The sequence below is a fragment of the Jaculus jaculus genome, chromosome 9, assembly GCF_020740685.1.
Source record: "Jaculus jaculus isolate mJacJac1 chromosome 9, mJacJac1.mat.Y.cur, whole genome shotgun sequence".
Lineage (NCBI taxonomy): Eukaryota > Metazoa > Chordata > Mammalia > Rodentia > Dipodidae > Jaculus > Jaculus jaculus.
In genome coordinates this window covers 73,599,561-73,743,739 of record NC_059110.1, presented here as the reverse complement: position 1 = coordinate 73,743,739, position 144,179 = coordinate 73,599,561, and the positions used below count along the sequence as shown (strand labels likewise).

Genomic DNA, 144,179 nt, shown 5'->3' with positions numbered 1-144,179 from the left:
CCAGATACAAAAGTTGGCACAAGCATCTGGTGTTTGTTTGCAGTGGCAAGATGCTCTGGCATACCCATATATACACACATACATGCACATATACGTGTGTACACATAAATAAATAAAATTTAAAGAAAAAGAAAGTAGTAGAGCCAGAATTTCAGATGCAGGCCATTGTCCACAGCCTGAGCTCTCAACACACACTGTGCTATAAACCTCTGATACATATTTCCTTGGACTTGAGATTCCAGAAATGTCTGAATCACCACCTGAAAGGCATGTCCAATGGCCATTTTATAAGCTCAGTCACAGGAGGATGGCTCATCACATCTCTGACCAATGCAGAAGTGGAGGGGAAGGTGGCACAGCGATGCCCCAGGGTCCTTCATCCCAGACAAGACAGCGTGCTGATAGTATGGGAACCACAGAGAAGGCAGCTCTAACAAGACCATAGCATAGCTTTCTTTGCGGTGAACCTTGGAGATTATTGTGTCCTTAAGAGAAAGGAAGCAACAGATGGAACGAGGGTGCCTGTGATTACCAGTGAGCCATCCACCTCATTTCCCCTCAGTTTTAAGAGAACAGTTTTGATTAACACAGAAAAGTCCACACATATTTATTGCAGCTTCTTATAACATTATTAACCTAGCATATCTGGTTGCCTAGGAAAGACTCATAGTAGGAAATGTCCATAGCTTGTCCTGAAATCATTCTTCTCTGACTTGTCCAAACTGCATCCTATTCTCAATTTCAGGATCTCGAATCATTCTAAAGTTCCATGAGAGCTCATCTCTGCAAAGACGAGAAGGGTGGTGGACCACTTGGATGTGGGAGTTCATGGAATGTGACTCCAAGTGAGGAAATGACTATTTCACCTCAAGAAAGATTCCATGAAGGCTACAGTGATGCAATGAGCAGGACTTGTGCCACTTCCACCACTTCTGGGACAGCAGACAAGTATCTTATACCCTCTGAGGACTGGAGTTTGATAGCTTCTGCTTTTTGAAACCCCACTTCTACTGCCCAAATAGCAGGGGGAGAGGACAACCAGCACATTGACTTCACTGCTCTGAGAAGGTTCTGGTGGTATAAGCTGCACAGCCAAGCCACATCCTAAAGGGAGTAGATGTTGGCTTTCTGGTGCAGGGAGAGGAGGGAGGGATGAGAAGGGGTGACTGCCTGAGCCAGGGTGGCATGAAAAGAAGGAGAGGTCTGCCTTACACTCACACTCACACTCATGGCTTTCTAGAGCCTTAGCTCATGAAGTCTGGGCCCCAGAGGATGTCAGGGTTTGAATTATAATTTCATCTCCCAAAGTCATATGTTAAAGTTCTGGCACCTGTGAATATGACTTCATTTCAAACTGAAGTCATATTTTATGTTGCAGATATACATAGTTATGCTATAACAAGGTCATGCTCAAGTAAGTAAGGTATGTGCATGTGACTAGTATTGTTATAAATAGGGCAAACCTAGACATTGGCTTCCCACATAGAGACAGCATGGCAAGCTAAGAGACTCAAAAACTATAAGAAGGATCTGGAAGGAGCCCTTCCCCAGTCCTTCCAGAGAGCATGGCCCAGCCCACACCTGGATCTTGGACTTTTAACCTTCAGAACAATGAGAAAATTCTTTTGTTGCTAAGGTCACCTAGTTGGTAGCACTTTAATATGGCATCCCTACAAACAGTCTTGTACCAACACTGATGAGTGTTTGGAAGAAAGCATAAGTAAATACTATACCATACTACCTGTGAGATTGGATGAATGGATTTTACTCCACAATATGAGATGGAAGAAATGGCTAACAGTGGGGACCCAGGTTGACATGAGGATAATCATCTTGGTTGTGACAGGCATCTCTGGCATGCGTGCCAAACCTTATAGGATAAAGAAAGTGTTGCACTAGTTGGCTGAGCACTTTGCTCAAGGCACTGAAGCCCAGGTTGTCCCTCAGCTGACACCAGACGTGCTGATCGTGTGGACAACGGCTGGCATAGCGCCTTGCTTTGTCTGGCTTATCATAGGATTCCTTCCTTCTGCCTTGCCAGCCCTGGAATCCTTCTGTCTTGCTGTGCAATACTATCTGTAACTTCCTAATATAGTCCATTCTGTGAATTCCTGGATTTGTTCATCTTTTCCTCCAGTCTCAGAATCTTCTGCCTATGGTGGCCAACTCACTTCTACCAAGTTTTCCAAAAACACTTGCTTATTTCAATTTTAAAAAATCAGATGTATTCCCCACTCCATGGGGTTGGCAGGGATGTTATAACAGTTCCTCCTCTGCCCCTTATCCCTGGATAGGTGGGCGTCCCTGGGCTCGTACACCAGCCAGTATCTTTGGAGAAGGCTTCTGTTGTTGAACAGTCTAGGAGACTAGAGCCTGTATCAGCCAGGCTCAGCATTGAGGCTGTCAGCACACTCCCATGAGGTCTTGCTTCCCTTGTGGTACAGCAATGTTAGCTAATTTCTTGAAACTCGTAAACCCTGTAACTACAAATTCCTATTTCTTTTTCAAGCTTGAGCAATAACATCTGACACCTCTGTTCTTAAATTTTCCATTCTTTTCTCCCCAAGGTTTTCATTTCTCTTTTGGCCTCTTTAGAGATCCCTCCACTAGCTAAGCCTTTCTCAAAGCAAACTAGCAAGCTAAGCTCTTCCCTTGGCATCACAGAGCCTCCCAAGGCCAGAGAACATGCCAGAGACAGCAGTCCAGTTTACATGTGATGCACCCTAGCCTGATAGTAGATGGGGCTCCTGTTCCCAGTGGCTTATTCCCTCCATCTCCAAGGGAATGAGATGTCCCTCCCCTTTGCTATGTGCTCTCCTGTACAGATTGGTATTCCCTGGCCCCACTGAGGCTGGCTTAGTGGTTTGCTTTGGCCATTGGGGAATGAGCAGAGTTAAGAATTACTGCTTTTCCACCAGCTCCCCTCACCCCTTCTCCCACGCTGTGAGATGAGTATGTTCCAGACAGAGCCTGCTGCTGCAGCAGGGTTTCAAACAAGGAGGGCTGGCTGGTGGGAGGCGGGACAGACTCACAGGAAACCTGCGACTCTAGTGCAGAGCTGCGGTTGGAAAGTGAAATGTAGCAAGGGTAAGAGGTCAGTCTGCTACTGTAAACCACACAGATAACTGAGTCTAGGGTCATTCATAACAACAGCATAATCATCCAGAAAAGACTTCCTAGGAAAATAAATGGAATACTCTTTGGTATCATAGTGGTCACTTTCCTCCTGTGATGTGCACCCTTGCTGCATGTGAAGTCGTTGGCTGGACCACGGATATCCTACATTCCTTGTCAGTTGGACCTTTTAGGGTTCGAAATGAATATGCCTGGATTCCTTCTCTAGTTTAGGCCAATATAATTCACCCATGAAGGCATCTGCTAACCCCTCGCCCTCTCCTCCCCACAAAACTATCATGCTAACCTAAGTATCTATGCCAAAAGAAGGATAACCGTATCAGAGCAGAACGAGCTATAGCTCAGGATACAGGCCCTCAGGATATCGCCATCGCAGTGTTTTACTACTGGCAAATTTGCTTAATCTCTCTGAGGTTTTATCTTCCCATTTGTGATGAGATGTTGTAAGGGGAAAGGAATATAACTCAGGTGCAGTTGTCAGCTTGTATGACTGTCACAAAATACCTAAGATAATAAACAGTGTTAATCCACATTAAGCTGGATGTTGCTTGGGGGCTGTGATGGGGCAGCCCAGCATGATGAGAACATGTGGGAGAGGAAGCTGCTCCCCTCGTGACAGCCAGAAAGCAACAGCGGAGAGAGAAGAGGGCTAGGGCCCTACTGGCCCTTCGGCCGCAGGCCTGCCAAGCACACCGACTCTGAAAGCGCACACCTCTCCACGAGCCCCACAGCAGTGTCCAAGCCTTTAACATTTGGGATACATCCTAAACAGTAAAAAGTTTAATAAATTCAATACAGGCCTTGACACCTATCATGTATTTGGTAAATGCTCATTGTCCTTTTAATATTTTTAAGGGTTTCTTTACACAAGAAAATTTGTAACTCAATAGAAATTATTATAGCATAAAATAAAGAAATTCTAAGGCTTCCTTTATGGCATCAGTAGCAGATAGAAAAGTGTGCCAGGAGTTCCTGAGCCCTGTGATTCAACCAAGGAGAGTTTCATTCCTTGTCCCAGATGGAGGAATAGTTAGTATTTTATAGAGGCATTTAGGGCCAGCAGTTAGACTTCTATCTGGAAAACTATTCCTTATGCCTTTTCATGATCCCATAGAGTCAGGCTTGCATTTCGAACGAGGGGAGATTACCTTGGCTACCAGGGCTGCCTGGCCACACCGACCTGCTCCTTCCCTTGGCTCCTAATAAACTGAGCATCAATTTTGTCAGCAAAGACACTATAGGTTCTAGGACTTCCACTGTTGCTCCCCAGGTCAGAGACAAACATGACCAAAATCTGGCATTGAAACTTTCAGAGCCCGAGGAGGCACCACATGACATTTCCAGACTAGATAGCTAACGCAGAAGGAGATGGCCCCAGCCTGTGGGTCAGGAATGTGAAGGGGCCATGAAGGATTATCCTTGTGGCTAGATTGGTTTCAGTTTCATCATGGGGGGAGGTGAGGTGGTTAATCTCAACTGTCAACTTGATCTGGTCTAGAAACACTCAGGAGACAAATTCCTGGGTTGGTTTGTGAAGCTCTTAGGTTAGGTTAGTTGAGGTGGGAAGACCCCCCCTTCCCCCCACTGTGGGCAGCACCGTCTCACAGAACAGGATCCTAGACGGAACTGAAAGGAGCGAGGCAGCTACACACCGGCATTCCTACTTTCTGACTGTGGACTGAATGTGAAGGGTTCCTTCTCCTCCTGACTCCATGCCTTTCCCTCCAAGATGGGGTGAATCCCCTTGAACCGTAAGGCAGAACAAAACCTTCCTTAAGTTGCTTCCAGTCAGGCATTTTTCACAGCAAAGAGAAAGTAATTAGTATAGGAGAAAAGGATTCTCTGAGGATAGGCTCTTTACTTAGCTATTTAGTGAGTTCAGTTTTTTTGTGTGACAAGATTTCACTCTGGAACCTAGGCTGGCCTGGGGCCCACTATGCTGATGGCATTGAACTCATGCCAATCTTCCTGCCTTGGCCTCCTGAGTGCTGGGGTTACAGGATCACCATGACCTTCTAAGATCATCATGACCTGCAATTTAAAGTGGCTTCCAGGGCTGGAGATATGGCTTAGTGGTTAAGCACTTGCCTGTGAAGCCTAAGGACCCCGGTTGGAGGCTCGATTCCCCAGGACCCACATTAGCCAGATGCACAAGGGGGCGCATGCGTCTGGAGTTCGTTTGCAGTGGCTGGTAGCCTTGGCGCGCCCATTCTCTCCCTCCCCCTCCCTCCCCCCCTCCCCTTTCTCTCTCTGTCTGTTGCTCTCAAATAAATAAAGAAAAAAATTTAAAAAAAAATAAAGTGGCTTCCAGTGACTACCAAGGAGCGTGGGGGGATATAGTCCAGACAGAAGAATAATAGCAAATGCCCTGAAATGGGCCCATTATTGGCGTGTTTAAAGTACAGATAGCAGGCAAGAGAATCTGTGCTGTAGAGGATAGGAGGTAGTGTAAAATAAGGGGATGGAGAACTGAAGGGTTAGATCATGCACAAGACAGTCCATATGCCATGGAGATTGGTAAACCACTGTTTGTCACTCAGCAGGCAAGTCATGGTCTCTGATGTATACTATGAGAAGATTAACGGCTGCTGTGGATTGAAATAGATGAGGGTAGTGGGAGCAAGAGTTCACTTGGGAGAATGTTGTGGATCCACACGAAAGATGACGGTGCTTAAACAGGATTTTAGCAGTGGAGTTGATAAGAAGTGGTCAGGCTCAAAATATTTTTGGAAGAGGATCAAGATATGGCTTGAGGGGAAGCTGGGAAGATGACTCAGCAGTTAAAGGTGCTTTCTCTCAAAGCCTTCTTGCCTGAGTTCAATTCCTCAGCCTCCCACATAAGCTGGGTGCAAAAAGCGGCCCAAGCAGTGGCAAGAGGCCCCAGCACACACACATTCAAGTGTGCACACATACATGCAGACAAACACATACTAAATTTTGTAATGGATTGGTAGGTTGCACGTGGGCTGTCAAAGAAAGGGTATGTATGAATGACTTTCAGGTTGTAAGCATATTTGTAAGCAGATGGTAAACACAAATGCCACATGCTGAAATGGTTACAAAAAGGAAGGAACACATCCTGGCAGGGGCACATACAAGCTTTGAGATTACATTTGAGATATGCATGCGTCTAAACCATGAGAGGTCACACTTTTCTCTACCCGAAGTCATATAGATATATTCTCCCTTGATTTTTTTTTTCCCTCTACCTTCTTAAAAGTATAAAACCACTCTTAGCTCTTACAGTATACAAATAAACAGGCCACCTCTGATTGATACACCACAGTTTGCCACACACTAGTGTGGAGTTTAATGGAGAAGGCAGGGAAAGGGACATGAATTTGAGTACGTCTGTAGATAGTGTTTAAAGCCTGAGATTATATGAAGTTATACATGGAGAGAGAGAGAGAGACTGGATGGATAAGGATTGGGCTCAGCAGAAGAGGGGCAGAAAAGGACCCTAAAGTTGGAGGGACTCTCTGGGTGGTGATGGGTTATTTGAATCACACTCTATTGTGCTATGGTGATGAACAGTGTCCATGTCTTAGTACATTATAGGAAAAATAGTACATTCCTTGCTCAAGTTACATACTGGCTGCAGTTTTGTTATATCTTTATTCTATGACTTATTTCTTCCAGACCCTGAATAAAGAAGTATCTATCAGGACAGGCTCCAGTGGAGGAAAAGTAGCCATGGCAGAGCATCCCCAAACCTCCAGATATTGTCCCAAGGGGAGGCATCTATGCCCTCCACTCACTTTCCATGTCCAGCTTGGCTGGGAAGTCTCATCCTCCAATAGGGACAGGCAGTGAGCAGTAATACTACCTCCACAAACAAGAGGCTGTTCAGGAAACCTAGACCACAGAGTCACTCAAGGAGTAAGACGTGGTCAGCTGGGTGGAAGGCTCTTGAGAGGGTGAGTGAGAGGAGGGCAAAGAAGTGACCACTGCATTTGGAAGTAGGGAGGGCCTTTGGCCTCCAGAGCTGGCAGTAGCAATGGGTGCCGCCCGTGCTCAAAGCACACAGACTCAGCACTGTTGTCAGCACGCTCCCTCATAGATCACTTCCCTACTTCTGTATTCTGAAAATGGAGCTCCAGACCGACGATGTCCTGGGGGTTCTTATGGGCCCAATAATCCACCACATTTAGCTACAGTAGTATAAGACAAGCTGACTTTGATCCTGGTAAAGGGGTCCTTGGATGAACAAGATTATACCTTCTGACCAAATTAATTTAAGTGACTTTTTTTTTATTATTATTTTTGAGGTAGAGTCTCACTAGCTCAGGCTGATCTGGAATTCACTATGTAATCTCAGAGTGGCCTCAGACTCACAGTGATCCTCCTATCTCTGCCTCTCAAGTGCTGGTATTAAAGGTGTGCACCACGGGTAGAGAGATGGCTTAGTGGTTAAGCACTTGCCTGTGAAGCCTAAGGACCCCGGTTCCAGGCTCGATTCCCCAGGACCCTCGTTAGCCAGGTGTACAAGGGGACATACATGTCTGGAGTTCGTTTGCGGTGGCTGGAGGCCCTGGTGTGCCCATCCTCTCTCTCTCTGTCGCTCTCAAATAAATAAAGTAACAAAAAAAAAAAAATTAAAGGTGTGCACCAAAGGAAAGTGCTGGACAGTAAGCTTGCATTCTGAGGAAACGTCTCTAAACTTCTTCCAGTGGTCCCATGCTCCTGACCCAGCCTTCACACTTTCATTGGCTCTAAGTTTGCTTGCTTGAGAAGCATCTGTACATGAGTTTCTAAGCCTGGGGTGGGCTGAGGGCTCCCTGATGAAGTAATAGCAATGGTGCAACTACAATGCTAACCCCACGTGTTTTCTCCCCTCACCCTGCCTGGGGTTCAGGACAGAGACAGGAGCCATGTTGATATTGACAAAGTACCTGAAAAACCTGAAATTATTTCCCTTGATCTATATCTTCATTGACATTTTAAAATAATTTGGTTCATTTTGTTTTAATTTTAGAATGCATGGATTAAGATTAAAGGTGTTTGAATTCAACCACTATTTCAAGTGAATGAAACTGGGTGTTGTGGGGCAGACCTGTAATCTCAGCACTTAGGAGGTTGTCAGGAGGATCATAAGTTCAAAGTCAACTTAGGATACATAGCAAGAATTTTTTATTTGTTTGTTTGAAGTAGGATCTCACTCTAGCCCAGGCTGACCTGGAATTAACAATACAGTTTCAGGCTGACCTTGAGCTCACAGTGATCCTCCTACCTTTGCCTCCCAAGTGCTGGGATTAAAGGCATGTACCACCACACCTGGCCAAATTCTCTAATTTTAAGGAAGTTTGTTTTTCTGTTGTTTAATAATAAAAACTTTCCCCCCATAACTTCCACAGTGTTATATACTGAGAATAATATAGGAGTGGCATATTATGAAACACTTTGTCCTAGATTAAAACCTTGGCATTTCCTAAACTATAGGAATGGCTTCATTATTCATAACAAGTACCTTTCTATCATACCTGAGTTCAAGCTGAATGAGGTAACTTGGGGTAAAATTACTATATATTTTCAGAATAGGAGCTGATCAAACACCTCTACTATTAATATTTAAGGGTTGAAAACTTCAGCTTGGGCTGGAGGGATGACTTAGCAGTTAAGGCGTTTGCCTGCAAAACCAAATGACCTTGGTTAGATTCCCCAGGACTCATGATGCACAAGGTGGCACATGTGTCTGGAGTTTGTTTGCAGTGGCTAGAGGCCCCTGGCATGCTCATTCCCCCCCCCCTCTTTCTCTCTGTCAAATAAATAGATAAAAATATTTTTTTATAAAAACTTCAGCTCTACCCCTCAAGCTCTGGGGAGAGGAAAAGTAGTGGAGATTGGCTTCAGTCGTTAATAGCCAATGATTTAACCAGTCAGGCAAACACAGTAAGATCATCATAGAAGCTCCTAAGTGGCTTTACAGAGGACTTCTGAGTGGTCTAGTGCATCCATGTGCTGTACTCTATGAGGCAGAGGATTCTGTGCTCAGGACTCTTTGAGACCCTATCCTATGTACATCTTTACTGGGATACTCAACTGCAATAATGCAGCTCCTTTTTGAATTCTGGGCAAATTATTGAAATGGGAATGTTGCAAATCCTCACATTTGTATCCAAGTCAGACAGAAATGCACATCACCTAGGAACCCTGTATCTGTGACTGATATCTTAGATGAGAGCACCCTGTGGGACTAAAGTTTAACAACTTACAAGATCTGATATTAACTTTGGGTAGTTGGTAGCATAATTGACTTGGATGGTTGGGTAGCAAATAGGTATCCAGAGAACTAAAGGGTAATGTAAGTTTAATCCATCTTTTACATGATAATTATCTGAATATTAAATTTTCTCATTCAAGTTGTTCAACTTGGGTTTTTTAATCTCACTTGTGAGATGGTTGCCCCAGGAGTTTATCATTCTACCCTATCTTCTCCACAATTCATTGGAAGCTCCAAGTTGTCAAAGTCCATCTTCAAGGGGGCTGGAGACATGGCTCAGTGGTTAAAGGCCCTTGCTTGCAAAGGCTGATGGCCAGGTTCACCCATATCAAGCCGGATTCATGAAGTAAGGCATGCACCTGGAGTTTGCTTGCAGCAGCAAGAAGCCTTGGCATGCCCATGCTTTCTCTCTCCCTCTGCCTTACCTTCTCTCCCTTCTCTCTTGCCTACATAAATAAATAAAAATATTTTCCAAAAATTTCATCTTTAGGGGTTGGAGACATGGCTTAGTGGTTAAGGCATTTGCCTGCAAAGCCAAAGGATCCAGGTTTAATTCCTCAGTGCCCATGTAAGCCAGGTGCAAAAGGTGGTGCATGCATCTGTTGTTCATTTGCAGTGGCTAGAGACCCCTCTGTCTCTCTCAAATAAATAAATATATATTTTTAAAAGTTCATCTTTAAATGTTATATTGGAGATTCAGCGTATTTCTCTACGAGGATGTTATAGATGACAAGAAAGTTGATAGTTACCAGTTATTATTAATTTCATGTCCCTTCAAATTCATATGCTCTAGGCAGCTGGCAGGGCTCGGGAGGGAAAGTTTGGCGACAGCTGCTTCTCTTTTCCTGCTTCAATTAGCTCAGTCCTGGCTTGACTGCTCACCCTGCTCAACACACATGTTTTATAGATAAATGCAGTCATCACCTTGCAATCTAATTAGGGACTCTTAATTATAATTCAAGGTGCTCAGTCCTTTCTGCTGTGACCTGATCAGAAAGTATTCCATGTAACCAAGAATTCTGATAAATGACATTCCCTTCCTATCTTTACACACACAGAAATACTGAGTAGTTTACAGTTTGAAGCCCTGCACAAACATGTGGCCAGCGCACCCCTCAATCCAGGTCTTGACCTGACCATTTACTTCCTGTGCTCTGGACTACTATATGGATTCTGTCAATTTTTTAAAATCCTGTAACAGAATGGCTTTTGTTAGATCATAGTAAACTTTAAAACAGATTTCATTTTCCACATAAACTGTCAAACTACTCTCCATACTGTATATTTACATGATTGACTTATGAAAGCCTAAATATGGATTTTTGCATTTAGCTTAGTTGATTTCGTTTGCAATATTCAATGAACCATTTTAATTTGTCAAAAACATTTTGAAATTTTATTTAAATATGTCAGGATAGGATATTTTAGGCAAAAAAGTCATTGTCTGATTGACAAAGACTTGGAGATGGAAATTTGATCAGAATGTTAGGAAAGAAAGCTTCTGTCTGCAGCTCTCAGGCTGGGCTACCCTAAGAGAGGTCACCATCTACACATGGCTGCCAAGCAATTGAAATGTGATGAATTTAAATTGAAATGAACTATATGCATAAAATACATGAATTTTCAAGGGCTATCTACCAACACAGAAAACTGTAAGATATATAATTAGTAATGTAAAAAATGTTGATGACATACTGAATATGTCACATAACATGATAGTATTTTGAGTATATGGGGTCACATAAAATAGATTGTCAACATTAATTTTGCCCATTGCTCTGCATTTTTAAAAATGTGGCTACTAGAAGAATTTATACTGCATCCGTGGCTGGTGTTTGTGACTGCCACAATTCTTTCTGTTGGACAGATTACTTTAGAAGGTGAAGCAATGCCTAGCTCCCCCCTATTGCAATTGCATGTTAGTAGGCAGAAGGTTTGATAAGAGGCCCAGGTTATTGGCACATGGGTGGAAGTGGGGAGGGAAACATTAGGCATCCAGAGAGCAGAGTGATATTAAGTGTGTAGGAGGCCTGCAAGGGGCAGAAGATGAAAAAAATACTTAGCAAGGCCAGGGGAAGGTACTCAAACCGAACAGGCATTTTCCTATAAGTCCCATGTAATGTGCCACTGCTGCTGGCTGGTTGGATGACAGCTTATCTATGTGACTTTCACAGAAGCTCTCCCCATACCTGCCCCGTCAGGAAAGCCTGCCCAAGTCTAGCTTGCCACCTCCTTGGCTGAGCCTACCCGTCTTTTCCCTAGCAGAGGGAAGAAAGAGGAAGTGAGATGTGTGCCCCTTCCTGCCCTCTCCGATATTCTGCACAAAGACCCAACTTTTTTCTTGCCATTGGGAAAATATTTGCCAGATGTTACAGTCTTCTGCTGAGAGTCTGCCAGTTTTGTGATTTCTAGTCTTCAAATATCACTTACCATGCAACAACAGAAGAATTTTTCAAGGTTCTTTTTTTAAAACCTTGGCAGTATTCTTGTTGTTTAGTCAACTGTCTATATCCTTAGGTTCAACCAACTGTAGATTTCTGAAAATTTTTCCATAAAACTGAAAACATCAAACACTGGGTGTGTTGCTTGCTGAGCACTGCACTGAATTCACACAGACCAAGTGAATTGTGGGCAACCCTGGCCACAGCCTCCCGCTGTTGCTGGGCACAGTCCTCCATCGCCCTCCAGCACTCACTCAACTCAGTGTCTCACCATCTGCAATGCGGCTCTATCACATTTGCTTCTGTACTGAGCACATACACACCTTTCTTTGTCATTACTCCCTAAATAATACAATATAATAACTATATCCATGGCATAGTATTTGAATTGTATTAACTGTTGCAAGTAATGTAGACATGACTTAAAGTATATGGGAAGAAGTGCACAACTTATGTGGAAATATTCCATCTTAGAGATTTGAGCATCTGGAGTTGGGTACAGAGAACTACTTGAGGATGAAGAGGAAGACTTATATAGTTACCCAGGGGGAAGCTGGAGTCTGCCCTAGGCAGGATAGACATTCACCATTCGTTTATTTCTTGTGGTTAACTGCTAAGCTTCCATAGCTTTGTTGAATTTCTAAAATACAAAGGCAGCCAGGTCAACATTTGCACAAATGGTTTGTGTGTTTTCACTAATTGAATTCCCATGCAAGCAAGAAGTATATGTTCCATTTAAGATGGGAGCCATGAGTTGGACAGGGATTTCAGTTGTCTTCCTGAAGGCTAAAGAGGGTACCCCCCAGACATATTTTGTTTGACTCTCACAATATTTTGAAAACCAAGTCAAATCTTATAAAATTAGAACATCTCACATAAAACTCTAGCTTAAGCTTTCCTTGAAATGTCCCAACATTGACCTGTATTTCCCAGGATAATAATGGACAATCATGGTGTGCCCATGACTCCAGGCCTGTGACATTACCGCTGAATCTCTAGGCAGGTGCTTAGGAACCATCGAATCCACACCAGAGCCATCTGTCTGTTCCTGAGTCATAATGTTCACCTCCCCTAGGACTTCCTGATTGAAAATTCAGAATGAAGTATAACAAGCAGCAGGGTGTGTGTGTGTGTGTGTGTGTGTGTGTGTGTGTGTGTGAGAGAGAGAGAGAGAGAGAGAGAGAGAGAGAGAATAGTCACAGAAGAGATGGGAAGCCAGAGAGTGATTCAGAGGTCAGACGAGGCTTTTATAACAACTAATGCTAGTGAGAACTTGGCAGGGTCCAACAAGAGGCACCACACTCTCTTCTGAGGGTCACCCCTATGAAGATCTAAAGCACCACCACATACCACCACTTATTGAAAGTTTCATTACCTCTTAATATTGTTGTCCAGGGAGACAAGTCTGCAGTACATAAGTCCTTGAGGGACACAGTTAAGTCACACCCAAACCACAGCTGTACCCTAGATTCTTGGGTTTTATTTTAAGGTGACAAAATGGAGGACTTCTGGTTAAGATGGTGGCTTGGGTACCACACCAAAGTAGCCTGGGGGGAAAAAAGTAAAAAAAAAAAAAAAAAAAAAAAACAAAAACCAGCAAAATATACACTTTTACTAAAAAGTGAGGTGTATAAGAAATTGAAATGGCAGCAGAGAAGTAGGAGAGATCCACAGCATCCAAAGCCCACACAGTCCAGCAGAAGCGCCTCCGGCAGGTCCGCACACAGGACCATGGTGGCGGCACGCTAGCCAGCCCCCAGACTCTTCTTGAGCCACGGGAAAAGCCAGGTGAGGGGATTTTCCACTCACACCATAGCGCTCCGCAAACTCAAGAACTGTAAAGAGAGAATGGCAGTGAACAACGGAGAAGCAGAACACAAGGTAGACGAACATGTAGAGCTGTGAGAGAACTAGAGCAGCATTTGACAGCCTCCCCTCTCCCTCCATCATTGCCCGCCACGCCTACTTGAACCAACAGCAGGACCCAAGCATAACTGAGACCAAAACCATCCCTAAAGGTAACTGGGATTATACCAGGTCAGTAACCACCTAATAAACCTGGTATATAGGCCTGAACCAGAAGTGCTAATTGCATCTTCCATATCTATAATTATATGGTAAATCTGATGGATGGTCAGATTTTCCATTCTTATATAAGCTATATTTTGGGCTTGTTATTTGTTGCTTCTTGATTTATAGTGGCTTTGTTTCCTCTTCTATTATACATTAGGGAAGGGTCTCACCTAGTCACAAGTTGACATGGAACCCTCAACAGACCAGAATCTTAACCTCCTTGTTGTCAGGATTAAGGGAGTGGGTGAGGCACCACACAGCCTAAGGGACAGACAGAGGATCTGGTTGTCAAAATACCTACTCTTGGATAAATGCTCTGTGCTGTTTTTCATTGAAAGTGTATGTTGTTTAGTTAAATTTTATAAACTATCTGTATTTGGTTCCACTCAGCCTACTTGAATACTCTCAAAATAGGCAAATCCAATATCTACAGTTACTCCTGTAGATACTCTGAGAGTCTTGAGAGCCACACTCAGTGCCTTAAGCTCCTACCCTAAAGATACATAATACCAGATTGATTGATACATCTACCCAGCTAACTAGAAAATCCAATCATTAAATAACCCAGGATGCAAAAATATATACATTATAACACAAGAAACACCAAAAATCAAGACAATATAAATCCACCAAAAAGTATTAATGCATCAGAAATGACCTCCAGTGAGAATGAGTTAGAGGAAATGCCTGAGAAAGATTTCAAAAGAATGATTATAAATATGTTCAGAGAACTCAAAGAAGAAATCAAAGGAAGCAAAGAAGACACAGAACCCCAATTCAATGAGATAAAGAGGTCAATACTAGACATAAATAAAGGAAATATAAATAATTAAGGTGACAAAATGGTTGTTTGTTTTTGTTTTTTGGTTTTTGTTTTTTCAAGGTAGGGTCTCACTCTGGCCCAGGCTGACCTGGAATTCACTATGTAGTCTCAGGCTGGCCTCAAACTCATGGCGATCCTCCTACCTCTTCCTCCTGAGTGCTGGGATTAAAGGCATGTGCCACCATGCCCGGCCTTAAAAATGATTTTTATAAGTACAGAAAGGGGGCTATGCACTGTAGCTCATCATGTTATCGCAGCACTAGAGGTGTGGAGGCAGAAGGATCTAGCCTGTAAGTAGTAAGAACCTGTCTCATAACAAAAAAAAAAGTATGAAAGGAACAGTGGCCCAAACTCAACTGCAGTTTCATTTTTAAAAGCATATTGGATACAGAGATATTGCTTAAGAAAGACTTAAATTTCCCTTGCATTCCTGAGGTAGAATCTAGATAGTTTTTATAAACTCCAGTCAACTTTGGTTGCTGTTTTTGGCTTATGTTCCTTGTAAAGCAAAAAAGACTTTTGAAAGCCCCTCAGTCTGTGCTGTTTTCTCTCCTTAGAAGCTTCTAATTCAGGAGGCCAGTTTAAGCCACACTGGGCAGGTTCCTTAAGGAGGGTCAAGTCTCCCATGTTCTGTAATGACCAGTTTTTATTGAGGACCAAACTGGCCCCTTTTAAATTACTGTATGCCTAGCCAAGATCTAGTTTCCCACTGACAGTGATCACAGTGTGAGCTGGCCATGAAGTCATAGGTTTGTTTGCCTGTCGGTTTGGAAAGGGGTTGGGGCTGAAAGAAAGACCTGTTAGAAATGGAGAGATTGACTGATTGACTTGAATCTTATTAGAAAAGTAGTTGGTGATTTTTCTCCTGAATCCCACATCTGATAAATGTAATCTAAAATGACTCAAGCAAAAACAAACAAACAATGGCCTAGTCTGATTCATGATTGGAATCCTCACCTTTCCACACTTGAAGTTTCTCTTCCCAACTTTGCTTGCCACAAGTCCAGTCTAGGGTCCAGTCGACAGGAATGACTCTGAATGCACACTTCTCCCTTTTGGACACCCTAGTCCTATCATAGCTTTTGCATTGCTCTGTAACTTCATGGTGCTATTTATCTTTGAATTTGCATATGACAAAGGTTTCTCTTGACCAACCTCTGGGTAGGCTCCTCTGAGTCTTCCTTGTCTTGTGTAGGCCTTGTGATGGTTTATATTGATTGTCAGTTTGGCAGGATCTATCACCCAGGAGACATACTGTAGGCATGCCTGTAGAGATTATTGTGATTGGGTTAGTTGAGGTGGACGACCCATCTTAACTGTAGGTGACACCATTCCATGGGCTGGGGTCTGGACTGAGCAAAAAGGAGAGAGTGTGACTGGAGAGATGGCTTAGCAGTAAAGGCACTTGCCTGCAAAGCCTAATGGCCAGGGTTCAATTCACCAGTACACACATAAAGCCAAATGCATAAATCAGTGCATGCATTTGGAGTTTGTTTCAGCAGCGGCTAAAGGCCCTGGAGCATCCATTCTCTCTGTTGTCTTTTTTCTCTCTATCTCTGTCTGCTTGCAAATAAGTAAAAATATTTTTAAAAGGAGAAAGTGGGCTGGAGAGATGGCTTAGAAGTCAGGCACTTGCTTGTGAAGCTTAAAGACCCTGGTTCGAGGCTCAATTCCCCAGGACCTATGTAAACCAGATGCACAAGGTAGCACATGCATCTAGAGTTCGTTTGCAGTGACGAGAGGCCCTGGTGCCCCCATTCTTTCTCTATCTGCCTCTGTATCTCTTTCTGTTTGTCACTCTCAAATAAATAAACTTAAAAAAATTTTAAAGGAGAAAATGAACTGAGTACTAACATTCATGTCTCTCTGCTTCCAGACTGTGGACACATGTGACCAGTGCAGCTTAATGTTCCTGCTGCTAAATGTGTGAGCTGAAATGAAGCCTTTCCTCCTTGTGGTGTTTCTGGTCAAGTATTTGATCACAGCAATGAGTAAAGCAACTGATAGAGGCTTCAGCCATGACCTATACAGACCTGAACTGACATAGACATAGTTTCTAATAATTCAAAACCTCATCCCTGGGATCACCCTAGACCTCTTCACAGAACTTGCCTGAAAAATCTCAGGCCTGCCAACCAAATTTACTGTTGGTTCCACCCAATAATGAAGATGTGGGCCCACTTCTCAGTCTCTATAGGAGAATGGAGCTCAATTAGTAAACACTCATGATGGGCTTGACATGGGCCAACTCCTGCTCTAGGTTTTACATGGATCCAAACCAAGTGCTACAGTTTGGGTCTCAGGTGCTCTGCCCAGTCCTGTGTATGAAGGGCTTATTCTCAAAGTTGGTACTGTTGGAAGGTGGTACCTTGTGGAAACAATCTGGCCCTTAGGGGTGTGCCCTCAAAGGGGATTGTTGCACCTCAGTCTCTTTTGCTTTCAGGCCATGAGGGGAAAGCCTCTCTCAACACAGGTCTGTGTGCTTTCACCATGATGGTCTCCCTGCACAGATACATGTGAATTCAGCTCATGCTCAACTGTTTTCCCAATAGCAGTGGTTGGTCACTGTGGTGGTTTGATTCAGGTGTCTCCCATAAACTTGGGTGTTCTGAATGCTAGGTTCCCAGCTGATGGAGATTTGGGAATTAATGCCTCCTGGAGGGAGTGTATGTTGGGGGCGGGCTAATGGGCTTTATAGCCAGTTTCCCCATGCCAGTGTTTGGCACACCCTCCTGATGCTGTGGTCTACCTAATGTAGGCCAGGGGGCGATGCCCACCCTCTGCTCATGCCATTGTTTTCCCCTGCCATCGTTGAGCTTCCCCTTGAGCCTGTAAGCCAAAATAAATCTCTTTTTCCCAGAAGCTGCCCTTGGTTGGGTGATTTCTACCAGCAATGCGGACCGGACTGCAACAGTCAGTAACTAAAATCTGCCCTTACTATTTCATTAATGCCCAGCTCGGTTGCTCTGTAATCTTCATGACTAAGCTCTGTGCTCACTGAGAGCAGTGACCTGGTCTTGAATCATTTGGTATTGTGCAGTGCTATGTATGTAGAGGTTCTGGGAAACCAACTGCTCATGGAATGAGACCGTGATTGACTTGGAACATAAACTTTATTGAAATGACAATTATCTTCATTCTCAATGAAGCTGAAGTCAAAGGGTTTAAAGGATTCATTCACACAAACTCAGGAATATAATATCAATTCTCTCTAGACAGGAATTTAAGTCCATACTCTGGGGGGTGTGATATTTATTCTTTTTTTTAACAATTCTTTTTAAAAAATATATTTTATTTATTTATTTATTTGAGAGAGAGAGAGAGAAAGATGGGGAGAGAGAGAGAGAGAAAGAAAGAATTGGCATACCAGAGTCTCCAGACACTACAAAGGAACTCCAGACACATGCACGTCCCCATGGTTTACATGGGTCCTAGAGAATTGAGCCAGGAACCTTTGGCATTGCAAGAAAACACCTTAACCACTAAGCCATCTCTCTAGCCCATGCCATTTATTCTTCATGACAATAGACAGCCTTATTTTGCTTCTTTACATCCTATATTCCGTTATCTGTGTACCCTTTTAGACATATCCACACATGCATGCCACACATAAACAAATTCTACACATGTACAAATGAACACGCACACATCTACATGGGGACTTTGAATTTTCCTTTCTGATTTGTTTTCATATTCTTCATGTTGCCTTCTCTGGAAATATTAAGTTTAATAAAAGTTAAACTTAGCATTTAAGTTCAAATCCACAAAAGATCTGTTCAGAAGAGAATGGATTATTAAGGTGAAAGAAAATTACTTCTTAGTATTTTAGCCAATATCTAGAATTCAAGAGCATGTAGATTTCACACATGTAGACTGCTTTGCCTTTAAAATTAATATAAATTTTACGAGCATTTGTAGTTCCAAGAAGGGAAAGACCTCTTGGGAAGGGAGCACAGCCTAGACTGTCTGAGCCACTCTGAACAATGGAGCGATTGAGAGCTGAGATGTGCAGATGAGTGGTGGCATCTTTACAAGGCGTCTCCTGGAATACCTCTGCGCTGAGCTCCAGTGGGTCCTCAGGTTTCCTTCCTCTGGCACCATCTCCCATCACGATGGGCTACAGTTCAAGATCTTTCTATTACACATGTCCAGGCAACTACTGAGTTGATTCTCCATGTTTTTTTTTCTTTTAAGTAAACTTCTTTTAAAGTAAAATTCTCACCTTTGCTCAACCACCATTTAGAATAAATCTACTATGACTTCAAAATGCCTGTTATATACTAAATTCATACCCCTCCCAATTAATATGTTGACATCCTAACCTCCAGTACCTCAGAATGTGATTATTTTTGGAGTTTGAACCTCCATTTAAAGCAGTAATTGATGTAAAATGAGCTCATATATGGGCTATGGTCCAAACATGGTTCATGTCCTTATGAGAAAAGGTGGTTAAGTCACACATACACACAGAGGGAAGATGCTTGAGCATCCAGGGAGAAGACAGACATCTGCAGGCTGAGGGGAGAGGCCTTGGGAGACAGTCTTAAAAAATTCCCTGACTGTGTTTGGACTTCCAACCTTCAGAACTGTGAGACAGTAAGTTTCTGGTCAAGCCCCTCAGTATGGAGAGCTTCCTTCTGGCACCAGCCCGTGCACACTGATTGCTGTAGTTGCCTCTCATTGCTGGGATAAAGTACCCAGCCAAAAACAGCTGATGGGAAGAAAGTTATTTTTACTTTGATTTAAAAATGAAAAAGTATTTGTCTTGAAGGGAAGCTCCATGATGGCAGGCCACAGCATGGCCTGCACAGAGGCTGGCCATCACTTCTGCCACAGCATGTGGACAGCAGCAGCAGGACAGTGAGCCAAACTAACACTAACAAGCTATGGGTTAATAAACTTCAAGGTCCATCCCCAACAGCACACCTGCTACAGCCAGGCTCCACCTCCCAAATTGCCTTCAGCTGGACATCAAGCATTCAAAACAGATTAGTTTTGGGGGAACACCTGATTCAAATCAGCACACTGACATGTCTCTGAGAAGAATACTCATTTTGCAGGTAAAAACCATTCTGTGGATGAATATATTCTGCCATGAAGCTAAACAGATCATAAGAATAATGCCACATGTTCTCTCTCATATATGGATCCAAATCTCTAGACCCATGAGTACAACTTGGTATGTCTGCAGAGACCAGGGACTTAGAAATGGCTTATGGGAGCTGGGTGTGGTGGCACACACTTTTAATCCCAGCACTTGGGAGGCAGAGGTAGGAGGATTGCCATAAATTCGTGGCCACCCTGAGAATAATTCCAGCTCTTCCTGGGTTAGAGTGAAACCCTACCTTGCAAAACAAACAAACAAACAAAAAGAAATGGTATAGGGGGAAGATGGGAGAGGTTTTCAAAGGAGAAGACAGTGGAACACAAGTGTTATGAAAGTGTGGAGTGGGCACTGGGGCTGGAAAGGGTTGGGCAGGGTTGATGGTAGCAAGTTAGGTGAGAAGAAGGTCTGTAGGAAGAGTTAGCAAAAATTAATAAGATATGAGAAAACCTACTACCTAGTAAACAATACAAATTTTATGTAATTAGAAAAAATAACAATAAAATGGACATAACTTACACAGATGTATATTAGTAGTCATGGGTTATTAACCAATAATATCAGTGCCAAGTATGGGAAACCTTCCAGAGGGTTGTTGGTTAGGGAAGCAGGTGATTTCTATGGCTCCTGGCTGCTCACCAGAACTACAAGGTAAGACTATTGCTGAAGACGCCATACGCACCAGCTGCAGGACAGAGAGGACTCAAGTCAGAGCTGCAGTGGAAGCTTCATTCCTGCTGGCTGTTGTCATACTGCTGGAAGTTGCTATGTCGTCTGCTGGGGAGAAAAGTGATCAAAACACCACACAGGGCCGGGCGTGGTGGTGCATGCCTTTAATCCCAGCACTTGGGAGGCAGAGGTAGGAGGATTGCCGTGAGTTCGAGGCCACCCTGAGAATACGTAGTGAACTCCAGGTCAGCCTGGGCTAGAGGGAGACCCTACCTCAAAAAAAAACAAAAACAAAAACAAAAACAAACACCACACAGTAGTTAATCCTGCATTCTACAGCACTGTCCACCAGGTAAGACATGCCCTATGGTGCAATAGTTATGAAAGTAACCTACAAATGGATTTGAGGCTCACTTTACGCTGCTAAACTTCCTCCTAAAATTTATCTTTATGCCCACGGATTAGCTCTGCTCTCAACTCCAGTCAGAAAATATATATATATATATATATATATATATATATATAATATATATATATATATATATATATGTTTTATTTATTTATTTATTTGAGAAAGAGGTAAAGTGAGGAAGAGAGAATGGGCATGTCAGGGCCTCCAGCCACTGCAAATGAACTCCAGATGCATGTGCCCTTGTGCATCTGGCTTACATGGGTCCTGGAGAATCAAACTGGGGTCCTTAGGCTTCACAGGCAAACACCTTAACCACTAAGCCATCTCTCCAGCCCAGCTTTTTCTTATTTATTATTATTAATATTAATCATTTATTTGGCAGTGGAGGGTAGTCAGAGCAGCATTGGTCAAGTTCTAGAAATGAGTGATTGATGAACGTTTGTCCCTAAACAATACACATACATCACCCCCTCCAGGGCTCAGGGAACATTGCTGGAGATGGGATGGCAAGAATGTAAGAGCTGGAGGATGAGGAGGGGCACTGTGGAATTCTGGCATCTGGACGTGACAAGACCATGGCACTTGCGAAGTCACACTGGATGTGGTCACCTGCACAACTCCTCACATGGTGAGGCCTGTCCACATTCCATTGTAGGTAGCTGAGGGGCTTTGGAGGCCACTCCCTCCCTGATGCACCAATGACACAAGTTGCTGTGGACGGGGTCATTTTCTTCCATGGCCTAGCCAGTAGCAAGTGATGAGGAGCACAGTGACACTGAGGGAATAAGAGAGGGTAATGTGGGGTGCATATGACCAAGATGCCATATGTATGGTGACAGGGTCAATAAACAAAATAAGTAAGACACAAAATTGTTGGAAACAGCCACTTTGAGCTGGATGGGGAACATAACCTGTAATCCCAGCACTTGTGAAGATAGGTGGTAGGACTGGGCGTTTGAGGCCAGCCTGGGCTTTGTAACAATGCCCTGGGCCAGGAAAAGAGAAAAAGAAAGAGAGAGAGATAAGAAGAGGAGAGGAGGGAAGGAAAGGAAGAAGAAAAGAGAAAAAGAAATAAAAAGTTAAGAAAGTAAGTGCCGGGGTGTAGATGTTAGTAGGGCGCTCTTACTTCGCATACATAAAGCCTAGATTCAACCCTCAGCACTGCATAAGACCTGGCATGGTGGCACATTCCTGTCATTCCAGCACTTAGGAGTCCAAGGCAATCCTTTCCTACACAGCTAGTGGGCTGCATGGGATCTTGTCTAAAAAAGAAAAAAGACAAGACAAGAAAGAGATAGAGGTAATAAAACAAGGGTTGGAGAGATAGTTGACGCTCCTGCCTGTGACGCCTGAGGACTCATGTTTTACTCCCCAGATTCCACATAAGCCAGAGGCACAAAAGACCAGGCAAGCGCCAGGGCACAAACATCTAGAGTTCAATTTAAGTGGCTGAGGATCTGGCCCACCGATTCTCTCTCTCCCTCTCTCTTTAAAAAAGAAAGAAAGAAAAAAAAAGAAACAAATAAAACAGTCCTCCTTGTTCCTAGGGAACAGCAGTTCTTCATCCAGCTGCATTTATAGCAGTCATCGAGGGAGCGTTAAGCGAGGAGAGTGGGGGGCGGGCGTCTGAGCTGCAGAAGCAGGTGCTCCTGAGTGATCAGCCTGAGTCGGCTACCAACTCCCACCCAAGTGCTCCAGAGTGCATCTAGAGTTGAAGAAAAAAGTCTGGAAATTTGTTGATGAGGAAAACCCTGGAAAGTTTAAAAGTTTACAGTCATTCTGTTCTATCTCTGCAAAGATCAGATATCCTACATCGAGGTATGTTACTCCACCAGCATGAGATACAATTTCTTATTCCAAATATATCTTCATCCTTTCAGCCAGCCAGTTGCTGGGGAGGTGATACTGCAATGTGGATTGAGAACAGAAGCTATTTGGCAATTTCCTCACCATACTTACAAGTGTCAGGGCAACATTTGTGTGGAGAAGTCTCTTCGGGTGGGGGTGCCTTGCAGCTCCCTCCCCCCCAATTAGCAACTTTACAACCCAGCCCTGTGGAGAACTGGCCTCATTTGGTAGAACTGGGGTGAAAGCCAGTTCCCTGGAACTTGGCAGCCAGCAAAAGCCTATGGGTGCCAATTAGCTGGAGTTGCCCTCAACCCCTGGCTACTTAGTGGTGGCTTTTGTATGTTTATTGGTTTTTCATTAAAGATTGAACTGACTCTGAATTTCTAATGTCCTTTCATTTGGTAAATCAATCTCAGCTTGGCAATGTCACATAGCACAGAATGTAAAAAAAAAAAAAAAAAAAAATTACTTGGTTGGAAGCGACTTTCAAAACTCAGATCCCTGGTTCCAAAAAAAGGAGGAAACATGTAGAAGATGGTGGAGAAATGAGACACAAGCCTTCCACCAGCCTGTGACATGGCTGAAGGGCCAAGGGGTGAGCTAGAGGGAAAGGATGGTGAGAGTTGACTCTTTAAGAGCTACTGAAAAGAAAGAAAATGGTGGTCCTATGCTTTTTCAACAAAGATTTTGTGTTTGAGAAAAGGAAAGTAGAGAAGGGCATGGCTTGGCGGAGGAGATGTTACACTAACGCCCCACGGACTCCGGAAACAACTGTCTGAGGCAGGTTGGCCTCATGGCTATTCTGATTGGCTTGGCAAGATAATCTGACTAACCAATCAGGTGGAGCCTTTTCTTGCACCTCCACCGACTCCTGAAACTGAACCTAACCACTGGCCAGGCTCCCATCACAGACTTACCTTTATCTGGTGAGGTATCCGACTGATGCTAATTTCTGGCCCGAACTAGTGAGGGCAGTCTTTGCTAACTGGCTTCCTTGGTAGTTTGCCCTTAGTGGAACTGTGCTTCCAGCTGTTAGAGCCAAGTTGTTTCCATTGCGGAGAAATGGACTCTCTGGGGCTAATAACCCAAGGAAAGGGGCCATCTGTGGACATGGCCAAGGGAGCAAAATCGGTTAAGACCCTCTGTGTTATCCCCTAGGGTCTGGAGACTGTTTAATGTGGCTCGTGTTCTTGGAACTTAGTCCTGCTCCCGGTGGGTCAACAGCAGTCCTCTGAAGCCTCTGGCCAAAGTCGTTTCTGCCCATTCACAAGCATGGGGAATATCTCTGCAAACGTCTTCAAAGCCCTTTTTGGCAAGAAAGAGACAGGGAGGGAAGGGAAAGGGAAAGGGAAAGGGAAAGGGAAAGGGAAAGGGAAAGGGAAAGGGAAAGGGAAAGGGAAAGGGAAAGGGAAAGGGAAAGGGAAAGGGAAAGGGAAGAACAATGAAAAGAAGGCAATAAAGACGGAAGGAAGAAGAAAGGGAAGGAGGGAGGGAGGAAAGGAGAGGGAGGGAAGGAGAGACAGAGGACAGCCTCATGGTGGGTCTGCATGCTGCAGGAAGACGGAAATTTTGTGCAAACTGAAGCTGGACACAATTGTGATAACCAATTCATTCCCACTAAGGTTTCATAATCAAAAACATCAGCGTCATGGCATGGGATGTCAGCAGCCAGGACAAGATCTGGCCAATGTGGTACCACTATCTCCAGAACACCCAAGCTCAATCTTTGTAGTGGACACCCATGACAGACAGCACGTGAACAAGGCCGGTGAGGTGCTCACAGGATGCTGGCTGAGGATGAGCTGTGGGCTGCCACATCTGGTGGTTGATTATTTAACCCAAATTCAATGTATTTTACTTATCCATTCATTCTTTTCTCTCTCTCTCTCTCTCTCTCTCTCTCTCTCTCTCTGTGTGTGTGTGTGTGTGTGTGTGTGTGTGTGTGTGTGTGCACGTGCACATGTTTAGGCCTCTTACCATGGCAAACCAATGCCAGTTGCTTGAGCTACTTTTTGCATCTGGCTTACATGGGTGTCTTGGGACTTGAACCTCAGGCAGCAGACTTTGCAAGCAAGTGCCTTTAGCTGTTGAGCCATCTTCCTAGACTCAAACAGTGCATTATTTTTTTTTTAGCAGAGTTAAAAGTACAAGAGCTTGTACTTGAACATACAGAAGGGAGAATGTACTTAGTGTAGGTTTTGCAGGGATGGCCCATCCCTGGAATCAGTTGTTCCTGTGGGAACTGTAGAGTGTACCAACAAGCCACCATCACTGCATGGTCTCATCAGAGCTCTCAGCACCCACCTGTCTTTGGGTCACCTGCATTCCATAGTGTTTTTCTCACAGGGTCACCTAGGGGCTGGCTGGGGGTCCACTGAGGGTGGTGCTGCGCTCTGCCTTATTCATGGTTGGTGTGGCCAGGTCAGACAGCAGCTCACATGCTCACTTGGCTCTTTGGCCCACTTGGAGGCCAGAGCCTCACGGGGAGCATGTACCAGCGGGGAGGGCTGGTCCACTGCAGACCCACCCCACATGTGAAGTGGCTTTCTCGCTCAGCCTGCAAGGGTCCAATCTTCTGTGGAAAAAGGCAACCGCTATTGTTTTCATTTTCATTTTGATAAACATCGAAGAAGCTGGAGCTGTTAAATTTCTCTTGGGGAAACCTCAGAATGGTTTTATTTGGTATCCCAGAATCTCTAATTGTTTACAATACACAATTAGTAATCAACTGTTTTGTGTACTTGTTTTCAGTTTTCATTTTGACAAGCACTGTAATTGCAGCTATTAGAATAAAGTCTTTTAACTATTAAAAAAACAGTATCTCTTAATGATATCCATGGAGTATACATATTACACCACACATATTAACCATATGTATGACCAACATTATTTATATGTGTGTATTAACTCACTATTATTAAGATATACAAATACTTGGATCTCAAAGGATTTCATAGCTCAAAGGATGAACCTGGATCTTTATTTGTTTGGCCCAGACCCCAAAGTTCCTCAGCTTAATGCTACTCATTGGTCCTTAGGACAAGAATAAAGGATGTCAGAAGCTGGAGGACAGAGCCTGGAAGTTAAGTGTTTATCCTATAATCACAGTAAAGGTCTGTTTTGTACTTATTTTTCTTTGTGTTCCAAAATGAGGATGAAACACATGATATATGAACTGCAGTCCCAGCCATGGGCAGCTGAGCATGCCAACTGAACTGCCACGATTTGGGTATTTGCTGCGTTTGTTTTCCTTGGAGTTTTTGTCACGTAGCTGCTCGCTGTCTTCTCCTTTCTCTAGGTGTGGACATGGTTGCTCATCTTAAAGCAGCAGCTATTTCCTGAAGAACCCACTGCGCCACCAGTCCCTCTGTGATTTCCTTTTCTGCCTATGGAGGGTTGGGTAAGGGGGTGAGAAACTTAGAAGCCCCTTTCATGGCTGTGAATTCCCCCCTCCCTGTTATCTCATTCAGATTCATGGATTAAATAGCCCATAGTCAGTGCCATGGCAGTCATAGTGAACCCAGAAGTCAATGTCCCTCTCAATATCTAACTGTTGGAAGAACTCAAAGACAACCCAAAGGGAGTAGATGTTGACCCAGTTAGATAAAGATGTGGCATCTACAAGGACAGGGACCAATCATCATTGGGCCTTCTAGGACAACTAATGAAAATCAAATCTATAGCCTTAAACTAGAACCCGGACTTAATAGTCAGCAGAAAATTCTGCAAGATTTGTAATAAAAAAGAAACAATAAAACAGTATTGTGAATGGAGTTAGTAGCTCCAGTGGAGTGGTACTGCCAAGATCATTGTCAGTGTTAAGAAAAAGGCAGATTTCATATAGCATTAAAAGTATCCTGTGAGGACTTTGGTGCTAAGTGATATCTAGAGACAAAGGGAAAGTCAGACACCTGAAGGATAAGAGTATCCTAGTAGTTAATCCAACAGGAAAACTGTAGGTGCTACCTTACCATGACTTGAAGGATGATATAAATTGTGCTCATTATTTTGTCCATTTAAAATATATGCTGTGCTATACCAAAAATAAAATTAAATAAACACTTATAAGAATAAATTAGATGTGGGCTGGAGAGATGGCTTAGCAGTTAAGCAACTTGCCTGTGAAGCCTAAGGAACCAGGTTTAATTTCCCAGTACCTACATAAGCCAGATGCATAAGGTGGCACATGAGCCTGGAGTTTGCTTGCAGTGGGTAGAGGATCTGGCATCTCTCTCTCTCTCTCTCTCTCTCTCTCTTCTTACCTGCCTCCTTCTCACTCAAATAGATAAATAAATGTTAATAAATTAGATGTGTCAGAATCGATTCAAGCAGAGACAACTTTTGTTTGTTTGTTTATTTTTATTTATTTGAGAGTGACAGAGAGAAGGAGGCAGAGAGAGTGAGAAAGAGAATGGGCGCTCCAGGGCTTCCAGCCACTGCAAATGAACTCCAGACTCATGCACCCCCTTGTGCACCTGGCTGACATGGGTCTTGGGGAATGGAGTCTCCAACCAGGGTCCTTAGGCTTCACAGGCAAGCACTTAATAGCTAAGCCATCTTTCCAGCCCCAAAGACAATTTTATGAATTGGGAAACAAAAAGAAATTTATAGGGCTTCACACCTAATAGGAGCAGTGAACTTTCTTAGGGACATTATCTGATTGGCCAGTGCTAACTGCATTGCCTTATTTGGATATGACTCAATGGGAGATCTTTACTTGTAAAAATCATTGGTTGGTTGTGATCGGCTGAAGCCTTTTTTTTTCCAGTCAGTTCTGAGAAATATTTCCAAGTGAAGTTCTGGGTTGGTTACACAGGAGTTCTGGTTGAGACACAACCTTGGATGAATGTCCTCTTTTGTTTTCTTTTACAATACCCCTCTTTTGATCATTACCATAACTTCCATTTAATATCACCCATGATATTGGGCTTATTTGGTCTCAGCATGAAGTTCTTTTTTAAAAGTCGTATGTATTTGCTTTTTGCATGTGTGCAGTGTGTGTGCTATGGAGTGTGTGGGGTGGACTCATGTGTGTGTGCAGATGTGTGTGCCCCATGCCCGTGCAGAGATCTGAAGAGAACATCAGGAATCTTTCCTTGATTGCTCATCCACTTGTTTCCTTGAGACAGGGTCACTCACTGGTTCTGGAGCTTGCCATTTCTGAGAGCCTCACCTGTTTTTGGTCTCCACTTCCCACAGGACTGGGATGACGGATGTGTGTGGCTATGCCCAGCTAGTTATGTGAGGGCTGCAGAATAGAGCTCAGGCTGTCTCGGGCCCCCTCAGGCACTCACGCTTGCACAGGAAGTACTCTTACTTGCTAAGCCATCTCTCTAGTGGCTCAGATTCTCATAGCATATTGTCGGGTTGACTGAGTGAAATTGTTTTGTTGCTCTTCAAGATTTTTTGTTTGTTTTTCATTTTTAAAGATATTTTATTCATTTACTTGAGAGAGAGAGAGAGAAGGAAGAGGTAGATCAAGAGAATGAGCACACCAGGATCTCCAGCCACTCAAACTCCAGATGCATGTGTCACCATGTGCATCTGGCTTATGTAGGTACTGGGGGACTGAATCTTGGTTCTTAGACTTTGAAAGCAAGCACTTTAACCACTAACCAGCCCATGTTTTCTGGTTTTTCAAGGTAGGACCTCAAGCTAACCCAGGCTGACCTGGAATTCACTATGTAGTCTCCAGCTGGTCCTGAACTCACAGTGATCCTCCTTCCTCAGCCTCCTGAGTGCTGGGTTTCAAGGTGTGAGCCAACACACCTGACTTCATATTTTTATCATTCCAAGTGGAATGAGACTGTTCCATACACAGTGATCACTGCGTGCAGCCATTTGAAACTCTTGAAGAAGCAAAGCTCACCAAAAAGACTGTTATGATGACTCTCAGTGGGATAAAGTTAGAAACTGGATATGCTCCTCAACCCTATCACCAAGGCCCCTTGAGCCAAAAATATTAAATTGTAATAAATCAGAGAATGAGCCAGAAGGGAAACTATGATTTTCACCACGTAGACCTCTTGTGAGTTCGCATAACTGAGTTTCTAGTTTCTACACTAGACCTATGTATTCACCAGCAGCTATCACATACATATCCCTGGTTGAGCCAGCAGGCAGCCCAGACAATCCTGCCATCTAAAACTTCAGTAAAGGAGTCTAGAGCAGCTTGCTGGACAATGATAGCCTTTGTAGTAGAATCGAATACAGTGACTAAAGTTTGGGAGATTTCTACCCAGCACTTTACATGTGTACCAAGTCAGGGAAGGTGCATTTAGGAAGGATTTGTACCTTCTGACAAAATCTTTTTTATTTTTCATTGTAAACTAAGAGATAGGGACAGATGATTGGTTTCCAGTTGGCTGTAGAATGAGAGTGATGCACGTAGAATCCCTCTTCTGTATTGGTCTCTTTATTTTCTGCTGTTAAGATATGAGATTACCCATGTGTCTGCTTGTTCATTAAATACACCCCAGATGAAAATTTCTCTTTAAGGTGCGCTCAGGTTCCTCATAGGATGCCTTGCTAAATATCACCAGTGCATAAGCACTAACAGTATAATCCAAGGATTCATTACTGACTCTGCATGACTGGAGGCTATTGGCAATTGGAGATCAAGTTTTTGAATATGTCTATAAGCTGTCAAATAATCTTTTTCTTTGTTTTAAATTCAGTTTATTAAATAACTTAACTGTAAAACACTCACTATAGGCTTTATTTACAGCTGGTGCTATGTAGGGTATTGCCTATGTATATCTAAAAACTAACTTAGAGAAAGGACCAAATGTGTAATCTGACTATAGTCACTCTTGAAAGATTAGTGAAATTTGTCACAGGGTGAATAGATTGCATAGTTTAATAGTGTATCCTAAACATTCAGGAAGATTCCTGCAGAAGCAGCTAGTTTTATCCATGGTATTACCTTACTCCAAATAGAAAGAAGACATGAAGGAAAAGAGGCAGGACAAAGATTTCATGATGGCAGAAAATCTTGATCTCTGGTCCTGGAGAATCTATCTATGCTACACCCCTTTGGTGTCTGGACGGTTTAACCTTGAGCTCTCCCAAGAGGTTCTGTTGGGTTGAAAGATGTGGACCCAAGCTGAAGTATTGAGGTTGTACGGTATGTGGGTGGTTAATAAAAATCTTGGTGTGAGTCCTTTCAACAGGGTTCAAAGGTACTCTGTCTGGCATTATCTTCAAAAGCCTCAAACTCTAGGTTCCAGACAGTAGAAGATCTGCTTGTTGACAATGGGTTGATAATGGAGCACTTCTGAAAACATCTGCGGGAAATACGCATAGGCACATGCACTAAAATACTGCAGCATTGGGTTACAGCAGAATTTATAAATACAGCTTCCATATGAAGTTGATTAGTAGGAGCATAGGTCTACCTGAAACTCTTTCATAATCCCCATGGGTTAATTTGTGCTGTTGAGCAGGGGTGAAACTGATTGACATCAAGGCCAATAGTAACCTTTGCCCAAGGCAACTAAATTGACTTTTTAGATTTGTCAAGTTTGCAGTTCCTGGCGGCCCTGGGGCCGCTGCTCATCAGTTTCCTAGGGGCATCCAGGCAACTGTGGAGCAGGGTCTTGAGTGGCCATGAATGTGACGGGAGACTGTGTCAGAGGACAGCTCTTTAATTTGTTGGGGAAATGGGCTTATAATCATCATGTAGTGGCAGGGGGGTACAGGGTATGGGTGACAGGGGGATTGGTTCTGTGAAGGCTGCTGGCTGATACCTCACTAACATATAGGGTTAGGGTGGGGGTATGAGTCACAGGGCCACAGGGAAATGGAAACCTTAGTCTTATCAGGACGTCCAGGTGCCCCAGGTGGAGGGAGGGAGGGAGGGAGCGGCCTCACTCCTGCCAGTTTCACGGGGAGATTATGGGACCCAGGCCTGCGGTAACCTCCAGGGGCCTGGGGGCCTCAGTTGTGCCTGACACAAATTCAGATTTTTAGTGTCCTTCATCCTTCCTACTTCTACAGAAGATTGAGAATTCTAGGGAAATGGTGAGTGTGCTGTGTTTGTAATGCCTTATATAAGACTAGCACAGTGAATGTGTGCCTCTACCATTGCTGACTTCTCTAAGAATGGCCCATAAGGGAAATGAGTTTCTTTTGCAAATTCTTTACTTTGAGTGATTGGACTTTCCAGTATTCCTTAAGATAGTTGGTATCTAGGGTTGGAGACTACAGGTTTGATGACCCAACCAAAAGCAGAGTGACTGGTGGAAATGGAAAGAATTCTGGAGGCTGAGAGACTGAGAAACAAGGGTGTCCAGTGAAAACTCCCCACAAACGGAAGGCCTTCAAGGATATGAGGACTTACAAAGCATTAGTCACACAATGGAATCTAAATATTTTGTTTAAAAGATGGGTACAGACTGGTGAGTTATAAGAAATATGATTCTTCTTTTTTCCTTTTTATCAATAGTTTCCATACTTATAGAAAATAAACCATGATAATTCCCTCCCCTTCCTCACTTTCTCCTTCACAAATCCATATTCCATCATATCCCACCCCTCTCTCCATTAGTCACTCTTTTATTCTGATATCATCATCTTTTCCTCCTATTATGAGGGTCTTGTGAAAATAGTGCTAGGCACTGCGAGGTCATGGATATCAAGGCCAATTTCTGTTTCATCGATTGCATTGTAAGCAGTCCTACCCTTCCTTCTTATCTTACATTCTTTCTGTCACCTCTTCTACAATGGACCCTCACCCTTGGAAGGTGTGATAGAGATGGTTCAGTGCTGAACATTCCACCATCATGTCTTCTCAGCACTATGATGCCTTTTGGGTCATCCCTGTGGTCACTGCCATCTGAAAAGAGAAGCTTCTCTAACCAAAAGTGAGAGTAGCATTAATACACAGGTATAAGCATTAAGTAAAGTGCTTACATGGCAGTTTGGTGAGCATAATATATGCATTTAACCAGATATCATCAGGCATTACACTCCTAGTGCTCATGACCTCCCCCACCACAGGCTATAAGTCAGGTTTTCAGTCCCAGACATGTAGTACCTCCAATAGAGTGGGGTCTTCACAATTGCCTCAAAATAAATAAATAAATAAATAAAGTACCTTAGAATAAATCTAACCAAGGAACTGAAGGATCTCTATAATAAAAACTTCAAAACATTCAAGCGAGAAATTGCAGAAGACACTAGGAAATGGAAAGACATCCCATGTTCTTGGACTGGAAGAATCAATACTGTGAAAATGTCAATCTTACCAAAAGCAATCTACACATTTAATGCAATCCTCATTAAAATTTCAATGGCATACTTTATGGAAATAGAGAAAATAATCACAAAATTCATTTGGAAGCACAAAAAAAATCTTTGAATAGCTAAAGCAATTGCGAGCAACAAAAATAAGTCTGGCAGTATCACCATACCTGATTTTAAGTCATATTATAAAGCCATAGTAATAAAAACAGCATGGTACTGGCACAAAGACAGACATGTAGATAAATGGAACAGAATAGAGGACCCAGATGTTAATCCAAGCAGCTACAGCCATCTGATTCTTGACAAAAAATACCAAAAAAAATTCCTTGGAGATACAAGAAATATGATTCTTAATCTAAGCCTAGCGTAAAGGCTATGAGGAAAATTGTCTTAGTGTAGACTCAGTTCTAATAGTTTCAAATAAACATACATAAAAAATATGGCAGATATTTACAAGAATGGTAGCAGGAGTCTCTCTCTATGTAAAACCTAGTCTCCCCCAGATTTGGAATCACAATTAGAAAACAATAGACTTTGAAATACACTTTACAAAAACACTCAGATCTCGAGGTAGTAGCAAAGCTTTCCTTACCCTTTTCTTTTTAGGGGGACCCAATTTCATATTACAAAGACTGTGTCCTATTTGGAAACCATAAGTCTTGCACCTCACAATATTCTCTGTGTTGTCTTTTGGGCATCTTGGAATTAATTTCTGGCAGGTCTGCTACATTGGTGGATAAAGCTGCTCCCAGAACTCATATGTTTTTAATTGTAAATTGCAGTGCCGGGAATGAGATATCTCCAAATGATTTGTTGGTCAGAAAGGTCACAGAGGCTCCTAAAACAATGCAGTTTATAGCTATTGCTCTTGGTTGCCCACCAAAAATAGATGGTAAGTACTATTGCTGAAAACACCACATGTTTCAGTTGCAGAACACAGGGAAATGAAACTGGAACTGAGTTGGAAGCCTCCTCCGTGTCATCTAGCTTTCTTAGGATCAGGAGGTGCTAAGCAAGCTGCTGAGAGAAAAAAGCCATCAACAGTTCTATCTAGCTGTGAACTCTGTAATTCTACAATTGACATGCCAGCAAAAATATGCCCATGGGTGTACTACTGGCATGAATGTTACAGAAATAACCAACTACTTTCTAAATGGATTTGAAGACTATAGCCTATGGCTAGGGACATAGGCCACAGAGGGGAACCTACTACTATGGTTATGCTAAGTAGTATGTCAAATGTCCTTCAACATATGTGAATTTGTTCCCATAGTATTGTTTGAAGTGTCAATCACAGATGTTTCTTAATACAATAGGCAGTGGTTACTGCAGAGATGCACAGCTGGTAAAAGTGCCAAGACTAAGTGACTGCTTCATGGTCAGCCTCAAATAGGACATCTAAACCACCCCCCTCCAAGACTCAGAAAACCTCATAAAAGAGGGATGGGAAGACTGTAAGAGCAAGAGGATAGGGAAGACAGAGGTTTCCAGCACAAGATGGAGTCTGTCAATACTTTATCATGATGGAGGAAAATGCCTGAGACCCCTGACCTCAGACCACCTGCTGACAGCTAATGGTTGCTGGAAAAGGGGGAGTCAGGTTCATCAGCAGTATAGCCCATTTCACAGAAAATAACCTTCTACCCATGATCATGCAAGCAACCCTAGTTCAACTCAATGGGTTAAAAATGGCATAAAACTAAGATGAGGATTACATTAGTTAGGGTTCTCTAGAGGAGCAGACCCAATAGAAGGAATTGTATTAAAAAAGGAATTTATTGAGTTAGCTTACAGCAGTCCACCAATAGCAGTCTGCAGGTCCAAGAGTCAAGGAACCCAATAGCTGCTCAGTCCACATGGTTGGATGCCTCGGCAGTCCCCAAACTTCACTGAAAGCCTAAAGTCTTCCTAGACAGCTGCTGGTCTTCAGTTCGTGTTGGAAGGCTGAGGAAACTTGGTTCCGATACTGAGGAAGGGCAGCTGAACAGGAGAGATGTATGTGTAAGTGAAGGCACTCACCAGCAAGCAGTGCCAGCAGCCAGGCTGGAGTAAGGGGCTTTCCTCCCAGAGTTTCCTTGCATAAAGCCTTCCTTTGGGAGGGCTGCCCACTCTGGAGGAAGAACCTCCTCCTTTAGTCAATGCTTCCAAGATGCAACCTCCAAGACCCACCCAAAAGAAATGTCTGTGCATTCCTTTAGAAGATTCATAGCATGCTCCAGGCTATCGGGCAACAATGAGAAGCTCCTTCACATCTTCATGCATTTGGGAGCCAAGATCATAGCCTGTAGGAAATGTCACCAAAACATGAGAAGTGTTGAATTTCTTTGTGGTCAGTCACCACCTGACCTCAGAGCTGTTTGTGATTTTGGTCTGTATTTAGTTTTTCATTACTGAGGACTGCTGTACGCCCTATTTTCTTTTCTTTTTGTGTGTGTATATATGTGTGTATAAGCATACAATCTGCTTTGTATGTTCATATTGCATACAAATGTGTTGCACATTTGTATGTATGTAGACGTGTGTGTGTGTGTGTGTGTGTGTGTGTGTGTGTGTAGGCCAGAAGTCAGTGTTGTGTGTCTTTCACAATTGTTCTGCCTTATTTTTTGAGACAGTCTCTCATTTGAGCCTGTAGCTCACTTATTTGGTTATACTAGCTAGCTAGCAAATCCCAGGAATCCTGCTTCTCCAGCCCTGAGGTTACAGGTACCCACTGATATGCCCAGCTTTTACATTGGTACTGGAGATATGAACTCATGCCCTTATCTTACATGACAAATGCTTTACCAATGGAGCCATCTCCTCAGCTCCTGCTTTCTTAATTCTTAGCTCTAGGAGCCCAATCTCTGTAGTGTTGCTAGAAACCTAGACTTTTCTCAACTATGTGCTAGCATCTTTGCTGGTAAATAAAAGAACTGGAGAAAGACAAAGCAATAAGTATGTCTTACTCATCACAAGCACATAGACCAATTCTTTGGCCTTTGATTATCTCCCACAGCCAAATCCTACAGTACTGTAGAGCAGATGCTTTGACCTCTCAAGTCAGATGCAAAACACAGCCCTACCATTTAAACTGGATTCCATAGACCCTCATGACTAGGTGGGACTTGACCTAGAACTACCTCCTAGGATTAGGTCTCAAGACTCCTGCTCCTAGCTAGTACTGCAACATCAGACCTGGCCCACTGAAGTCCATCAGGATGCATGTGGTAGCAACTCGATAGTCTCAGAGCCTCCCCAAATCTTCCTTCATTCTGAGATGCTCATGAACAAAAGGAAAGGTGTTGAGCAAACCAAGGAATTTCATTTAACAGTAAATACTTATAGCAGGTCCCCTCTTGTCACTGGGACAAAACACTGATCAGAAGGGTTTCTTTTGGCTTACAGTGTCAAGGGGGAAGTTTTATCATGTCAGGAAAATCATGACAGGTAGCTGGACATCACATCTTGTCACATATCAGCGGCAGGGAGGGAGCAGCAAGAGTGAGCTAGCTCTGAATAACCAGGGGACTAGATTAGTAAACCTGAGGACCTGTCCCTAGTGACACACTTCCAGTAGCAAGGCCCCACCTCCCCAAGGCTCCACCAGATAGGGGTTGAGCATGAAGCTTAATCACAAACATGAGGCTAAGGAGGCCATTTCAAAGCACCACAATACTACAAAGCATATGTTGGCTACATAGTTGCCCAGATACCTTGAGTTATCCCTAAGACTACAGAACTATCCTAAAAGAAATACAGAAAAAGAGGCCAAATCCAGTGACTTCTGGCCAAGATAGCGACCACCTAGCTGTGCTGAAAATCCCAGAGAAAGAAAGGCAAGACATTAAGGGTTCACTGGGTCTTTTAGGGGAGAGCAATCTCCAGTAGATTGCCAGTGGGAGGGCACAGTGGGGGGGAATACAGGGAATCACTGATCTCCTTGCAGGCAGGTAGCCAACCCCTCCCCCCCAAGTAGTAGCTGTATCCATGGTGGCTGCCCATGGGGAAGCTTAGACTGCTCTGCCCACTTACTGCTCTGGATGCTGCACATTCAGTGAGTCCAGGCCCACAGCAACTGCCACGCAAGCTCAGACTGTGTCTGTCACTTGCACCAGCTCAGGTGCCATCTCCTACATGTCTGCCATGCCAGCCATCTGCCATTGTCCCATGGTGGGGGAGCACAGACTGCTTCGAGGGTCCAGTGTTCCTATGCTAGAGTGTGGGTTGCTTCAGTGCTTGGTGCCTCAGTGTCCCTCCTAGCTGGAATGCAGGCAGCTTTGGCGCATTACCACTTGAGAGATCAGCTAACTTTGGCACCCTGGCCAGGTAGTAGATCAGGTGGCTTTGGCAAGTGACAGCCAAAGCCCAGGTTGCTTGGCAACTGACCCAGGCTGCCTCACATTCCCATTGTGCTTGAGCCCAGGCTAATCTACCTACCTACATGCCCAAACACTGTCATGGGCAGATCAGAGAGCAAAAGAAATAACATGAAAAATCAAATGCAAGAAAATCCAGTGAGCTTGGCAGAGGGATGGAAATTATACATAGAAAAGTAGTAGAACATGCAAACTTAATTGAACAAGTCCAAAACTCTCTAGAAGCTCTCAAGAATAGAGTCAGCCATGTGGAGGATAGAAACTCTAATCTGGAAGACATGATGGAAGAAACAGTTCAGGAGTTCAAAAATTTCAGTAAGTTCAACAGTTCCTATGAACAGAGCATGAGGGAATTGTGGGATACACTTAAACGTCCTATTATCAGGATCACTGGAACACCAGAAGGAGAAGAAATTCAGACCAAAGGCATGGAGAACTTATTTAACAAAATAATTGAAGAAAACTTCCCCAGTCTCTTAAAAGAAAGGCCCATCAAAATACAAGAAGCCAGCAGAACTCCAAACAGACTGGACCAAAGGAGAAACTCTCTGAGACATATTGTCATTAAGACTCTAAACATTGACACCAAAGAGAAAATCCTGAAAACAGCTAGGGAAAAACAGCACACTAGTTTTAAAGCTAACCCCATCAGAATTATTCCAGACTTCTCAATGGAAACCCTGAAATCTAGAAGGGCCTGGAATGAAACACTGCAAAGTCTAAGATCCTATGAGCTTCCAACCCAAATTACTCTACCCAGCAAAAGTATCCCTCATAATAGATGGTGAAAGAAAAACTTTCCATGACAAAACTCAGCTTTACAATTATATGAACACAAAACCAAACCTACATAGAGTATTTCAGGAAATTCTCCACAGAGAAGAAAGAAATAGCCAAACTCAAATGTCTACAAGAAGGAGATCGCAATAACCAAACTCACAGTGGGCACAAAAAACTTCAAAGTCCATGACAACACCAACCTACATATACCATCACAATATGGCAGGGATTAAATCAAATCTCACAGCCATTAACCTAAATATTAATGGCCTTAATTCACCCATCAAGAGACACAAGCTAACGGGATGGATCAAAAACTTAGACCTCTCAATCTGTTGCCTTCAAGAAGCCCACCTCACCACTAAAGACAGACACCTCCTCAGGGTGAAAGGGTGGAAAACAATATTCCAAGCAAATGGGAATAAGAAACAAGCAGTCGTAGCTATATTATTATCGGATAAAATAGACTTCAGACCAAAATAATCAAAAAAGACAAAGAAGGCCACTTCCTACTTATCAAGGGAATGATCCATCAAGAGGATATTACAATCATAAATATATATGCACCAAACACAGGGGCACCACAGTTCATAAAAGAAAACCTACTTGACAATAAACAGAAATAACCACCAACACCATCATACCTGGGGACTTCAATACACCATTATCAGTAACAAGCAGATCATCCAAACAGAAACTCAACAGGGAAGTAAGAGAGTTCAACAAAACCATAGATCACTTGGACCTAACAGACATCTACAGAACTTTCCATCCAAAATCCACAGACTACAGATTCTTCTCAGTAGCCCATGGAACATTCTCTAAAATAGACCATATACTGGGTCACAAAGACTGCCTCCACATATTTAGGAAGATTAACATAATTCCCTGCATGACATCAGATCACAATGCTATATTGCTAGAAATCAACAACAAAAGGCCCACCAAGAATCCCAATGGCACCTGAAAACTGAACAGCACACTTTCAAACAATAAATGGGTAGTAGATGAAATAAAAAATGAAATTGCAAAATTTCTGGAATTGAATAATAATGAGAACACTTCACACCAAAACTTATGGGACACAATGAAGGCGGTCCTCAGGGGAAAATTCATAGCACTCAATGCCTTCATAAAAAAGACAGAGAGATCCCAAATCAATAACCTAACCATCCACCTAAAGGCACTGGAAAAGCAAGAAAAATCCAACCCAAAGAGCTCCAGAAGGGAAGAAATAATTAAAATCAGAGCAGAAATTAATGAATTGGAAACAATTAAGACAACTAACAAAACAAAGAACTGGTTCTCTGAAAAAATAAAGAAGATTGACAAACCCCTGGCCAATTTGATCAAGCAAAAAAAAAAAAAAAAAAGCTTCAAATTAACAAAATTCAAAATGAAAAAGGAGAGATCACAACAGATATAACTGAAATTGGGAGAACCATCAGGACTTATTTAAAAACCTCTACTCCACAAAACTGGATAATGTGGAGGAGATGGATAAATTTCTGGATGCATATCATCTATCAAAGCTAAACTCAGAGCAGATTAATCACCTCAATGAACCCATCACACTCATGGAGACTGAAAAAGTAATAAAAAACCTTCCCACAAAGACGAGCCCAGGACCAGATGACTTCTCAGCTGAATTCTATGAAATCTTCATGGAAGAACTCAAACCAATCTTCCTCAAACTGCGCTATACAATTAGAAAACAGGGAAAGCTACCAACTCCTTTTATGAAGCTAGTATCACCCTAATTCCAAAACCAGGCAGAGATGCCACAAGAAAATATCAAGAGATGCCACAAGAAACTATTGGCCTATTTCTCTGATGAACAAAGATCCTAAACAAAATCCTCACAAACTGAATCCAACAACACATCAAAAGCATTATACACCTTGACCAAGTGGGATTCATCCCAGGAACACAAGGGTGGTTCAACATATGGAAATCTGTCAATGTAATACACCACATAAACAAGGTTAAACATAAAAACCACATGATCATTTCGATAGATGCAGAAAAGGCCTTTGACAAGATACAACATCACTTCATGATCAAATCATTGGAGAGAATTGGCATGGTTGGATCATATCTTAACATAATAAAAGCAATATACAAAGCTCTGAAGGCTCAAATAATACTTAATGGAGAAAGACTGGAGGAATTCCTGTTAAGATCAGAAACAAGACAGGGTTGTCCACCCTCACCTCTGCTTTTCAATATAGTACTGGAAGTCCTAGCTAAAGCAATAAGACAGGAGAAGGAAATAAAAGGGATACTATTTGGAAAGGAATAAGTTAAGTTAGCTCTATTTTTTGATGACATGATTGTACATGTAAGAGACCTGAGAGACTCCATCCCAAAACTCCTGAAGGTGATTAACTCCTATAGCAATGTAGCAGGATACAAAATCAATGAACAAAAATCAGTAGCTTTTCTATATGCAAATGACAAAGATACAGAGAAAGAAATAAGTGACATAGTCCCATTTTCAATAGCAACAACAACAACAAAAAATAAAACACCTTGGAATAACGTTAACCAAGGAAGTAAAAGATCTATACAACAAAAACAAAAACACTCAAAAAAGAAATTGAGGAGGACTTGATAAAATGGAAAGACCTCCCGTGCTCCTGGATAGGCAGAATTAACATTGTGAAGATGGCAATCCTACCAAAGGTAATATACAGATTTAATGCAATTCCAGTTAAAATCCATACAGTGTTCTTCACAGAGGTAGAAAAAATGATCTCAAATTTCATATGGAAAGGGAGAAGGTCTCGCATATCCAAACATATCCTCAGCAAAAGAAATACCTCTGGAAGTATCACCATGCCTGATCTAAAGCTATACAACAAAGCCATAGTAATAAAAACAGCATGGTACTGGAATAAAAACAGGAGTACAGACCAATGGAATAGACTTGAGGACCCGGACTTTGGGTCAAGCAACTATAGATACTTGATATTCGAAAAAGGCCCTAACAATATAGGCTGGAAAAAAGACAGCATCTTTAACAAATGGTGCTGGGCAAACTGGATAACCATATGCAGGAATTGAAACTTGATCCACACATTTCACAATGCACTACACTCAAGTCCAAATGGATCAAAGACCTCAATATAAGACCAGAAACTCGAATACTACCGGAAGAAAATTTAGGAAGTACTTTCCATGATATAGGAATGGAAAAAGACTTTCTGAACAAAGCAACAGTAGCTCATGATCTTAAACAGTCACTCAACCAATGAGATCACATGAAGCTGAAGAGTTTCTTTACAGACAAGCATACAATAAGCAAAGACAATAGATTACCCATAGAATGGGAGAAAATATTTCTGGGTTATCCAACTGACAGAGGCCTAATCTCTAGAATCTACAAAGAACTCAAAAATCTAAACAGTAAAAAGTCAAACACCCCACTCACAAAATGGGGCAAAGAGCTGAACAGGCAGTTCATAGAGGAAGAAATACAAATGGCAAACACACACTTAAGAAAATGTTCATCATCCCTAATCATCAGGGAAATGCAAATTAAAACAACTATGAGATTCCACCTTACCCCTATAAGGATAGCAAACATCAAAAAATAAAATGAAAATAAATGCTGGTGAGGATGTGGAGAAGTGGGAACACATATCCACTGTTGGTGGGAATGTAAGATTGTACCACCTCTTTGGAAAGAAATATGGAGACTCCTAAAAAATCTGAGATACCAACAGACCCAGTTATTCCCTTACTGGGCATCTACCCTAAAACCTTCAAACCACAGACCAGAGAGATTTGTTCAACCATGTTTGTAGCGGCTCAATTTTTAATAGCTAAGAGCTGGAATCAACCCAGATATCCATCACTAGAAGAATGGATAACTAAGATGTGGTATATCTACACAATGGAATTCTATACAGCAGTAAGAAAAAATGACACAATGAAATTTGAGGAAAAATGGTTAAACCTGGGACAGATCATTCTCAGTGAACTTACCCAATCACAGAAAAAAAAAAAATTGCTACATAGATTCACTCATTTATAGAACCTAACCTGAATCTTCCCAAGATACCTTACATACCCAGCAAGCATCTCCTGGACTAGACAATAGGATGGGTGGGGAGGAAGGGGTGGGAAACACAAATCTAGACCCAAACCCGACAGAAATAATACCATAAGATTCTATGTCCTAAAAGGCAGACCAAATGGCTGAACATTCACCAGGCCCTTAGAGGGAACACCTGAACCACAAGACACTGGAGAATGTATGATGGAGACTAACCTTAATCTTCTACATATTCCCTCCCTCCCCCTCCTCCTCCCTTTCCCTCTCCCTTTCTCTTGACCTCTCCCTCTCAGTCTCTCTCTCTCTCTCTTCTCTCTAACTCTTGTATATTAGTTATCTTTTTCCTCCTTTTCATAGTGGGCACTGACCTGTAACTCCCAGTACCAGCATGTGGCTATCATCCACAATGAGCTTTTTACCAGAGAGACTTAAAAGGTTTCCTAAAAGAAAGACAGATTTCTGTCTGAGCACTTGATGACCCACAAAAGGTTAGTGGTAAGACCCTACTGCTGAAGACACCTTATGTGGTTGACACGTAAAATGGAATGGCAATGGCTGGAAGTTGGAAGAAAGTCAGTCCCCAGACAGTCAGCGCGTCTAGTGCCAGAAGGTGCTACATGGGCAACTGGGGGAAAATGACCAATATCTGTCCAAGCAACTCATGCTCTAAACTACTTAGTAGCAAATAACCTGTTGTGATGCCCACACAAGTGCAATAGTGGCACACAGCCACGGTGGGGAACCAACTGCTCTTGATTTGGCTAACTGATCCTCTCAGTGGTACAGGACCCATAGCTGGAGCTGGGAAACTAGTCAGAACCATATCCAAACATAAGTCCACTCTTCATTATCAAGCAACCATCAATCATGGGCTACAAGAGGGCCTACACCTATTAAATTCTCTATAAAAAAAAGTAAGGGTTATCTCATTTGTCCTGGTGCTAACTTACTCTCCATTGGAGAATCTGCTTCTCTCTTTCAGATTGATGTGGATCCTAAGGAGAGAGCCACCCCATCATACCTCAAAATGGCCCCAGATGAAACTAATAAAAACTGGCAAAACATGCAAGGGTGCTGTTTTCCTGGTGAACCAGATACCAGCACAAGGGGGAAGGAGACCAACACAGAGAAAAATCAATGCCTACCAAATCAGAGAGCCAGAGACCCAGAGGCCCCCAACACCTCATCACTGAAGCAGACCAAAAATGAACCCAACATGGCTCAGGGAAATTTGGTGGAAGAGGGGCCGGAAAGAATGTCAGAGCCACATGTTGGGTCATGATATGCAGAGACATTTATCTTACTCTTAACTGAGGGCTAACTCCACAATGCATGACCATATACCTCAACAAGGAGGGGCCAAGAGGAGGGGGTAGGTCACGGGTGAGCCTAATAGTGGTACCAAACTGATTGTATTTGCTGAATGCAAAACTAATTAATAAAAATAATTTTTTTAAAAAGAGGCCAAATCCCAGTGTGTGCACAGTGTATGTGACCTGTGAGATGACTTCTGGAGTACTCTATACTGGTCTCAGCATGTCATTTTCAAGAAGACTTAGACATACTAAGTTTGACCTAAAATTCTGCTCCCCATCCTCACACATATTTTAAGTTTGGCCTCAAGGTTTTTCTGAACAGAGTAAACTGCAACCTAACTTAATGTATAGACATACTAATCACATAACATGTAGCTGATTCTCAGCCAATCACAAGCAGCCAGTTGCTCTGTGCTCAAATCAGACAGGCAGGGCTACAATCAACTAGGCTGTATGTCTAGCTCACTCGCTTTCAATTCTTCCTTTCCTTGGGCTATAAATATAGCTTGTTCAATGGTGGGGCCAAGCACTCAGAACCATTTTTAGTCAACACTGTTGTCCAAGTCTAGAATAGCAAATAAAGCCCATTAAGATCTGTAAAACAAGATTTGTTTTAATTTTTTTCTTTTAATTATGTAGTATTTTCACATTCTGTTTCTTTCAGGCTAGTGAATGGGTCCAGTATTATTCATGTGAGAGAAAGCAAACCTGAAGGAGTTAGGGACTCAGTCTGAAAGAAAGACAGAGAACTGCCTTTTAATGCTAAAAGAACTGTGTCTGGGGAAACAGACTTGCTCTGAATGGTTGCAAAAGCCAACAAGAAAGCAAAAGGAAGCAGGATTTTCAAATTGCTATGAGTTTTATAATCGTCTTTATTTCCTCCAGCTTTCTCTACCAGCTCTTGGAGTAGTGGGATGCTGGGTAGAGGGGAAGAAGCCAGCGAGGAAGTCTGTAGGAGGGCAGGCAGGAAGAAGATGCTGGAAGCCCAGGCTTGCAGTGCAGGCAGAGAGGGAAGAAACAGCAGATTCAGTGTGTGCTTTGGAGTGAAGTCTGTAACAGAGCAGGCAGAAAGAAGATGCTGGAAGCCCAGACTTGAAGTACCGGCAGAGAGGGAAGAAACAGCAGATTCAGTCTATGCTTTGGAGTGGTAGCTAGCATGGATAGATGGTGGTTTGGATGTGCGATGCGAGGAAATGAGAGAAATCTGTAATTTGCTATGTTAAACATAGCTAGTTTTTCTATGCTCTAGACCTGGTAATATTTTTTTCCAAGTGAAGTTATGGTCTTCCACCTGGGGGTCAAATTATGTGGGAAAATGCATATCTTTAAACTCTTGGCCTGGGAAGATACTCACACTATAAAGGACACATGGATCATGTGTCTCTCATTTTACTTAGCCCCATGGGGCACGTGCCCATTAAAAGAAATGGTCAAGATCTTGTATCCACAGAACAAAGTTTTTATTTATTCTCAGCTTCCTCTTCTCTCTCTTACTGAATTCAGATCAGTTAAAAGTGCCAGTGCAGTGACTCCACGATAATAAGATCGTTAGCCTGCGCTTCACTAGAACTTGTACTTTGTTAACTGCCTGAGGAGATGTATTGCTAACCATCTTATATGTGCAATGGAAACAGTGACCCCCCATGCTAGTGGGCTTGTTAAGAGGCTTACTGTAAGAATCCAACAAAACTTGGGTTCCTGGCCACTTATTCTCTCACTTCCTCACATCCCACATCCAAACCACCACCACTTAAGAACCTTTGAGTTTTGTGGGTTAGATGACTATTCAGCACCCACTGTGAGCCAGATACTGTTCCAGGTGCTATGGTGGTAAGAGTTACTTAGCTACTGTTCCCACCACATCCAGTTTCCATTCCCTAGGGGAAGAAATAGGGATATGATAGACAAGGAAGTAATATGAACTTAAATTCTTTATGAAGAAAATAAAATAAGACCATGGGCTACAGAATGACTGGAGAGATTCTAGAAGACCTCTATACCATGGTGACATTTGTACCAAGATCCATGATGCTAGTGTAGAGAGATGCCCTTTGTTCCAGCACTGTGACCATTAACTCCATTGTCCCATTCACATGAAATGACTAAAGCAGAACTGTGAAAATGAATATTTTAGTGAACTTATTTTTTACTCCAAATGATGTTAATTCCCAAGCTCTTTCTGTCAACTATTGTTGTTTGAAAATGTTCAGAATGACTCATGTATTTAATTCATGCCCCTGATGGGGTAGAAAGAAAAAAGAGCTAAAGGCATCCTTTAAGGTGTAAGTTCAGTAAGAAGATTCCAATGCAGTGTTCCAGATATTGATAGCTGATAAAAGAAAGTTTGGGGGCTAAATTGGACACTATCAGTTACAACATAGAAGTTTGTTTTAAAGAAAATCACTGTTACCTGGTATTTATCTAACAAGCAAGCTGTGGAGGAATTTAAATATCTGGTGTTCTACTAGCCCTGTATTTCTGAGTTCTTTATCTCTCTCATTTGATCTTCATGTTAATCATTTTCTAACATGATGATAAAAATATCTTGTGTATACAAAAAGGAGGAATATTTATTTTTTAAACTTCTTTTTCACTGACAACACCCATAATTACAGCCAATAAACCATGATAATGCCCTCCCTTCCCCACTTTCCCCTTCACAATTCCACTCTCCATCATAACCCCCCAATTAGCTTCTCTTTTATTCTTGTCATTATCTTTTCCTCCTATTATGATGGTCTTCTGTATATATTATCAGGCACTGTAAGGTCATGGATAACCAGGCCATTTTATGTCTGGAAGAGTGCATTGTAAGGATCCTACCTTTCCTTTGGCACTTACATTCTTTTTTTAAAATTTTTATTTATTTATTTATTTGAGAGCGATAGATAGAGAGAAAGAGGCAGAGAGAGAGAGAGAGAGAGAGAGAGAGATTGGGTGCACCAGGGCCTCCAGCCACTGCAAACAAATTCCAGATGCATGCGCCCCCTTGTGCATCTGGCTAACATGGGTCCTGGGGGATCGAGCCTCGAACCGGGGTCCTTAGGCTTCACAGGCAAGTGCTTAACCACTAAGCCATCTCTCCAGCCCCGGCACTTACATTCTTTCTGCCATCTCTTCTGCAGTGGACCCTGGACTTTGGAAGGTGTGATAGAGATGTTTCAGTGCTGAACACTCCTCCATCACTTCTTCTCAGCACTATGGCACATTTTGAGTCATCCCAGAGGTCAACACCATCTGAAAAGAGAAGCTTCTATAACCAAAAGTGAGAGTAGCATTAATATATGGATATAATCATTTAAAAATGTGTAATGTAGGCATTACAGTCCTAGGGCTCATGACCTAGTCCATCATAGACTTTTGACTAGGTTTTTAGAACCAGGCATGTATTTCCTCCCATGAAGTGGGCCTCCAGTTCAATTAGAGAGTGGCTGGTTTCCTCCACAACAGACATGCCACTACTGAACCATTGGCTCATTTGGCCTGGCTGGCCAAATTTAAGGCTTGCAGTGTGCACAGTTGTTTATCTCCATTGCTGACTTCCTTCTCTCTCTCTCTCATAAGGCTACATGCAGTGTAGCTTTTTCAGCTTTCTGTCAGCTAGTCTATAGAAAGGAGGTTTAAAGCTTGGCTCCAGCTTGATTTTTCAGTGACTTTGTAGCACAAGCATGTGGAGTCTTTAGCAATATGGTCTTACCATCTATTCCTAGTGGGAAACCAAGAGCCTTGGCAATGGCCTGTAATGTTTTGGGCGCATCAGGGACCTCCCTGGCCAACAACTCACTGGAATGTATCCCATCTCTAGCACTGAAATTTTTCTAGTAACAGTCTATGGCTTCTGGATGTGCCATTATCCAAAAGAAGTAGGTTACCATATGGCTTATTCACAGCATCCTGCATTTTGATTAACCATACCCCCACCCTTCTTTTACTCAATCTCTTCCTCTGACCTCACTTAGGCCTTTTCACCCCCAGTAATCTGTTCATCTACTTACACATATACAGTACCATCCCCTGAAGTCCTCCCCTCTCTCCCCGCCCTCATAGCTCCTTTCTAGCTTACTGGCTCTTCTACTGATTTTTTGAAAAATAAATTTTTTTTTGAGAGAACGAGATAGAAGCTGACCGAGAGAGAGAGAGAGAGAGAGAGAACGGGAGTGAGTGTGAGTGTGAATGGGCATGCAAGGGCCTTCAGCCAGTGCAAATGAACTGCAGATGCATAGGCCACCATGTGCATCTGGCTTATGTGGGTTCCGGGCAATCAAACCTGGATCCTTAGGCTTTGCAGGCAAGTGTCTTAGTGCTAAGCCATTTCTCCATCCCTGCTACTGATTTTTATTCCAACTAGCATACAAGCCTAAACATTTGTAGCTAGGATCCATATATGAGAAAGAACATATGGCATTTGGTTTTCTGGGCCTGGGTTACCTCACTTAGTATAATCCTTTCTAGACCCACCCATTTCCCTGAAAATTTGATAATTTCATTTTTCTTTACCACTGAATAGAACTCCATTGTATAAATATACCACACCTTCATTATCCAGTTCATCAGTTGAAGGACATGTAGGCTTCCATTTCCAAGCTATTGTGAATAGAGTGACAATAAACATAGATGTGTAAGTGTCTCTAAGGTACTGAGACAAGTCTTTGGATATATGCCTAGGAGCACTATAGCTGGATCACATGGTAAATCTATTTTTAGCTGTCTCAGGAACCTCCACACTGATTTCCACAATGGCTATACCAGTTTACTTCCCACCAATGGTATAGAAGTGTTCCTCTTTTTCCACATCCTTGCCAGCATTTATTGTCATTTGTTTTTTGATGATAGCCATTCTGACAGGAGTGAGATGGAATCTCAAAGTAGTTTTAGTTTACATTTCCCTGAAGGCTAGGGATCTAGAACTTTTGTTTAAAGCTGTTTAAAAGCCATCTTTATTTTCTGCTTTCAATATATTTTCTTTGGTTTGTATGTTTAGTAGTTTAATTACAATATACTGGTGAGAAGTTCTTTCCTTATTTTGTGTTTGGTGTTCTAAAGGCTTCCTGTACCTGTATTGACATCTCTTTCCCTAATTGGAAGAAATTTTCTTCGATGATTTTGTTGAAAATACCTACTACGCCTTTGGAGTGAAATTCTTCTCCTTTTACTATCCCCTGAATTCTTATGTTTGATCTCTTCACAGTGTCCCAAATGTCTTGAAATTCCCATTTGTTCCTTCCTATTAGTTTGTCTTTCTCTTTGTTGGACTGTATTAGATCTGCCACTGTGCCTTTTAGCTTAGATATTCTGTCCTCTCCTTGAGTGAGACTTTCCACAGAGTTTTCTATTTGACTTACTCTGTTTTGCATTCTAGTATTTCTGATTGGTATTTTTTATTATTTCTATTTCCTTACTCATGCATTTGTGCTTCCTATTTCATTAAGTTTCCTGTGTTCTCTTGGGATACTTTCAGGAGTTGCTTTTCTTCTTTGATTCCTTTGAATTCTTATGTGTGTTTTTTTGAACATAAATATGACCTTTTAAAAATTCTTTGTCAGCTATTTCATCTACATCAGTATTATTAGAGGATATTTCTGATGGATTTATAATTTTTGGTGGAATTGTATTGTCCTGATTTTGTGTGTGTGTGTTTCTTGTATTACAATGTAGAGATTTTTGCATCTTGAGTTAATTTGATGCTTCAGTTTTCTAATTATCTGCAGTATTCTTAGACATGTAAATCTGATGTTATATGTCTTCAGGGTAGGAGTTTAAGGTGCCAGGTGTGACTCTAATATTACTCAAAGAATAACAGCAGAAGTGACCCACATAAGTGTTGACTTTGCCTGCTATGCAAGTATTCTAGTAGACTGGGTGGAGCAAGTCACTAAAAATTCTAAAATTAACTGAGCAATATATACATCCAATTGAAACCAGTTTATAGAGTATTTATGCAAGAGAAGGGATTAAAACAAAGAGATAATCTAATAAAGTCAAAGTCCCTAAGGGTGTGTACTACTCCACACCCTTAATCCTGTCAACTGGGAGGCTGAGATTCCTGATCTGAAATGAGTTCCAGGTCATCCTGGGGCTGAGTAAGACCCTGAAGTGATGACAGAATGTAGTGATGACAATGACAGAAGAAAAAGACAAAGGCCCTATAAGTCAGGAATAGTTAAAGGCAGCAATAGTCAACACCAAAAATACAGCTTATGTGAGGATGGTAAAGCTGACAAGAATACATCAATCCCCCTACCTCAGTCTTCCCAGTGCTGGAATTAAAGGCATGTGATCTCCTGGATCTTAATGTAAATTAATACCTTCCTGGTCCCAAAATGCTGCATCATTAAAATCTGAAGCCAGAATTGTAACCAAATTATACCTTGGGAGTCACATGTGGCAGCAGAGCTGCTGAAATTCAGTGAGCCAAGTCAGAGCTGCTGCTTAGTTCCTGGGAAGTCTGGGCTTTTCCTGTGCCCAGGCCCATGATGCCTGGCCTGTCAGCTCTGCATCCTCAGACCAAGGGCCTTGACGTAAGTGCATTCACCACACTGGCTAGGTTTTATGTGTGTGTAAACTGACCTTATTGTGAGATGGGAAACATGCCACTATGAATATTTTTAGATAAGAATGATCATCATGTGATCTTATTCAGGCCAAAGTCTTTTCCTTATATAATCAAATCAAATATAGTTTAATTCTGGATCTTGCAAAGAGCATTCACTGGAAAAGTCTTTAGCCAGATCTCAACTTTGGGATGGACTTTTTGGGGGAGGAGGGGGAGAAGTTATAATCTTTTTTCTTTCATACATAAATCTTAAATTATCTCCTGGAATGTTCCCTAGGATTATAGTGGGTTAAAAAACAGATGTAGTCTGTATATCCAAATTCCAACATACTCATTCACAGATTTATTTTTTAAACCAGTAACTTGGTCTTAAGTGTTTATAATGGTTTGAGGTTGTAGAGTATGCTTCCTGGTTTTATTGGATGTATGACTTAGAAGAAAAGATAAAAATGATTTTTCAGTAACAAAAGCATGGACTATTTAGACCCTTTCATGTTTCTACTGCAGAAACAAAACCCTGTGAGAGAGGATGCTATGGGGGAGAGTGAACATTTAAATATTTGTCAGCAGAAAGAATAAGAGCATACTTGGGTCCCACTGAGAAGAATTGAGCCAAGTGACTGTCAGTGGTGAAGTTCACAGTAGTTCAGTGGAGAGAAAAGAAGGGCTCTTGGGGTTATAGTCCTGAAGGCCACATCTTCCCTGTACAAGGTGTGGCAGGGCACTGGGCACAAGACGTCTTTCTCTATGAAGCGAGACATAGCTGGTGCAAGGCCGTTTGAGCTCACTATCTCTTTGACTATGTTCATGGTGGGGTCACAGGCAAACTTCAGAACTCAACACCCTGAGAAAACACTGCCACCAAGGACAGGAGAGATATGAAGCGTTGTGACCTGGAAAATGCTGTTACTTATTGAACAATCCTATGTGTCCCTTAGTCAGAAGGCAGTTTACAATGAACAAGATTGAAATCCACATGCTTTTAACAACTATAAGAATGCAAGCTATTTTCTTTTGGTTCATGATCATTTCAGGACCCAGTAGATACTCTGACCTATATATGAAGACTGAGCAGCAAATTCTCCAACAGTTAAGCCTTTTCCTCCAGCGAGGTATAAAAGTCACCTTGCAGGACTCTCCGTGACCATCTGAGCCCAGGAGAAGCAATGTTGGCGCATCATTTCCAAGGTGACCCAGCAAGTCAAGGGAGAGCCAGGAAGGAAGTCCAGCTCTCCCTGTTCTGAGGCTCTGCTTGCTGCCGCTCAACCTTCCATAGCAAGCATGTGTGGGGCCTTGCTCAGCCTGACACTGTGACAGTTGAGTGGCTAAGGATCCCACTGTCCTGTTCCCAGGGACCTCCAGTCTTTGTGCAGAAGATAGATAAATGAGCAAGATCATTCCAGGTATCTATGGGGTCAAAACTGATGGGGAATTGTTTACTTATTTATTTTTTCTTGTGGTGCTAGGGGATGAACCCAGGGCCCTGGAACACTAATCACTGAGTTCCACTCCCAGCCCACCAGGTGGGTAGTAGTATGGGTTGGAAGGAGAGAAGATTCTCTGAGAAAATGCTATTCAGCTATGTTCAATGGTAAGTCACAGACTAATTGAAATTTCTGTAGGAAAAACTCTGCAATCCAGCACTGGTGAGGAATCCATTGTTCTTGCTACAGAATGATAAGATTGTTTGAGATACCATCTGAGTTGAGGCCTGAGTGGTGAGTAGGGTTCAGCCAGGTAGATGTCTGGGGAAGAGGCTCCCAGGCAGAAGTAACAGTAGGTGCAGGTGAGAACAACAAAACAATGAGATCTGATGGGAATAGAATTTGGGAATAAGAGATTGGCCTACAATAAGGCCAGAAATGCTGGCAGAGTCGAGAACTATAGAGTTCCGTACTTATCATAAGGAGCTTGGTTTTCATTTCATGGACAAGAGGAAAGCTGCTCACTAGTGCAGCCATGGATCCAATGTGCTCTGTAAAGATTTTTCTGACTGTTGTATAGTGAATTCTGAGCAGAGGGATAAAGTGGATTCGAGGCCCCAGTTAGCTAGCCCAGGGACAGGGCAGGTAAGGTGGAACAGGGAGGCAGAGGGGAAGACACACGCAAAAAGAAGGAGCTAGCCTGTGTTCTAGAAGTTGTCATGACACCATCTGCCCACAGATCGGGAAGGCCAATGATAACTCAAGGCAGCTAGCAGCAGCAAAGGCCTGGGAATGAGCAGATGCTTACCAGGGTATGCAAATTCATATTTTTAAATATTTAATTAATTTATTTATTTGAGAGAGGGAAGAGAGAGAACGCACATACCAGGGACTCCTGCCACTGCAAACAAGCTTCACGCATATGCCTCTTTGTGCATCTGGCTTTATGTGTGTACTGGGGAGTCAAACCCAGGCTGTCAGGTTTTGCGCACCAGGAACTTGAGCCACTGAGCCATCTCCCCAATCCCAGAAAGCTCAGTTTTAGACATGGCAAGGTTAGCTTGCCCATTACACATACATTTTTTCAACGCTCTCTATTCTTCCCGTATTTCTATGAATTAAATTAGGCTTCCTGTGTCATGCTCTGTCCTGCCTATGATTCCAGGACAAATAATCAATTGTTCTTTAATGTTGACAGTGATGCAACACTTGCAAAGATGCCCTAATTTCTCATTTAAGATGCCTGGCCTGGGTCTCTGGCTAGGCCCCAGCTGTTCCTTTCCTTTACAGAAAACCACAGGGTGTCTACCCCTCAGATGTGAGAAGAAGGGCGATCAACAAGACCCCAAAGTACAGTCAGGACAAAGTCTCTGAAATGTGACTTTCAGGAGCCACTGACTATATCAGATAGCTTGCATTTGGGGCTTCTTTCCATTACACTGGTGCAAGCTGTGGGTAATCACAGAAAAGGCTGCATAAGAGGAGATGTTAGCTTGGAAGTTTGAAGAGAGGTGGACACGCTTGCAGGCCTGGCTGCTAGGAAAGGAGGGGTCAGGATCTTCCAGGCATCTGATGAGAAGAATGGGTGGAGGTGGCTTCAAAAACAAAAGAAATGAGTCTAGTTCACTTACTCAGGAGCTGAGAATGTGAAGGAAGGATGAATTCTATCTTGAGTTGATGAAAGATACAGCTTATAACTAGAGAGATCTTATTCCCAGGTATGTAGGTAGGAATGGGTCTAGGCAGGAGTAAAAAGTGAATATCAAGGGCAAAACCAAGTGGGCATACTATAATTTAATCTGGAATATACTCCCGAAAGCCCATATTAAATGTGTGTTCTCCAACTCATGGTGCTGTTCAAAAGTGATAAAACTTTTAAGGGCCCAGTAGGAGGTTTTAGGTAATTGTAGTGTGCCCTTGAAGGAACTTGTAGAACTCTGGTCTATTCTGTATCCCTTTTCTCTCAATCACAAAGTGAATGACTTTGTTCTGCTCTGTGCTCCCAGTAAGGATGTGCTTGCTGCCTTGTCACCTAAAACTGCCCAAGTACAGGTTGAAAGCCCTCAAACTGGGAACCAAAACAAATGTTTCCTCTTTGTAAGGTCATCTCAGGGATTTTGTTACAGTAAAGGAAGTCTAACTAAGACAGGGTAAAAACCAAAGCAATCTCTAAAGGTCACCCATCTGGATGCTCAAGGCTATATACCACCAACCTCCTTTCCTTGGGTTTGTGCCTGCATTCAACCAAGCCCAGGAAAATACTCATAAAAACTAGTTGTGTCTGTACCAAAAACATACAGGCATTTCTATCACTATTTCCTACAATACACTGCAACAATTACTTACATAGGATTTGCAGAGTGTTGGGTATTTAAATAGTCTGGAGATGAGTTAAAGCATGGGGGAGGCTATATGCAAACTGGTGAGTGATACACAAATGCTATACGTTTTTATTTTCAGATAGGGCCTCACTTTGTAACCCAAGCTGACCTGGAATTCATGCTCATCCTGCCTAAGCCTCTCATGTGCCAGGATCCCAGGTGTGTACCATCTACTTAGTATCTATTTTGTTTTTACACAGGACACTTGGATATCTGAAGATTCAGCTATTTATGGGGTGGTATCCTGAAATCAGTTACCGTGGGAATTGAGAATAGCTGTGGATGGATTCTCCCCTGCACCGCATACCCAGAACCTTTAGACCGTGGCTAGCCCTAGTACACAGCTGGAATGCAGTCCCTGCCCATTAGTAGGCACTCTGTGAAATGACGAAGAACACAGGCACAGAATCAGAGAGCACGGGTTGGGTCCTGACTGACCCACGCAAAGTCTCTGGATCTTAACTACTTTAGCTTTAAAACTGGGGTGTCATGAAGGCCTTCACTAGAGAGTGTTTGGGAGGAGCTGACTAACACATAGTAAACCAATGAAGCAGTTCTCAGAACATATTAAATACATTCAATTCAAATACCAGTTCCAATAGAGAGTGAGATAGAGGAGGAAATATGGCAAAAAAATTATAGTTTTTAGATCCCCCAACTCCTCATGAGGTAGAAAAAGCCAAAATTGGCAAGACTGGTGCTCTTTAAATCATCTTGTCATTTTGGCATAAGTGGTCTTCTCAGCAAAGCTGGGGATCCACTGGGCCATCTCTCACTCACTCTAGAGGTAAGGACAGGTGGCCACATTATACAGCATGTGAAAATATAAAAGCAGCAGCATGATGTCTGATTCTGTCTCCTGAAAGCATTGGACCATCACTATGTAATTCGCCATGCCGGAGACACAAGCAGATGGTAAGATCCCTTGAAACACCACTGTGTAATTTCTGGGAGCTTTATGGATTATTAGCATTAAAAGAATGCCATTAGAAAAATCCCACATTAGAAAAATCCAATGCCTGACCTCTACCACAGGCCCCTTCAGCTTATGCCATTTTCCTCCTGAGGAAACAAACTATAAAAAAAAGTATTTAAAAGTGTAACAGGGTAAATTATCAATCCATTAAAGGAAACAAACCCATTCTAATTAACAACTGTTCATGGGAAATTTGCTCACTGCTGCAGGGCTAGATAAATGCCAACCCAAAGCTAGAAAAATCATGCCAACAACTCATGCCAGTTCAATTATTTTGTCCTCACTCAGCCAAGTAATTGATGTCTAATCATTTGGCTTGGTAGGTGTTGATGGACAAGGAATGATTTCTCCCTGGGCCCAACCAGCATCACGAACAATATCTGGACTGTGGCTCAAAGACTGAGAGAAGGGGCCCAGTAGTTGACTGAGGTATTACTCTCCAGACCCACCACCTTTATAACATGGATGGCAGGTAGCCATCCCATGAGATCAAAACAGAGACCATCAGTGGGCACCTGTCAGTCTTCCCACTGAAAGTCTGCACCCCAAAGAAACCTCTTGGATTCTCACAGAAGCCACTTTTTGCTTGACAAAAAGCTAGGTGGTGATGTTCCCCTTCTTGTTAGCAGAAGTCCGTGGTGATGGTGACAGTGATGGCTGGATTGATTCTTCCTCATTCTATTTCATGACCTTGGTAGCTAAATGATTATTTAATGAAGGATTTTAAGTGCTGTTACTTCATATTCAAGCATCTTGGGGAAAAGTCTCTTTCAGATGCCCATCTCCACAGAGCAGTAGAGAGAGTTCTTTTAACAGACACTTGAATGGTGCAGGGCTTCTAATCACAGTTCAGGGAGGCAGGATTTCAGCATAAACCTGAACCACTAGGTGGGTGTGGAGCTCCTTATCACCACATTTACAAAGAAACCCTAGCCATTCTAATACATTTCTGTTCAAACAAGGCATAAGTAATGCCACAACACTTACTGATAGAAGCATCCTATTTGTTAGAAATGCCTTTACAGAAACAAAAATCTAACATTGAGACTGAGAAACATCAATCACCTTGCCACAGGATATATTTGCATGGCCTCTTACTGGACAGCTGACAACCATTGGCTGAACTCTTGTCTTGCTTTGAGGACAGTCAGAACTCCTAGACAATGACCTATCCAATTCAGAGCCCAGTCCTTTCCCCTGAGTCACATATTAGGTAGGCATGGACACAGAACCTGAACCCAGATATTCTAGACTTAGATGTGGCCTCATTCAACACCAGGGACAATGTACCTTGTAGGAAACACATTTTAATCACCTGAGTTTTGAAAAATGATCAGTAGACATGTTCAACTTGCTTTAATTTAAATTCAAATATAAATTAAATTCAAGTCTCTCAGCCCATGCCTCAATTCAGGTTCCAGGATGGAGTGACATCAAGCAGCGATTCTGATCCATCTGAAAGACAAGCTGGAAACTGCTCTAGAAAGTTCTAGTGGCCATAGGAGACCCAGAAAATATTATAGGTTTGTGTCTGGAAACAATACTGAACAAGATGGATGCACTGTCTTCCAGTTTTGTCCAGAATAAACCACAGAAATAGCAGTAGCCCAAGTCCAGTTGTGTAAAGTAGGAGAAGAACGACCTTGGAGAAGGCGCGTGGGGGGTGACCTGAGGAAACGATGCCCTCCTGAAGAGGAGAGGCAGCCAACTGCGGGCAGAAGCCTTGCTTCCTAGCAACTCTTCCCTTCCTGCCTTCCCCTCACTCTCGTTGCTTTTACTGTTCAGCATAATCAAGGAAAGGTGAAGGACTGCCAGCAAAAATCAGAAATGCATGTTTGTTAAATACGTCATCTCCTATTTGCAGAAAACAGAGATGCTGCTCACAGGGGAACTGCAGTCTTTTTGTAGCAGAAAATGCCTGATTTCCTTGGTAGTCCTTCAACTTGTTCTTCCTCTCAATTTGGAAAGTATTAATAAATACCTGCAAAGCGTGATGCCTGGTCTCCCCTACCCAAGAAATTGTGTTGGTCAAGGTAAGATGGGTTATACTACCAAACAAGTAACCCTAATGACAGTATTTCTCACTCATTTTACTTTCAGGGTAGCTGCAGGCCTCCTGGGTCTCTCTTCTGCAAGAACCCTAGCTCCTAACATTGTGTTAGACCAGCTTGCACCCCAAACTGTGGAGAGATAACTGAGGGCCCATTCAAGATTATTTTAAAGGCCAAACCTGGAAGTGGCTTACATTATTTCATCATTAATTGGAACCCAAACACAGAATTCTACAACCAACTTCAAGGAAGCCTAAGGAATGTGTTTGGAAAGAAGAGGTGGTTTAGATAAAGATATAGCTGGTTTAGGGCTGGGGAGATGTCTCAGTGGTTAAAGGCAGTTGCTTGCAAAGCCAGCCTGGATTCAATTCCCTAGGACCCACATAAAGCTAGATGCACAAAATGGCATATGCATCTGTATTATTCAGGGTTCTCTAGAGGAACAGAACCAATAGAACGAGTTGTATTAAAAGGGAATTTACTGGATTAGTTTACAGCAGTCCAGCAATAGCAGTTTACAGGCCTGAGAGCCAAGGATCCTGGTAGGATCCACCAGGCTGGATGCCTCAGCAGTCCCAATCTGGCACTGAGGACTGGAAGGCTTTCTGGAGAGCCACTGCTCTTCAGTCCACACTGGAAAGCAGCTGCAGGTCAGGTGGGAGGAGAGGATCCTTTCCTTCCCAGAGCTTCCTTAGATAACCACCCCCCCAAGAGGAGCCCGCCCACTCGGAGGGAAGGACTCACCCTGGGGGAAGGATTCCTCCTTTAGTTCATCCTTCCTAGAAGCAACCTCTCTCTCATTGCTAAAATAATACACCTGACAAAAATCAGTTGAAGGCAGCTGGGGAGATGGCTTAGTGGTTAAAAGTACTTGTTTGCCAAGCCTGCTGACCTGGGTTTGATTCTCAAGTACCACATAAAGCCAGATGCACAAAGAGGCACAAGCATCTGGAGTTTGTTTGTAGTGGCAAGAGACTCTGACAAGTCCATTCTCTCTTTCTCGCTCTCTCCTCCTCTTTGCTTACAAAAAAATTAATTAAAATATTTTTAAAACAGTTTAAGTATTTAAGGAAGGGTTTATTTTAGATCATAGTTCCAGGCTGCAGTCTATCATGGTGGGTAACTAAAGGCGACAGAAACTTGAGGCAGATCCACAGGAGGAAGCAGACAGCAATGAATGCTGCTACTAAGCCAGCTCTCTCCTTTTTATATAGTCCATGAGCTCAGCCCATGGCATGGTGCCACCCACGGTGAAGGTGGATCTTCCCACCTCAATGGCCCTGATCAAGACAGCCCCTCACAGACCTGCACAAAGAGTAACTGAATCTACATAATCCTCTACAGTTGATTCTGGGTCCTGTCACATTGACCATCCATATAAAGCATCAAACCTCTCCAAGGAGAGAAGCCGATGGTCAAAGGAGTACTTTCATAGCACACATCTCTCAGAGGTAGCATATAGACTCAGTGCCTTTGGAGCAGTACAAAGCAAGTCCAGAGACTAGGCAGTCAGCAAAGAGCTCGTTCCAGGTCCCAGAGGACACACTAGGAAAGCCAGGAAGAGTGAATCAAGAGTTACCTACAGGGCTTCCTCCTACAGGGACAGCTCAAGTTTATAGTCAGCTTACCCAGCTCTGATTCTTCTTAGTGACTTTGGACACCTCCCTGATTATCTCTAACCTACATCATCTCTTCAGCTTTCCTCATCTGGAAAGTATGTACCTTGCAGGTCATGGTGAGACTGCAGAAGAACACATGGTAAATTATCTAGCATGCTTACTGACCTATGCAAGATGGGCCCATGGGAGAGGGCAGCTTTTATTCTAACTACTGCAGTGACCCACAGACTTTCTTCCTTGGGTCCTCAATGACAGCAGCCTCCTTCTGCCAGTTGACCCCACAACTTTAACAGCATCAGGAGTGAGTCCTTAAACCATGCTTAAAACAAAAACTAGGGGATGGAGGTATGGCTTAGTGGTTAAGGCACTTGCCTGCAAAGCCAGAGAACCCAGGTTGATTCCCCAGGGCCCACATAAGCCAGATACACAAGCTGGTGCATGCATCTAGAGTTTGTTTGCAGCATCTAGAGGCCCTGGCATGCCCATTCTCTCTCTCTCTTTCTCCCTCACTCTCTCTCTCTCTCTCTCTCTCTCTCTCTCTCTGTTAAATAAATAAAATATTTTTAAAAAATTACAAAAAAACAAGTCTAGACAACTCCATGTCATACATGTGGATGTTCATGTGTCAGTGAAGTTACTGAGACCATACCTGACAGCCCATTTCCTTGAATGATGTTGCCACTTTCAAACTTGGGGGGAGACTTGGTTTGTAGAATCATTTTAATTGAGTGCTGTGCTACTTACACATATTCCTCATTAATTTTTTTCATAACTACTTGTTAGCCTCCAGTTTGAGAGAAGGAGAATAAAAAGCCCTGGAATGTTCTTGCTCAGAGTGATAATTGCTCATTAGAACTCTATTTTGTTATAATTGTACAATTCATTATGCTGAGCACTTCATTAGAAGCATTGTAAAATTCTGACAACTTGAATATGTTACATTGAGTATCGAAATGAATCTGATTTAGAGTCTTGCTGCATCTTGAGGGCATTTTTAATTAATGTACGATGGAGGTGCCAGGAAAGTAAGAGTCTCCATATTTTATTCTGTGGTCATTATTGGAGTTCTGTTTTTATAAAAACTCAACATTATTTCAAAATAGAAAGCTTTCTTTAGAACAGAAAAAAAATGGCCCATAAATGTAAAATTGTCACAATGAGGCCATATCTATCTTTACAAATTCAAGTGGCTCAGAATTATCTGCAATTAATACTAAACCAAATCTTTTTATAGCCCTGGTAGAGACTTTTGGGTAAAGAAAGCAGATTGAACATTTTCATTTATCTCCTTTTCCTGTTGAAAGCCTACTGAAATGATGGTTATGGGGCCTCAAGAAGAAACAGATTCATTAAGAACAAAGAAAATAGGAACACAAACGAGAAAATTCTGGAATCTAGAAGCAGAAAAAAGGCAAGTAACTTTGCAGGCCCAGGAAAGCAGACTGTTAAAGTTGGCATGGGAGACAGTGAGAAGCAAGCACAGTACTTCAGAATGGCCATCTTCGCGCTGAGGGCTCCAGGTCAAGACAAGTGAGCAATGTACACTGGGAGCGTCCGGGTCCCCGGCTCTCTCACTTTCACCTCCCAGCAGAGGGAGGCTCTGCCCCTTGCCCACAACTGCACAGCCTGAGATGTGTTTAACCTGGAGAGGCCAAGCCTAGGATCTCTAGAGGGGTTCTAAAAGGGTCTCTAGACTGAGGCACGTTAGACACAGCTGGTCAACTGGGGCAGAATAGAAAGGCAAGGGAAATTATGGGGACAAGTAAAGGAGAAGGAGCTCTTACCCCAGCACCCAGCTGAAGCATCCCATCAGCTGAGAAGCAAGAATTTGACCACCATTAACAGCACTCACTGCAAAGGTTGCTGACGCAGGAATGATATTTGTATGTCAAAGCAGCAACAAGTCACGCTTAAGGTCTAAATGTATATGAGGTTTTCTTGGAATTTCAAACAGAACTGTTTTGTGAAGATAGCCTGCCTTCTTACATCCTAGTGATCTTATCAATGTAGGCCTCTGAGGTGTCCCTCAGGAACCATTCTATGATCTCATTCAGGTTCCTTAGCAACCCCATAAAGAGAACATCTTCAAACCCACCAAAATCCTATATTTGACTATTGCAAAGACAATGACACAGGACTCTTTTTTGAGAAGTGCACTACTTCCTCCACTGAGTATGTCTTACTTTTCTCAGCTCTCCTGTGAGAAGCCCACACCCGGGCTCTGGGAAGGATCACTCCTGCTGAGCACCTCTCTTTCTCTTAGTCCTCACGCTTAAGCCTCTATTAGTACAGTTCCAACTTTGCTTCACACTGACTAGTTCCAAAATTCTTTTCTGAACCAAAGCTGCACATCCCCAGTTTGCCTGAATTAGAATTCCAAAAAGGTTAAAGAAACTCTCCAGGCCAATGAGGATGACTGTGGGGAGCTGTGCCTCTGCCCCCCTTATTGCTAACAGATGCCAATGCAAACCAGGCGTATTCAGTGAACACTCACATTTAATGGCAAGACCTTTCCTCCAAGTCCACTTAGGCTCCTGAAATTCTAGCAGTCAGGGTTAGACCCTACATAGGAGATTGAGAGACCCTTCTTTGAGGTGTGTGGCTAGCACAAGAGTAAATACCTGAACAATTCGTCTCTGAGAGGCTTTAAGAAAACAGCAGTTAGAACAGTGGTTCTGAGTGTGATCCTCCACAGTTACCACCTTGCAACAGATGCAAATTCTTACACCTTGCTCCTGACCTACTGAATTAGGAATACTGTGAGGAAGTGTATGGAGCCTGTGTACCATGCCTCAAGGACACACTAGGTTGAGAGTCATTGCTCTTCAGGGCACAGTTTCTTTTCCTTATAAATACAAATAGACAAAGTGAGACCATAATACAGGAAGAACAATATGAAATGAAAAACTAAAATCTTGGGATCTTAGGAAAAAGAGACCTCGTAGGAAAAAAAAAAAAAAAAGACTTAGACAAAAAGCTAACATGAATACCCTTAGAGAGGCAATAAAAGATATTTCCTCCATGAAATAAGAGAAGTGTGCTATTTTTTAAGGGATTGTTTGGAAAACAATTACCTTCTTGAAGAAAAAAAAAAAATAAGTAGCAATAAAGGATTCACCTAAAATTAAAAAGTTAGGAAATAGGAAGAAAAAAAAATCTAGGTTTAATTTAGAAGCGTAGTTAAGAACCACTAATCTAAAAGAAAGAGAAATCAAATAAGAAATCCAGATAAAAACATCAGAGAGAGGAAATGCTGAATGACCAAGATTTGTTTTCCAGTGTTAAAGGACTACAATTGCCCTGCAGCACTTGCCCGTAGGCAACAGTGAATCCATGTGAAGGTATATCCTACACAACGAAGCCATGTGGAGACACATAGCCAACTCAGAACGAAGGTGCCAATCAGGAAGATGCTGTGCTTTCCAGAAAGAAAACTAGGCACAGTCTAAGACTCTCAAACCAGAAGAGTTCAGACTTCTCCAGAGCAGCCCTGAAAGCTGGCAGACAATGGGGGTAGATTCCCAGAGCTGTAAGGAAATGATGTTCAGGTAGATTTCTATGCCTTGGTATACAATTGATCAAATGTGGGGGCAGAATACCACTCAAATGCAAGGGTAAAGACACTCACACTTAAAGCACATTGGGGGCCCAAAGCTCAGACGCTGAGAAGTTAAGCTCTGGAGTTTGAATCACAGTGCTGCACAGTGGCATTGGCCAGAGAAGCACGCTGACCAGGGACCTCTATATCTGTTCTCATCCCCTCCCAGCTGTGTCCTGTGACTGGAAGGCACTTTCTTGACACAAGTTCCATCAGCTCTCAGCTCTGCTCACAGTCCAGTCACAGCTCATGAAGCCAGGACAGCACCCAGGGCCTTTCTCATCTGGCCCTTCAGCCTCTCCCCAAGGTAACCTGTCCAAGGTGACAGTCACATCCACCTCGAATGGGAACTCATATTAGTCTTCATTCATTCTGCTCCCTGTGCCTGGACCTTTATTCCCCTGTGCAACTGATGTAACAATAAGGAATTGTCACACTGGTGATTTTCCTTCCTAGTCAGTTCTAGACTCTTTTTGCCACTTCAGTCAGACTCAGGTGTACCAGAATGTGCTGCCAGAGCATCCTCCCCCTCCCATAACCCTTCTCCACACATACCACTGTTACCTGTCTTCTCATGTAGGGTGGGATCTTTGAGCATAGGCTTCAAGGTGATTGACAAGTGCTAGATGCCTACTATAAACTTGTTGGATGAATGAGCATGGAGTCCCTTCTCTAAGAGAAAGCACTGGAAGCAATCCCATGTATTACTCAAACTCTACCTCATCAGTGCCCAGAGTTTAAGGGTAAAATGGGAAAGAGCCTTATTAGCATCATCTGTCATGAATTACACATCCGTGAGGCAGTGAGAGAGGCAGGTATTTGATATATTTTCAGTGCCAATAACATCATGTGAAATATATAGAAGACGGCACTAAACACTGTTGTTGGAGCTCAAATCCGAAAAGAAAATGTTAAGGTTGCAGATTCGATAATTATTATGAATAGTCTTGTTCAGTTGAATAAATAGTTTTTAAAAATAATTATGGGCTGGAGAGATGGCTTAGCAGTTAAGGCACTTAACTGCAAAGCCAAACGACCTAGATTCTATTCTCCAGGACCCACATAAGCCAGATGTACTAGGTGGCATTTGCATCTGGAGTTTGTTGGCAGCAGCTGGAGGTCCTGACATGCCCATTCTCTCTATCTGTCACATCTCTCTCCCTGCTTCTTTCTCTTTCTCAAATAAATAAATAAAAATAAAATAGAAAAAATTACATACCTTTTCCAGTCTATCAAACTTGATCAATGTCAGTCTTGTGTCTTATACTAATCTTTCCCAGGAGTATGTCACTCCAAGATTTCTGTGGCTACACTGCAAAGCAAGGAACACAAGAGCAGGTGACTGGGAGACCCCACAACTTCAGATTCTGGTTCCCCATTAAAACTATTCTCATACAAGCCAAGTTTTTCATCATTGTGGAGCATCCTATGCTGCACCGAGTCAAAGGAGCATTTGTACATTACCCTCTGCTTCAAATGCATGCCACCACTTCCTTTAGTGTCGCCCTTGTTCAATCAGGGCCTCCAAGTGTTTTTAGTACCTGAATCTAGATTCCTGGAACTTAAAAAAGATCGATTCATGGATAACCTACTGCCCTGTAGAAGTTTCATTTGTTCTGTTGCCAAAGGATGTCATCAACCAATAAGAGACCTGTATATGGATTCTGTTGGTCAACTTTCCTTTACTTGCTGTAGCAAATGCCTGAGAGAAATGAACTTGCAAGAATTAAAGGTTCATTTTAGCTCACACTTCAAGAGGTTTAAGTCCATGGCTGGGGTTTGCTTTGGGCCCATGGTGGCCCTGTATGTCACAGTGAGAACATGTGCCGGAGGAGGACTGTTGACCTGCTGTTGTCTGGGAAGCCAACGGAGAAAGAGAGGAAGGGACTTGCATCTCCATATCCTCTTCAAAGGCTCACCACCAATGACTTAACTTCTCTCTCTAGATCTCATCTTTTAAATGTTCTACCACCTACCAATGGCATCAGAGGATGAGGACGAAGCATTCAATACATGGGTCTTCAAGGGGCACTTACACACCAAGCTACAGCAGAGGCTATGGTCAGTAGATGTCCTACCCTGACCACTAGGTCTGTAGGCAAGTGTGGGGTCTCTTGATCTTCACTTGTTATGTGTTAGGCTGAGCCACTCAATGCTCACTCTGCCCTTGGTCTCAACAAGAGCCATCCCTGAGTGTGTGATCTCCTAGGAAGGAAATAACTCTCTCCTTTCACATGTGGAAGGCATAAGAAAAAACATAGCAGAGCCAAGCTCCACACATCTGTTTCTAAGCTCCTGTGCCTCCTTCCCAACCACTTTTATTTTTTTAAATATTTTATTAATTTATTTGACAGAGAAAGAGGGTAGGGGAGGGAGAGAGAGAGAGAGAGAGAGAGAGAGAGGGAGAGAGAGGGCATGCCTTCTAGGATTTCAGGGTCATACAGACACCCAGGAGACTGTGTAGATGTTCGTCCTCATTCCTAAAGATGAATCACTTCAGGGACAACCCTTCTGCGCCTCTCTCAGTACACCTTTCAGCTAGCAACTTCTCCCACCAACTATCAGCTGGATCCTTAGACCATCTTGACACAGTACTTCTCTTTTGCCCCACTGGAAAGTTTCATCAATATTTAAAGGAGAAATAACCTAAATCTTTTACAAACTCTTTATGAAATATAGGAGCACATGATGCCAGTGCATTCTAGAGACCAGGATGACACTGACACCAACACTAAACAAAATGTATCAGGAAAACTCTAGAGGAATTCTCTCCATGAAGACAGCCTCAAAACTCTCAACAAAATGGTAGAAACTCACGAACCAAACCAGCAATATGCAGTGCAGACTATAATACCATGACCAAGTAGATTTTATCCTAGAAATGCAAAATTACCTTGACATTCAAAAACCAACTGCCCATTCTTTTGTGATGTCCCTTGAGCCATGGAGGATGTGACAGAGATGTCTCATATAGTGCTGAACTCTCGAGAGCCTCTTGTTTCCAGCACTCTAATGAGCTTTGAGTCAGTATCCACAGCCATCTCCAAAAGGGAGCTTCTCTAGTGGGCAGTTAGAACAGTACAGATATTCCTCCCCCGACCTCCTCTGCAATGTGCGATGACTCAATAGTGCTGAGCACTCAGCTGTTACTTCTCGTCATCTTGACTGGCCTCCTCAGTAGTCACTACCAGTTGTAAAAAGTAGTTTGAAGTTTGTCTAACCAAAACCGAGAAAGGCAATAATCTCTATTTAGAGGGCAATTTGATGCACACAACATAACCAGAAACCAGTGGTAGCTTCTCCTGGGCCTTATGACCTTCTAAGCCTTAAGCTTTTGATTCAGTTTTCAGTACCAGGCATGAATTACCCCCCATGAAGTGAGCCTCAAATCCAATCACCAGTTGGTTAGCCTCATAACTTACATGCCATCATTGCCCAGTATGGGGCACATCTTGCCTGAATGACCAGTTGTGTATGTTGCAGGGTCCACTGCCTGTTAAGACTGTTGATGTATTTTCTCCCACAGCAGTCTGCATGGCACATTCCAGCAAGATAGCAGCTAGCCAGCAGGGAGTGGCTTCCAGCAAAGTTCCAGCCTAATTTTTCAGTGTCCTGTGACCCCAGGATGTGGTGCTTTCAGCAATAGAGTCTTAGCCTGTATTGTTTTGGGGTGCTTATGGGACTCTCTGACAAACAACTCATTGGGAGGTATCCTACCTATGGCACTGGAATTTTCCTACAACAAACTGGCTTCTGGGCACAGAATTGGCCATCCCCACAGGGTACTTCTGCCCAAATACCTTCCTTCCTTCCTTTTGTCCTTCCTTCCTTTCTTTCTTTCTTTCATTCATTCTTTTCTCTCTCTTGTTCTTTTTTCTTTCTCCCTTCCTTGTTTATGTATTTTTTAAATTATCTGACAAAGAAGTATGTTTTCACATGCTTATTCATAATGCCAATAGTCTTTTGAAGCCCTCTCCCCAGTCCATCCACTCCTTGATCTCCCTCCCTCACTTGGGCCTTTCCACTCCCTGTATCCTGCCCCTCTACTAAATATACTATCTCTTCCTCTTAGCCCTCCCATTTCTTCCGTTGTCCTGGCTTCTTTCTAGCTTCCTGGGCTCTACTACTGATCCTTACTCCAATTTACATACAAATCTAAAAAACCAAAGCTAGAATCCATATATGAGAGAGAACATGAGATATCTGTCTTTCTGAGCTTGGGTTACCTCATTCAAAATTATATTTTCCAGATTTGTCCATTTTCCTGCAAAGGTCATAGTTTCATTTTTCTTTACAGCTGAATAAACCTCTATTGTATATATAAACCACATCTTCAATATCCATTCATCTAGGCTGATTCCATTTCCTAGCTACTATGAATAGAGCAGCAGTAAACCTGGCTGAGCAAGTGTCTTTGAAGTAAAGTGTAGAATCCTTTAGGATATATGCCTAACAGTGATAGAGTGGGGTCATATGGTAGATCGGTTTTTAACTTTTTGTGAAATCTCATACAGATCACCATAGTGATCGTATCAGTTGGCATTCCTGCCAACAGTGACTAAGAGTTCTATTTTCACCACATCCTCACCAGCATTTGGTGTTTTGCAGATAGCCATTATGATGAGGGTGAGATGGAATCTTAAAGAAGTCATTTCCTTAGTGGCTAAAAATGTTGATTATTTAAAAAAAATGTTCATTGGCCCTTTGTTTTCCTTTGAGAACTTTCTGTTCATTGAGTTTTTCAATGTTATGTTTTAACTTTTTATTGACAACTTCCATAAATATAGACAATATACCATGATCATAATCTCCTCCCAATATTCTCTTTCCTCTTCTCCAAATCCTCTCCACTGAATCCCTTCTGCTTTCCAAGAAGTCTGTCTTTGATTTTGATGGCATCATATTTTTCCTCCTATTATACAGGTTGTTAAAAACATGCTTCATTTTTATTTGAGAGAGAGAAACAGAAAGGAAGAGCTAGACAGAGAATGGGTGTGCCAGGGCCTCTAGCCACTGCAAACAAACTCCAGATACATATGCCACTTTGTGCATCTGGCTTACGTAGGTCCTGGGGATTTAAATCTGGGTCTTTTGGCATTGCAGGAAAATGCTGTAAGCACTAAACCATCCCTCCAGCCCCTGTGCAGAGTTTTTGTATGTGGCACCAATCGCCGTGAGTTCACGAATATCAAGGCCATTTTGTATCCAGATGACAGCCTTGTAAGCAATCTTCTCTTTCCACTGGTTCTTACATTTTTCCTTTTCCACCACCTCTACTGCAATGACCTCTGAGCCTTGGAGGATGTGATAGATATGTGCTTAGTGCTGAACACTCCTCTGTCATTTCTTCTAAGTAGTTTGGTGACTTTTGAGTCACCACAGTGATCACCACCATCTGAAAAGAGAAGCTTCTCTAACCAAAAGTTAGAGTAGCATTAATATATGGGCATAAACATAAGTGTTTAGAGAGTAGTTTAGTGAACATAATATATGCATATATTTAGACAATAGCAGTAGTTTTTCCCTTAGGACTTATGATCTCCTCAGCAATAGGCTTTTTCTTTTGAGGTAAGTTCTTGCTCACTATGTAGTCTCAGACTGTCCTTGAACTCACAGTGCTCCTCTGCCTCCTAAATGCTGGGATTAAAGGCAAGAGCCACCAAATCCAGCAGAAATGGGCTTTCTTTTTCTTTTCTTTTTTTGGTTTTTCAAGGTAGTGTCTCACTCTAGCCCAGGCTGACCTAGAATTCACTATGTAGTCTCAGGGTGGTCTCGAACTCATGGTGATCCTCCTACCTCTGCCTCTCTGCTGGGATTCAAGATGTGTGCCACCGTGCCTGGCAGGCTTTTTATATAAACTAATTATTTATTAGTTAGAGACAGAGAGTGAGCACACCAGAGCCTTATCAACTGCAAATGAACCCCAGACACACGCACCATCTTGTGCTTCTGGCTTTACGTGGGTGCTGGGGAATTGAACTGGAACTTTAGGTTTCATAGGCAAGCGTCTTAATCACTAAGCCATCTCTCCAACCCAGCAATAAGCTGTTGATTAGGTTTTTCAATAACAGGAATGAATTCCCTCCCATGGAGCAGGCCTCAAATCCAATAAGGAGAGCAATTGGTTTCTCCCAAACACACATGCCATCACTGCACCAATTGGTATGTTTTGCCTGGCTAACCAACAATAAAGCTTGCAGGGTCCACTGCTGATACCACTGATGATTTTGCTCCTCAAAGGCTACTCTTTCCAGCATCCTGACAGCTAGTCAACAGAGAGGAGGCTTCCAGCTCTGTTCCTGCTTGATTTTTCAGCGAACTGCAACCTAAGTATGTGGAGTCTTTAGGTTCTGGTGGGAAAGCAAGAGCCTGTAATGTACGGGGGACATGAGGGGTCACCTTGGCCAAGAACTTGCTAGAAAGTATCCCATACCTAGCACTGTGATGTTTTTAAATATTTTATTTACCTGGGAGAGAGAGACAGAGAGAAAGGTAGATAGAGAGAAAGAGAGAATGGGCATGCCAGAGCCTGCAGCCACTGCAAACGAACTTTAGACTCACGTGCCCCTTGTGCATCTGGCTTATGTGGGTCCTAGGGAATCGAACTGGGGTCCTTAGCCTTAACGGCTAAGCCATTTCCCCAGTCGCACTGTGATATTTTTATTGCTCCAGTTTTGAGTTCTTTATATAGTCTACATTTTAACCCTCTGCCAGATCTATAGCTGGCAAAGATTTTCTCAAATTCTGTAGGTTGTCTCTTGACTTGGTTGACAGTTTCCTTAGCTGTACGCTAGCTTTTTAATTACCCTGTTAGTTGATTGTCTTATTCTCTGGGCTACTAGAGTCCTATTCTGAAAGTCCTTCCTATACGTTCCATGGTATAATGGTTAGCACTCTGGACTATGAAGGTTCTTCCCTACACCTTTATCTTTTTTAAAAAATATTTTTTTGATTTATTTGCAAACAGAGAGACAGAGAATAAGAGAGGGGGGATGGGCACACCAGGGCCTCTTGCCACTGCAAACAAACTCCAGATGCATGTGTCACTTTGTGCATCTGGCTAGTAGGTACTAGGGAAGCAAACCCAGACCCATAGGCTTTGCATGGAAGTACCTTTAACTACTGAGCCATCTCTCCAGCCCCCTACACTTATATCTTGAAGTGTTTTCCTTATTTTTTCCTCTGGTAATTTTAGAGTTTCAAGGCTGACATTGAGTCCTTGATCCATATGGTATTGATTTTTTAAAATTTTTTTGTTCATTTTTATTTATTTGAGTGTGACAGAGAGAGAAAGAGACACACAGAGAGAGGGAGAGAATGGGCATGCCAGGGTTTCCAGCCACTGCTAACAAACTCCAGACACGTGTGCCCCCTTGTGCATCTGGCTAATGTGGGTCCTGGGGAATTGAGCCTTGAACTGGGGTCCTTAGGCTTCACAGGCAAGGGCTTAACCACTAAGCCATCTCTCCAGCCCAAGTTATTGATTTTTATTCAAGGTTAGAAATAAGGGCCTACAGTTATTCTTCATGTAGATACCCAGATACCCAGTATCTCCAGCACCCTTTGTTGAAAATGTTATTTTTTCTCCCATATGTGTTTTTGGTTTCAGTCAAAAATCAGGTAGCTATAGTTATATAGACTTACCCCTAAATCTTCCATTTCATTTTACTGATTTATGCGTCTGGTTTGGGTTCAACGCCATGCTATTTTTGTAACTGAGGCTCTGTGTTTGAAAGTGGCTATGGTGATAGCTGCATAAGTATTCTTTTTGCTGAGGACATTTTTGGCTACAAGGCCTTTTGTGCTTCCATAGAAGTTTTAAGATTTTTTTTTTTTCTATTTCTGTGAAGAATGGTACTGGAGTTTTGATTGTGATTATCTTGAATCTGTATATTGCTTTTGGTAGGATGGCCATTTTCACAATAATAATTCTTCCAATCCATGAACATGGGAGGTCTTTCCTACTGCCATCTTCCTCAATTTCTTACTTTAGTGTTGTGTGAAATTCTCACAGTAGAGATCTTTTATTTCTTTGGATAGAGATATTCCAAAATACTTACTTTTTTGTAACTATTACAAATGAGACCATTTCCCTGATTTCTTTCTCAGCATGTTTCCATTGGCAGATAAAAGGGCTACTGACTTGTGGCTGTTAATTTTACATCCCTCCACTTTGCTGAAAGTGTTTATCAGTTATCAGAGTTCTCTGTTGGAGTCATGGAGTCTATCTATTCTTTATGTAGAGAACTTATCTTCTGAAAATAAGGACACTTTGAGTTATTCCTTTCCTATTTGTATCAATTTTATTTCTTTCTTTTGTCTTATCACTCAAGCTACGACATCAAGTGGTGGGCAGAGAGTGGACACTGTGTCTTGTTCCAGATCTTAGTAGAAATGCTTCAAATTTTCTTCCATTGAGTGTAGTATTGGCTATAGTTTTGTTATATGAAGACTTTATTAATTTGAGATACAGTCCCTCCATCCCTAATCTCTTCAATATTTTCCTTATCATGAAAGAATGTTAGATTTTGTTGAAGGTCATTTCTGCTTCTATTGCGGTGTCATGTGATTTCTGTCTTTAAGTCTACCTGTGAGATGTATTAAATTTATTGATTTATTTATGTTGAGCCATCCTTGCATCCTTGGAATTAAACATACTTGATCAAAGTGGATGATACTTGTAATATGTTCTTGAATTTGATTTGCAAATATATATATATATGTTTGTTTTGTTTTGTTTTGTTTTTCAAGGTAGGGTCTCACTCTAGTTCAAGCTGACCTGGAATTCAGTATGTAGTCTCAGGGTAGCCTCAAACTCACCATGATCCTCCTACCTCTCCCTCCCTAGTGCTGGGATTAAAGGTGTGCGCCACCACACCCTGCTTGAGAATTTTTGTCTATGTTCATTAAGAATATTGGTCTATAGTTTCTTTTAATGTTGTGTCTCTATCTAGTTTTAGTATTAGTACAATGCTGGATTCATAGAAAGAGCATTCTCTCTCTTTAAATTTTATGACATAACTTGAAAACGGTTTTAGGGCTGGAAAAATGGTTCAGACATTAAAGGCAGGTGCTTGCAAAGCCTATGGCCATGGTTCAGTTCCCCAGTACCCACATGAAGCCAAATGGACAAAGTGGTGCATGCTTCTAAAATTCGTTTGCAGTGGCAGAGGCCCTGGCACAAATATATTCTTTCTCTCTATTAGGTTCCATTGTGTTCTTCTGGAATTGATTCTGTTTTTGTGTGTCCTCTTTGAATTCTATTGGGAGTCTACTCAGTTCTTTCAGTTGTTTGTGCTCTGTTGGATTTCATTCCAGTGTTTATTCTTTTCCTCTGTATGTTCATTACATATATTTATCAGAATTGTGCTTTTGAATTCTTTGTCTGGAATTTCTTCAAAGTAGCTCTAATGGGAACCCTCTTCTGTGGGACTGGGCATTCTTGGTGGGGATCTATTGCCTTGGATTTTTGTGTTTCTTGTTTTCATTGGGATTTGCCTATCTTGAGATTCTCTGTTTTTCTTGCCAAGAACTCTGGAGCTTACACAAGGTAGGTTCATAGGAGGGGCACAAGATGGTGTGGGCTCTTGGGCTTACACATGAAGTGCCCAACTAAGGTGGGGGGGGAAACACCTGAAAATATAATAAATATAAATAAAATGAACTTTGGAGGGGGGCATGCACAATACTTTGAAGCAAGGAATGAAATGACATGGGCTTACCCACACATGGTGAGCTTGGTGAAGAGGGTAGGACAGTAAGAATGGGGAATTCACTTGGAGAGCTTGGCCTTCCAGGCTAGCAGGAGGGACATGTGGGGACAGGTAGTGTTGGGGAGGAGCTAGGAGACTGCAAACCCATCTGTAATGGTGGCTCCTACAGGCACCCAGGGAGATAAGTGGGTGGAACAGGGCAGGACTCAGAGAGCTAGGACTTCATCACTCACCCCAGCAGTAAACTGTGGGACTTGGAGCTCACTCCTAGACCAGCTGGGCTGGTAACCCAGGGAAGCATACAAAAGAGTAGGGGAGACTTAGGGAGTTAGGAATGCATTCCCTGGGGGTCCTGGCTAGGGACACAGAAATATGTGAGTAGAATAAGGGAACACCTGGGGAATTAGGACCTTACCCCCTCATTCCCAGTAGTGGTACACATACGCTAGGTATCAGGAGAGACCTGTGGGCAGAGTAGTAGAGGATCTGAAGAACTGGGAACTCATTCCTGACTTCTTCACTCAAGAACCGCTCTTCTCAGAGGTGCATTCTAAGATCTGCCTGGGCAAGAACCCCAGGTAGTAGCACAGTGACACATCTGTCTATCTGTGTGTCTGTCTCGTTGGACTGAGCTTTAGACAGGACATAGTTCCACTGGCTTGCTGGTGAACTTGCAGACTTGGAGTATAACCTGGTGGTTAGGAAAGAGCTTGGGCCTTGAGATAAGACAGTATAGGTTCAAATCCTGGCTCTGTGGCTTCACAGCATGTAATCTTGGATAAGCCATCCTGAGAATGGAAGAAGTTAGTCTATCCCAGCTAGTGTGTGAGGGGATTAGAGAAGATACCATTCAAGGATTAAGCACCTTAAGTCCTCAGGCAGTGACAGGTCATTAATAATATTAGTCAGAGACTACAAGTTTCCTCTGAGGGCTAAACACTGTGGAGTTACTCCCTCCGAGCTAACATATCTAACATATCTAGGATGCAAAATCCCTTAATTCACTGGGCATGGTGGCGCACACCTTTAATCCCAGCACTCTGGAGGCAGAGGTAGGAGGGTCACCATGGGTTCGAGGCCACCCTGAGACTATATAGTGAATTCCAGGTCAGCCTGGGCCAGAGTGAGACCCAACCTTGAAAAAAAAAATCCCTTAATATTTTTATTTTTATTCACTCCTTCTCCTTTCTCTGACTTCTATGTCATATGGGTCCAGGGACATACCACAAATTAAGCTCAAACTCCACAAAAGCTATAAATATCAGTTTGCATTAGAAGAAAGCAAGTATGATAAATCAATGGTTACAGAAAATTAAAAATACAAATCAAGGGCTGGAGAGATGGCTTAGCGGTTAGGCGCTTGCCTGTGAAGCCTAAGGACCCCGGTCCGAGGCTCGGTTCCCCAGGTCCCATGTTAGCCAGATGCACAAGGAGGCACACGCATCTGGAGTTCGTTTGCAGAGGCTGGAAGCCCTGGCGCTCCCATTCTCTCTCTCTCCCTCTATCTGTCTTTCTCTTTGTGTCTGTTGCTCTCAAATAAATAAATAAAAAATTAAAAATATATATATATTTAAAAAAAATACAAATCAAAATGTAAAGCTTACCTTTCCCTTCCAGTTTACATGTGTGTTCCTGATTTGCCTCTTACTTCCATCACTGCGTGATAATGATGGTCTTAGCAGTTGAGTGCCAACTATGTCCAGAACCTTCTGGAAGCAGTGCTCAGATTATCTCCTGGAGTCCTCATGGCAGTCCTAGTAGGGGGCAGGGCACTTGTTGCTCCTTTGCAGAGAAAACTGGGCCTTAGAGATGCTAACATCTTACAGGGATAGGCTGTAGCTCAGTACATGGAAGAATATTCCAGTAGCTCAGGTTCTTTGGGATGGAAGGTCAGCCTCCTGTAGCAGGGACTTTCATTGACTCCTTCCTTCTTTGTCCTTCACAGCTTCTAGAAAAAAGTTGGGGAATTGGCAAATAGACTTCATGGCTCAATGTAGCTAAGAGGGAACATTTTATATGCAAGGAGCATTTCTCTAACCCTGCCTCAACATAGAGAGCCATGTAGCCCTAGTGAGTCCTTGGGAGCACTGAACCAGAGAGACTTCGGTATGGCTCAGAAGAACTCTGAGGTGGCTCTATTCACCTTTCCACCCTTCAATCCTCTCAGAAGCAAGGGGCTATTCTCAAATTCTCTTACCTTTTCCAAAGGGCCTACATTGCAAAATCAACTATTTTAGTCCTATTTATTTGTACTTTGCTCCTAAAATTTTTATTTTACCAAACCTTCCCTTTCCTCCTATAAGACAATTCTAGGAATCAAACATTCTCCTTCCAGGAGGAAACCTGGACAAGAGGTTGAACAACGACCCAAACAACTCTGCATTCTGCAGTACTGTCATTACGAAACTTATGGCATGCCACAGATAAAGACACTAGCTGCAAGTGTTCAGAGAACACAGAAATGCCAGTGGGTATTGTGTTCTCCTGGACTTTCTCTTAGGCATTGATTGTCAGGGAGCACATTTCTACAAACCTGAGAAGTTAGACACAAATGACCTTGAACTGGTCTCTTCTAGGTTGCTTCATGATTGGCTAAGTATCCTCTTTGGAGCACTGCCCTCCTGCCCAGGCTGGCAGGTCCATGAGGAGGGGCCTGCTAGAAGGCTGCTCTCCAGGACAGGGAACTTCATTTTTGTTAGCTGTGGCTACCACTGATTTTCAAGAACCTAACTAGGGATAGTTAGACCTATCCCTATTGTCCCATCAAAATTCTATGTAACTTTGTAAATTAAATTGATAACTTTATTTATTTATTTATTTTTGGTTTTTAGAGGTAGGGTCTCACTCTAGTCCAGGCTGACCTGGATCTATGTATTCTCAGTGTGGCCTTAAACTCATGGTGATCCACCTACCTCTGCCTCCCAAGTGCTGGGATTAAAGGCGTGCACCACCACGCCTAGCTAAATAGATAACTTTAATTAACAGTGTCAGTCTTAAAGACTTTTCTGTCCAGGCATGTTCCAATATAGCATTTGGGATTTGGTTGCAGGAAGATAGTGAATTCAAAGCAAACCTGGGCTACAGAGTGAATTTCAGGCCAGTCTGGATTTCATTAATGATACTAAGAATTTTGTAACAGGTGAGGTTAACCAAGGATGGATTGGTCACTGCTAAGGCTAACTATTATACAGAGGGGCCTAAGGACCAGGGAAAGGGCTGCTTTGCTGAAACATGGTGTAGGTTACTGAAGGACTGGGTAATGGTTTGTATTGGCGACAGTAACATTCCTGAGATTTTAAACAGGACTCTGAATGTGCTTTGCAGGTCCCCAAACAGCCCTATAGCAATTCTTTATTTTTTGCTTCAAGTTTCTTTGGTCTTACAGATTGCACATCAGGAATGGAGTCTTGAAGCAACACTTTTATTTATTCACTTTTATGTTTCCCTGGGTGAGTTTTCTTTTTTAAAAAAAAATTATTCATTTGAAAGCACACAGAGATAAAATAGAGACAGACAGAGAGAATGGCCATGCCAGGACCTCCAGCCACTGGAAACTGACTCCAGATTCGTGGGCCACTTTGTGGCATCTGATTTTACGTGGGTACTGGGGAATTGAACTCAGGTCATTAGGCTCTGCAGGCAAGCACTTCTGGGTGACTTTCTTGAATGTTCGTTCATATGAATAGTTCCATTCATGTAGCTCCCTGGAAAGTACCTCTCCCTATTCTTAGAGAACGATAGCAGATGGTTCCAGAAGGGTGCATAGTCAAAACGAGGTAGCAATGGCACTCTTTGTAGGTAAGAACCAGCATCGCAGAGCTGCCACGTCCAGGCACGGATGAAGAACTTTGCATGCGAGGAAGAAGACTAAATGGCTGCCAGAGCTGGGCATGTACTGAACTGACACAACTCCAGACCCCAGAGGACTGTACACTGACACGCTTCATCTGGGTTGCTCTGGTATTGACGCGGTCTCGTAAGCTGAAACCCTTCAAACACAGAGAAGAAGAAGGCAGTTTAGAGGAATGTTTACACTGAGGTTTTCCTTAGGTCCCAGCTGCCTGACTGAATTAGCATCAAACCTTTGCCCGGCAATGGGGTTGTGAGAGTTGATTTTCCTGGCCCCACACAATGACCACAGTCAATATGGATACTGCCTGGTTTTCATCTGGAAGAAATTTACATTTGATTTCCACCCTCCTGTCTACTTGACTTGATCACACTGAGGCCCATATATTTGTACAAATGCTTCCATTGTTTGTCCCACCTCCCCCTGTGACTTCGCTATAAAATTTCTTTCTTTCAACCTTTCTTCTTTTCCATGCAAGCCCCAGTTCTTGAATTCAGATTTGTGTCCATGAGTCTGGAAGGAAAAGCTGAGTGTTGAAAAATCCACTCTCAAAAGTAAATGGCCGATGGGCACTTGGTACAGTCCTAGCACTTTTTACAAGTTCAAAGTATTACAGTTAGGCAGCCTAAAGGCATGAAAATTAACTGCTTGAATGGAAGCATTGCCTCACTAATTCCAAGGGTAAGGGCAAGTGTGCACCTGGTAAGAGGTGCTTCCAAGACCTGTGCTCCTCCTTCTGTGCCTGCAAAGAAACTGTTTGATAGTAGGAATGAGCACAGGGAATAACAGAGGATATTATTCACCCCCACATATCTCCTTGATATGTTATCTATAAAATTGATTCCCTTGGTTCTCTCCCCATGGGCCAGTGGTGACTGGTGTTTTCAACCTTAGCATCATGGTGATTTTTACTCCAGCCAGTGTCACAATTGAAGTAAAATCTGTTGGAATGCACCACGAGGCTTTAAGTGAAGCTCTTACCAAGCCCATGTAGGCTTCAATGTCAAAAATGTGTCTGTCAAAGCCGGGCATGGTGGCACATGTCTTTAGTCCCAGCACTTGGGGGGCAGAGGTAAGAGGATCACTATGAGTTTGAAGCCACCCTGAGACTTCATAGTGAATTCCAGGTCAGCGTGGGCTAGAGCGAGACCCTACCTCAAAAAAAAAAAAAAAAAAAAAAAAAAAACAATGTGTCTGTCAAAGATGTTTGCTACATGACTAGTGAGAAAAGATGGATGGATGGATGGAAGGAAGGGAGGGAGGGAGGAGAGGAAAATAGGAAGGGAGTCATGTGAACAAGAGCTGCATAGTGCATGAGACCAGATATGCCAGGAGGGAGATGGTGGAGGGCCTTGGAGGAATCTGCAGAGACACATGGTTTTACTCTGAGCTGGATGGGAATGCATGCAAGAGTGTTCAATTCATAGCCCATGGACTGTGAGAGTACACACACACACACAAGTTTAGTTTGAATAACAGTGCAACACAAAAGTATCTACAAAGTTCAAACTCAAGAACTATGCAACTGAGTTCCAAAAAAAGTCTCATAATGTTTTAGGTTAGTTTATACTTTTGTATATAAGAAGAGTAATAGGGCTGGAGAAATGGCTTAGTGGTCAAAGCATTTGTCTGCAAAGCCAAAGACCCAGATTCAACTCCCCAAGACCCTTGTAAGCCAGATGCACAAAGGGGCTCATGCATCTGGAGTTCATTTGCAGTGGCTAGAGGCCCTGAGTGTGCATTCTCTATCTACCTCTCTCTCTCTCTCTCTCTCTCTCTCTCTCTCTCTCTCTAATAAATAAATAAAAACATATTTTTTAGAAAAAGAAGAGGAAGAATGTTGATAGTAGGGTTGGATACCTCTGCTGGAGAAGGACACACTTTAAAATCCTATGGTGATAGGTATGTTGACTTCTTGATCCAATTATTAAAATATGTGCATGTAAGTAGCATATATTATAATATCACATCAACCCCATAAATATATTTGTCAATAAAACATTGTTTTTATTTTTTTAATTTTTTAATTTTTTTTTCTAGAGAGAGAGAGAGCATGAGCATGCCAGGGCCTCTAGCCACTGCAAACAAACTCCAGATATGTGTGCTACCTTGTGCATCTGGCTTATGTGTGTACTGGGAAATCAAACCTGGGTCCTTAGGCCTTGCATGCAAGCCCCTTAACCACTAAGCAATCTCTCGAGCCCTCTTTCTTTGACTTTTCAAGGTAGGGTCATGCTCTAGCTCTATCCCAGCTGACCTAGAATTCACTGTGCAGTAAGAATTAGGCTGGCCTTGAACTCACAGCAATCCTCCTTCCTCAGCCTCCTGAATTCTGGGATTAATGGTGTATGCCACCACTCCAGGCTGAAACATTTTTGTATAAAGCATTCTCTCTCTGCTGTGCTGAAAGTAGATTACAGGACAGTGGGTGGATCCCAGAGGACCAAGTGATCCAGGCAAGAGGTGATGATGACTCTGGTTCTGGGTAAGATGAGGGGCAGGTGGTCAGTGTCCAGTTAGACTTTGAAGACTGAGATCACAGGACCTGCTGGTGGGCTGGTTATGGTACATGGGAGGAAAATGGAAGCCACAGGTCATTCCAAGGATATTGCACTGAAACTGAAAACAGAGCATTGACATTTACTGAGATGGGGAAACTTTCCAAGGAGTTGTTCAGGAAAGAGAAATGAGAGCTCATCTTGGGACATGCTATGATTGGGATGCTTCTGACCTGAGTGAAGAAGAACTTGAGGTAGATGTGAAGTTCATCTGCAGTTTGTGAGAGTCCTATCTAATTACAAAGATGAGTATAAACAGCATTTAATGTCATAAGATCAGACAGAGTAACTGAGTTTTGAGTGCTGAGAAGTCCCAGTGCTGAGCTATGAAGTGCTATTGTTTAGAGAATGAGAAAACATCAAGAAGAGGTAGAGGTGGAATAAAAAACAGACAAACCTATTGTGGGAGCCAAGTGCTATGGTTTGATCGTGTTACCCAAAAGTTTATGTGTTGGTAACTTAATCCTCAAATCTACATGCCAATCATATTTGGAGGTGGAAAACTTGAGAAGTAATTAAATGAAGTCATAAGGGTGGAATCTTAAGATGGCATTACTGTCTTCATGAGATGAGGAAGAGAGACTCTAGTGTGCCTCTGGCTCATTGTCACCACGTGGTGTCTGCCACCTTCCCGCGTGTAAAGCAGGTACTAGCACCATGCTGTTGGAATCCTAGGTTCCAGAATCATGAACTAAATAAACCTATATTCTTTGTTAAAAAAAAAAAGCCAGTCCATGGCATTCAATTGTAGCAAGAGAAAGTAGACTAGGGCATGAAGCAAAAAGTGTTCAAGAAAAAGGAAACAATCAGTCATGTCAAAATCTATGGATGGGTTTTGAAGCTAAAGTCTCAAAAACTTCCAAACTGTCAGTCATTTTAGCCAGAGCTGTTCAGACAAGAGAGGGAGAGGGAAGATAGATTAGGGCAGGTGGGCTGGCTCCCGTAGACACTGACATGTCCTTTGACCTAATCCCTCTCACACTTGCTGATAGAGGTTGTTGGGGTTACCATCTCCTTGCTGGGACAAACACCCAACCAAAAGCAGCTGATGGATTAAAGGAAAGGGTTTATTTTGGCTTATAGTCTCAAGGAGAAGCTCATGATGGCAGGGAAAAGATGGCATGAGCAGAGACTAGACATCATTTCTTGCTATAGCAGCTGGAAAAAAAGGAGCAGGAGTGAGCTGAACTCTGGCAAAGAGGAAGCTGGGCTATAAAACCCCTAAGTCTGCTCCCAGCAACACACCTCCTCCAGCAAGGCTCCACCTCCCAAATTGCTATCAGCTAGAGTTTGAGCATTCAAAACACATGAGCCTATGGGGGTCAGCTGATTCAAACCACCATAGAGACAGAGAGACGTGGGGAACCCAACATCTTAGAACAATAGGAATTATGTGAAAGGAACAGTGAAGTCAGGGAATGGTAAACATGATGTCATTCCATGATGTGATGACATCATGCTTCCCACTCTCTTTGGTATAGGACAGGCTAGGCATTCTGAGCAGTTCTAAAGTGATCTCATATCATAATATTGAAGGTATGCCACTATATTTTTGTCCAAACTCATAAAATGTAGCACACTAAGAATGGACCCTAATGTAAGCTGTGGGTCAGGTGATAAGGATGTGTCAGTATAGTGAACCACTATGATGTATAACATTGACAGGGTGGAAGTTTTAGGGTAATGAGCCCAGAGGTCACAGAGACAATCTCACATCTTTTGTTCAACTTTGATATGAGTATAAAATGACTCTAAAAATCAGAGTCTACTAACAAACTGTCTCCCAGTGGTTAACACACCTGTTCTCTTTTTTTTTTTTTTTTTATAATTTTTCAACCTTAGTGTTCTTTCTCGGTGTGTGTTTACATGAGCACAATGTAAATATCTTGCCTTCTGTTTCCCTTGTCTCCTTCAAGAGGAAATTTTCTAAAAGAGGATATAGTTTTCAAAATTATCTTAAATTATTTTAATTCCTAGTTAGTAACTTTCAATTATTTAATGTTGAACACACAGACAATCCTTTAGGAGTCAAATTGAGTGTAATACCAGAGTTTGGAGGCTAGGGATGTGGTTCAAGTGGTAAAGTGCTAAGCTAGCATATAGCTAGATAGTGAGCTCAAGACCAGCCGGACCTATATGACACCTTGTGTCAAAAGCAACAACAAAAAAAAAATCACAAGGCTTCATTTGAAACAGTCAACCACTTCTACCAGTATTCTTATATACAAACATAAAGCCTTGCTATTGTCCTTGTGAGGGTCTTCCAACCCCTCCCAAACCAGAGCACTTTAAAACCCCCAGCCCACAGAAAGAACCAATTATTCTGCTACTCCTATGTCTGGGACCCTTAAGCTACAGGTCCAGCCCTTCTGTTGACAGAGAAAGAAGCCAAGGCTTGGAGAAATAGCACGACTTCCCTCTGCCACAGTTATTTTAGGAAAAATCAATTCCCTTCATTCCAAGAAATTTACTTTTGCTACTGTGTCCCTCAAGTAAGTGCCTGACTATTCCCTGTGTAGAACTGATGAATTACTGAAAGGGGATAAGTTAAGTAACACCATCAAGAAGATGAGAACTGACATGTAAATGCAGGACATTTTATGGGACTGAAGTCATTTGAAGATCTACTTCCTGACAGTTGAGAGAACTGAAGAAATTTTTTAGACTTTTAAGAAAGTGTGAGTCTCATCCCATTTGGATGCAGAACTGGGAACTGGAGAGCAGAGGCCCACGGAAGATTCAGTACCTCTTCAGGACAACCTTGCCTTGACAAAGTGACATTTGGAAGGACACCTGTTGGAAATATGGAATGTGCTTCTGCATCTAGAATTCCTTGGTTATTTCTTCTAAACAATTGGATTTGTGGTAGGGCATAACTATTTGGACCTGGTAACGTATTAATTAGGATGTGTCCAGTGTCATAGGTACTCAGGTTTTTGTTGAATGTACGTTACTGATTTGTGCCAACATATTAGCCTAAAATTAACATACTTAGGACCATTTATTCCATTTCTATGAAAAACCACTAGGGACAGTCACTTGTTCCAGTAGCAGTACAAATGAAAAATACTTAAGAGTCTTACTTTAAAAACTCAGTAAGAACAAAACATATGAAGTACAGACTTGATCTCTTGATCAAGTCTAGACCTGATTACACTGTATTCTTTTTGTTGTTGCTGTTTTGTTTTACGAGGTAGGGTCTCACTCTGGCTCAGGCTGATCTGGAATTCACTATGTAGTCTCAGGGCGGCCTGGAACTCACAGCAATCCTCCTACCTCTGCCTCCCAAGTGCTGTGATTAAAGGCATGCTCCACCACACCCGCCTTGATTACGCTGTATTCTTAAATGTTTTCAATAGCTACTTTTATATCACTGTGACCAAGTTACCTGATATGGACCACTCAGAGCAAAGATTTGTTTTGGCTCATGGCTTCAGGAAGGGTGTGATGGAGCAGAGCAGTTCACATCATAGAAGACCACCAACAGGAAGTAGTCGAAATAATATATTCCCAAGGACCCAACCTTCTTCCTTCAGCGAGACCCTGCCTCCTAAAGGCTCCAAGAATGCTGAAAGCGGTGCCACTGCGTGGGGACCAAGTGTTCAAACATGAGTGAAGAAGGTACACTTCAGACTGAAACCATAACAGCGTTTAAATCTTGCCAGAAGAATTGTGGGACTAAAGATTAGATGCCACACCCTAAGAGGAACAAGGGTAAAGTAGTGGCTTTGTTGCTTAGAAGGTGGGTGGGTGGGTTAAAAGTCTAAAAGCCATAACATATTATGCCCAGAAAGGAATCTGAATGTTTATGTAGAGGAACAGAGGAAACCTCCCAAAGTGATACTGACTCATGAGACAATACTCGGGACATCATGGAAATGCCATAATCTTGAAGCAGTTCCATGGTGGACTACTTGGAGATTGAAGATGCTTAGGATTGAAGCTCCCCAGCATGGGGCTTCCTGTTCTCATTACCCAAGCAGTACTTGGGTGTATGTGAAAATGTTCTACAAACCCTTGTTCTCCATAAACAAGGGGTAGAATGATCCTTACCATCAAATTTTCCCTCAACCAAATAATCACTGAATCATCAGAAATGTTAGGTTGCCTTAGCAATAGGTTCTTTTCCATGTCTTTAAATCAAGAAGAATTTTGATGACAGTGAGCACAATAAATAAATAATATTGTTTACCTTTGGACAGTGATTTACTAATATGCATTCAGAGTAGTTTACTCTTCTTACTTACAGGCTTTTAACCATTTTTATTACCAAACCACATTTTATTTGCCATATATATCTATACTAATTCCTAAGAAACTTTTCATGTGTTTTGCTCTATCTGTAAATTTATATGCTAGGAAGATAATTCTATAAAAAGTCAGATGGTTTTTGGACAGTTTGTTTTTTTGGATTCTCGGATTCTTACTTTTTATGGAGCCTCACTTTTATTTCATATTTAACTCCTGAGTCATGAAATAATACTCCTGTTTCTTTTCAAGGTTTTTTTATTATTTTATTTTATTTATTCATTTGACAGAGAAAGAGGGGGAAAGAGAGAGAGAGAATGAGCATGCCAGGACCTCTAGCCACTGCAAATGTACTCCAGATGAGTAAGCGCCCTTGTGCATCTGGCTAATGTGAGTCCTGGGGAATCGAACCTGGGTCCTTTGACTTTGCAGACAAATGCCTTAACCACTAAGCTATCCCTCCAGCCCTTGTCTAAGGTTTTTAATTTGTGTGTGCAAGAGACAGAGAGAGAGAGAGAGTAGATGGGTGCCCCAGGCCCTCTTGCCACTATAAGCAAATTCTAGACACAGGTGCCACTTTGTGCATCAGGCTTTGTGTGGGTTCTGGGGAATTGCCTTGGGCTGGCAGGCTTTACCAACAAGTGCCTTTAACCACTGGGCTATCTCCCTAATGGGCTCATCAAGGCCTTCTTCACTTATTCACATGGAAGTGGTAGGGTGGAGGAGGTGTTTCAGAAGGAGAAGAAAGGGCACAGTCCTCACTAGTTCTATGCATTTCAAAGAAATATTTCTTCTAAGAGCCACTAAACCAATATGCACGAATGGTTGGTCCCTAGACATAGACAAATCTTAGTCTCTTTTGTGTAGATTCCCAGTGACTGTGGAAGGCCCATCTCTTTAGAATGTACAGGATACTTAACCATCCACAATTCCCAAGCAAGAATAAAACACAGGAGCATTGAATGCTAGGGACTCAGCATTGGTTTACATGATATAGTTACAAGAATGAACAAAATGTAATCAATCCACCGTCAAAGAAATAGCCCATCCCAAAGAACTCAAAATAGACAACCAAAAGCAGTGGAATGGTGGTTAAATACCATGTCTAGAGCCCAGGTGTCTGGCTTGAAATTCTGATTTAGCCACCTAGCAAGTCACATTAGCTCTCTGCACCTTCCCCTCTTCATCTGTAACACAGAGATGGTCAGATTACCTGGGTACCATGATGATCAAAGAAGTCCAGTTAAATAGAAAACACTGTGCTGTCCTTATAGACCCACAGGCTTCAGTTCAGTTGGGCCCTTCCTTTCTCCTTTCTTCTCTCGGCTGCTCTTTTGAATACATCTGCTTGAGATCTTCAAGCTCATATTCATATCCTTGTAACAAACCCAGCTTTGCACAATAGACCATGGAACTCTCCTGAAAGATTTATTATTTTTCATCAGAATATTTGCTATAAAAGTCATGTTTCAGGCTGAAGAGATGGCTTAGTGGTGAAGGCACATGTCTGCAAAGCCTAAGGATCCAGGTTTGATTCTCGAGGTCCCATGTAAGCCAGATGCATACAGTGGCGCCTGCACCTGGAGTTCGTCTACAGTGGCTAGAAGCTCTGGTGCACCCATTCTTACTCTTTCTCTCTCTGTGTCTCTAATAAGTAAATAAAAATAAATCTTAAAAAAAGAAAAAAAGTCATATTTCCTGAGTATTTCAGATTCTGTTGCTATGGTTGAAACGTGTTCACCACAAGCTCATGTGTTAGAAACTCATCTGGGACCCCATGCAAGACACCTGGGTTATGGAAGTGGACCCCAACCACTGGGTGGATGCTTTGCTCATCTCATGAGGATTGGTTAGCTATTATGGGAACTTGGCCCCATTTTTCTTTTGCATGTTCCCACATGTCTTTCCACTTTCTCCAATGAGTGGAAGTGGCATGAAGCCCGATCTTGGATTTTTTAGCCTCCAAATCCAAAAGCCAAAACACACCTTTTTTTTTCTCAATGAATGACCCAGTCTCAGATATTCTGTTATAAAACATAAAATGGACACAGACAATCACTTTTCCTTTTAGTATGCCCGTGTGTATATCTGAAATGCACATTTGACCCTTCGTAATCTCCCTTTTTAAAAAATATTTTTATTTACTTATTTGAGAGTAACAGACAGAGAGAGGCAGATAGAGAGAGGGAGAGAGAATGGGTGTGCCAGGGCCTTCAGCCACTGCAAACAAATTCCAAATGCGTGTGCCCCCTTGTGCATCAGGCTAACGTGGGTCCTGGCTAACCAGGGTCCTTAGGCTTCACAGGCAAGCGCTTAACCGCTAAGCCATCTATCTCTCCAGCCCATAATCTCCTTTTTAAAATAATATATAAAGAGCACATCTGACCATGCTCCATGGTTCCTTCTTAATTCTTATATTAAGTTCAGAGCAGTATCCCTCAGATTTTCCTCACTCTCTTAAGATATAAATTTGGAAGTAAAACAAGTCAAAGTTCAACATACTCAGATTTCTGGAAGCTCTTCAATTAAATGTGACTTTTTGCTACTATCTAACTTCTATAGTGGTTTCCTAAGTAGCAACTGTAAAGGGATATTAAGATAACATTCTTCCTGAATTAGTTTGATTGGGCCCCAAAGCAAAGAAACAACTAAGAGAATTCTAAGCCACCACTGTGGAGTGGCTGGTCGGGGAAGGTCCAATATCTCTTTTGCCACCCACCTCAACACTTTAAAAGGAGAGCCTAGTAAGTTATCAAGAACGGAAGTAGCCAGCGCTAAGCATTCATTTGAAGAGAGGTGTCAAAAGCTGGGCACTCCCACTGCTTGCTCTCCATAGTGTGGGGTACAGAGCTCAAGATTGGACACCCTCACTTTAAGCAAAGACAGAAACTTCAGAGACCATTCAGAGAGCTTTACTTGTGTGGCTCAAATCCCTGGGGTGGGAGTAGGGAGCACAGAGACTTGAATCTAGCTTCTATCTGTAAAACCCAGGAAGGACTGTGATTAGAGCTGCCCATGACAGGGATAGGACTTGACAGGTGAGGGTACTTGGCAGAGGGTGTACCTGGAGCTTTGGGGACAAGCAGCTGCAGAAAGCTTTGTGCATTAGTCAGCTTTCTATTACTCTGTCTAAAAACCCAAGATAAACAGCTTACAATGAGAGGTTTGTTTTGGCCTATGGTTTCAGAGGCAGCCTTCCATGACTGGCTGGCCCGGTTGCTTTCAGGCCTGTGGTGAAGCAGCATTTCTTGGGCAGGATTATGTGCTGGAGGAAACTGCTCACTTCATGGCAGATGCAAAGCATACACAGAGAGAAAAAGCAAAGGCCAAGGTCCTGATAGCTTCTGCTAACAAGATCGGGGACATTCAGGGTGGTGTGGCTGTAGACTGACAGCCTCTTTTATGGTGAAGCCCCCAGTCCCAATGTGTTCCCACTAACCCCCAAGTCGCTCAGCCTCTACCACCTTCCAATAGCACCACAGGCTAGTGACCAAGCTTTCCATACATGGCCTTTGGGGACATTTTTGAGGTCAAAACTATGACATTGTACATACTTTAAAAGAACTACAGATTGAAGAGTTCATGATGTTAAGTGAAGCATCAAAGAAAGACCCCCAATAACCCACAAAAGTGCCATTCATGAGAAAGAACCAGTCTGGCACCAATCTGTTCTGAAAATCAGGTAACCACCTAGTACCTTTCTTTTCTTCCTCCAGCCCTTTTTCCAGATCTGGAAGAGCCGGAATGAGGACGAGGGGTGAAATAGGGGTGAGTACCCTACCCCCTGCTGGCTGCTAATCTTGTATGGGGCCAATGTGAGAGGGAGGTAGGAATCGAAACTGTATGAAGAATCTGAGTTTGGGATTGAATTGGACATTTTGATTATGTGATAAATGAGGCTGTTTGTTAATTCTACAGGAACTGCCTGGGATTCCATCCAGAAGTCAAAAAGCAGCATTCAACATAGCACAAAAACAAATAAAAATTGCTTTCTGCTTATACTCTGTTGAGCCCAAGTCATTTCATGAAACGGAGACTCGGTAATAAGAAAGCAGAGCCCATAACCTCTTGCCTAGATGGGCTGGTGATGCAGTGCAATTTGGTTATAGTACTGAAAGCATGATTTTTACCCTTGGAAAGCCCCTATATATTAGGAACCTGCCCCCAGAAAGCCAACTTTTTAAGACTTTCTCTTTGCACTTTCAGCCCCATGCTGCAATCATCCATCTTCATGAGACACCAGCACGCCAGGGTGCACACTTGCCACCTGCAGCAAGGGTATGGTGGACGCAGGAAACACTCAGCAGATCTTGGGCTCACGCAGTAACACGAAGCCTAGCCGTCCAAGGCTAGCGCGGGGACAGCAGAGCAAACCCTGCCCTGGATTCACCTCAAGCTGCACGTGTGAGCGCAGAGCAGGCACACGGGAGCGTGTGGGCGAGCAGAGTCTCCGTGACCGTGGCTGGGTGCCTTGGAATCTGTTCTGGTTTGTTTGTTTGTTTGTTGGGCCTCAAAATTAGTGAAATTTTTGCCTCAGACTCCCAAGTCAGCTGAAATTATAAGTGTCTACTATGCTCAACTAAACAATAACCTGGTATTTCTGAATATAGTGTTCTCTCTCTCTCTCTCTCTCTCTCTCTCGCACACACACACACACACACACACACACACACACTTGATTGTGATCTACCTGCCTCAACTTCCTGAGGGCTGATTAAAGATCCATGTGGTGTTTGTGGAACTGGAAATGCTGAGCAGTAGGGTAGAGGGAATGAAGAAAAGTTGAGAAGTGGAAAAAAGAGGCCTGCTGAGGCAGGAGGTCTGAGAAGCTGAACCTCTATGGTCTAGAGATGCTAGACCCAGAAAAGACAAGGGCCAGACACCCGGTCCTTGGCTATTTCTGGCTGCATTCTCTTGAGGGTCAAAGAGAGAACTTGTAGGATAGCGTTTGCTATTCTCTCCAATGAGTCATCAGTAACTAAGAGGATGATCTGTGGGGATAAATGCCCCCCAATATGGATCCTGGAGAGGAAAATTGTGACAATGCTACAATGGATCAACTATCGTCGCGAGGAGGCTAAGTTATGCTCAAAAAATGCAGACTTTAGTGATGCAAAAGACATTAGAGAGCACACATTTGTATTCTTTCATTAAAGAAATATGCCATAGATATGACAATATAAAAAGAACATTCCATCTTTAATTTTTGAGCCAAGTAATCAGGGTGAATTTATTCCTGGTGAAACACATAATTTTAACCTTTTATTATGCAAAGCTGACAACTCAATTTAAATTGGAAGAGTCTGTTTGTTTGGCGCAATTAATTTTAATGATAGTTACTGCTTACCAGATCTCTTAAAAGGCAGGATCTCTTGAAAAATTTGCTCATTATTTCAAACTACTTTTAGATCCTTGCTAGTCAGCAAGAGGCCAGCTCCCAACAACAGAAGATTTGCAAAAACTGACAGGCAAGTGCTGGTTTGTGGCAGTATCAGACGGGAAATTTTCATTTCTGCAGATGCATGTGCAGAAGGAAGTTCTCACTGCCACCTCGAGGGTCCCACCATGGCCCCTCCAAGCTTCAGTCATGTGACACCAGCACCAAATAGGTTCTTAGGGCAAGACAATGCTGCCTGTACCTTCCCAGTACGTGAAGATACAAGGTGCTCAGGGTGATACGGCCTGAAGTACATCTCAGGTGAGCTGTCTGCAACACAGTAGGCGAGGCTGACATACCACAGGACACCAGAGAGCAGGGCTCAGATGAATGGACAGAAAACAGTCCAGCGTGCAGATGCGCACTGCTGGAGTTAAGGCAGGAGCAGAAAGGTGTGGTGGGGAACCTAAACAGAAGCCGGAAGCCCAGATAAATAAGTGATTTTTCAGAACACAGACAAAACAGCCCAAGAGGTGTTCCAGAAACCTGCATCATAAGGATTAAATTTGTATCCAGTATATCTCAACACCTAGTTTCAAAGTCAAGGTAATGAATGCTTTGTTTGATTTTTTAAAGTGGATTATCTTAAAGTGAGAGCATCTTTTATTGGCATCAGTATTGTCAAACTTTAAATCTTGCATGAAAGAAAGTATGGTTCCTCTAGGACTTTCACAATAGGTGCCCCAGGCTACTGGCATGTCAGTCCCAGGACCATGGCTGCCGAGCAAGGAGGTCTATTGAGTTGCCTTGCCTTGCCTTGCCTAGGTTTAGAGGGCTAAGCAAACTGTCCTGGTGCTCTTTCAAAGCATGCTGAAGTGGAGCAGGGCAGCAAGCTCAAGACAACAAGCCTCTCTCTGCCACTCACAGTTGGAGGCATCTTTCTTCGGCCCCTTCTTTCTCCTGCCAAACTCACTGTGGTCACGTCAGCAGTGCGCTAGCCTGGGCCCCTACATCAGCCACGTGCACCCTCACATGAGACAAGAGGTGCACTGTGCACTGGGCACGTAGCACAATGTGACATCAAAGAGGAACGAGAACCATTTCTCCTTTTATGAAGAAGCATGGACATTTTGAAAATGTGCAACAAAGAGGGCTTGTAGTTGGAAGCTTGCCTCTAGTGGGGGAAAAACATCCAAACTGGGGTGCGTTAGACTTTCTGGGAGGGAGAGGCTAAGAAATTGTCTCCTCCTCTCCCCACCAGACTCAGGGCAATTCACTGTCAATTTGCTATTGTTCCCTTTCTTTCTTTTCCCTTTACTCTTCATTTTTACTTTTAGTTTATTTAAAGTTTGTACTATTTTAGAATGGTAATCCAAAAAAGGAAACAGTACAAAAGGAATACCTCAAACATCTTCCATACTGTTGCTTCGAAAAAACCTGTCACAATTAGGTTTCTAGAGAATACTTTCTAGAGATACCATGTGCATATACCATAAAAAGAGTCCATGTTGCCCGCAGAAGCAAGTATATGAGGTGTGTACACATCAATAGTACTATGATAATTAACTCATACTGAGCATGATTTTAAGTCCTTTGTGCAGTAGGAGCTATGTAATCCCCCCTCCCAAGAGATGGATAATCCATCACTATGGTTATTCTCCAGATAGGGAAAGTGAGGTCCTGAGAGATGAGGAAGCTCCCCCATCATCTCAGAACTTGTTCTTTGTGGAGCCAGATTTGAAACCCCAACAGTCTGGTTTGGAGCTTATCAGACCAACCATCATGTTCCACCATCCCTTCACAGCTGTGCATGAGGGAGTTTGGGCAAGCTCACTGTCAGGCCTAGGAACCCATGGCTCACTTGCCCAGAAAGTGTCCTGTAAATCAAGGGCAGATGGACAGAAGACAGGGTATGCATGGCCTGCCTGGCACCCAATGACTGGAAAAGGTTATTTGTGGAGTTTAATTAACAACACGCTTGCAGGCCTGCCAAGAACAACAGAAAGTCCATGGGTGGATGCCTTGGGGCTGGAAATGAGAATTGAAGGGCATTGTTGCCATCCATCTCTCAAGCTGCAGCGGATAGTCAGACTGGCACTGACGGGGTCTGGGCAGGAGAAAGGTAGGGATGAATTGCACAGATGGATCACTTTGCTCAGGAAAAGCCAGTGGATGGTCAATGGAAACATTCTGCAACCATGAGGCCATGAGATAGATGGCTCTCTCTGAGGAGATTAGCCTTCTGCACAAAGTGAACATGACACAAATGTATTTTTCCAGGTGGGGAAAAGTCCTTGCAATGTTGCCAGTGGTGACTTCTGCAAAGGATGCTGGAGTCAACTGGAAGACTAGAGGAAAAGTTTTCTTGACAGACTGCCCATGAGACAGTGAGAGAGATGCCGATTTTGAACATGCAGAAGAAAAAGTCTGGGGTTAGGGCTAGAGAGATGGCTTAGTGGTTAAGGCGTTTGCCTGCAAAGCCAAAGGACCCCAGTTCAATTCCCCAGAACTCATGTAAGCCAGATGCACAAGGTGGCACATGCATCTGGAGTTCATTTGCAGTGGTTGGAAGTCCTGGCATGCCCATTCTGCCCTCCTACCCTTTCCCTTTCTCAAATAAATAAATAAAAACATAAATATAAATATTTTTAAAAGTCTGGGGTTAGTACCTTGTGTGCATGAGCCTTTAAGGAGAAGGCTGTGTGTGTTCTACTAGTCAAGACATATCTGCAAAGCAAATATCTCATGTCCTTCTCCAGAAGTGACCTCCCTTCTGTCCCAGGGGAAGGTGAATGGAGGGGCAGGACAGGCTGCTATCCCTGATGTCAGCTTGTCTCACAAGCTGGCCTATGTGACCTATTACGTGCATGCTTATTTTTGTCAACCCCATGGTGAGCACTCTGGAGAGGAAGTTGTGCAGTGTTGCCAGCAGAGGCTGTGGGTTCAAGCCACACCCAGCTCTCTGAGCCTTACTTGAATCATTTACTTTTTCTGTTTTTCAAGGCAGAGTCTCTAGTACAGGCTGACCTGGAATTCACTTTGTAGTCCTAGGTTGCCTTGAACTCACAGTCATCAAACTTCTGTCTTTGCTTCCTGAGCACTGGGATTAAAGTCATGCACCACCATGCCCAGCTGAGTCATTTGTTAAGAGTGGTAGTGACCTCCACTCCACACAGATAATGTCAGGATAGAGACAAAGAAAAGCATGGCACTTGTAAGCCACTAAGCACTATAAAATACTGACAATGTCCCCATGATTATTTACGTTTGGATTTTTTGTTTATTCATTTTTGCTGTGCTAATACACGAATCACAATTTTTATGAGTGTAACCACTTATTCCACTTGCCCCAGGCCTTGCAAATTCCAAGAAGCAGCATCATATAGGCATCATGAATTCTACTCAACAGCACTGAATAAAGTTACTAGCACATGTTATGGTTTAAATATGAACAACTCATCGTGGGCTCATGCACTAAACTCCTTACTCTGTGGCTGGTGGCACCATTTTGGAAGGGGATGGGTATCTTAGGAAATGGAAGCTGGTTGGAAGAGGTAGGCTACTGGGGGTGCCTGTGAAGGTCGCACCTTGTCTGCTTCCTTGCTCCCTCAACTCTAAGCTTCCTGGACACCATGAGGTAAAGAGCCTCTGCCACACACTCCCACAACCACAAGTGCATGGTGTTGAATAACCATGAACAAAAAAAAAAACTTTTGGGACCATGAGGCAAGTTGGTTCTCTCAACTGTTTGGTTGCCACAGTGACAGAAGATGTCTAATACTGTTTTTTTTTTTTTTTAACATTTATTTACTTATTTGAGAGAGAGGGAGGGAGGGAGGGAAAGAGGCAGATAGAAAGAGAATGGGCATGTCAGGTCCTCCAGCCACTAAAAACAAACTCCAGATGCATGTGCTACCTTGTGCATCTGGCTTACATGGGTCCTGGGGAGTTGAACCTGGGTCCTTTGTACATGTATATATGTTAGGCACATGGGTATATATATGTATGTGTGTGTGCATATGTGTACATGTGATATGTGCAAGTGCCTGTGGAGGCCAGAAGTCAACCTTGGGCATCTTCCACAATTGCTCTCTACCTTATTTTGGCCAGGGTGGTGGGGGAGGACAGGGTCTATCACTAGACCTGGAACTCACCAATTTGACTAGACTAGCTAGCCAGCAAACCCCAGGGACTGTCCTGTTTCTCATCCTGAGGAGGTACTGGGTGATCCTAACTCAGATCTTCATGTTTGAATGGCAAGTACTTCAATGACTGAACCATTTCCCCTGCCTAAATAATAGTTTTCCTTGTGATTTCATAATGCATATAACATACTTTGACTATATTCCCTGCCACGCCATTTTCCTCTCATGCCAAGGCTTCCTTCCTTTTACCTAGTCATCCTTCCACATTCACATCATCTTCAACTTTGTTCCTAAATTCCATGCAGACTGAACATCCCTGATGCTTATCTTTCTCAGTCTGATTCTTTCTTTCATGAGTCTTCTAGTTCTCCCATTTTTCTGCAAATGAGATTACTTCATTCTTCTTGGACAAACAGTACTTCCATATTTTCTTTATCCAGTTATGTGGGGGGCATCCCAAGGATGATTTCATAACTTGGCAACTGTGGATAGTGCCACAATGTGCATGGGTGTGCAAGCCTGTGTTGAGCACTAACTTTGGATGCTTTGGACATACATCCAGAAGTGGTCGTAGAGCTGGATAATTTGGTAGTTCCATATTTTAACTGTTTGGTTTTTTTTTTAATATTTTTTGTTCATTTTTTTTTATTTATTTGAGAGTGACAGACAGACAGAAAGAAAAATAGAGGGAGAGAGAGAGAATGGGCGAGCCAGGGCTTCCAGCCACTGCAGACGCGTGCGCCCCCTCGTGCATCTGGCTAACGTGGGACCTGGGGAACCGAGCCTCGAACCGGGGTCCTTAGGCTTCACAGGCAAGCGCTTAACCGCTAAGCCATCTCTCTAGCCCTGTTTGGTTTTTTTTGAGAGAATGTTTAGCATTTCTTTTGCTTATATGCCTGTTATGTAATATGGTGTGTGTGTGTGTGTGTGTGTGGTGTTTGTACATATATGTGCCCTTGTAGCACCCCATTTGCTTGTCTGTGGTGGCTGGTGCAGAATGTTGAGTTTGGCTCCAGCGTTTTGTCAATTCTTGTTTGAGACAGAGTCTCTTACTGATACTGGAACTTGCTTTTTGCCAGACTTGGTGATTCCTGGTCTCTGGTCCCCTTTGCAGGATGTATTACAGGTGCATGTTGGCAAAAGCCAGCTGTTTACATGGGATCTGAGGTTCATGCTGGGGTGGTTTCAGGCTCTCTCAGGCCTGCATGCTTGCATAGGAAGCACATTGCCTTTAAATTATATGCAGTCTGAATGTTCAATTCTTGCTATTACTTCCTGTGCAGTCAGTGTTCTGTTTAGGAAATATTTGCCTTGTCAAAATCTTCAAGTGTTTCCTCTAGTATTTTCAAATTCTGCATATTTCCTTGAGGTTTTTATTTTTATTTATTTATTTATTTATTTGAGAGCGACAGACACAGAGAGAAAGACAGATAGAGGGAGAGAGAGAATGGGCACGCCAGGGCTTCCAGACTCTGCAAACGAACTCCAGACACATGCGCCCCCTTGTGCATCTAGCTAATGTGGGACCTGGGGAACCGATCCTCGAATCGGGGTCCTTCGGCTTCACATGCAAGCGCTTAACCACTAAGCCATCTCTCTAGCCCTCCTTGAGGTTTTTGATTGATTTGGTTGATTTTTGAACAGAGTAAGAGATAAGGATCTAATTTTAGTCTTGTACATGAGATCATTAGATTTCCCAGTATTATTTATTGAAGTGGATTTTCTTCAGTGTTTGCTTATGCACCTTTCCGTATAGTTTATTTCTGGGTCCTCTACTCTAGTGCACTGGTCTACACCTGTTTTTATGCCATCTACTCTAGTGCACTGGTCTACAGGTCTGTTCTGTGACATCTCTTCTAGTACACTGGTCTACATGTCAGTTCTGTGACATCAGTTCCAGTGCACTGGTCTACACGTTTTGTGACATCTATTCTAGCACACTGGTCTACACGTCTGTTCTCTGACATCTCTTCTAGCGCACTGATCTACACGTCTGTTCCGTGACATCTCTTCTAGTGCACTGGTCTACACGTCTGTTCTGTGACATCTCTTCCAGTGCACTGGTCTACTCGTCCGCTCTGTGACATCTCTTCCAGTGCACTGGTCTACACGTCTGTTTTGATACATCTCTTCCAGTGCACTGGTCTACATGTCTGTTCTGTGACATCTCTTCTAGTGCACTGGTCTACACGTCTGTTCTGTGACAACTCTTCTAGTGCACTGGTCTACACGTCTGTTCTGTGACATCTCTTCCAGTGCACTGGTCTACTCGTCCGCTCTGTGACATCTCTTCCAGTACACTGGTCTACACGTCTGTTTTGATACATCTCTTCCAGTGCACTGGTCTACATGTTTGTTCTGTGACATCTCTTCCAGTGCACTGGCCTACACGTCTGTTTTGTGACATCTACACGTCTGTTTTGTCACATCTGTTCCAGTGCACTGGTATACACGTCTGTTCTGTGACATCTCTTCTAGTGCACTGATCTACATGTCTGTTCTGTGACATCTCTTCCAGTGCACTGATCTACATGTCTGTTCTGTGACATCTCTTCTAGTGCACTGGTCTACACGTCTGTTCTGTGACATCTCTTCCAGTGCACTGGTCTACACGTCTGTCCTGTGACATCTCTTCCAGTGCACTGGTCTACACGTCTGTCCTGTGACATCTCTTCCAGTGCACTGGTCTACACGTTTTGTGACATATATTCTAGCACACTGGTCTACATGTCTGTTCTGTGACATCTCTTCTAGTGCACTGATCTACACGTCTGTTCTGTGACATCTCTTCTAGTGCACTGGTCTACACGTCTGTTCTGTGACAACTCTTCTAGTGCACTGGTCTACACGTCTGTTCTGTGACATCTCTTCCAGTGCACTGGTCTACTCGTCCGCTCTGTGACATCTCTTCCAGTGCACTGGTCTACACGTCTGTTTTGATACATCTCTTCCAGTGCACTGGTCTACATGTCTGTTCTGTGACATCTCTTCCAGTGCACTGGCCTACACGTCTGTTTTGTGACATCTACACGTCTGTTTTGTCACATCTGTTCCAGTGCACTGGTATACACGTCTGTTCTGTGACATCTCTTCTAGTGCACTGATCTACATGTCTGTTCTGTGACATCTCTTCCAGTGCACTGGTCTACACGTCTGTTCTGTGACATCTCTTCCAGTGCACTGGTCTACACGTCTGTTCTGTGACATCTCTTCCAGTGCACTGGTCTACACGTCTGTCCTGTGACATCTCTTCCAGTGCACTGGTCTACACGTCTGTCCTGTGACATCTCTTCCAGTGCACTGGTCTACACGTCTGTCCTGTGACATCTCTTCCAGTGCACTGGTCTACACGTCTGTCCTGTGACATCTCTTCCAGTGCACTGGTCTACACGTCTGTCCTGTGACATCTCTTCCAGTGCACTGGTCTACACGTCTGTCCTGTGACATCTCTTCCAGTGCACTGGTCTACACGTCTGTCCTGTGACATCTCTTCCAGTGCACTGGTCTACACGTCTGTCCTGTGACATCTCTTCCAGTGCACTGGTCTACACGTCTGTCCTGTGACATCTCTTCCAGTGCACTGGTCTACACGTCTGTCCTGTGACATCTCTTCCAGTGCACTGGTCTACACGTCTGTCCTGTGACATCTCTTCCAGTGCACTGGTCTACACGTTTTGTGACATATATTCTAGCACACTGGTCTACATGTCTGTTCTGTGACATCTCTTCTAGTGCACTGATCTACACGTCTGTTCTGTGACATCTCTTCTAGTGCACTGGTCTACACGTCTGTCCTGTGACATCTGTTCCAGTGCACTGGTCTACACGTCTGTTCTGTGACATCTCTTCCAGTGCACTGGTCTACACGTCTGTTCTGTGACATCTCTTCCAGTGCACTGGTCTACACGTTTTGTGACATATATTCTAGCACACTGGTCTACACGTCTGTTCTGTGACATCTCTTCTAGTGCACTGATCTACACGTCTGTTCTGTGACATCTCTTCTAGTGCACATGTCTACACCTCTGTTCTGTGACATCTCTTCCAGTGCACTGGTCTACACGTCTGTTCTGTGACATCTCTTCCAGTGCACTGGTCTACACGTCTGTTCTGTGACATCTCTTCCAGTGCACTGGTCTACACGTCTGTTCTGTGACATCTCTTCCAGTGCACTGGTCTACACGTCTGTTCTGTGACATCTCTTCCAGTGCACTGGTCTACACATCTGTTCTGTGACATCTCTTCCAGTGCACTGGTCTACACGTCTGTTTTGTGACATCTGTTCCAGTGCACTGGTTACACATCTGCTCTGTGACATGTCTTCTAGTGCACTGGTCTACATGTCTGTTTTGTGACATCTATTCTAGTGTACTGGTCTACACATCTGTTCTAGTGCACTGGTCTACATGTCTGTTCTGTGACATCTGTTCTAGTGCACTGGTCTACACATCTGTTCTGTGACATCTCCTCCAGTGCCCTGGTCTACACGTCTGTTTTGTGACATCTACACGTCTGTTTTGTGACATCTGTTGTGGTGCACTGGTTACACATCTGCTCTGTGACATCTCTTCTAGTGCACTGGTCTACATGTCTGTTTTGTGACATCTATTCTAGTGTACTGGTCTACACGTCTCTTCCGTGACATCTGTTCTAGTGCACTGGTCTACACAACTGTTCTGTGACATCTCTTCTAGTGCACTAGTCTACACGTCTGCTCTGTGACATCTGTTCCAGTGCACTGGTCTACACGTCTGTTTTGTGACATATATTCTAGTTCACTGGTCTACACGTCTGTTCTGTGTCTTCTCTTCCACTGCACTGGTCTACACGTCTGTTCTGTGATATCTATTCTAGTGTACTGGTCCACACGTCTGTTCTGTGACATCTCTTCCAGTGCACTGGTCTACATGTCTGTTTTGTGACATCTGTTCTAGTGCACTGGTCTACATGTCTGTTCTGTGACATCTGTTCTAGTGCACTGGTTTACATGTCTGTTCTGTGACATCTATTGTACTGGTTTACATGTCTGTTTTGTGACATCTATTCTAGTGTACTGGTCTACACGTCTGTTTTGTGACATCTATTCTAGTGTACTGGTCTACCTGTCTGTTTTATGACATCTATTCTATTGCACTGCTCTACACATCTATTTTCATGTCATGTATTCTATTGTGCTGATCTACTCTATGTGTCTGTTTTCATTTTTCATGTCATGTATTCTATTGTGTCAGTCTATACATCTGTTTTCTATTGATCTACCATACTTTTTTTTTTTCTTTTTTGAGGTAGGGTCTCACTCTATCCCAGGTTGATCTGGAATTCACTCTATAGTCTCAGGGTGGCCTTGAACTCATGGCGATACTCCTACCTCTGCCTCGTGAGTGCGGGAATAAAGGAGTGTGCCACCACAAGTAGCTTACTGTACTATTTTTGTTACTATTGCTGATTATTATATTTTGAAGTCTGGAATTGTTGCACCTCTAGGATTATTGCTATTTTTGCTCATAACTACCTTGGTTATTTGAGTCATCTATATTGTTACATTAATTTTAGGATTTTTTTGTAGTTCTATAAAATACTTTGCTGGTGTTTTAATGAGGATTTATGTATTGCTTTGGAAATATGACCATGTCAGCAACATTAATTCTGAAAAGCCATGGGCAGAGAATGTCTTTCCATCTTTTGTTTTTCAATATCTTTCTTCAGTATTTTGTAGTGTTTCTCTAAAGAAGTCCCCTCCCATTTGGTTAGATTTATTCCTAAGTATTTTAGGAACTGGTCTGTTATAAGTAAGACTATTTTATTTTTATTGGTTGGTTTTGAGAAGGAGGTTTTTGTTCTAGGCCAGGCTGACCTGGAATTCATTCCATAGTCTCAAGGTGGCCTTGAACTCATGGTGCTCTTCCTACCTTGGCCTCCCAAGCCCTGGGATTAAATATAAATATACTTCTTCCTCATAAATTTCATTGTTAATGTATAAAAAGCTGTTGGTTTTTTATCTTCACTTTGTATTCCACTAACTTGCTGAATTTGTTTAGCATTTCAAAGAGTGTAGACCAGTGCAATTTCAAAGAGTGTCTTGATGAAGTGTTTAGAGTCTTCTATTTATAAAATCATATCATTTGCAAACAAGAATAATTTTATTTCTTTTTTATCCCTTTCTATTGCCTGATTTCTCTAAGACTTCAACTGTGTAACAACATCTAAGTGTATAATTCTAAGTGCATAATTTGGAATATATTAGAAATATTGTGCAACCAGCACTCTCATCCATATCCAAAGCTTTTTCTTATCCCAAATTTAAATAACTCCTTACCCTCCTCTTCCCCCAGCCTGTATTAACCATGATTGTGCTATCTGTCCCAAGTCATCTAACATAAGGTACCCTTCTATCAGTGTAGCCATATAATATTTGTTATTTTATGCCAGGCTTATTTCATAATGCATGTTTTCAAGATTTATCCATGGTGTAGTATGTATCAATATTTCCTCTTTTTAAGGCTGCATAACCTTCTATTGGAGAGAGGGAGAGGAAAGGAATCTGAGTATACATATGTATTCATTTTCCATATATATTGTGTTCATCTACTAAGCTATTGATGGAAATTTGAGTTGTTCCATCCTTTTGGCTATTATGAATAATGCTTCTCTTATCATAGTACCTTGTATCTGTTTGAGTACTTCTGGGAGTGTTAAGCAAGGATCTCCCTCTAGCACAGGCTGACCCAGAATTTACTCTGTAGCTCTAGGTTGGCCTGGAATTGACAGTGATCTTCCTTCCCTCAGCCTCCCAAGTGCTGGGATCAAAAGCATGTACCACAATGCTCAGCTGGGTCCCTTTTTTTAATTCTTTGAGTATGTAACTAGGAATGGACGTGTTGGGTCAAATGTTTACTGCTGGTTTCTATATTTAACTTTTTGAGGAGTCACCAGACTCTCACAAGCACAGCTGCACCATTTACATTCCTACCAGAAATGCATGAGTTCCAGTTTCTTCACACTCTCAAGAACAATTGTTCTTTTCCATTTTTTTAAGAATAGTCATTCTAGTGGGTATGAAATGGCAACTCCATTTGTTTGGAAGGCTACCAGTTATATCTCAGTGTGTTGACCAGCCCAAGAATGGAGAAGGCTGGCCACCTGCAGCTGGAATTCGAGCATGTTAAGGAGCATTCGTATGTAGGAGTGTTTATTTGCAAGAGTTCTCTCTAAAGCAAACTAGTTTTCCAGGGAGGACCTGGGACTTGTGCTTGGGAACCTAGCTATTTGTCAATTCTGTTTATTTAATCAGTTATTCATCCATCTATTCTTTCATTCAGTCATTTATTTCATACTAATTGAACACCTACCCTTGGTACTAAGGAGCAGGGAGGGATTATATTAAAAAGCCTTAGCCACTGCACATTAGAATCCACAGAGGAACCTTAGCGATTATCTTGTCTAACACCTGCCCTATCCAGGAATGTTTTTCTAAACTAGCAAGATAGGAATAGGGCCCAGATTTCCAAATCTGTGATCTGTCAGAAAGGAGGTAGCACAAGCCGAGAGACCAACCCCTTTAGCTTGTAGGGGAATGGGTTTAAAACAAGGGCAAACCTTTGTAAGGAGGCTCTTTTCTTCCAGTTCACTAAACAGTCCAGTCATTTGATCAGCCCGTGAGATCTGGATGCAATAGAATGAGTGTCAAGTAAACCCGATTAGATAGGCACAGAGCGCTCACATAGCCCTTCTCTTGTGATGACCTTCCACACAAATGTCACATACAGGCTGCGTGTGAAGGGAGATACCTGCTGACTTGGAGTCAGAAAGACAGGCAGGAGTGTATTTGATTTCATTCTGGGTAAATTCCAGAGAATTAGATTTGGAGGATTTATGAATACCATAATGTCTGTGCAATTGGATTTCATCAAGAAACACAGAGTTATTTTCTAGCTCATGCGGGGACCTTCCAATTATATTAAAGGGCAAAGGGAAAGAAATGAAAACAGTGGCTTACAATGTAATGCACAGATAGCATTTTCACATATATGTATTTTACTCTGGTTAGTGCTTAACCCTCAGGAATCCAGAAGTAACCTGGACTCTCAAGCAATGTCATCTCCTAAAGTTACATTCTCTTATGCTGCTTGGGCACCCTCCAACACCACACAGAGAAGAAGCATAGACTCCATCTGCCCCAATCAGGGAGAGAACAGCATTTTCTTGGAGCAGGTTGGGGATATGCAAGAACTTGGCTTATTTTGTGTATGCCATTGCAACAAATGAGATGACGGCTGGAAAATAAGATTAAGCACTGTTACATTAAACTTTCCATAACTTGGATGCCAGCAAACCTACTTTCCATTCCATCTATATTCTTGATGTTTCACCTTGTCCTGTATTTTATTACCATTTTATGGAGACCTGGAAGTATTTTGCAGAAGTAATTAATATCCTCAATATATGCAAGAACTTTCCTATGAAGATGGTTCAGGATTATTTGGCAAGGTGCTTCAAGCCCTTACTTATGCCATGACCTTGAACAAAAGTGACCTTGAGTGGAAGCAGAGGCCTGGAGACTTAACATCATTCTGCATCCAGGCTAAGTAGAAAGGACTCATTTGATATATCTCTTCTATCTGTCCCATAATATCCTGCATCTCTGACTCTATACCCCCTTGCTCCCAGCCTTGGCATCCTCTCTTCTTGCTCCTTGTTTCACTTTCTGGATCTGTTCTTCCATGTTCTCCACTGGGTTTCCATCTGCAACACTAGTCAACATCTCCATCTTCAACCTGGTCTCGTGAGGCCTAACCCTGTGTTAGGCTGGTCTTGTTGCAGGGGATCAGCAAGAGGAGCCCAGTGCCCTCTTGTCTACACTAACAGAGCCTACACACTTTAGAAATGTTTGCAATATAAGAGCCTTTTAAAATAATGAGCAAGGCAATAGTTAAGTTTAAGATAAAATTAGATACAACCTTGATGAAAAACATCCAATTGAAATTACAGTCCTTAAACTGATCCATGATTCAGCTTGGTTACAGAGATCAAAGCGGTCATGTGAAAGGGCTTGTTAACGAAATCTTCCAAGGGGGTGGATATTGCAGGAGGTGATCTTCAAACTGTAGCCTTCATTGGCTGCAATCACTTCAAAGATCAGGAGCATTCCTAGTTGTTGTCTAGCCCTGCCAGTTTACAGGCACACCAGGGAACTGGGGCCCAATCACTGAACCAAGAACAAACAGAGAGCCAGAGAAGTTCTAGGAGGGATTGTGGGTGCACCTTGTTGCCAACAAAATTCTCTTCTTACTTGGGACAGAGGTAAATCGCTCTCAGGACGCACATGACCTCCAGAGAGGACTTTGGGGGATGGAAGACAATTCATTCTCTTCTGCTCTCGTTCCTCACCGTTCTTCATCACATGCACAGGTCTCTCTGTGCCTGAAAAATACGGCCTTGTGGCAGTAGTATCATCAGGTCTCTTGTGGAATCAAATTTTTGGAAACTAACCCAAAGGACTTAGTTCCTTGTCAGTTTAGATTAGTGGGGACATCATACATCATAGCACAGAGTCTAGTGGTTCCTCTGACAGGGAGAAAGAACAGTTCAGAAAAGACAAGGCAGTCTTCTTGTCTGGGGTTACTGGGGATAGAACCTGAAGCCCTGCATTGGACTATACTAGCCTGGCTTGAAGGGGATATGTTAAGGTATAGTAAAACTTTCCTCCCTGGATTTGTGTTCCCTGATGAGAAACTTCTTTTATTTTGGTATTTTATGTATTTATTTGAGAAAGAGTGAGAGAAGGGGGTTGAAAGGGGGCATGTCAGGGCCTCTAACCACTGCAAAGGAACTCCAGACACATGTACCTCATGCATCCAGCTTTATAAGGGCACTGGGGCATTGAACCTCGGTCCTTTGGTTTTGCCAGCATGTGCCTTAACCACTAAGCCATCTCTCCAGTCCAGGAACCTCTATTAAAAGGCTCCTACCTCCTTCCATCAGCCTGTCTTTGCCCTCACTCTCAGGAGGGAGTCGCAGGTCTGCGTGAAGTACTATGAGAAGAATGTGGGTCTGTATGGCTCAACTCTGCTTGCACCCGCTTGCTCTACATCTGCCTGCAAGCTGAGGGGACCCGTCTCAGTGCCACTATCCCTACAGACAGACTCAGGTCTATAGGGAAGGCCTGGGTTGGTCCTTGAGGTGAAAAGTTGGGCTTCAGATCTAAAGGCACACTCACTGGCTGGTATGTCATTAATAAGGCTGACGTGTGGATTCTCAGTTGTTGGCTGCTGCATCATCTTCTCTACGGATGTTAAGTTCAAGTGGGGGAAACAGGTGTTGTGCACGAGCCTCCTAAGCCACCACACCATTCAGAAAACTTTTTTGTTTATTTTCAAAAAAATTATTTATTTATTTGTAAGCAGAGAGAGAGAAAAAAAAAGAGAGAAAGATAGAGAATGGGCACACAAGGGCCTTTAGCTACTGCAAACAATCTCCAAATGTATGAGCCACATCTGGCTTTCTGTGGGTACTGGGGAATTGAACCTGAGTTGTTAGGCTTTGAAGGCAAGGACCTTGACCACTGAGCCATCTCTCCAGCCCCCAGAGACTTTTCTCTCTCTGAGCCATCCCATATCTAGCATAGGCATACATACACGTGCCTGGGTGAGTGGACACACACACTTTTCCCATACCTGCTTTAAAGTTCTGAACCTCTGCTCTCTTTCTTCAGAGCTCTTGGACTCCTGGTAGGTGTGGACCTAGCAGGTCAATCTGGACCTGGCAACATATCACTGATGTGCCACCCAAGGATTTTGCCCTTCCTGTTTTGCTATAGGCATGGGACTTCTAGAGCCCTGACTGACAGATTTCACCAAGCCCTGTCTTCTGTGGAGCAGCGTGGGGCTCTCTAGTCACCTCTTCTTTGTTAGGTATCTGTCCTCATTTCTGTTCAAAACTCGAAGGCCCATTGCCGCAAGCTTTCATGCTAGAGCTCTGATCTGCCCAGGAGGACTGGTCACTTCCTTGCAAGTCCTAAGTATTTTCAGTCATGAAACTCAGCACCAAGGAGACAAGACTGTCTCCAAAATCAGGTCACTGCCAGGTCAGATAACCATAGCCTGGAATTTTCAAGTATCTCCAGGAGCTGCCCCCCACAATTGTGTCTATTTCAGGTGCAAGGCAGGAGAGGCCCATGTACTTCTGACAGATGCCAGACCTGGAGCTCTGTTAAAGATAGGGTGTGAATGCCGGGTATGCCCCCTCCCCGCGATGACATTCCCCATTTATACACGGCTCCTGATGGCAGGGTCTGTCCATACTTCTTCAGCTGCTGGGGCCCAAGGGGACTCTCTTTGGTCCCTGAGAGTTGTAGAGACCTTCAGAATGCATGGATTAAGGTTTAAATTGAAACTCCTTGGAGGGATTGTGCAGGGTTGTGGGATGATGACACCATGGAGTGTGCAAGGCATGACCAGGGAGGCAGGAAACAGCTGGGGGTCATCCGGGGAAGGCAGCTGGCTAACTCACACTTCCTCCTGTAGTTGTCCTACACAGTGATTTGGCACAGTTGGGCTGCACCATCTGTTTTGGAGGTTTAGCCACATCATTTATCAGGATAGTAGAGGCTTTTCTCAGGGAAGGACCCACCTTATCTGTACTCACAGTGACTGCTGGAACTAAAGAGAAATATACCAGCCACCCAGTGGACAGCCAGACTGGGACACAATCTTCTTGAACAGTGCTGATAGGTGCAGGGTCGGCATACCCTTGCACAAGTGGCTATATTCTTTCTTTCTAAAAAATGCTTAGAATTCATTTGACAATTTCATGCAAGTATAACATGTATGTTTACCATAGTCACCCCTTGACCCTCTCTTCTCCCACCCTCTCTTTGTGAACAATTTCTTCTTCCCCACTAGTTTCCCTTGCCTCGCCCTCTCTTCCTCTCTCTCTTTGTGAGCCAATGAGCTTAATTAAGGTTCAATTCAGTGTATGGGTGAGGATTATTTACTGGATCTGTGCAACTCACTAGTGACTACACCGCTGAAGCAAATGACGCCCCCCTCCCGCAGCAACTGTTAGTTATCACTAGCTTCTCAGGAAACGTGAGCCGATGGGTATCACCCCATCTATGACAGAATGTTGATGGGCCCACTATTGCCAGGTCCCATGCAGGTCACCACAGCTCTGTGACTTCAGGAGGAGGACAACAAGTATATTCTGACAGGAAAAAAGAAGTCCACAACACTCCTTCCCTTCCTCTGGCTCTTATATTCTTTCGACTCTCTTCCATGATGTTGTCTAAACCCTGCAGGGATGATATAGATGTCCCATTTAGGGCTGAGCACTCTCTTATTCTCAGGGTTTTGAGCAGTTTCAAGTCTCTACCATAAATGCAGGAAGCCATTTTCTTTCTTTTAAACTTACTTATTTGCATGAGAAAGAGAGAGAGAGAGAGAGCGCTGAAGGAGTACAGCTGAAGGAGAGAGAATGGGAGTACTACAAATGAACTCCAGATATATGTGCTGCTTCGTGGCATCCGAGTTTAAGTGGGTGCTGGGGAATTGAACCCATGCCTTCAGAATTTGCAAGACCCTTAACTGCTAAGCCATTTCTTTAGCCCCCATATTCTTTCATAAGTACCTGTTACTAGTTCTTTCAGGGGAAAAGGCATTCTCCCTTAGGGAATTTTGCCACTTTTCTCTTAAGAGAATTTTTAAAAATTATTTTTTTGTTTATTTTTATTTATTTATTTGAGAGTGACAGAGAGAGAGAGAGAGAATGGGTTCACCAGGGCCTTCAGCCACTGCAAACTAACTCCAGACATATATGCCCCCTTGTGCATCTGGATAACGTGGGTCCTGGGGAATCGAGCCTCAAACCAGGGTCCTTGGGCTTTACATGCAAGTGCTTAACCACTAAGCCATCTCTCCAGCCCTTAAGAGAATGTTTTACAGTAGCAATTTCAATTCCAAATTCTTTGTAGCTTTGAGGGACCCAGTTTACCCCAACCCCCAAATATGGAAGATGCAACAGAGTTTTACCAGCATCTCTAATTGCTCCACTGATGACAAACATGGCCACAGCACGCTCTCCCTCATTCTGTGCACTGGCGGGTAGTAGGGCCTCTGACCAATCTCCGCAGCATCCAAGGCCTATCCCAGCACCTCCCTGCTAGACTACTGCATCTCACACTGATACGTGAAACTCTACAGTACTTGGAAGCATCCAGAATGGAACAGAATTTGGTTATTAACTGGATATTGACTAGTACTAATCATAATCATTTTTGTGTGACCTATTTCACCAACTCAATGAGAGGTTATTCAAAATTTGAGAACGTATTTCTCCACCTGTTCCATCATATCTAGTAGTACATCGAGAACACTTGAGGATATTGGACAGAAAGATGCATATTAAATAATTCTTGCAGCCAGATATGGTAGCTTATGCCTAGAATCCTAACACTTGGGAAGCTGATGCATGATGCTTGCCACAAATTCAGGCCAGCCTGGGCTACCTTTTTTGACATCCTCTCTCTCAAAAAAAAAAAAGGTAAGTAAATAACTCTTTCCTTACCCAAACACCAGCCATATGTTAGGGATCTCAGATTTACTCCCTCTAGGAGCCCTTCCCCAACCACTCTGGCTCACACTAATCCCTTCTGCCAGTTCTGATTCCCTATCATCCCACCAGCCAAGCATCTTATCATTTATTTGTCTTGTGTGAAGTTTTTCATATCCTCTTTTCACATCTGTAATGGGGTTTGCACAAGTTTTCCCAAGCCAGCATAGGCCATTTATCCGTAATCCGTAATTGGCACACTGAAAGTGTTCAATAAATGTTACCATGCTGGGAGTTTTAGGGTCCCCCTGGCTGCAGCCTGCTGGCTCGGCTCCCACATCTGCCATCCATCAAGTAGAGAGCAGAGCTTCATTCACATCATATCCTTCTCGCATCCTCCATGCCAGGAAAATGGGCCTCAGTGTCTCAAAAGACAGTTTTGTCTCTGTCCCCCATCCTGCAAGTTATCCTGTGTGACTAGCTCCTTAATCCTACAGAAGAGTTGTGGTGAATTCTCATGCCAGTGTATCATGGGACACTTTATAGTTCAATAAAACCTACAAGAATTTTCTCTTATCAGGAATTTTGATACAATGCCTTTCCCAAAGCACCACACAGAGGAGGCCTATTCTGAAGGAGATCAGCCCTCCAGCAGGAGCTTGCTGGAATCCCCAGAACTGCTTAAGGAGCAGGCAGGAGCTCTGCTTAGTGGTTTGAATCCTATGGCCATAACTATTTCATCTGCTGGATGCTGCCTCCCTCAGTACATACATAATCCAGGTCATTCCTCAGACTCTGAGCATCTAGAACATTCTCTGACTTCTCAGTCCTTTATTATGTATAGCCAACACTGAAGTCTACAAATCCAAGTACTGTACTCAGAGCCATGCCCAGGTTTGAGCCCCTTAGTATATTTAACTTCTGAAATTTCCTCTTTAGTTTCTGCCTCTGCTGGTGTATTACTTAATTACTATACAGGAACCATTGAAGTCAGGATTTAAATACAACTAAATAAGTCCCAGGATTAATTCCTCCAAGAGGCTAGATTCTCTGTAATAATAAAGAGATCAACTATATTCCAGATTAATCATATCATTCTGCATCCAGGGGAAGAGAGAAAAGGATAAATAGACAGATATGGCTTAGTTTAACTGTAGCTAATTCTCACCCAGGTAGCTATTGGATTTTAGAGAACCAATACCAGTTACTGATGCCAAGAGCATGGCTGGAAAGCCACAAAGAAGCTGTAATCGACTTGGCGGCCGGGGAAGAAAAAAGTCTATGTATTACAGAGACGGTTGTAAAAAGCCTTCCCATTGCTGAACACAATGCACTACAAATCTAGGAAGATGAGTTTGGGTTTTGGACAACACAAACCTAAGCCAAGAATAGTTATAGAGAGGGTAATAAATAAAGATGATGTTGAAACCATGAGTAACTTTGGAGTAGAGTATACATGCTGTGAACTACAGTCAGGCCCACAAACCATGGGTAACTATGGAGTGGAATATACATGCCTGTGAATTACAGACACACCCACAAACCATGGGTAACTCTGGAGTGGAATATACATGCCCGTGAATTACAGACACACCCACAAACCATGGGTAACTCTGGAGTGGAATATACATGCCTGTGAATTACAGACACACCCACAAACCATGGGTAACTCTGGAGTGGAGTATGCATGCCCCCCACACAGTTGCATCCTCAGAGCCACTGAGTAAGATTCATCACTCAAAGAGGTTCTTTTCACCTCAAAATGTCTTACTGACTCAGAAACAGCCTTGAAAGAGGTAATGGGAGGTTAGCTTGGGGGTTTTCAGTGGAACCCCTCTGAACTGTAACAGATACTTCCAGAGGTTTTGAGGTGATGGTTTGTGGACCACACTTTGAGAAACTCTGAAGTAGGAACCACCAGGATGTTTTAACTGTATAATGTATCTACAACTTCTAAACATTCAACTTTTGTATATTTCTATACACATGGCCTGTATGTGTCTGTGCAGGGAGACTATACTCCATCTGTCCTTCTCTAGTGGATATATGGATTCCACATGTGCTCATTTAGAATAGAATAACCTAATTTTGTGTTTTTAGCAAGATCAAATAAATACAGTATATGGGTTTGAGTATTTTCATTTCATACTTGACCCAGAATAAGAAATTAATTTATGAGATGACTGGGTCAGAAACACAACTCCATGTTCCTCAGAAGTAAACAGGAGTGTCTGTGGGCTTGACCTCAGGGACATTATACGCAAACCTCAAAGTCAATGCCTTTGTACAGGCTTCCAATTCCAGAAATTTACTGAATTTGCTCTGCTTTGCCTTGATCAAATAAAAAAAAAAAAGGCATTTTTCTCCTATTAGTCATTCATCTTTAAGATTGACAAGTGAGTTTCTACTCCTGATCACTGTAGATGCAGCCATAGGAACAGGCAGAGGACTGGCTCCATGTGGGTCTCGGTGAAGGAATGCCACCTGGGCTCCTTAGGGTGTCAAGAGAGATTGCTTCTCTTTACCATCTGCCAGTCTAACCCTGGCTCATGACTACAAAGACATACTCTTTGTAAACATAACTTTAGAATTGTCACTTGAGAGCTAACGGTTAAAACATCTGTCTTCTGAATCCAATATCATGTTCCTCCCAGTAATCTCTCCACACTCAAACATCCCTAGTAGTGGTGCGGCTGCTGGGGGTTGTAGAACGTCACCTGCTGAGTCCCATTCTTCCAGGTGGCCTATTCATACTTGTCGCAGAGCTCTTTTCTGTCTAGTCCAGATAAGCTCTGCTAACAAACGTGTTTGAAAGTGGGATGTGAGATAATGGTAATCCTATGCAAGTGGTTGGGAGCTTTCAGGGGAGGGGAGACCTCCTCTGTCTCTGTTGGGTCCCTGTTTCTGAGTGGCATTCTCAAGCCTTTGGTAGCTTACCAGAAATGCCCTGCATTCGCTGACCCCCAACCTCTACCTTTGTCCAGTTTTCTGGCTCTAAGCTCCACGTAGGTGGTCAAGAACACATATGACAAAATGTTGTTAGCCTTTACAAAGAGTATGACTCTTCCTCCTGCTGAGAGGAAGCTCCCTATGAATGCACAGCCCCTGTGTTCTTTCTTACACCAAATGATTTGTCAGCCCTATTCTGGTGGGGAAAAGGGAAAGGTAGGGAGAGAGATTGTGCAAGTAAATATGCACACCTCGCTCTGAACTTCCTTAATGTCAAACAGGATGTTTAGTGGTCAGAATCCAGATAGCAGGAAACAGAGGGGAGGAGAAGAAAGATCCAATTTATGAAGCCGAGCAAATCAACGAGTTATTGGAAGTATCTTTGTCCTCATAGTATTCCTGTTGAACTGTTTTGTTATAAAAATCAATCAACAAAAAGATAATGTCTGAGGTTTTTAATTTAGGGAATCTGATCTGAGCCCAAATACATCTGACTGCAGCTTGACTTTTTAAAATGCAAACATTGTGCTCAGATTTATTAATTTTTATGTTATGAATATTTAAATACCACCATCCCAGTGGTATCATTTTACATGGAGCTAATGCACTTACATTTTTAATGAAATGAGTAGTCAACCATTAAAAATAAAATATTGCTCTGAACTGTGAGACTAATTGATTGGGGGAGGAAAGTTATTATGCAAGCAACCAGAGAACTTAGAGAAATGCACAGAAATCAAATGACCTAATTATTGTTGTTCCTTGACGTTCAGGAAGACACTGTCCAATATATCTCTTTTCCTTTATGAACAACTGCTTTTTAACATGTCCAAAGAAAAGTACCATTGTAAGTCAGCTCTAGGAAATGTGAGCCCTGTAGCAATGTGACTGTCCGCAACAGTACTGGGTGCTCAGTTCCTGGGGCAAGAAAAGGGATAGGGAAGGGAGGACATTCTCTCTCATTCAGGGCTCAAGCCTGATTTTCCCTGGATGTGCCCACAAGATATAGTACCCAAACTGGAGTTAAGTGCCACCCCCTCCAATTTTCAAGATAACTGTGCACTTATCAAAATGTCAATAAAAGCCATTTGAATTCGCCTTAAAGACTTCTACTTAAAGATGAAGTCATTTTTTTTTTTAAGTAAAAGAGTTACAGTCAAAATGAAATAACCCTGGTGTGTTCCTTTTCTATGCATGCTTTTCTGTGTTTGATGGTTTTAAAGAGAGGCATACCTTTCTTGGAGTCAAAGGCTGAGGCTTAAGTTGTAAGGACCACTGCAGTACTCAAAGCTCTGTTTTGGCTGGTAAGCCTACAGATGAAGAACAGATTCAGTGTCACCTACATGGCCTCCTAAGTTTTGTTCAGTTTGTAGTAAACTGACAAACAGAAAGGGCGAATAGAGCTGTCACCCTCTCAACAGACAACGGAGCTCAGATTTCTTTTCTAAGAAAGTATTTTTAATATTCTATTTATTTGAGAAAGAATGGGCATGTTAGGTCCTCCAGCCACTGCCAACAAACTCCAGACACATGCACTACCTTATGCACCTGCCTTTGCATGAATACTGGGGAAGTGAACCAGGGTCCTTACGCTTTGCAGGCAAGTGCCTTAACCACTAAGCCATTTCTTCTGCCCAAGTTCAGAGTTCGTGCTAAGTATCTCCCACTTCGTGGAGGACGACATGCGCCTGATTCATCCAAACAAGAGCCCCTGCTATCACTTGATAACTTTTGCATAGCCAGGAATTCAGACAACAGTGAGAAAAGAGCGCAGAAGGTGAACTGCTGCCACGTTGTAGGTAGGAACAGAGATGGGAAGAGGGAGAGAAGTGAGGATGCTGAGAATGAAATGGCTAAAGCAGCGCACTGGGGTGGGAAAGGCCAGGTGGATAAGAATGGGGCAAGAGCTAGACATGAGGGAAGCAGAAACACTGAATGGGTGAGTTGATGAGTGAGTAAGAAAGATCAAGAGTTGACCACTAATGTTACTGAGTGCAGCGCTGCTCAAACTTGAACCTGCTCACAAATAGCAGGGGCATCTGTGCAGATGCAGTCAGGGTCGTGGTCCATGGCAGGGTCTGCAATGCTACGTTCCCACCGTTGCTGCTGGAGGGCCACAGCACATGTTTGAGCGGTGAGGCTAGAGGACCCCAATTTCATCTGCTGGAAAGTGAAGAATGAGTCACTATCCATTGTGTACCCAGCGACCTGTTAAGTCCTATGGAAATTTCAAAGGATGATGAGTGTTCTCTTGTACACACACACACACACACACACACACACACACACACGAGGGAAATAGAGGAGGCTGTATGTATAGTGTAGTCTAATGTGGTCAGAAGCTTGGGAAACTGAGTAGGATGTGTAGACATGTTAGTGCTTAGGCAGGCAGAAAAGAGAGGGAGTGGCTTTAAGCTGAAAGGGAACACAGAGAAAAAAGTATGGGGTTCTGGTGCAGACGAACTCAGAGACCTTTATGGGACCTTATTATTGCACCACAACCCACACAGTGACCTCTTCTAGGGTTGAAAAGGTTACATGTGGTTGTTAGGCATGTCTTCTGTAATCTCTATAGCCCCAGGCATATTACTAGGTACTTTAATGATCATTCAGTAGTGAATGACTCATTGTCAAAGCTATCTGATGAACCATAGTACAGCTGCCCAACATGTTAACTAACTCTCCCCAACGTGGGCATTCAGATCCCAAAGATTAAAAAAAAAAAAATAGACTCCCATTGTAACAGTGAGAGAACAACTTAATCATGATTGCGGTATTAAAATGTCTTTAAGAGGGCTAGGGAGACTGCTCAGTGGTTAAAACTCTTGCCTGCAAGGCCTAAGGACCTGAGTTTGATTCTCCAATACCCATGTAACCCAGAAGAACAAGGTGGCACATGTGTCTGGAATTTGTTTGCAGTGGCTGGAGGCCCTGGCATACCCAATCTCTTTCTCTCTTTTCTCTCTCTTTCAAATAAATAAAATATTCATAAAAATGTGTTTAAGAAATTCATTTATTTGCTCTTGTTGCCAAATGGACCTAAAAATGTCATATTTACCTTCTCACTCCCTTCTTTGAAGAACAGTATCATGAGGATGCTAAGGCTCAGCTTTGGGAAGCCCCCTCACAGATCATGCTAAGTTGCCAGAGAAGGAGTTTCTGTGTCCTCATGTCCTACAACTAAATCACATCATTCACATCATGAAGTGCTCTAATAACAGGAGGGCTTCCATGTCAGTGTCTATCACTGTCACAGAATGCCACCAGCTGAGTAATTAACAGCAAATAGAAATGTGTGCAGCTCATGGCTCTAGAAGCCAGGAAATCCATGATGGAGGGATAGCGTCAGGAAGGGACCCTTTTGTTGAGTCATAATACAGCAAAGGGGGCTGGAGAGATGGCTTAGCGGTTAAGCGCTTGCCTGTGAAGCCTAAGGACCCCGGTTCGAGGCTTGGTTCCCCAGGTCCCACGTTAGCCAGATGCACAAGGGGGCGCATGCATCTGGAGTTCGTTTGCAGAGGCTGGAAGCCCTGGCGCGCCCATTCTCTCTCTCTCTCCCTCTATCTGTCTTTCTCTCTGTGTCTGTCGCTCTCAAATAAATAAATAAAAAAATTTAAAAAAAAATAATACAGCAAAGGTATTAACGTGCATGAAGGGAGCAAGAGATCGGGCCAAACTCACTATTTTTGTAACGAAGCTGCTCTCGTGGTTATGCCCATGTGACCTAGCTAAATTTCAGCCTCCTCTAGTCTTCATCTTGAAGACAAATTAAGGCCAAAAGTTCATTTTCAGATGGCCTAGCCAAAACCAGGTCTCTAACTTCATTATAATCTAATTTCATGCAAAATGACACATCTATTCATCACCATGACAGAAAGCACCAAGCTACAAAAGGAACAAAAAGAAGGCAGTACCCAAGTTCCAGGGAAGTTTTACCTATTCCAGGAACAGACATGAACTTTCCTCTCCTTTACTAGCCTGTCCTTCCACACACAGTTCCGCTCACACCTGTGACTTCCCATCACAGTGCACTGGGAAGTTGATTTGCGAGCTAGGCTTCCCCATCTCCATTCTTTGGTCACTGAACAAATTTGCCCTGTTGGCCTTCAGCCTTCCTTTCATCTTGGATTACAAAATCCTGAATAGAAAAAGGCATAGTCCTTTTAGGATGTATTGCTTTCTTAGGAGAGACCTAACAAGTCACAAGTAACAATAATGACACTAATCCATTCATGACAGCAGAACTCTCATGATGTAATCACCTTTTAAAAATTCCAGTCTCAATACTATTGACTGGGGACTATTGCTGCACAGGAACTTTGATTCTCAGTCAAACCACAGTACTTAGTAACTTGGCCAAGCTCAGGGTTGATGACTATTTCTGGAAGGGGTGACTCCTTCTCCCAAGAAGAACTGATATGTGGGTGGGCTATGAGGGAGGAAGGTAGCCCACAACCCTGAAGGAAGGTTGTTTTGTAGGAGGCAACATCTTCTTCAGGGTTGTGGGGAAATCCCTTGCTGGAAAAGTGATGCACTGTGGACTGAACTGAAAGTAGCTGGAGCCCGCGGGGCTGAGGTAGGAGATGAGCTCCGCGCGGCAGGCAGGGGCCAGGCTGGAGGATGGAGCACCAGGCACTGGACCCTGTCCACGTGGAGCCTGCACATCATATCCCACAGTGCTTGGATAAAGTAAGGTCATCCATACACACTACTGCCAATGGGCTTTGAACCATAGTCTGGAAAACAGTTGTGATTTTGCATTCCCTCCCAGTAGAAATCTTTGTCTTCAGTTGGCTGTGAACAGAATCATAAGGTAATGCAAGTATAACTCAACACAAGTAGGCCAGAGTGATCCTGTGGTCTTGTTGTGGAAGGAGCTCTGACCCCTAGCCCTTACCTGACACTCCTCACCATAACTGTGAAAGAAGAAACTGAGAGACCCACAACTGGGGAAGGAAACTGGGATATTACAGGTCTGGCCAGAACTGGAAAGAATCCTAATTTCTCCAGCTTTCCTGTAGCCATCTGTGGTAGTGTGAATGAACATCTCTCAATAGATTCAGGACTTGTATTAAAGCTTCTTGGATTTTCAGCTACCTGGCTAGAGAAAATGTCACTGGGAACAGATATGAATTCCAGCCTAAAGTATTCAGAGTGCTTGAGCTCTGCCTGGGTTTCTGGAGTTTGTTTGCTTATGGTGTTGGTGGTGGAATTTCTCTCTGTGTGGATCCATAAAAGGGGGCCAGCTTCTTCTGCCATTATGGAACTTTCCATGAATCTGTAAGCTTTAAATAAATCCCTTCTTCCTCTCATAAACTGTGTCTGGTTTGTAGGTTCACCCCATCAACAGGAAGCTGACTACGACACCATCTTAAAAATTGAATCACGATGTGACAAAAGCCAGGAAGTATGTAGTTCTGGCTGTGAGGCAGCTTATCGGCCCTTTCCTGAGTGAGGCTTCTCTCCCTTCTTCAGGCTCTCTCCATTTTCAGCCTGGAGGGTCATTTTACTGTTACAGTCTCCCCTGCAGGACTGGGAGTAATGATTATTTTGGCCACCAAATTTCCCAGTTCTCACAATGCTGCATCCTGAGCATTGCGACACCAACTAAGACTCAAGGAGTTTAAATAATTGGCCTTAGGATACCTTTGGCTAGTAACCACCAAAGCTATGATTCAATCAGATGCCAAGCCCTTAACCTAGATTTGATCCATAGCAATCTTTACTACTGTCTTGGACAGGAGTCACCATCTGAAAGAAACCATCAAAGTCAGAATTGCTTGGGAGTACCTTTTGGATGTTACCAGGTACTCCTCATGCTGTGGGATCTTCTGATAATAGGCTGAAAATACCTAAGATCACTTAGTTCTCAAAAGAGTTCACTAGTATGCAGTGAGGCTGTGGGGAATAGCTCATCACAAGAGCAGCCAGTCCCCTTATATTAAATTTATTTTTTAAATAGCACAACATATTAAATAAGGGCTCTGATAAATACTATACATATTTTTTAAATTTTGATTTCTCTCTCTTTCTCTCTCTCTCTGGCAAATAAGTAAAAATAAAATACTCTTTAAAAAACTGGAGGGATGGCTAAGTGGTTAAGGTACTTGCCTGCAAAGCCAAAGGATCCAGGTTTGATTCTTCAGGACCCACATAATCCAGATACACAAGGTGGCACATGCATCTGGAGTTTGTTTGCAGTGGCTAGAGGCCCTAGCATGCCTATTCTCTCTCTCCCTTTCTCTCTCAAATAAATTTAAAAAAAAATTTTTAATATTTATTTATTTTGTGAAAGAGAGAGAATGGGCCTCTAGCCACTGCAAACAAACTTCATACATGTGCGCCATCTTGTACATTTGGATTTATGTGGGGACTAGAGAATTGAACCTGGGTCCTTAGGCTTTGCAGGCAAGCACGTTAACCTCTGATCCATCTCTCCAGCCTTCCTTCTACATTTTTCATACCCATCCATTTTCTCTCCCTTTGCAGTAATTAACTGTTTTCTTCTTTTATAACTTCAGGTTTCGCAGAGATATTGATGTGAGCATCACAGGGCCTGGCAGAGGCCTTGGGGCACACAAGCACTGAGGACAAAGCTCTAGATTCTGGTTTTCAGTGGGAGGAGGTTTTGATGCGTGTTTTCTTCAGAACAGAGGATTGAAGAGGGGTGAGGCAGGGCGGGGCAAACTGTATACATGCAATGGTGGTCTCTCAGGCAATGCCTGCTTTGCCTTCATCTGGAGCTGCCATGTCACATGAGCATGAAATAGTACAGTATTGTCTGAGATGGTCTTAGAGTCAAGTCCTTTGTCAAACAGCCACAATTAGGCTAAAGCAAAGCAGCTAAGGCAAAGGAGATTAATTGAGAAAAGGGTAGAAACCGCTAAGCGTCAGGACAAGCACACTTAGGATTGTGGCCGGCATCCAAAGAAAAGGAAGGAAGGAAGGAAAAGCTACTCTTTCTGAATTAGAGCTCCGAGAAGCAGGCAGACTCGGTGGTGAGGGTGAGCGCATTGCACTGAGAGAGAGGCTTCTTGTAGCACAGGATCTTGTTAAGGAGATAATTATTCCACCCACATCCTTAGCACGTTTTTAGGTGAAGAGTGGTCTCTTGACCAGGCTACTGATTGACATACTTCCACCCTCCTCCCTTCCATAACAGGGAGGCCAGAGGCAGGGTGCCTCCTTCCATGACCTTCAAGACTGTAGTGTCTGCCTACCTACATTATGACTTGGGCAGGATTCATTCAGCAACAGCAAGAACTGGCCACAAAGTTCCCTTCCAGAGTTGTTTCCAGAGTTGCTGTGGTTTGGATGTATCCAACATGCTTCTGTCAGTGTTATCTGGATGTGAGACCTTTGGAGGATAATTAGAAAGGCCGTGAGAGTGGGGCTCCTATGATGGGATCAGTGGAAGAGAGGCCAAGCTAGCCCACTTGCTCAGTACCACCATGTGATGAGCTCCGCCATGTGATATTGCAGCAGGAGCTCCTTACCAGAGGTGGAACTGGCTTCTAAGGTGAAGCACCAAAGCCTGGATTTATGAAGCTGAAGAAGTCATTGAACAAGGCCAGAGAAGAACACTAGAGGGGCAGACATGGGCTATGGGCAGGTTGTCTACGGTGAAGAGAGTCTCCCTTCAGAAGTGAAAGGCCTTCCCAGAGCCATAGTGGGGAACTATAGACACACATGCAGCCCCTCAGTTGATAGACAAGGACAGAGTCCAAGTGGGTTACATGGCTCTGTCAGGATCACGTCCTGCGGGGCCGGGACCCCCTGCTTCCAGTCTGGTTTATTCTCCACTGTCCTGTGCTGCCTCTCTCACTTTGAAATAAATGTCTGGTTGCTTTTAAAGTGGTCTGCACTTTATTATTGTGACAGAGACTGTGAGTCAGCTCTGTTCCCCTAGCAGAAATTTTGTGCATGATCCCAGCAAGGAGCCTCAGAAAGCAAACAAGGTCAATGATGGTGTGTAATAACACTGATCCTGTTCTTTGCTAACAAGTTTCTGAAGTAGAGCCCTGACTCCCCACCCCACTTCCACTGCAGGCCTACACCAGTCCCAAGTGCTGGCCATGGCAGTGACCCCAGAAGCTGGTAGCATATTTGTCCAGGATCTGGAGAGGCAATCTTCATTTCTGGAATGCCTAAAGAGAGACAAGGATCCGTCTAACACGTCCTGTGCAGAAGCTTGGTTTGTTGCCCTGGGACAGTGGAAATGCTCTTTTCTCACTGTGTGGAAATGACTTGGATTAAGAACTAGCAATGAGAACATGGGTGTTCTGGGAGACAGAGCATCAAGATAAGATCTGTGATGCTTAGCAAGGAGCTCAAATAAGCACAGATCAACTTTGTGAAATCCTACAGGAATGGAGACACTGAACGCAGCAAGCAGTGGCCTGGGGCAGATGGGCTGAGGTGGGGAACTGTCTGATTTCTCCCAGGGAAGTGGAAGTGACAAGTTTTCTAAGTTGGACTCTTGCATGTTCTGCACTGGACGCTGCCCTTCCATGTCTAGTTCCAAGACATGCCAGCTTCACTCTAGTTCTCTTGCTAGCTGGAATCCTGAAGGAGCAGTGGCAGTGACTAGTGGTGATGTTGTGAGGGGCATGGCAGGGTGCAGTAAGAGTGGATGGTGAGGGTGATCAGAAGGATAGAAAATTAGGTAGCTGAAGGAGGGAGGGAGTCTCTGCTTCACTGTGAGGTACAGAGTAACCTAACGGTGACAAGAAGGGCCACCGATGCTTCAGCTGCTATAAAGACAATGGCAACTGTTGAGTCTCATTTATGTTCTATCTGAGAATCAAAGGGATCAGAGGCCTTGAGGACTGTAATTATTATATTAGAGAATGCTTGTTGGACTAGCATGATGTAGATTTTCACAAAGGTCATTATAATAACAATAAATAATGCAGTATGCATGTCAACATAGTTGGAAAGAAGTTGGTTACAATCATAACCACCATAAAAATGATTTTAAGAAATTTGCCAGGCGTGGTGGCATACACCTTTAATCCCAGCACTGAAGAGGCAGAGGTAGGAGGATCACTGTGTTTTCAGGGCCAGCCTGGAATTACACAGTGAGTTCCAGGTTAGCCTGGGCTAAAGTAAGACCCTACCTCAAAATCCCCAATTCCCCCCCCCCAAAAAACCAACAAATTTTGGGCTGGAGAGATGGCTTAGCAGTTAAGGTGCTTATTTGTAAAGCCTAAAGATCCAGGTTTGGTTCCCCAGAACACACAAAAGCTGGATACACATGGTGTTACATGCATCTGGAGTTGATTTGAGTTATTAGAGGTCCTGGTACACCCATTCTCTCTCTCTGTATAATAATAAAAAAAAAACTAAAAATTTAAAAATGATAAAAATTTAAGGTGGTGGATATTCTATCCAATACTTGGATCAAAGCATTGCATTATACTTTACAAATATGTACAATATTGGGTATGACAACTTATGCCTGTAATCCTAGTGCTCAGGAGGCAGAGGCAGGAGGATTATCAAGAGCTCAAGGTCAGCTTTGGGCTATAGACTGAATCTATGTCTTTAAAAATAAAAGAAAGATAGCAAATAAACATTTCTAATACTATGTAATAATTATTTTAAAAATTCAATATTTAAAAAGTAACAGACTAATTCAGTACTATGATTTATTATATAAGCTACATGCTGAGGTCTCAGCAGCATCAAATAACTAAAAGATGATGGCAATGTCCTCATGGGCATGTGATCCAAGGGAATACCAAGAGGGAACATTATCTATCAGTGTACAGGAATCAATGGGGAAGTACAAGACACCATGAAATCTTGCAACAGCATATATGAGTTTAGAGAAAGGATCTAGATCAAGTAAGATCTTGTATATAAAGTGCCTAGCATGGTATCTGCACATATTAAATGTTTAGCAAATGGTTACTGTCATTATTTATAGCCTTAAAACATGCTTGAGGGCTGGAGGGATGGCTTAGCAGTTAAGGCACTTGCGTGCAAAGCCAAAGGACCCAGGTTCAATTCCCCAGGACCTGCGTAAGCTGAATGCACAAGGTGACGCATGCATCTGGAGTGCGTTTGCAGTGGCTGGAGGCCCTGGTGTGCCCATTTTCTTTCTTTCTCTCTCTCTCTCTCTCTCTCAAATAAATAAAATAAAATTTAAAACATGCTTAAAAAAAAGGAAAACCTTTATTTGAACATACTGTGTTAGAAGGAAAGTCTATGACCCACATGCCATTCATTCATTTGTTGATTTAATTCAGCTTGCAACTCCAGGGCACTATATTGTTATGGAGTCCCAAGACACATAAGTATCCTTAGTTTGAAGGTTCCAACTATACATAGGGAAGAAAGATACAAACAGTTGCAAAATTTTGTAGTAAATACATATCAGATATGTGATAACATACACGTATCTATAATCCCTGTACTTAGATGGTGAGATAAGATTATGAATTCAAGGTCAGCCTGTCTTACATATTGAGTTCAAGGCCAGTTTAGGCTATATAGTCAAATCCTGTCTCAAAAAGTAAGGGCTAGGGATGTGTAGCTCAGTGGTAGAGCACTTACCTAGCAAGGTCCTGGGTTTGATTCCTAGCACCACAGGAAGGGAGGGAGGACGAAGGAAGGAAGGAGCTGCCTTGCAGGGCTTACTATTAGCCCACCAAGGCCCATATGCACCATGGCTTGGTCCCCAGCCATGGCACTATTGAGAGGTGTTAGAACCTTTAGGAAGTGGGGCCTAGTGGAAGGAATTTACATCACTGGAGAGTACCCTTGAAGGGGCTGCTGAGATTCCAGCCACTTCCTATCTCTGTTTTCTGGCTGGTGTGAGGTGACAAGACCCCCTCTGCTATCGTGGTGTGACACAGAGGTCCAAAGCAATAAGGCCATGAACTGAAGGACACCCCTGCAACCACTAGCCAGAGTCAGTCTTTTCTCCTTTTAAGTTGATAACTTCCTGTCTTTTGTTACAGTGGTGGAAAGCTAAGACAGGGTCCAGAATGCCTACACTAAATAAAGAAAGGAGTTCAGTCTAGAAGCGTAAGTGATTATACAAGGGACAGTGGCTCATTACCATTTATTCCCTGAGGGTAGAAATCTTGGCAAGATGACTTGTGTTTTGTTGGTGTTTGTTTCTATCACCATATTTTATCTTTCTGTTCAATCATCTGACGCATTGTTTTATAAAATGTACAAGAATGTTCATTGCTATGCTGTCGCTATAGAATTTTTGGCTAGGATATCAAAAACAGTGTGCAGACAGCGCGGGATGGTGTGAGTCTTCCTGTGGGATTTTGCCATAGAGCATCTCCGCAGGTAATATCAACTGTTATTTCAAATTAACGTCAATAGGAAAGCAAAGGGTCTTTCTCTTCTCCCTTCCCTGTGGTGGGCGCCAGAGGCGATGGTGGTGGAGGAAGGAAGGTTTCCAGAGTAGAGCGCATCTTCTCTAACTGCTACCCCTTCAAGCCTCAGACCTTGGGGCTGAGCCTGAGCTGATGGGGCTTCTCCGATATGAAGGGCTGAGGCTGCAAGGTCCCCCAGGAGATGCTGCTCAAGCTCTTGGAGGGACTGACGCACCCCCCTGGTTGCAGGCCAGGAAGAGGTTGCCCAGGAAGGTGGCCTGCCAGCTGGGGCAGTCCCTCGCTCCACCTTCCCATCCCTGAGCATTGGGATGGACTTCCTGTGTCATACCCCTGAGGCCTGGCACGGGGGTCTGTCACTAGTGCAGACCCCTGACTTCTTTTACCCCTTCATGATGTAGCATGTAGCTTGTGCCGCTGTGCTCAGTGACCTGTACGCCATGGGCATTTCTGAATGTGGCAACACGTTAATGCTGCTCAGTATTAGCCAGAGTATGAGTGAGGAGGAATGAAAGAAGGTCACTCCACTCATGATCAAAGGCTTTCGTGATGTTGCTGAGGAAGGAGGGATAGCAGTGACAGGTGGACAGACAGTGGTCAACCCTTGGATTATCATTGGGGGAGTCGCCACTGTGGTGTGTCAGCCAAGTGAATTCATAATGCCTGACGGTGCGGTGGTAAGAGATGTGATGGAATTAACCAATCCCTTAGGAACTCAGGTTGCTGTCAGTGCCCCCCAATGGCTGGAGAATCCTGAGAGATGGAACAAGATCAAGATGGTGGTCTCCAGAGAAGAGGTAGAGCTGGCCTATCAGGAAGCCATGTTCAATATGGCTACTCTAAACCAAACTGCTGTGGGACTGATGCACACCTTCAATGCCCACGCAGCCACAGACATCACAGGCTTCGGCATTCTAGAACACTCTCAGAAGCTTTCAAAGCAACAGAGGAACAAAGTGTCCTTTGTCATTCATGACCTGCCAATCACTGCCAACATGGGTGCTGTTAGCAAGGCCAGTGGGCGCTTGGGGCTCCTCCAAGGAATGTCAACTGAAACCTCTGGAGGATTACTTGCCTGCCAAAAGACCAGGCACCCTGTTTTTGTTCGGAAATCACATCTTCCAAGTATGGAGAAGGTCACCAAGCATGGATCGTGGGCATCATGGAGAAGGGAAACCGCACGGCCCGGATCATTGACAAGCCTCGTGTTATTGAAATTCTACCTCGAGGAACCACTGCTTCCATTCTTGCTCCAAAGACTTCCAGCACCTCCTGTAAGCCCAGTTCAAGAAGTAGAATAGCAGTTGTGGGGCTCATAGAACCTTTGAACACAATCGCGGAAGGTTCTCAAGAGCTGATGTCAAGAAGCTTCCAAAGGCTGCCTGCACAGTGGTTCGGGCTGTCCTTTGCAGGTGACTGGAATCTACTTGTCAAAAGCTTCTGCCTGAGTGTATATTCCAGAGCCAGAAGGAACATTTTGAACTTTGTGGGGATGACTGTTCATGTTGGGTAGATGAGCAGAAAACCTATTTGCTCTTTCCAAAACAAGATGAAGTATTCAATTTTGAGGGGGTTTTCTTTGCATTGAGTTAATTTCTGCAGAGTGAGATTATTAAGATTACATAAAAAGTAAATTGCAACATGAAAAAAACAGAAGCCAGTGAGTTTGAAATGATACTGTTGACAAGTCTAAATTGTTAAGAGAGATCTTAGGATGGAATGTCAAATTTGTTATTAATTTTTTTTTATCTGAGAAAGTAACTCTTTCCTGCTCTGGACAAGAGCTGAGCAACTTGTCCAGTGAAAGGAGGACTTGCAACCATCTATTTTGGCCTCTGTTAATGATGTCTTTCCTTAAACCCCACTGAGGACTGGAAAAGGCAGAGAAAGCCTTAGAGTCCAGGTCTTGGTGGTCATTAAGATGTTAAATCTTGTGCTGAAAATTACTGGTGAATTAATAAAGAAAATTCTTATAGTTGAGTAAATAAAAGGGAATTTGTTAGAAATAGAAACAAGTGCATTTCTTCTGTAGAAACTTATATCCAAAACAGCCATAAAATAGCCCCCTTCCACAAGTACCATGACTAAGAAAAAAAATGTGATTTGAACAAAGTGTCTGTGAATACTCCAATTATCTGTATGTCCAAGAAGCGAGAGCTTTCTGTCTCTTCTCCTGTGCCTGTGCCAGGCAGAATAGGCTTTTCAGAGGCCTGGTTGGTGCAGACCCATTTTTTTTAAAGCTGCCTAATTCAGGCATAATCATTATGCCCTCTCATGTCTGGATCCATGAGACCAGTATCTTGGTGTCAGAGTTTGTTCAAGATGCCCACTGGGGAAAGAAAGAAAGAATAAAAAAAATTAAGAATAAAAAACTTCCAAAGTCCTTCCCAGTGTGGCAATATGATGGTTTTCTTCTGTTAAACCTGTTTGTGGCTGAGAGCCTGTGCTCCTCCAAGCTCCCAGCCTCTTTTCTGCCAAGAGTTTGGGCCAAGCCACAAAGCCCAGACTTGACGATTTGACTGATGGCCCAGAGAACCACAGAGTCATTTGATACCATCCATGGATCCCTCACATGGACAGACAAACTGGGCTGTCAGATACATGGCCTTGGGCAGTTTTCTTGGCTTTAACCCTCTGGGTCACCACTCACAGTCATAATTAATTCTGGTCATTCTAGCTGGTTTAGCAATCCACTAGAGAAAAGAAGGCAAATTTGTCTCTTTATAAACTCATGGCCAAATAAGGAAACAAAAGCAACTGTAGCAAGATAGGAGAAAGTACTGACTCTGGAGTGAAGGTTTGAAGGGAGACTGTGCCTGTGATGGAAGGTTCTCCCAGCTGTAGTCATCATGTCCAACTCTGACCCTTGCCCTCTGCTTCTGAGGCCAGGACCAGACATTCGATGAGAATACTCATTCACAGTAAAAAGAGACAAGGTGGACAACGTTGTTTTCAAATCTAGGAGGCCAGCCCAACTGTGAACTGCAAATTTCCTAAAACAGTAAGTCTGTCTTTTTGCATGCCCAAATGGACTTGCAGGAGAGGTCAGAAGATCTGCTGTATGGGGGCTCTGTTCAGCAAAGGGCAGCAGCCTTGGGGGATGCATCTCCACAACAGGATGCTCCAAAAGCCACAAGTAGAAGATGAGAGCTGGAGAGGACAGCCCTGTGGACCAGTGTCACCTAGATGGTCCTTCAGTGGAGCTGGGGCTGGGGCCAGGGCTGCGATTGGATGGTGAAGGTGCTGACCTCCTCTGGAGCTTCTTCCCTCCAGTGCAAGTGCTCATTTCTTCCTGTTTTGCTAGGTCTGCATTTGTTTGTCTGTTTGTGAATTCATAAGGAACCATTGTTGGGCCTTGAAAGGCCCAGATGCAAGGCCTAGTGGAACTTCCTGAGCCTAGCTAAAGTTTGGCGATCTGCCTCTGGCCAGCTATGATGCAGCAAGATGCCTAATGGCCTCTGGCCTGTTACTTCCGCATAGGAGTTGAAATTCCCGTGCACGCACATGCTTAGAACCAATCATTTCAAAAGTTGCGGTATACTATTGGCCCTTACCTCTCCCCCCATCCTAGAATCCCCACCCTCGTTTTCAACACTATATAGGCAACTACCTGTAACAATAAAGTGAGTTCCTGCTTCAACAAGACTCCCGGCATGGTGGTGTGTTTCTGGCCGTCAACACTCATCCTCCTCCTCAACCCCTTGGGAGGAACCTGACAGCTTGGTCCTTCCTCAGCAGTACCTGCAGGGGGAGCCCGGCAGTCTGGCGCCCAACATGGGGCTACAGGAACCCGGCAGGCTGGTGCCCCATGTGAGGCATTCTTGTTGAGGAGGTCAATCGGTGTGCATGTGCAGGTGAGTGTACCCTCTTAAGTTATGAGGCAGTCTTCACATTTAATGTGCTAAACTTTGCTTCTATAACCTGTACTTGCTTGTCCACATCTCTTCATTCTCCTTCTCTTTCCTTTCACTTATGGTTCACTGGCAAGCTACATCTGTGGCTTTTGTATTTCTAAATGGGTCATATGTCCCTAGTGGACACACTGTGAGGCTTTTGACCTTTAGACTTCTATTTCTCTCTCTCTCTCCCTCTCTCTCTCTCTCTCTCTCTCTCTCTCTCTCTCTCTCCTTGGGCCTGTGAAGGCAGGCCAGCTTCTTCTGCCATTTATGGTACTTCCCCTGGACCTGTAGGCTTCAATAAATATCCCTTCCTCCATAACTGTGCTTGGTCTGGAAGTTCATCTCAGTGAACCTGAAGCTGTCTGACACAGAGCTTGGTACCAAGGAGTGGACTGAGATGAACCTGACCATGTGGATGTTGATCTTTTGGAACCTTTGTTTTGGAGAAATAGGCATGGACTGGTGCTTGCAACTGAAGGTATCTTCTGGAGTGGTAAGCCAAATTTTATGGACTATTCTGATGAGAGTCTGAGAATGCTAAGTACAGATAACATTAAACTTCAAGGCTTGACTTATGAGCTTTCTAAGGGGAAGGAAAGACTACAGAGGACTTTTCTGGAACTGGGCTACTGGCATAAGGGCTGGATGCATCCTGCATCAAGGTTAAATTTGTAATGAACTGATGTGCTTGGCTAGAGGTATTGGACTGAGAGATTTAAGATTTTTAAGCTGGAAAACTTTAAGCAAGTTAAATTTACTGGCACAGAGACTGGCTTTAGATTACTAAAGCTGCTATTGTCAACACATTAGCAATCCAATTGCTTTACCATGTAAAGGATGCCTGAGGGAAGACTATCATAGAAATGCAAACACTTTTGGATGGCGGTTGAGTTTGCATTGCTTTAGTCTCTCCTTGTTATGCCTTATACCAGTTAAAAATGTTTACTCTGTGCCTTAATATGTTAGAAGTGTTTAACTTGTTTGATTTTATTCAGTTGTTTATTTGTTTGTAGTTTGCATTCTGCAGCCACCTGGCTGGAGGCAATGTCACTGGGTGAATCTTAAGGTGTGGTACAGGGTTTCACATTTCAGTCTAAAGATATACAAGCAGGAGTTCCTGAAGTGTGCTGTGGCTTTTGGCTTTAGGCTTGTACTCATTATTTCTCCTTTGGAAAACTTAAATATATCTTCTTATCAGTTGATACTTTCTCCCATGCCTGTTGGGCATCTACACATGCTGGGGAAAAATCTAAACATGCCATAAGCAAGGCCTTTGTAGATTTTCTCCAGACCTGGAAAATCTCCCATTCCACAGGCATCCCATACAACCCCCAAGGCCAGGCTATCATTGAAAGATATAATCAGACTCTCAAGTCTTAATTACAAAAACAAAAGGGGGAATCCTTACCCCCACATAACCAACTAAAAAAGGCATTATTTACCCTAAATATCTTAAATTTTTCTGAAGAAGATAAACAGTTATCCCCTTTTCAAAAACATTGGTCCTCATCCATTACCTACAGTTCTATCTGGGTAAGACTAGGGCATGGAGAGGACCAGACCTGCTCCTCACAGCAGGAAGAGGGTTTGGATGTGTCTTCCCTCAAGATAAAAAAAGACCCATTTGGGTACCAGTGAGAGACATAAAATATTTGTCCCAACAAGGGGACACTGACAATCACTTCTCCAGGGAGTTTCCCATCCCTGAGGGCTATTCCTAAAATGGTCTTCACCCTACTAAACCAAACAACTCCCTCCCTTGTGGAGGATTTCTGGCTTTGCCTCTGATCTGGACCTCCCCGGCTGCTTGCAGTAATCACCAATGATACAACTACAGTTGCCCATATGACCCTAAAAATTTGCTCAGCCACCTTCTCCATCCCTGTCCAGCTTTTCCCAATGTCTCCTTCTGGAACTTGCATTTGGGCCCCGCCTTTCCCTAAAAATTAACACAACTGAGCCCAGTGGTCAATGCTACCCACCTTCTGGAATGGTTTATGTTTGTGGAGGTGGGATGGCCTATACTTTCTACCCACCAATTGTATGGGCCTTTGTGTCCCAGCCACCTTAATCCCAGATGTAGATATCATTACTAGAAATAAGGCCCTCCCTAGGCCCTCATTTGATTATATTGGAGGGAGACCCAAGAGAGCTGTACAAATGATACCTTTACTTGTTGGGATGGGAATAACCACAGGCCACCAGAACAGCTGGGATGGGTATGGCAGTCCATCTCCACAGGAAGCTCTCTCTCCAGTTAATCAGGGACATAAAAGCCATGTCCATCACCATCCTTGCTCTTCAACAACAGCTAGATTCCCTGGCCCTGGCTGAGATAGTCCTACAAAACAGGAGGGGACTGGACCTATTAACAGCCAAAAAGGGAGGCATATGCTTGTTTTCACAGGAAAAAAAATGCTGTTTCTACACCAATAGATCAGGAATCATTCAAGATGAGATCAAAAGACTTCAAGAGGACCAGGAGAAGAGATGGCTGGACTTCCAGGACAACCACTGTGGACGGGCCTGCATGGCTTCTTACCCTACCTCCTCCCTCTAGTTGGACCTCTTCTTCTCCTTTCCCTTATCCTCGCTGTTGGGCCTTGTGTAACTAACAAAATTACACAATTCATTCACCAGCAGCTAGAGGCAATAAAACTCTATCAGGTTGAGATAAATTACCATAGGCTGGCTACTCAGGAATTAAGTTCCTCATATGACCCACTGCCACCTTCTCTGCCCTCCATGTGACTGATGATGGGTAAGATCTCAGACTGACTGAGACAACCTAAGACAGGCCATGGAGTGGGTTCTCAGCGAGCTAAACGCCTGGTACCCAGTGACGGGTAAGATCCCCAGAGGGGAACAACCTAAGACAGGGACCATGGTGACTAATGCTCTTACATAAACAAAAGGGGGAGATGTTGGGCCTTGAAAGGCCCAGATGCAAGGCCTAGTGGGACTTCCTGAGCCTAGCTAAAGTTTGGCGATCTGCCTCTGGCCAGCTATGATGCAGCAAGATGCCTAATGGCCTCTGGCCTGTTACTTCCACATAGGAGTTGGAATTCCCGTGCACGCACATGCTTTGAACCAATCATTTCAAAAGTCGTGGTATACTATTGGCCCTTACTTCTCCCTGCATTCTAGAATCCTCACCCTCATTCCCAAAACTTTAAACTGGTAAAAATAAAATATATATTTGCACTATTATTCAAAAGTACTAGATAATATGGCAAAAATGATTGTCAGAAATTGCAAAGAAGAAAAGAAGAGGATAAAATGAGTTTCCTCTTATCTTTGTATGGATTTTCAGTAACAAAGTAATAAGTGAGGTATGTCAAGTAAAAGTAGGGAGGAAAACACCAGAATTAAGAGCACAGACCATTTGCTTCTGGGAAGAGAGCCAAGCCTGGGGAAGAATGGGATAGGTATCTATAACTTTTCATTATAATTCCTTCTGGTGATTTCTCCATCCTCACCAATATTGTTGGTAAGTAAAATGGAAAAATTGAGAAAGGAGAGGATGGAGGGCACCATAAGGTTCCAGGTGGTACAAAGCTGTCCAAATTGTTTGCTTGGTTTCTCCCTTTGCTGAAGTATCTGATTCATGTAGTCTCTATATCATATGTGTGTGTGTGTATGTATGTATGTATGTGTATATATATATGTATATATATATATATATATATGTATGTATGTATGTATGTATATGTATCACTATGGGACAGTGAGAGGGTGAAAGAGGCAGACTGAGAGAGAGAGAGAGAGAATGGGCAAGCCAGGACCTCCAGCCACTGTAAATAAACCTCAGATGCAAGTGCCACTTTGTGCATCTGGCTTATGTGGGTCCTGGGAAATCAAACCAAGGTCCTTTGGCTTTACAGGCAAATGTCTTAAGCCACCTCTCTATTTTTTTGTTTATTTTTAATTATTTGAGTGTGATAGACAGAGATAGAAAGAGACAGATAGAAAGAATGAGCCCACCAGGGCCTCCAGCCACTGCAAACTGAACTCCAGATGCTTGCGCCCACTTGTGCATCTGGCTAACGTGGGTCCTGGGGAATCGAGCCTTGAACCGGGGTCCTCAGGCTTCATAGGCAAGCGCTTAACTGCTAAGCCATCTCTCTAGCCCCTCAGTCTCTATTTTTGAGTTAGAGCAAGAACAGGCCCTAAGTCAAATCCAGGTCCTCTGTCCTCTACTGGGTCATAGTTTCTCCTGGTCATTGATCACCAATGTCTTTGTAACAATGCCTCTTACAGACTTGCCTGGCTAGACATTCAACTTCTGACTCACTTATCCCCGTTCTAGGCCCCTCATCCTGGCCTTGCCTCAGACCCCTCCAAACTAAGTTTGAGCCATGCCTCCAGAACTCAGAAGTCAGAATTGGGCATCCTCCCAGAGCACAGACAGCACAAGAGATGTGCAGTCCATGAAAACTAACTGACCAAGAGGAGACTGTGCTGGAACCAAGAACTTGGCAGTCTAGAGTGGGTACAGTGAGGGTTTGGGGACAGAACAAACTTCTCACCTCCTAAATATGCGACTGTCCCCTTGTCCAGAATATTCAGTGTTTGAGCTTTTTATCCTACATATCAAGTAAGCATAATGCAATCTCCTGTCTGTATTTATTGGTAGTATTAAATGAGAGTTTTGTGTATAAAAGACTCAGCCTATTCCCGACTTGCCTTAAGTGTACAGTCATATTGCATCCCTCATGTTGAATTTCCCTGTTTCCCTTTGTATCATCCTCTGCACATCTGGGCCTAAAGATAAAAGCAATAAAATGTTTCACAGATGATTACATTCAGGATGGGGTAGTGACAGGATTGGTAAGACTGCTTTGCTATGAGTCTCTAGTATTCAGCTTCCTTGGGAAAAAGTCCCCTTCTAGACCACTTGCCTTTAGGATAGAGGAAACATTAGGCCACAAGAGTCCATCAGTACATAGTTCGGAAACATTAGAATTTGTAGGGCTTTAGATGTTAGCAGTGACCATCAATTTACAGAAGGAAACTAGATCTTCAGGTCTGGAAAAGTGAAATTTAGTTTCATGTCACACACCAGAGCAACTGGGTGCCCAGTCATCACTTATCTACAGTGAAATTTGCTACATAACAAACTACTATGAAAGAAGTACACGCTGAGAGCTAACTGACTGAGAACCAGTGTGAAAGAGGAACAGGATGACAGCCTGAATGGGAACAAGTGTGAAAAAGAACAGGAAGAGAGGACCTGACTGAGAACCAATATGAAAGAGGGTGACGATGAGAGTGCCTGACTGAGAACCAGTGTGAAAGAGGAACAGGACCAGAGTCCCTGACTGAGAACCAGTGTGAAGGAGAAACACAACGAGAGTGCCTGACTGAGAACCAGTGTGAAAGAGGTGCAGGATGAGAGTGGCTGACTTAGAAATGGTGTGAAAGAGGAACAGCATGTAAGTACCTGACAGAGAACCACTGTGAAGGAGGAACAGCACCAGAGCAACTGACTGAGAACCAGTGAGAAAGTGGTACAAGCTTAGAAGCACTGTGAAAGAGAAACAAGACCACAGGGCATGGCTGAGAACCAGTGTGAAAGAGGAACAGGACCAGAGTGCCTGACTAAAAACCAGTGTGTAACCTGAACAGGTGTAGAGTACCTGACTGGGAATCAGTGTGAAAGAGGAACAGGACAAGATGTGACTGAAAACAATGAGCAAGAGGAAGAGGACAAGAGTGCCCGGCTGAGAACCAGTGTGAAGGAAGAACAGGACGAGAGTGTCTAGCAGAACCAGGGTGAAAGAGGAATGGGACAAGAGTCCCTGACTGAGGAGCAGCACCAGCATGTATAGGTGCATTAGAAGGCTTAGTTTACTACCATTGGACAGCAATAGAATATTTTGCCTGGGATAAAAAATCAATCGGAAAGGGCTATAGGAAAGTGTCTCTTGAAGCCAGCTGTGATGGTTCATGCCTATAATCTCAGCAAAAAGGAAGTGAAGGCTGGTAACAGCAACTTTTAGGCCAACCTGGGCTACATTGGGAGAACTCGTTTATAAGTGAAGGAAAGAAGGAAAGGGGAGGGAAAGGAGGAGAAGGAAGAGAGAGGAAATGGGAAGAGCAGAAACGAAATAAAATGAAAAGGGGAAAGAGTGTTTTGAATTCAACAGATGTGTATCCTGTCAGTAAACACTTATCACGAATCAATACAAGGCAAAGCTTTATTGTAAAAGAAACAAACAAACAAAAAAAAACTACAATAAAAGCTTGAAACCTGTGTTGGAGGTCCACGCAGCCTTTGGTACAAAAGGGAAGTACTCTCTGAAGGAGCAAACAGAGGGCCAGGCTTGTATAAAGTTCCTAGCAAAGTTCTTAATTGGGTCCACTTATATAAATGAGGCATATAGACATGCTCAATTTGGGCACACTCAGGGTGATATGGCTGTAGACTAAGCTCAATTCTAATTGGCCAGTTTTATGTAATTGAGAGATACAATACCCATTCTTGACTGGTTGGCATTTATAGACAGTCATCAGTTTTAGCTCGTTGGTTATATCCAAGCACCTGAGGAGCTGTTCATCTTAGCAGTTGAACCAGAAACCTGTCCAGGCTGGAGAAGTGCAGTCTGCATTTCTTCCAGGGACACAGTCATGTATATGACCCCAACAATCTGCCAATGACTGTGATCATCTATTCTGAGTGATAATCATTTAAAACCCTTCTTGTAGATTCAGTGTTTCTTAAAATTCACACTCCCAAACAATAGTAACCAGGAATCTTGTTGTTTGGTGTGTTGAAAGCATAGCTGAGAATCTATGGCCCACTAGGTAGGTAATTAATTTCTACTTGAAGAGTTAGTATATTTACTTGTGGAGTTCATTTGTGGGCTAGAAGACCATTTAGGTACCCTATTGTGATAAACAAATGACTTATTATGGGTTGCCAAAAGAGTCTTCATAGCTTAAACATACACCAATCAGCTTGGGTGCAGAGGTTCTCAACTGTGATCTGGCCAGTGTTTCTGTCAGACTGATTACAAAATGTAGTAAGGCAATATTTGTAAGGACATAGAACTTAAGCCTATCACATCATTGCATTATTCATCATTGCATTATTCATTAACAATTGCTTGGCGCTAAAAGATTAAGACTGGGAAGTGTCAGGGATTGAGTAACTCATGCAGAGCCCAGACAGGTTTCCACTACGCATGGAACTGTTGGTGGTTCCCTGAATCACATAACCCTCTTGAACAACAGCCCTGCCTTCCAGATTCCATGGAATTGAGTAGATCCATTGAGGGGTTTTGAACATGAAAAAAAGGTTTTGAAGTATTGAAAATAAGTTGAATTTCCCATATGGTCACTTGAAATAAAATCTTTGTATTTGCTGTCCTAAAACTAGACCATCTAAAACAAACACTTAGAATATTTCTTTTGGAGGATACCTATTAGATACATATCTGCATATAAATTTAAAAAACAGCATGATACCAATATGAAATAAAAAATGAATACATAAAAATAAAGAGACATTGACATCTTAATGCATGTAAAATTCAGTTTTCCAGATTCATATTAGAAAATAATTTACTCACTCACTCAGCATTTTAAATATTTTATTTACTTATGAACAGAGAGGCAGAAAGAGAAAGGGTACACCAGGGCCTCTGCCAAAGAACTCCAGATGGATGGGTCACTTTATGTATTTGACTTTATATGGGTATTAGGAAATTGAACCCAGCCAACAGGCTTTGCAAGCAAGTTCCTTTGACCACTGAGCCCTCTCCCCAGACCTCACTAAGTATTTTTTTGTGATGAATATAATAAGTATTTCACATATTTACATGTAATTTCCTTTCACTGAATTTCAATATAAAATACAAAGACTGGGCTGGAGAGATGTCTTAGTGGTTAAGGCACTTGCCTGCGAAGCCAAAGGACCCAGGTTTTATTCTCCAGGACCCACGTTAGCCAGATGGACAAGGGGGCACATGTGTCTGGAGTTCATTTGCAGTGGCTGGAGGCCCTGCCCATTCTCTCATTCTCCCTCTCCCTCTTTCTCTGTCAAATAAATAAATTAATTAATTAAATATTTTTAATACACAAAAACTATATGCTAGTTTTCTTAAATCTGATCCACTTCACTAATTTCTGTTAATCCATGCTAGGGAGGGATGGGGCATGCAGTCTTTGGCCTAAACTTGAAGGAAGACTTGTGTCTACACATCACATGGCTGATGCAGAAGGCTGCACATCAAGTCAGGAGCAGAAGTGGGCCTAGGCATTAACACTGAGGGTACACATTCCCACCGACTGTCACACACTGCTTCACCTTCAGTACTGTGTAGCCAAGATGTGCAGAGCCCTGGTTAACTACCAAGAAATTTCAGTTCCCCTATGCCTGATTATGACACAGGACAGGCCATTAGTAATCTTGGACTGAGCTATTACTGAGATAGAGGAATGCTGTTTGAGTGAGAAATGGAGGCTATCAACAATGAGATACTTGACTTCCTACCATTAGAGTAAGTGGAGCCTAAGACTTCCGGTCAAGGTGGCGACTGCCTAACCATGCTGCAACTCCCAAGGAAGGAAAACAAGGCATTAAGGGGACACTGTGTCTTTTAGGGGAGAGCAATCTCTAATAGATCACAAATCTGAGGGTATGGAGGGGTTAAGAAAAGGGGGAATCACCTGATTCTGATGCTCTCAAGTAACCCACCAGTACCCAATCCCCCCCTTTCCCCCCCCCCCCCAGCCATCCTAGCCGAGTCCCAGCCTCAGGCTGCTCCACACTAACTGGAGGCGAGGGGACCCAGGCCAGTAGTTCCACCTGTGCTGCTGGGTACAGGCAATCTCCTGGATCCCCCCACACCTGCGCGTCCTCAGACCCTTTCCAGTCTGCCCCCATGCCCTGCCTGGGACTTCTCCTCTCTCCTCTGCCCTCACCCACCTGTGACTTCAGACCTGCTCTGTTTGGCCCCACCCCCTGCAGTTGTGGACCGCTCCACTGGGCCCCAGCCCCATGGGACTTCAGGCCCTCTCCACTACCCACCCCCACACGAGGTCAGACTGCTCTGCTTTGCTCCACCCTACCCCCAGTGACTTTGGATCTGCTCTGCCTGCCTCCACACCCGTCTCTGTCCCCGTGAAGTGACACCACTTCCCCCGCCCATCATGACCACAATCCCATTCTCCCTGCCCCCAAACTGTGATGGGCAGACCACAACACAAAAGTAATAACATAAAAAAATCAAATCCAAGAAAATCCAATAAGATCTCCCAGTCCTAAAATGGATGTCTCTAATCAAATCATAGAAGAGACATTAGGATCAGAACCCCAAAATGAAGTTATGAGCAATGCAACCCTGACCAAGCTACTGGCAGAAGGAGCAGAAAAGAAACAAAGGACTGATAATCTTATGGATGCTGCCATCACTAGACTAGACCTAATAGATAAGAAAATGGAAGAGGTCCAAAGACAGTTGAAGGATATGAAGAAGAGTGAAAAAAAGAGGAGATAAAAAACCAGCTGCCTGTATTAAATGAAGACATAAAGAAATACAAGGATGAATTCCAAGAAGCATCATGAAAATCAGAAAACGATGTGAAAGGGAATTTGACAGAACCATACGTAGAAAAGTAGTGCAAAATGAAAACCTAATTGAACAAGCCCAAAATACTTTAGAAGCTCTGAAGAATAGAGTCAGCCATGTGGAGGATAGAAACTCAGATCTGGAAAACAAAACAGAAGAAACAGTTTGAGAGAGCAAAAGTTTCAGTAAGTTCAAAATTTTCTGTGAACAGAACAGAAGGGAAATGTAGGATACCCTTAAACATCCTAACATTCAGATCATGGTAATAACTGATGGGGAAGAAATTCAGAACAAAAGCATGGAGAACTTATTTAACAAAATTATCAAAGAAAACTTTCCCACTCTCTCAAAAGAAAGGCCCATCAAGATACAAGAAGCAAACATAACTCCAAACAGACTGGACCAAAGGAGAAACTCTCTAAGACATATTGTCATTAAGACTCTAAACATTGACATCAAGGAGAAAGTCCTAAAAGCAGGTACGTAAAAACAACATATCACATTTAAAGGTAACCATATCAGAATCACTTCAGACTTCTCAATGGAAACCCTGAAAGGCAAAGGGCCTGGAATGGAACCCTGTAAACTCTAAAAACCTATGGTTTCCAAACCAAACTACTCTACCCCATAAAAGTATACCTCATAATAGATTGTGAAAGAAAAACCTTCCATGAAAAAACTCAGCTTTGAACTAGATGAATACAAAACTAAACCTACAGAGAGTATTTCAGGAAATTCTCCACACATAATAAATCAAATACTCTACCTCATGTGCCTACAAGAAGCATATCACAATAACCAAACTCAGAGAAGGCACAAAAAATTTCAAATCCATGAAAATACCAAACCACATAAACCAACATAAAATGGCAGGGATCACAGTCATATCAAATATCAATGGCCTTAATTCACCCATCAAGAGACATAAGCTAACAGGGTGGATCAGAAAATTAGGCCTCTCAATCTATTGTCTTCAAGAAACCCACCTCACCACTAAAGACGGACACCTCCTCAGGGTGAAAGGATGAAAAATGATAATCCAAGCAAATGGGAATAAGAAACAAGCAGGCATAGCCATACTAATATTGGATAAAATAGACTTCAAACCAAAAATAATTAAAAAAAAGACAAAGAAGGCCACTTCCTACTGATCAAAGGAACAATCCAGAAAGAGGATATCACAATCATCAATCTTTTTGCAACAAACACAGGTGCACCACAATTCATAAGATAAAACATACTCAACAATAAAACAGAAATAACCACTAACACCATCATAGTTGGGGACTTCAATACACCACTATCAGTAATAGATAGATCATCCAAACAGAAACTCAACAGAGAAGTCAGAGAGCTCAACAAAACCATAGAATATTTAGACCTAACAGACATCTACAGAACATTCCACCCCAAATCCACAGACTACACATTCTTCTGAGCAATCCATGGAACCTTCTCTCTTTTTTTTTTTTTTTAATTTTTTTGTATATTTTCATTTATTTGAAAGTGACAGCGAGACAAAGAGGCAGATAGAGAGAGAGAGAGAGAGAGAATGGGCGAGCCAGGGCTTCCAGCCTCTGCAAACGAACTCCAGACGCGTGCGCCCCCTTGTGCATCTGGCTAACGTGGGACCTGGGGAACCGAGCCTCGAACCAGGGTCCTTAGGCTTCATAGGCAAGCGCTTAACCGCTAAGCCATCTCTCCAGCCCCATGGAACCTTCTCTAAAATAGATCATATACTGGTTCACAAATCCTACCTCCATATATTTAGGAAGACTGACATAATCCCCTGCATGATATCAGATCACAATACTATATTGCTAGAAATTAACAACAAAAGACCCACCAAGAAACCAATTGGCTCCTGGAAACTGAACAGCACACTTTTAAACAATAAATGGGTAGTGGATGAAATTGCTAAATTTATAGAAATGAATGACAATGAAAATACATTGTACCAAAATTTATGGGGCACAATGAAGGAAGTCCCCAAGGGAAAACTCATAGCACTAAATGCCTTCATAACAGAGATAGAGAGATCCCAAATCAATAACCTAACCATCCACCTAAAGGCATTGGGAAAGCAAGAAGAATCCAACCAGACAGAAAAAAGCTCCAGACAGAAAGAAATAATTAAGATCAGAGCAGAAATTAATGAATTGGAAACTAAGAATACAATTAAGAAAATTGATGAAACAAAGAGTTGGTTCTTTGAAAAAATAAACAAGATTGACAAAGCCCTGGCCAATTTGATCAAGCAAAAAAAAAAAAAAAAAAAAAAGGAGACACTTCAAATTAACAAAATTAGAAATGAAAAAGGAGAGATCACAACAGAAATAGTGAAATTTGATGAATCATTGGGTCTTACTCCAGAAACCTCTACTCCACAAAACTGGAAAATATGGAGGAAATGGATAAATTCCTAGACACATACCATCTACCAAAGATAAAACCAGAGCAGATTAATTTCCTAAACAAACCAATCACACTCACCAAGATTAAAAAGGTAATAAAAAAAAAATACTCCCCCAAAAGAAGAATCCAGGACCAGATGGCTTCTCAGCTGAATTCTTTTTTTTTTTTTTTCCCCCGAGGAAGGGTCTCACTCTAGCCCAGGCTGACCTGGAATTCACTATAGAGTCTCAGGGTGGCCTTGAACTCATGGCAATCCTCCTACCTCCCGAGTGCTGGGATTAAAGGCATGTTCCCCCACACCCAGCTTTCAGCTGAATTCTATCAAACCTTCATGGAAGAACTGAAAACAATCTTTCTCAAATTGTGCCACACAACTAGAGAACAAGGAAAGCTCCCCAACTCTTTCTATGAAGCTACTATCACCCTAATACCAAAACCAGGCAGAGATGCCACAAGAAAAGAAAACTATAGGCCTATTTTGCTGATGAACTTCGACACAAAGATTCTGAACAAAATCCTCGCTAACTAAATCCAACAACACAAATCCATTATCCACCTTGATCAAGTGGGCTTCATCCCAGGAGCACAGAGGTGGTTCAACAGATGGAAATCTGTCAATGTAATATACCACATAAACAAGGTTAAACACAAAAACCACATGATCATTTTGACATATGCAGAAAAGGCAATTTGACAAAATACAACATCACTTCATGATCAAAACATTAGAGAGAATCAGCATGGTTGGTTTATATCTTAACACAATAAAGGCTATATACAAAGCTCCTAAACCCCAAATAATACTTAATGGAGAGAGACTGGAGGAATTCCCATTGAGATCAGGAACAAGACAGGGGTGTCCACTCTCACCTCTGCTCTTCAATATAGTACTGGAAGCCCTAGCTCAAGCAATAAGACAGGAGAAAGAAATAAAAGGGATATAATTTGGAAAGGAAGAAGTTAAGTTAGTGCTATTTGCAGACATGATTCTATACTTAAGAGACTTGAGAGCCTCCATCCCAAAACTCTTGAAGGTGATAAATTCCTTCAACAAAGTAGCAGGACACAAAATCAATGCACAAAAATTAGTAGCGTTTCTATATGCAAATGACAAAGATACAGAGAAAGGAAATAAGTGACATTGTCCCATTTTCAATAGCAACAACAAAAAAAAAAACAACCTTGGAATAACATTAACCAAGGAAGTGAAAGATCTCTACAATGAAAACATAAAAATGGTCAAGAAAGAAATTGAGGAAGACTTGAGAAAATGGAAAGAGCTCCCATGCTCATGGATAGGCAGAATTAACATTGTGAAAATGACAATCCTACCAAAGGCAATATACAGATTTAACACAATTCCAATCAAAATCCCAACATTGTTCTTCACAGAGATAGAAAAAGTGATCTCAAAATTCATATTGAATGGCAGAAGGCCTCGGATATCCAAGCATATCCTCAGCAAAAGAAACGCCTCTAGAGGCATCATCATACCTCATCTAAAGCCATAATAGGGCTGGAGAGATGGCTTAGCAGTTAAGTGCTTGCCTGTGAAGCCAAAGGACCCCGGTTCGAGGCTTGGTACCCCAGGTCCCACGTTAGCCAGATGCACAAGGGGGCGCACGCGTCTGGAGTTCGTTTGCAGAGGCTGGAAGCCCTGGTGCGCCCATTCTCTCTCTCTCCCTCTGTCTTTGTCTCTGTGTCTGTCACTCTCAAATAAGTAAATAAAATTTTTTAAAAAATAAATAAAGCCATAATAATAAAAACAGCATGGTACTGGCATTAAAACAGGATTATAGAACAGTGAAATAGAATCAAAGACCCGGATGTTGGGTCAAGTAACTATAGCTACTTGATATTTGACAAAGGCCCTAACAAAATAGGCTGGGGGAAAAAAAGACAGCATCTTCAACAAATAGTTCTGGATGAACTGTATAACCATATGTGGGAAATTGAAACTTTATCCACACATCTCGCCATGCACAACAATTAAGTCCAAATGGATCAAAGACATTAATATAACACCAGAATCTTGGCTACTTCTGGTAGAAAATTTAGGAGGAACATTCCATGATATAGGAATGGGTAAAGACTTCCTGAACAAAATCCCAATAGCACAGGATCTTAAGCAATCATTCAACCAATGGGATCTTAAGAAGCTGAAGGGTTTCTTCACAGACAAACATACAATAAGCAGAGCCAATAGATTACCCACAGAATGGGAGAAAATATTTGTTGACTATCTAACTGACAGAGGCCTAATCTCTAGAATATACAAAGAACTCAAAAACCTAAACAATAAAAAGTCAACCCACTCACAAAATGGAAACTGGACAGGCAGTTCACAGAGCAAGAAATACAAGTGGCAAACACACACTTAAGAAAATGTTCATCATCCCTAATCATCAGAGAAATACAAATTAAAACAACTAGGAGATTCTACCTTACCCCAATAAGGATAGCAAACATCAAAAAATCAAATGAAAAGAAATTCTGGAGAGGATGTGGAGAAAAAGGAACCCTCACCCACTGTTGGTGGTAATGTAAGATGGTACAACCACTTTTGAAAGCAATATGGATGCTTCTAAAAAAAGCTAACTATAGAGTTACCAACAGACCCAGTTATTCCCTTACTGGGCATGTACCCTAAAAGCTCCATACCTCAGTTCAGAAAGATTTGCTCAACCATGCTTACAGCTGCTTAATTCATAATAGCTAAGGGCTGGAATCAACCCATCATTAGATGAATGGATAATTAAGATGTGGTATATCTATCTGCATGATAGAATTCTACACAGCAATAAGGGGGGAAAAAAATGACACAATGAAATTTGAAGAAAAGTGGCTGAACCTGGAACAGTTCATTCTCAGTGAACTCACCCAATTACAGAAAGACAATCATCACATAGTCTCACTCATCTACAGCTTCTAACCTGAATCTACCCAAGTTGACATACCTAGAAAGCATCTTGAGGACTGGACAATAGGAAGGGTGGGGAGGAGAGGGAGGGTAAAGGAGGGGTGGGGGACATAAAACTGGACCCAAATGGCAATGGTACCATAAAACTCTGCATCCTAAAAGACAGACTCAATAGTTGAACCTTCACCAGGCCCTTAGAGGGAACACCTGATTCACAAGGCCCTAGAGAGGGTACAATGAAAACTGACCTTTATCTCCTCCTGTTTCTCTTTATCTCTCTTTATCTCTCTCTCTCTCTCTTTATCTCTCTCTCTCTCTCTCTCTCTCTCTCTCTCTCTCTCCCTCCCTCCCTCCCTCCCTCCCTCCCTCCATCCATCCCTCTCTCCCTCCCTCTTCTCTCTCATCTCTCTATCTCTTTTATATCACTTATCTTTTTCTTCCTTCTCTTCTTGGGTGCTGACTTGTAACTCCTGGTACCAGCAGATAGCCATCATCCACAATGAGCTTTCAATCAGAGAGACCTAGAAGGTTTCCCAAAAGAAGACAGATTTATGTCAGAGTGTTTGATGACCCACTATAGGTTAGTGGTAAGACCCTACTGCTGAAGACACCATATGCTATTGGCATGTAACATGGAGTGACATGGCTGGAAGCTGGAAGAGAGTCAGTCCCCAAACAGTTAGTGTAGTGCCAAAAGGTGCAACATGAGTGACTGGGAGAAAATGACCAATATCTGTCCAAGAAACTCATGGTCTAACCTCCTTAGCAGCAAACAACCTGACATGATGCTCACATAAGCGCAATAGTGGCACACAGCAATGGTGAGAAACCAACTGCTCTCTATTTGGCTAACTGATCTGCTCAGTGGAACAGAACCCATAGCTGGATCTGGGAAACAAATCAGAACCATATTCAAAAATGAGCCTGCTCTCCATTAAACTCTCTCTAAAAAATAATGGTTACCATATTTATTTGGTACTAACTTTACTCTCTGTTGGAAAATCTGCTTCTCTTTTTCAGATAGATGCAGATCCTAATGACAGAACCACCCCATCATACCTCAAAAGGGCCCCAACTGAAACTAAGAATAATTGGGGAAACAAGCAAGAATGCTGTTTTCTTGGAGAACTGGGAACCAGCACAATGGTGATAGAAATAGACACAGGGAACAATCAACTCCTACCAAACCAGATATCCAGAGACACAGAGGCACCCAAGATCTCAACACTGAAGTAGACCTAAAATGAACACAACATGGCTCAGGGAAATTTGCAGAAGAGGGAGCGGAAAGAATGTCAGAGCCACGCATTGGGTCATAACACGCAGAGACATTGCCTCCTACCCAAAACTAAAGGCTAGCCCCACAATGCACGACCCATATACCCCAACAAGGAAGGTCCCTGTAGAGGGGGAGGGCAGGGAGATTAACAATGGTACCAAGTTGACTGTATTCACTGAGTACAAAAATTTAAAAATTAAAAATTAAAAATTAAAAAAAGAGCAAATGGAGCCTAAGTGACAGAGTGCAATAATAAAAGATTAATTTACATTACATTTTGCTTATAGTTGACCTCTGGTCCATAGAATTGGATCAATAATTCAATAATATCTTGATTGTGCCACCCTCATCATCACCTTCTTTCAGCATATAAATGAATATGTATTCAGAAAGTGAGTATGTTCATCAGAATACATTTGAGGAATATTCAGTCCTAAGAGAATAGGACACAGAAAGGACAAATGACAACTTCTATGCAGACATTCTCTTGTGAACTCTTCCAAAGTTGTCTCAGAGCAAAAAAGACAAGCTAAATTGCTTCTTATCACCCCTCCCCCCAACACACATGCACAGACATTGCTCCATCTATGTTCCACTACTGTGAACTGGCTGGTCCAAAATAGAATGCCTGTGAGTGGCAAGAACATTTTGGAGCAATATTCTCAAGTGGCTGGGTGGTTTGATGCTGGGTGACTTTCAACTTTTCACAGCTGAACTTTAAAATCTCATTAAAGCAGCTCTTTGTTGCTATTTGCTAGGTTTAAATCTGCAGTGATTCAGCAAATAAGCAGGCCCAGCAGGTTGCCTCTCTTGGCAAGTATAATGAGGCACCTACAAAGATATGATCAAGATGGAAAAATGTGGTTTCAGAGCCAAAGTAGTGTGAGCCCCTCTGTGAGAACTGTCTTCTGTCAGTCCTAACTGGCCTTCATACATGGGTGACTTTGAAAGGAAAAGAAGCCTCTTTCTTTTTCCCCATCATGGAGACTGTTTGCATTGGCAGAAGTTGTAGATGGGTGGTTTGCTCAGAAGTTTGGAAATCTCTGTTAGTGTCTGATGCAACCTGGTGTCCTGAATAACATGAATTAAAGAAAGAAAAGAGAGAGAGAGAGAGAGAGAGAGAAGGGAGGGAGAAAGAGAAGGGAGGGAGGGAGGAATGAAAGAAAGAGAGAGGGGGAGGAAGGAAGGTAAGAAGGAAGGAAGGAAGGAAGGAAGGAAGGAAGGAAGGAAGGAAGGAAGGAAGGAAGGAAGGAAGGGAAGGAAGGAAGGAAGGAAGGAAGGGACAGAGGATAAAAAAAGAAAGGGGGAAAAAAGAAAAACTCCTGGGCATTAGAAGGATTGCTGAGATTCAAGGTAGCCCTACACCCTCAACTGACCCTTGCCTCACATTTTAAAGGTTTTTTTCACAGCATGGAAGGATCATGAGTGGTTCCATACTTACAGCACGTTAGCTAGTGATCAGGAGACAGGGCTCGGGGCTAGAACCAAATCAGACAAAACCCTTACTTCAAGTGGCCCACAGCCCCAGAAAACTGTTTAGTCTTCCCTCACTGAAGTAGGACAATCTCCAAAAACTAAACTTCAAGGAGAGAAGCATGGACAAACAGTAAAAGCCCAAGGCAGAGGCATGTGCTACACAAGGAGCTAAAGATTGGGTAAGGCTTGGAGATTGCGAGTGAGCATGTGCACAAGCGCTTCTGGGACAGGGAAGGAGGGGGAAGGCCACTGTGGTGGAGGCAGGTAGGTGACAGAAGAAGGCATGGAGAAAATGTGCATGTATTTGCACAGCCGTGAAAGTGCTAGTGTGAGGGAGAAGTGGAAGAACAACAAAAGCATCCCACAGCCGGGCCCCTCGTGGCTGCGTCCTCCTTGCAGCCCTAGACGCCTTCTTTTGCGTGGGCGCTCTGATTCTCAGCAACTCTGAGGCTTCCACTTGCTTAGCATGCGCACTCACACACACACACACACACACACACACCCTACTTTGGGAACCAGCTCTCAGCTGGCTTCTTCCTTTTCACCCTCTTTTAATTCCTCTCCCTATGACGCAAGTCTATGCATAAGAAGGATTCACTAGAATGAAAGAATTACCTTTCACAGTTTCTATTTGCAAGAGGAGCTTGTTTCTAAGAACACCAATCTGACCTGGCATAGCAGGCCAGTAGGAAGAAAGCTGAGGACTTGGAATTTTAGATTCTTTGAAGAATATCTAAAAATCAACCCTGCCCAGTATCCTAAATCACTCCTGACAAGCAGACATCCTGTGTCTTGGAATCCCCAGTTCCTCCTGCCTATAGGTGAATCCAAGCCAGCCCCACGCACATCTTTAACTCTGGTCTTGAAGTAGTAGGAGGAGCTGGTCTATATTATGGTTATAAAGCCTCTGCTCAACCCTGGGACATCAGGGGTCCCGACATCCCTGAGACCTCACCTGGGCTGGGCAGGAAAGCAAGTCACCACTCAACCTGGCTAGCTGTTTATGTTGGTGACAGAGCACTCCCCACCGACTGCCCAGGCGCTGTGGCAGGAAGCTGCTGACGGGCTGGGCTGGTGGATAATGCGGGCATTCATTCACTCCGACTGCTCTTCGCATCAGCTCAGCACTGCACAGGGAAGAGGACAAGAGTACAAATGGCCACAAAGGCCATTTGGAACAAACGAGCTTCACTGCTTTCTGGGCCACCTACAGGGCTAGGGAGGGCCCGTCTGGAGGGTTGAGACATCACAGCTGCTGAGCAGGGTGAACTTTTGTTGCCTGGCTTGCTTAAGTCTATAATAAGGCTAGTTAAACATTTCTAGCATTTCTAAATACTTCTCATGATACCTTCCCCCAATGAGCTTCCTGCTAAGAAAGGGTGGATGGACCCAGTACACTCCAATTCTGTCTCGTCTCCCATGTTACAGAAGAGCTGGGTCAGTCACCTGGGTCAGCCACTCCCTCTGTCATCTACTGATAAGATGCCAGACTGGGAAATCAGGAAGCCCAGCCTTACCACCATGAATGTGACCCTAAAAAAGTTACTAAACTATTCTGGCCATCTGTTACTCTCCTTGAAAATGGACATATTAGCCATTGTCCCGCTTCCCAGGGTGACTGTAAGAAGGAAATGAGGAAAGAACCTCCCATCCCATTATACAGGCCAAGCTAAGAAGTCCTCACAGTCAGAGGTAGCCAGACTTTTATGCAAAGGGCCAAATAATGAACATTTTAGACTTCAGGAACCACATCAGAACTCTGTCAAATAGTTGTCTTTGTAGAATTTAGGAGACATTATTAAGCTCACAGATAGTACACAAATCCACAGACTGGACTTAGCACAAAGGTCATAGTCTCTCAATTTCTGCAAAAATGAGTCAGGAGAAAAAGGAAGAGGCAGAGTGAGTGGTTGTAAAACAAAATTCTAAGTCTAGATAAATAACAGCAAAGGAATAAATATGTGGAGTGTGTATGAATATAAATAAGCATATATACTCATAATATTTCCTGACTTATGGTTCATACTAGTGGAATTATCTGAACCCCAGCCTACAGGCCATAGTATTAGTCAGGTTTTCATCACTGTGACACACACCTGGGAGAAGCTACTTAACAGGAGAAAGGCTCTGTTTGGGCTCACGGTTTCAGGGGCTTCAGTCAATTGGCACATGGCCCCATCTCTGTGAGTCTGTGGTGAGGCAGCAGATCATGGGAGGGAGACTGGAATGGTCAGAACTGGTCACAACATGGGGAACAAGAAGCAGAGAAAGTAGAAAAAGCAGTCAGGGACAAGGCATGTCCCCAGCAAACTATTTCCTCCAATGAAAGCCCCGTCTTCTAATAATACCACCAGATTATGAATGTCTGAGTGGAGTAATCCACTGAGTGAGAGCCCTCAGGATCCATTCACTCTCAATGATGGGATCCACAAGCTGAGGGCAAAGCCTTCATCACGAGAGCCTTTTGAAGACCCTTTAGGAACAAGCCACAGCAACCATTTGATCCAGTGCCCTTGAACTAAGTTGCCAATGTCTGCATGCTTCACTGCATAGGCTAGTGTATACACTCCAAAATACTTAGGAGTCAAACCTGGAGGCTAGCCTTTGGCCTTGCTGGGCCATAAAGCCCTGAGCAGGTCATCCGTCCTTTGTAGCCAGTGCTGCTCAGGAACAGCTCCCACCGACCTGCACTGCAAGGGGAAAAGCCAGAGCCCTCATAGGAAGCAACTAACATTACCATGATGGGTCATAAGTTGTTGATAGTGTGTTTCTAAATTGTGTTACCATTTCCAGTGAGCTAAGCTGGCTTTATCACTGTTATTTGCAAACAGAACTGTGATAAAGGATGTTTAAGCAAAGTCAACTTTCATGACTAGAGGAGACAATGGTGTGTGTTCCTCGCCCCCGAGAAGTCATAACCCAGTTTCACTTTGTATGTATCTCTTTCTCCTTTTTTTTTTTTTTTTTTTAATCAGCCTCATTCCTTATGCTATTAGAAGAGCCACAGAATACATCCCTGTGTGAGTATGGCAGATAACAAAGAAAGTTAATTTCACTATCTTCACTTTCAAAGTATTTCCTAAGAAAAATGGTGGCTTGGGCTGGAGAGATGGCTTAGCAGTTAAGCGCTTGCCTGTGAAGTCTAAGGACCTTGGTTCAAGGCTCAATTCCCCAGAACCCACATTAGCCAGATGCACAAGGGGGCGCACTGGAGTTCGTTTGCAGTGGCTAGGAGCCCTGACATGCCCATTCTTTCTCTATCTGCCTCTTTCTCTCTCTGCCTGTTGATGTCAAATAAATAAAAATGGCTGGACCAGATTGCAAGGTCCAGCCATTGTGGAAAACAGTGTGGAGGTTCCTAAAGCAGCTAGAGATTGATCTACCATATGACCCAGCTATAGCACTCCTAGGCATATATCCAAAGGACTCATCTCATTTCCTTAGAAGTACATGCTCAACCATGTTTATTGCTGCTCAATTTATAATAACTGGGAAATGGAACCAGCCTAGATGTCCCTCAACAGATGAGTGGATAATGAAGATGTGGTACATTTATACAATGGAGTTCTACTCAGCGGTAAAGAAAAATGAAGTTATGAAATTTGCAGAAAAATGGATGGACCTGGAAAGTATTATACTAAGTCAGGTAACCCAGGCCCAGAAAGCCAAGCACCACATGTTCTCTCTCATATGTGGATCCTAGCTGCAGATGACTGGGCTTCTGCGTGAGAATGAAAATACTTAGTAGCAGAGGCCAGTAAGTTGAAAAGGAGACATAAAGGGTGCAGA

General features: G+C 43.0%; 1 pseudogene; it reads left to right on the top strand.

Moving 5' to 3' along the window:
* Positions 1-53,733: 53,733 nt before the first annotated feature.
* On the top strand, positions 53,734-128,490 carry LOC101616860 (annotated as a pseudogene).
* The last annotated feature ends 15,689 nt before the right edge of the window (positions 128,491-144,179 follow it).